The 144,179-nt window shown below is 38.4% G+C and overlaps 6 protein-coding genes and 1 long non-coding RNA gene across 13 annotated transcripts in view; 6 read left to right on the top strand and 1 right to left on the bottom strand.

Moving 5' to 3' along the window:
• The window catches only part of LOC122993955 (cytolytic toxin-alpha-like), a 23,067-nt gene extending 11,800 nt beyond the window's left edge, over positions 1-11,267 (top strand). Inside the window, exons 2-5 of one of the 3 annotated variants that reach the window (XM_044368431.1) lie at positions 3,470-3,579; positions 4,084-5,796; positions 8,934-9,113; positions 9,235-9,409. In XM_044368431.1, the coding sequence (XP_044224366.1) occupies positions 3,483-3,579; positions 4,084-5,796; positions 8,934-9,113; positions 9,235-9,320 (2,076 nt within the window). In that variant the 5' untranslated portion in view covers positions 3,470-3,482 and the 3' untranslated portion in view covers positions 9,321-9,409. Of the gene's footprint in view, positions 1-3,469; positions 3,580-3,925; positions 3,971-4,083; positions 5,797-8,933 lie in introns of those variants that run through there. The other 2 variants (XM_044368429.1, XM_044368430.1) reach the window with 2 other exon arrangements.
• An 8,028-nt stretch (positions 11,268-19,295) lies between these two features.
• Positions 19,296-28,003, top strand: LOC122993959 (stonustoxin subunit alpha-like; the record flags this gene model as incomplete). The annotated part of the gene is made up of 4 exons (XM_044368449.1): positions 19,296-19,325; positions 23,708-23,820; positions 24,321-26,033; positions 27,690-28,003. Coding segments are annotated over exons 2-4 (2,127 nt in total), but the record flags the coding sequence as incomplete, so codon positions are not given.
• A 28,393-nt stretch (positions 28,004-56,396) lies between these two features.
• Positions 56,397-91,172, top strand: LOC122993956 (verrucotoxin subunit beta-like). 5 transcript variants are annotated; one of them, XM_044368434.1, is made up of 6 exons: positions 56,397-56,412; positions 60,026-60,138; positions 80,856-82,610; positions 87,582-87,644; positions 87,875-87,937; positions 89,846-91,172. In XM_044368434.1, exons 2-6 carry the CDS (start codon positions 60,039-60,041, stop codon positions 90,808-90,810), a joined length of 2,946 nt encoding a protein of 981 aa, XP_044224369.1. In that variant the 5' UTR covers positions 56,397-56,412; positions 60,026-60,038; the 3' UTR covers positions 90,811-91,172. The 5 variants fall into 5 exon arrangements, with proteins under 5 accessions (XP_044224369.1, XP_044224367.1, XP_044224368.1 ...); XM_044368433.1 differs by lacking the exons at positions 56,397-56,412; positions 60,026-60,138 and adding exons at positions 71,879-72,048; positions 80,268-80,380; XM_044368435.1 differs by lacking the exons at positions 56,397-56,412; positions 60,026-60,138; positions 87,875-87,937 and adding exons at positions 71,879-72,048; positions 80,268-80,380.
• Positions 91,173-97,015: 5,843 nt separating this feature from the next.
• Positions 97,016-104,982, top strand: LOC122993456 (verrucotoxin subunit beta-like). The gene is made up of 3 exons (XM_044367616.1): positions 97,016-97,054; positions 102,576-102,688; positions 103,094-104,982. The coding sequence occupies exons 2-3, from the start codon at positions 102,589-102,591 to the stop codon at positions 104,980-104,982; spliced, it is 1,989 nt and encodes a 662-aa protein (XP_044223551.1). The 5' UTR covers positions 97,016-97,054; positions 102,576-102,588.
• A 331-nt stretch (positions 104,983-105,313) lies between these two features.
• Positions 105,314-107,488, top strand: LOC122993455 (GTPase IMAP family member 9-like). Its single transcript, XM_044367615.1, has 3 exons — positions 105,314-105,326; positions 105,435-105,452; positions 106,171-107,488. Exons 1-3 carry the CDS (start codon positions 105,314-105,316, stop codon positions 107,133-107,135), a joined length of 996 nt encoding a protein of 331 aa, XP_044223550.1. The 3' UTR covers positions 107,136-107,488.
• Positions 107,489-133,774: 26,286 nt separating this feature from the next.
• LOC122993979 lies at positions 133,775-137,770 on the top strand. Its single transcript, XR_006406477.1, has 3 exons — positions 133,775-133,878; positions 135,956-136,051; positions 137,688-137,770. It is a non-coding gene; the product is annotated as an uncharacterized LOC122993979 (long non-coding RNA).
• A 2,216-nt stretch (positions 137,771-139,986) lies between these two features.
• ptmab (prothymosin alpha b) lies at positions 139,987-143,854 on the bottom strand. Its single transcript, XM_044368470.1, has 5 exons — positions 143,686-143,854; positions 141,238-141,303; positions 141,054-141,138; positions 140,881-140,966; positions 139,987-140,767 (listed from the first exon to the last, which is right to left on the bottom strand). The coding sequence occupies exons 1-5, from the start codon at positions 143,728-143,730 to the stop codon at positions 140,723-140,725; spliced, it is 327 nt and encodes a 108-aa protein (XP_044224405.1). The 5' UTR covers positions 143,731-143,854; the 3' UTR covers positions 139,987-140,722.
• Between the last annotated feature and the right edge of the window lie 325 nt (positions 143,855-144,179).

The raw sequence follows: 144,179 nt of genomic DNA, 5'->3' as shown, positions 1-144,179 counted from the left end.
AATAAGGACTCCAGCAATGTAAGAGGATGATGGAACTGTATTTAATAAAAATAATGCTAAAATTCACATTTTTTCCAAATGAAGAACACAGGACAAGTTGTGGTTCACATGACTTACCAAGCTACTCATTTAGATAATTCTGACAAAGTTATGGTAAGAATAAAATGTTTATTTCTATTTCTATTTTAAGCTTCAAGCATCTGATGGATTAAAGCAGCACATAAACATTGTGTACTTTATTTTGTAATAATATTATATTGAAAATGAATCAATTATGATACAGTCTGTATTTCAGGTAATATTCCTGTAAATCCCTGAATCATCATTGTTGTGCATTTAATAATGTTTTTAATGAAAATAAAAAATGAAAATGAAAAAGTGGAGAAAAGTAGAATTTCACTCTTTTGTATAAGATTTGATGTCCCACTTCTCAAAAATCTTCAATTTATGGTCGATCAGAACCACTTCTTACGTGTTGTCTGACCACGTCAGAAATCAAATGTGTTTATAGTTGATCTGAACAGCTTCACTCAAAGCCAACCGTCACAGACTCAGGGAGGGGAGGGGACGTGATATCTTTTGAATACAGACATGACGGTGCATATTTTCAGACTGTCTCTCTTGGAAGGCATCATAGTGCTGCACTCGGCTGTTCACATGAAAAGTGAAAGGAGAGTTAAAGAGAGAAGTTGAAACTCATTTCTCACCTCCGAAGTGTCCGACATGTTTGTCTGAAGAAGGACACGCCAGCTGAGAGCTGTTTCCCCTTCTGGGATTTCACCCCGATTCTCTCCAGCAGCTACTTCCTCATCTTTATGGATAAACAGGAAGTGGAGTTTGTCAGAGAGAATATATAGATAGTAACCACAGAACACTAAAAGAGGATCACAAACCTTTCTGCTGTAAGTTCACTGATTGTGTTTTGTTGTTGTTTTTCCAGATTAGTGCTGCAGGACCTCTAAACTCATTCAGCTCAACATGATCTTAGTCAAGTGAAAGTAAAATGACGAGAGAACTTAAACATGATCAGCACTTTGATGACTTCAGTTGGATCATGTAATTGATAATTGTACTCAAACAGAGTTCTGTAATCAATCTTAATTATATAATTGACCTTTAATTTAAGAAAAGGCTTCATATTTAAGTGAAATGTATTGGTTGTCTATCAGTGGCAGCTGGTGAAAATGTTTGTAGGTGGGGCTGTGTCATATCCAAACACTTTCAGTCTACAGAATAAACTATATTAATATTCTAGTTATGTTGTATCTCTAGTCTCTATTCTAGTTTTTTACTGGTTTAGTACTTTATCTATCCGTCTATCTATAACTAGGAAAGTTCATACTGTGACAGTAGGCCCGATTATTTCTGCTTTGTGGAAAACAAGGACGGAATCACAGAATTTGATAATAAAAATGGAATCAAGTGTCGCTCTGGAAACAATATTTTGTTATATTTAAAATATAATCAATTCTAATTCTGTTCTGAATTTATTCTTTTTTAAAATAATATTAAACAACCCAATTCTTTAGTAATGAAAAATAACCAGTAAGAGTATTGATAAGATAAAGATAAAATCCTAACATAGCGTATTATTTTTTATGGTGCACAGTGTGATCACTCACAAACATATGAAGGATTACTTCAGATCATAGTGCTCACATATCTGTTTCACTTCTTCATGCTGATGTCTGACTGTGTGTTGAAGCACTTTTTTGATTAAAAAATTGTCCAAGCTTGTGTTGCATCATTACAAATTCATTGATATATATTCATTTCATTCAATGCATGATTATATTCTTATTACTTTCTTATTGAATTATTACCATTTTTATTCATCCACCACATGATTCAACAATCTTTCTGATGACAAAATGTGTTTCAGTTGTAAAACACAGAATTTAGAAAAATAAAAGAGAAAACAGGGACTTTGTGAAAAAAACATATTTAAGAATATAATAAAAAACTAGATTTCAAGTAGCTGAAGTCAAACTTTTGACTGGTAGAATAATGTTCAGTACTTGGTGATCTGTAAGTTATTAAATGTTAATGTTCTCTCATGTTTAATCATCTCAGATAACTGTTTCATGTCTCTAATTCATGTTGTTTCTGTTCCTCCGTTTAAAAAGTCAGCACAGAAAGCAAAATAAGACGTTTACATGACTGCATCCAGCCAGCCAAGCCTTTCTGCTGTACCAGTTAGAAACCTTTTAAGACAGACAGTTAGTTTCTCCACCAACGTTCTCCTCTCTGATGGATTTTAGAGGAGAGATTTTATTGAATCAGGTGACTGAAGATCTGAGTTTTGCAGCGTTTGTCATCATCAATAACAGCAAGAGTCTACTGCTGGTTGACTCTGCTTGGGGCAATTAAAGAATCACCCTTTTTGAATCAGATTGGAGGAAGCTGATTGGCTAAATTTATGTGGTCGTGTGAATATCTTGAGTCAGCAACTGGCTGCACTGCTGCACTGACTGGACGATGTTTCTAGAAGAGCCGTTTAGAGAAGGAAACAAACAGGAAGCTGCTGCAGCATTTCCTCCCCATGATAATGATTTACATGTTCATGAGAGTCGAAAGTTATTTATTTATTTTACAAAAGGTTTATTTGAAAAGAGATAACACTTTCCACCAGATGGGTTGTGTTGGTGCATTAATGCTGAATATCTTTGGGTTTTGGACTGTTTGTTGGACGAAACAAGACATTTGATGACGTCACCTTGTCCCTTAGTTACTTTCCATCACTGCTGGTGTAAATGTCATTAGTTTTGCAGTTATTTGGTCATAAATCAAAGTATTGGACACATTCAAATTTTGACCAGATGATGGCACTTGATGAGAAGTCAAAGGATCAAAGTTATTACAATTCATCCTGAGGGGAACATGAATGTGTGAAATTGATTTCTTGACAACCCATCCAACAATTGAGATATTTCACAGAATAAGTGAAAACTTGGTACTAGAGGAAAAGTCAGGGGATTCAGGATCATCCTCTGGGGAACATGGACTTCTGTACTAAATTTCATTACAATCCATTTAATAGTTTTTGAGATATTAGATTCAGAACATTTTATCTGCTCAACATGAGCACTAATGCAGGAACTTAAAGGCACAAGGAACAAAAAACGTGACAGGCAGCTAGTCTGGATTTCAGTTTACACACATTGAGCTGATTACATTTTCTCTGTTTTCAAACAAACAGCTTCCTTCCATTTTCTTTCCCTTGTGTTATTGCTGACCCATTTAGGAAGCCTACCATCCCACAGTATCTCTGTGGATTTTTGTAAATCTTAGAAAGTCCTAAGACCCTCTGTATCCATGATATCTCAAAGAATATTGATCCTATTAGTGTATGTCTATGCCTATTGTTTTATTTAGTGTTTATAGATTCTGCAGTACCTCTGTGTTGCAGCCACATTACAAGGTGACAGACAACAGGGAGAACTAACGAACTGTTGTCCATTTTATCCAGTTCACACCGAACAATGGACACCGACACGGGGACGATGGAGGTGGCGGCGCTCGGCCGGCCTTTCAGCCTCGGGATGCTGTACGACTGCCGCAAAGACTCACTCATCCCTGGTAAGAATTCACATGTAGAAATACTTAATGCATCACAACTAGACAACAACCAAAACATTCTGAACATTGAAATGGGTCGGTACACTGCTGTGGAAGAAAACAGTTGATTTTTTCCAGTGTGTGATCTGTGAGGAAGAGAAAATGAGGATCTTTTGTCTTTTGTTCAGTGTTATAAAGGATACAAGTGAGTTGCTGGATATGAGAGACTCACATCATCTGAGATGGTTGTTTGAAAAAGAGACCTTTAAATCATCGACTTATTTAGTGAATTCATGGGAGTTCAGGAATAAAACCTTTTATTAGTAAGGTGTAAGGCTCGAACAATTATTTTTTCTTTTTATTATTAGATCACCTGGACTGATTTGTGATCAGCAGTGACCAGTTCTCTATTGTACGTCTGTTAAAGGTGTCTTATGATCCCATAAGGGATTGGACATGAAATGGCAGAACATTCATTCAATCATTAAAGGAAGTTGATCTTGATTTTTGCTTCTTCTTTTGCAGGCATGACATTTTGGGACGATGATGACCTGAAAAATGATATACGAGAAAGACCACAGCGCTATAACAATTTTGACATAGTTGCTTCTGAATCAATTGCAGATAAATCTTCAGCATTAAATGTTGAAGCATCCCTGAAGGCAAGTTTCTTTAGTGGACTGGTAGAGGTTGGAGGATCTGCCAAATACCTGAATGATAGTAAAACATCCAAAAATCAGGCCAGAATAACACTGAAGTACCAAGCAACCACAAAGATTAAGCAACTGTCAATGAATCATCTTGGAAGAGACAATGTGAAGCATCAGTATGTCTTTGATAAAGGAATAGCAACACATGTAGTGACAGCTATCCTTTATGGGGCACAAGCCTTCTTTGTCTTTGACCGTGAGGTGTCCAATGAAGAAAGTCATCAAGACATTCAGGGCAACATGAAGGTGATGATCAAGAAAATCCCCACCATCACGATAGAGGGGGAAGGTTCCCTAAAAATGGATGACAAGGACATTGAAAAGGTGGAGAAGTTCTCCTGCAAATTCCATGGAGACTTTTTACTGAAAAAAATGCCGACATCCTTTCAGGATGCTGTACAAGTCTACCAAAGCCTGCCACAATTGCTGGGAACCAATGGAGAAAATGCTGTACCAATGAAGGTCTGGCTGATGCCACTCGTGACTTTAGATTCATCTGCTGCTAAACTCGTCCGTCAGATAAGTATAAGTTTAGTGCAGGATACTCAGAGTGTCCTGGAGGATTTCACTGAGCTGGAAATGAGGTGCAATGATGTAATAAGAACCACCACTGCACAGCAGTTCCCACAGATTGGTAAAAAACTTAAAACTTTCGCAGAATCTTGCACCAAGTTCAAGATGGAATTCCAACAAAATTTTGCAAAGAAACTTTCGTCAATCAGGGGAGGAGGGGAAGAAGAGGCTGTGCTCCCAGAGATCTTGAAGAACAAACATTCTTCTCCTTTCAACAACACAAGCCTGAACAAGTGGATGGACTGTAAAGAAAGAGAAATCTACACCGTACTGTCTTTCACCAACATGATGGAAAACACCAAGATCGTTCCATCTCAAACTCATCTGTACAAAGAAATCCTCAGTGCAGAACATGCTGTGTGTTTCGTTTTCACCTCCTTGGAAAGTGCTGAACCGTATCTCTCAGCTTTATTAAACTACTTAAATGAAGCATCCAAACCAGATGACCCTCAAGATCCACAGACTGACGATGTAGAGAAGGAACAATGGTACGCCTCAAAAGAAGTATCAGATGCAATGAGGAACAAAGTAAAGCTGTTCAGTGATTTTGCAAAAGCCAACAAGGAGAAGAAGAACATAAAGTTCCTGACAGTAGGTCTATCAAATGAGACACAGAAAGGTTCAAGCATCTACCTTTATAAAACAGGCCTTTCTGTCAGTGAGAACTTTGAGCCGCCTTCAAAGCCTGAAACTGTGACAGCAGGTGGTGTAACCCACAACAGTGTGACACTGAAGATTTGTCCACCAAGATTTGGATCAGAGAACATCACCTCCTACTCTGTAGAGTACTGTGTCAGTGGAGAGGATGGATGGCAACAAAAACCAGCACCAAAGGATGAAGAAGTCACAGTGAGCGGCCTGACTCCTAACACAGAGTACATGTTCAGATGCAGAGCAGTAACCTCAGTAGGTGTTGGGCCAGCCGGTGAAGTCAGTGGTCCCATTAAAACCTTATGTAAGTTGAAACTAACTCAGGTGAGATAGTGTTTGGGCAAGATGTCCACATTTATCATCATAAACAGCTGTCAGCAGGTGTCCTGACTAAACCATCTTCATAGTTAAACAACCACATAGGTCAATTGTCCAGGCACTCTAGAATGACTCATAGGAGCGTTTTCTAATATGCTGCTTCTGTCAGCAATAATCGCTAAACCCTTACAAATCACCGTTAAAAAATAATTGTTTTATGACGTGATAAGTCAAGTCAACTTTATTCATATAGCACATTTCATATATAATGTAATGCAACACAATGTATGTTACATAAAAATGATACACAATCGTAACACAATTAAACAAGTATAAGTGCAGACGATAAACATGTATTTACAGGTGTTCGTGCAGTTATACAAGAATCAGTGCAGTCAAAATATACAAAACATACACACACACTTTTGCTCTCCAGAGACAGAGATCTGAGATGAGCTGCAATTTTCTGTCTTTATACCTTTGCACCAAAGATGAGTATTTCTTTTCATCCTTTTCATTTGCAAAAGGATCTCTGACATCCATAGATAAGTATCGTCAATATACTGAGTTAGGGAATGTATGGGATATAGGTCATCAGGAGACAGGGATATGTACGGTTGTGAATCATCGGCATAATTATGGTAATTTATTTTGTGTTTCTGTATAACCTGTGCGAGTGGGAGCATATAGAGATGAAATATTAGTGGTCCAAGAATCGAACCTTGGGGTACTCCCCACGTAATAACCACTCTGTCTGAGGAAAAGTCTCCAATTGACACAAAGAACTGCCTGTCCTGCAGGAAGGTTCTGAACCAGTTTAGAACTATAGAAGATGATGTACATCAGCTGTTGCTGAGAGTTCAGTAAAGTTGCTCAACAGTTTGTTTGTTTGTCTCCTTTGATTCATTTACCAACATAACAGCTGTGTTTATGAAGATTAGGCAGCGCTGTGCAATTTTGTTGCTCATTTTGGAACAAAATTGCGTTTGTGATAAAAACCTGCTCAGACCACCTCTTACCGCAGTTGCAGGGCAATTTTCGTTGCTTCATTTGGCAGAGGTGAACACATACAGACGTCTCCAAAATCACAAAACACCTTTCATTTATGTTAAGTTTTGTCCCTTTCAGTTTGCTACACGTTTTTTGATTTACTGCAGATTGACATGAGACTCAAAACCCAATTTCTATGAAAGATTCTTACAAATGATATCATCCATCCAGATATTGTTGGCCCTGCATCAACATCCTATATACTGTGATCAAATAAATTATGTTCATGAAAACATTTTAAAAAGGCTTTCAACAAAATCTTAATCATTTTACATTCATTCATCTTTTAAATATTATGAAAAAATAGTGATAGAAGTTGCGCTTGTCCAGCAAATTTCCAAACCAAATTTGTATTTGTATAATTAAGGATATTATATTTACTTAAAAGCACAAACAAGGATTTTCAAATATGCAGAGGAAGAGTAGAACTATCAATTATCCTTTATTAACTGTTTGCACAAGATAGGCGACAACACACATGAGAACACATCAGCTTTATTTTCATTCTAACATTGTCAGCATATTTTGGATTGATTTATATGAATTTATATTTTGGAACATCAGGTTCTTCACAGAGATTAACTCTTTTCTGTCTCTCACCTGTTTCACCTGTTGCTGCGTTTAAAGGAGATAAGAGGAGATCCTGGCTGTGCATGAGTAGTGCCAACGCTGATGGTCAGGAAGTTTCAAAAAATTGTTGGTCACACCCACATGGGGCATGCGCCAGGAATTAAGTGTTGGATCTGCACCTGCACCGTATTTCAGGAAAATAAGGCCCAATGACTTTAGGCTTTTTTGGTTTTTGTACTTTAATCTATTGAATCCAGTCACAGCTGAGGCCTGTTGATTCAATCCTTACATTGGTTATAGATTTTTTTATTGTTTTCATGATTTGAGTTAAGTAATCCAATCTATTCCTTTTTTGAGTCATGATATAAAAATATGCTTCATCAGTGTTTCATTTTCAGGGCTATTTTAACATAAATGTGAAAACAGGTTTTTACAAATGTCTTTAACACACATTTAACATCTTACAGTACAATAAACCAACAATCATTACGTTAAAATAGCCAGTTTGAAGTTATGAATCACAATTCAGTCATATTTACACTGACCTAGTAGTGAGTTTTATCTACCAAACATTTTCCAGATCACACATAATACACAGTATGTCCAAATGAATCCACTGTGTTTTACACCTAGAGGAAGGTCCATCAGTGTGTACAGTTCTCTCTGCAATCACAGACACACTGAAACTCACACATTGTACATACAGAATAAGTAAGGGTGTCGATGAGTCTTTAGAACCATAATGATTCAGACAACATCAAAGATCAAGTCAAAAATATTAAAATAGCAACACAAGGCAAGTTTATTTGTATAGTACATTTCAACAACACAATTCAAAGTGTTTTACACAGAACATAAAAGGCAGCAAGGCAGAATATCAAAGTAACAAAAGGAAATATAAAAAATAATTTAAATACAATTAATAAGTGTTGAATTTGAAAAAATAAGCTGAAGTAGAATAAGACAGAAAAACAGGAGAATAAAAGTTACAGTGCAGTGTAAGATATTAATCAAAAGCCTCAAATAGGATTTAATAAAAGGCAAACAGAAAAATCTTCAGCCTTGATTTAAAAGAACTGAGAGTTGTAGCAGACCTGCAGTTTTCTGGGAGTTTGTTCCAGATATGTGCAGCATAAAAACTCAACGCTGCTTCTCCATGTTTAGTTTTTACTTTAGGAACAGAAAGCAGACCTGATCCAGACCACCTGAGAGGTCTAGATGGTTCATAATAATCCAGTATGATTCTTAAAATTCTCTTTAAACAATAAGTTTGGGCCATTTTTACAAGATATTGTAACTATACTCAAAGAAACCACATATGTACATAAAAATTCAGATGAAAGAAAAATTAAAAATCTCCAGTAACTAAGAGATGAAACTCTCATGTACCTTAAAACTGTGTAAACACAACTCGAGTCTTTCCAACCATAGTTATCCATCACTGATGTGACTAATTAAACCCATTTTATGAACATAACATTGATTGTTTGTCCTTTTTTTCAGTAATCAGGTCTACACCTCCCCCAGTCAACTACGATAATAAGGAGATCAGGATTGTGATGGTGGGGAGACGTGGAGTTGGGAAAAGTACCGTAGGAAATGCCATCCTAGGAAAACAGTGCTTTCAAGTTAAATCTCAATGGCCCTTGGAAGCTGTGACAGAACACTGTGAAAAGGCTGTTGGTAAGGTGGATGGACAAAAAGTTGCTGTTATCGAAGTTCCAGACCTGTTTCACACCTATAACACCGTCCGGTGCATTCCCATTGCTCCTCCTGGACCTCATATCTTCCTGGTTGTTTACAGAATGGGCAGAGGCACAAACGAAGAACGGCAGACGGTGGAGAAGATTCAGGAAATCTTTGGTGAAGACGCCAACAAATACAGCATGATTCTCTTTACTGTTGATGAAGAGCTTGAATACTCGGTGTATGAGACTGCTGAGAACTTACTGAAGAGTGCCAAATACCTGCAGAAACTTGTGGCCAAATGTAATGGCCAGTACCATGTATTCGATGAGAGTCTGAGTGGAGATTCTCAGGTCAGCGAGCTACTCAAGAAGATCAGAAATATAACAAAGAAGAACGGATGGAAATCATTACACCAATGAAATGTTCCAGGAGGCAGAGAGCAATTCAGGAGAGACAACAAATGCTTAAAGACAAAGAAGAGCAAATATGCAAAGAGCAGGAGGATTGGAGAGGAAACTAAAGGAAAAGTAACAGATGATCGTTCTCAGGTCAGCAAGCTGCCCGAACAGTTAAATGCACAATATGTAATTTTAGCCACTAGGGGTCTCAATGAAAACAATAACAAAAGACAGAGTCTGATGACAGCGTGAAGTAGCAAGGGATCATGGGAGTTGTTGTCTTCACTGTTAAACAACCAGCATCACCGGGATAGGATTACTCCAGTGTTCATCGTTCAGGATGTTTTTACCGGGAGCCAAATTACTCGCAGAGGTCTCCACCTCTCCAAAAACAAATGTACACGCAGATTATAATTGGTAAAAATACTAATTAAAGCTGTTTCACCTAAAAAAATCAGTGTTTCTCCGATGATGTTCAGTGAACACCGAACATCCGGTAGGCGCTGTTAGCTGAGCTGCTGCCAACATTTCCTCTGTTTATTTTTCTTATAACTTAAGATCCAGACATTTGGCAGGTTTCTACTAAATAGTTACATATTATAGCTTTTAGAAATATAAATGTGCAGAATGGAAGAAGCTACTTCACCACTGAAATGTTCCAAATAGCAGAGAGAGCGGTAGAAGAAAAGAAACAACAAATCCTGAAAAAGAAAGAAGACCAAATGTAAAACTAGTTCTTAATCTGACAGTATCACATATATATTGTGCATGAAGCTATATACGTAGCTATATATGATATGTATGATATGATGTTTTTATGGATTGACTCTCAGTTTTATGCCTGTATGATTATATTGATTGTTGAAGATTGATTAAGGACAAAGAGTTGTGATACATTTTCTCCAGTTTTTCTTTTCCTCTTATATTGATTGCAGCTTTATTAATGACGCACTAAGAGCCACCACTGCACAGCAGTTCCCACAGATTGGTAAAAAACTTAAAACATTTGCAGAATTTTGCACCAAATTAAAATTAAAGCTGGAAATTCCAAGAAAATTTGGCAAAGAAACTTCCATCAATCAGGGGAGGAGGGGAAGAGGAGGCTGTGCTTGCAGAGATCCTGAAGAAGAGACATTCTTCTCCTTTCAACAACACAAGCCTGAATGAGTGGATGGACTGTAAAGAGAAGGAAATCTCCATCTTGAAATTTTTCAAAAAAATCATGAACAACACCAAGATTGTCCCATCTCAATATATGCTTGATGAGGAAATTCTCAGTGCAGAGCAAGCTGTGTGTTTTGTTTTTACCTCATTGGGAAGTGCTGAACCGTATCTCTCAGCTTCCTTAAACTACTTAAAAGAAACATCCAAACCAGGCGACCCTCAAGTTCCACATTGTTATGACATAGAGAGGGAACAATGGTACGCCTCACCAGAAGTATCAGATGCAATGAGGAACAAAGTAAAGCTGTTCAGTGATTTTGCAGAGGCCAACAAGGAGAAGAAGAACATAAAGTTCCTGACAGTAGGTTTAACAAATGAGACACAGAAAGGTTCAAGCATTTACCTTTATAAAGACGTCCTTTCTGTCACTCAGAACTTTGAGCCGCCTTCAAAACCTGAAACAGTGACAGCAGGTGATGTAACCCACAACAGTGTGACACTGAAGATTTGTCCACCAAGATTTGGAGCAGAGAACATCACCTCCTACTCTGTAGAGTACTGTGTCAGTGGAGAGGATGGATGGCAACAAAAACCAGCACCAAAGGATGAAGAAGTCACAGTGAGCGGTCTGACTCCTAACACAGAGTACATGTTCAGATGCAGAGCAGTGACCTCAGTAGGTGTTGGGCCAGCTGATGAAGTCAGCGGTCTCATTAAAACCTTACCTTGCAGCCCTCCTGGAGAACCTCAAGTTGAAACAAACTCAAATGAGATATCAGTTAGCTGGGAGAAACCTGCAGAGATTGGACAAGATGCCCACATTTTGAACTACATCATGGAATACGCCCAAACAGACAAAGGGGTGAAAGATGAAGATCTCCAGTGGAACCAAATGGTGTCAAGAGCTGAAAAGGGGATAATTTCAGGGCTTAAGTCAGAGACAGAATATGCTGTCAGGATCAGATGTGACTGTGGTGGAGCAGGCAGAAGCAAAGAAAGCATCACTGTGAAAGGCACAACAAAATTTACGCGACTTGCAGAAATCATCAAACGTACAAGTGAAAGCATAAATTCTGGATCCCCCTCACTTTACAAACTGCCTCTGAAAGAAGAAGATATGAACATAGATGGTTGCCGGAGGTACAACTTCGGCAAAGACAGCAAGAGGCAAAATCGCACTACAGTGCTTTTTGGAGCGACCGGATCAGGAAAGTCCACTCTCATCAATGGAATGATCAACTGCGTTGTTGGAGTAGAGTGGAAGGACAATTTCAGATTTAAATTAATTGATGAGGATCAGTCCAAATCACAAGCTGAGAGACAGACCTCTGAAGTCACTGTGTACAAAATCAACCACCAAGACAGGTTTAAAACCCCCTTCTCTCTGACCGTTGTAGACACTCCAGGCTTTGGAGATACAAGTGACATAGAAAAAGACAAATATATCACAGAGCAGCTACATAATCTCTTCTGTGTCAGTGAAAGTGACGCTGTGTGTTTCGTAGTTCCAGCTGCAGTAACACGATTCACAACATCACAGAAGTATGTGTTTGATTTTGTGCTTTCAATCTTTGGCAAAGATGTGGCAGAAAACATCAGGGTTCTGGTGACATTCGCAGACGGCCAATGCCCACCAGTTCTAGAGGCAATCAATGCTTCAGGTGTCCCATGTCCTAAAACAAAAGATGGGCTGCCAGCTCACTTCAAATTCAATAATTCATTATTATTTGCAGACAACAAATCATCCGCGGCAAACAGCATGGATGAAGATGATGAAGATGGAGGCTTTGATCAGATGTGTTGGAACATGGGGACAAAAAGCATGAAGAGGTTTTTTGTTGCTCTGAATGTCATAGACACCAAAAGCTTGACAATGACAAAGGAGGTCCTCAGAGAAAGACAGCAGCTGGACAATTTGCTTGAAAATTTGCAGAAGCAGGTTAAATTTATAGTAGGCAAGTTTGAGGAGATAAAAGAGACGACTAAAAAACTGAAAGCGCATGGGCGAAAGATCAGTAGAAATGACAATTTTGAGTTTGAGGTCACCATCACAAAGTTTGTTCAAGAAGTTATTTCTGGTACTGGACTTAACTCCACTAATTGTCAGCAGTGCCACCATTCCTGTCGTTATCCCTGTATCTGTCAAGTATCCAATGATGCAGATAAAAGACGCTGTTTTGTAATGGGATCAGATGGATACTGTACTGAGTGTCCAAACAAATGTTACTTGAATGTACATGTTAATGAGAACTTCAGATGGGACTCTAAGGAGGTAGAAGAAGAACAAAGAGTGAAAGAGCTTAAAGAAAAGAAAGAAGTACCTAAAAGATTCAGAGGAAAAGGATACTCAGACTTTGGGTGAGGGCTGAAAAGGATCATGTGCAGGTGGAGTTGAAGAGACTGATAAACAACTCTGAAAATTGGTCAAACAGACACAAAGAGATAGCATTGAAGCCAAATCCTCTCTCCTCTCAAGAGTGCATTGACATGCTTATTGAGGCAGAGGAATCTGAGGCCAAACCAGGATGAAACCAAAAGAGTTTGGTTCCTGGTTTGCATGACAGGCATCAAAAAAGTTACTTTAAACACAATGGCAATTTTTTTTGGATTAGATGATGATCATCATCATCAAATAATAATTAACCCTATAACACCATTTGTATCATATTTGATACATGACTTTCAGAGACCTCTATATCATCAACAAGATCAATAATTACCTGAAAGAGGTATTGCTTACAATCAGGCTCATGTTAGCTGCCCTCTAGTGGATCATCAGAGCAATGCAGGAAGTAGAGGTCCCTTATTTACCAAATTCAAGATGGCTGCCTCTGAGCTGCAGCTCACATGACTTACCAAGCTACTAATTTTTCTTTTTTTTTTTTTTTAGTTAAATTCTAAGATTAACATTTGCTGGATTGAATATCATGTTGAAAATGTATGAATCAAATATGATAAAGTGTGTATTTCAGGTAATATGTATTTAAATCCCTAAATCATCATCATTGTTCAATTACCTTCTTGCTCTGACATGTTCTGTAACATTAAATTGTAAATGATTTAAACTAGTTCTTAATCTGACAGTATATTGTGCATGAAGCTATATATGTAGCTATATATGATATGTACTCATGAATGATGTTTCTATAGATTGACTCTCAGTTTTATTCCTGTTTGCTTATATTGATTGTTGAAGATTGTTTAAGGACAAAGAGTTGTGATACATTTTCCTCAGTTTTTCCTTTCCTCTTATATTGATTGCAGCTTTATTATGTATGAAGTGTTTTATGTGTTTGTCACGTTTTAGTCGTGTCAGGACTGCAGGTGCAAGTTAACTACTGAGCTAACCCCGACACATTTACATTGACTTTACATTGTTAAAATGTCAATTTTCACACTGACTAAGACTGTATGTGTTTTTATTGCTGAACCATTATACTAAATAGAGAAAGTCCAGATGTCTTGTTCATTGTTTTAAACTTATTTCCCTGAAATTTAATCTGACAGTTTGGAAACAGCAAACAAATGAGGAGATTAAAGAGTTCATATAAATTTAAAGCAGACTTTCTATATTTTTTTCCTCTGTACATTTCATTAACTTTGTTTTCTTTGTGGTTAACAAGCTTAATTACAATTTGTTATCATGTAATGTGTGCATGTCTTCATGTGTGGATGGTTAAATTTTTTGTGAAGCAATAAATGTGCTGCATAAAAAAGTTGTACTTCCTTGTTAAACTTTATTTCTACATCACTAAAATAACAGCAGAGCAGAGCTGCAGAAGTGTTTTATAGAAATGAGTCAAGACAAGAAAATTAAATGTGTCAGTGAAAGAAGTAAAAATATAAAATTGTCAAATTAAATATTTGACATAGCGAAGGCTGAAAGTGATGAGATGTCAGTTTTCTTCAGAGGTTTTCATGGACTATTCTTAAGGAAACATTTTGTTTTGTTTTCTCCAGTCTCAGATGTTTCAGATGGATGTCAGTCCAGTACATAGACAGGTCCAGGACGCGTTTAGCTTAGCTTAGCACAAACACTGCAAGCAGGGGGAAACTGCTAGCCTGTAGAAATAGAAACGTGATTAAAGCTGCAAGCAGCGTTGAACAGGCCCTTGTACCCTTGCGCACATTGGGGTGTGGCTCAGTCGAAAGGCCTCTGTCACAGGCATGTAGATGTTTTCAGACCTGGGCTGAAAGGTCTGAGTTTACAAACATGTAAAGTTTGGTGCAGACTGGAGCATTTACAATAAAGTTATAGCAACTTCCTCTGTCATGGTGAAACATCAAATCTCAATGGTGTGAGGATGAGAATTTTCTGCAGGGTGAGACATGTCTGTCTTGCTCACACCTGTGTCATCAAAATTATGCAAGTTTTGGGCCCATTCACTTGAATTTCAATTAGTAAATTGAAAACTCTTGATGAGTTTGTGTGTAAAACAAATTAATTTCCTAATTTTCATCAAGTCTATTTTTAGAAAAGTAAAGACTTTTAACCCACATGACCTGGTCAAAGTTTGATTGAAATATGTACTGTCAGGTGTGTAGAGACAATAAGTAACTGCAGCTGGACACAGAAAAATACTCATATATTTGAATGGAGAGTGTGAGCAAACCACTAGGTGCTCGGGCCCTAATAAAGGAAAAACTGCAGTACAGAGCTACAAATTTTAGTTTTGATGGTATTTTTCTGCAGCACTTTATCACTAAACTGTCACCCTCACTCCATTTTTTCCCTTCCCCTCATAGGTCATCCCCACTACTGAATTATACATATAAGACCTATAATTATTGTAAATTAAATGATAATAACACTAAACTTCATACAAAGCTTGTATATAATGTATTGTATGTATATAGGCCTTTCTACTGTATCCTACAAAAATGAGCTGCATTCAACTCTCACACCAGTGGCGGCTGGTGACTCAAAAAATTGGGGAGGACAGGAGGAAAACCAACATACCGCATCAAACTATATCATTGTCCCCCACCGGATGACATTGGAGGGATGGGGGGCAATCTTATATGCCAATAAAACAATTTGCTTTTAAAAACAAAAGCCATTTCTCAACATTTTCTCAAATTTATCACCAGACCTGATGTGCGTGCAAAACCTGGTGAGTTTTTGAGCATGTTTAGGGGTCAAATTTAGGTGTGATGTCCTGTAATAATAAAGAAAGAAAGAAAGAAAGAAAGAAAGAAACAGTTTGGTTCTTCAACTAAGAACTAGTAGTCTCACCTGGTGAATGCCAGGTGAAGAGGAGAAGCTGAACAGGCAAGTTGAAAAAGATTATTAGGGCCTTTGGTGGAGATACACAAAAACATAAATATACATATATATAGAACACACACAGAAAACATTAGTACATTACAAGAATGTCATCCTAAAAGAGCAGGTTTGTAATTGTTTTTTAAATGCTGACACAGATGTGGACAGTCTGATCTCTACAGGAAGTGAACTCCAGAGTTTGGGGGTCCTGACAGTAAAAACCTGATCCCCTCTGGTCACAAAACTGGACCTGGGATCAGAGAAGTAACTGGTTAGATAATCTAAGACCACGTTCAGGCTCAGAGGATGTTAAGAGGTGTGAAGAACTTCCACATTCACACAGATGACCTTCATCTGTCCACCGTGATGAACACAAACATCTCTGCTTTCACTGGCAGTGGAAATGAGCAAAGGAGCAGGAGGGAAACACCTGCAGGCTGCATCCTCTGAAAGAGCTGCAGCTTCAAAATGAAGTACACCTGTGGAGGCAGGTAGGTCGTGAGGGCCAACGAGGAGAGGAGCAGCAGGTATGTCAGGTAGAGGAGCACAGAGAGGACACCTGGTGGACAGGTGAGGAACAGCCGCATCAGAAAAAACACAAAGCCAGTGGTAGGCAAGTAGTGGCCTGTGGGCCAAATCTGGCCCTCCAACAAAAATATTTGGCCTCGTAACAAAAGCTGAAGTTTCCCTTTTATAGATACATTGGATCTTTTACATGACTCTTCATAAATCTACAGCAGATAACGATGTAAACACAACGCTCATGTAAATCCCAATAAATATGACCTCATAACATCTTATAAACTAAACAGATGAATAACAATAACAGGTAAATAACATCATTTGGTGGATCTGAACAGATTTGTGTCAATAACAGCACTTTGAAGTCATGAAGCGACCCACGTTTTATTGTGTGAATAAGTTATCAATTACATTTCTATTCTCGTAGTGTAACACAGAGGATGTGTTCATGGTTATGAGTCAATTTTGCCAGATGAGTATTTACATAAGTTACTCTGACTGTTAGCCCTCGCTTACTGATGGAAAATATGACAAATGTCCTAAGACACGACCCTAAAACTATTTTATAAACCAATTTTATTTTTGAATGAATTAAAAGAAATAAAGAAACAAAACATATTAACAACATATTAGGATGTTTTCACTGAGTCTGTACAACATCGGCTCCCCGAGTAAGCAAAGCTGAGAAAAACTGGCCCATTGTTGAACCTGCTGACCTCTGACATAAACTGTGTCTCAATTCAATTTTTAGGGTGATTTCACTCCTTTTTTTTCCTGTTTTCACAAATGAAGTGGTTAATCTAGTCCAGAATTGATAGGTCTGAGTATAGTAGTTTTTGATCTGGACATGGTCTTTTATGGTCTGGATGGGAAAAAAGTGGTGAAATCGCTTTTTTCAGTTTTTACAAATAGAATAAAGGTTTCACAAATCTGAAAGTGGATTAAACAGCATTAAGGCTTTTGCTACGATGTTTAACAGCTGTTTACATGTGTAAGTGGTGCAAAAACAGAGAATCAGTTGCTAAATATTATTAATATTTCCTTTAACTTTCTCCGAGGGCCAATTTGTTGCACAGCCAGCAGTAAATATAATCATCCTCAACAATCAACACACAAACAATTCACACAAAAAACATAGAATTACATAATGTTATTCAGAAGGCCAACAGCAGCAGGGACAAATGAGTTCTTAAATCTATTGGTCCTGCATCTGGACAGATTATATCTGCGACCAGAAACCTGAACTCACTCAACAAGGAGAGACTGGAGCAGGAAGCAGAAAGAACAGGGGGAGGTTTCTTCCTAAAGTCACTTATCATTTCCTTTGTTTTAGACACATTTATATCCAAGAAGGAGCGTTTGCACCAGTCACTAAATTCATCCGCCACTGGACGAAGGTTAGTTTAATCATTACTGAGCAGGGACACAATGACTGAATCATCAAAAAAAAATAAAAGTGGTAGGAGGACAAACCCCTGGCACAACGCCATTGACTTTCACCTAATCAGAAGTTTATTTCAGCGTCGTACAGGTCAGATCATTTCTATGAAATCAGGCCGTTTCTTCTCCGCACCTCCTTCTGTTAATGATTATAGATTGGGTGGAGTTTGTCTCTCAGGCTCTTTGTTGAACCTGCTGACCTCTGACATAAACTGTGTCTTAATTTTAAAGGAGCACATTTTATTTTTATTGAATCATTTGAACGTTTACCTTACCTGATTTTGTTATAACAACCATAAACCTTTTACACTGAATTGCTGAGTTTTAAAAAAAGGGTACTTTTGTAATTGTCCATTTTATCATTAAATATAAGAAATACAATAAAGCTCTAATTAGCAGCTGATTCTCTGTTTTTGCACCACTTTCACTTGTAAAAGAAAGTCTTAACACTGTTTAAAACCACTTTCAGATTTGTGAAACCTTTAGTTTGCTCATGAAAACAGAAAAAATGTTGATTTCACTGCTTTTTTTCTGTTTTCACAAATAAAGTGGTTGATCTAGTTCAGATTTGACAGGTCTAAATATAGTGGTGGATCTGGTCTAATGTGGTCTGGATGGAAAAAAGCAGTGAAATCGCCATTTTTTCAGTTTTCACAAATAGAATAAAGGTTTCACAAATCTGAAAGTGGGTTTAAACAGCATTAAGGCTTTTGCTACGATGTTTAATAGTTGTTCACATGTGTAAGTGGTGCAAAGATGGAGAATCAGCTACTAAATATTATTAATATTTCCTTTGACTTTCTCCGAGGGCCAATTAGTTGCACAGCCAACAGTAAATATAATCATCCTCAACAATCAACACACAAACAATTCACACAAAAAACATAGAATTACATAATGTTATTCAAAAGGCCAACAGCAGCAGGGACAAATGAGTTCTTAAATCTATTGGTCCTGCATCTGGACAGATTATATCTGCGACCAGAAACCTGAACTCACTCAACAAGGAGAGGCTGGAGCAGGAAGCAGAAAGAACAGGGGGAGGTTTCTTCCTAAAGTCACTTATCATTTCCTTTGTTTTAGACACATTTATATCCAAGATGGAGCATTTGCACCAGTCACTAAATTCATCCGCCACTGGACGAAGGTTAGTTTAATCATTACTGAGCAGGGACACAATGACTGAATCATCAAAAACAAGTAAAAGTGGTAGGAGGACAAACCCCTGGCACAACGCCATTGACTTTTACCTAATCAGAAGTTTATTTCAGGGTAATAAAGGTCAGACCATTTCTAAGAAATCAGGCCGTTTCCTCCTTCTTTTAATGATTATAGATCAGGTGGAGTTTGTCCCTCAGAGAGAATATAAAGATAGAAACCACATAACTCTCTCAGAGCATCACAAACCTTTCTGCTGTAAGTTCACTGATTCTGTTTTGTTGTTTTTCCAGATTAGTGCTGCAGGACCTCTAAACTCATTCAGGTCAACATGATCTTAGTAAAGTGAAAGAAAAATGAGGAGAGAACTTAAACATAATCAGCACTTGTGTTATTGATGAGTTCTGATCGAGATATTGATGACTGTCTGTGTGTCTGTGTGAGCACTGTGGCTACAGATGTTTAAGAGATAAAGAGAGTTTCTTGCTGTCAACAGAACTTTCTCTTTCCTGCTGCTGTTGTAACTGAACTGATGATGTGAATCTTCATTGTTGGGACGTTGCTGTACAGCTGCAGAAACACAAAGAACAACTTCAACCTGCATGAAACTCAAACCAAACATCAAACAGGTAAAATCTCCTGCAAATTATTATAAACACTTGTCGCTGCTTATTTTTATAACAAAGTTTATTAAATGATTTAAGAAATTTGAAAGAGTGATGCATGATGAAGCACAGTTTACAACAGATTAGATCCATTCAATAAGGATACAGGCAGGTATGTGACCGCTGAGGCTTCTGCATTGTGTTGATTAGTAATAAACATGCTGTAACATCAAGATGTCTAATATTGTTAGGAACAAATGTATGCATAATAAAAATGAGAAATAATATGATGGATCAGGATATTGTCAGTCTGAGACTCTGGGAGGCTCTACAGGCTACCAAAAGTATTTTAATAAGTATATTCAAGATTTTAAACTAAAAGAGCTCCTGCTCCATGTTATTTTAATGTTTTATGCTGTTTCTTGGGTATTTTATCTTTCTTCTTTTCTTTTTACATGTGCACTGTAGAGTCCTTAATACTTTTGTCTCAGCGGTGTCTTGTTATAAAGGACGACAGGACAGACAGATGCAAATATTAACACTCATATATGGGAATAATATTTTGTCTTATTATTTTACTTCTTCTTGTAAATACTGAAACTTTGCAATTAAGCTCATAAACATTAATTTATGCATATTAATAATCAATGTAACTATATGCAACAACTTCCAAGAGAGCAGCAAACCCACTGAGGATCAAACTATAGAAACAAACATTAAATAAAAAGCAACAGAAGAAATAAAAACTGTGTCACATCATTCAGTCAAAGATCAAAGTCCTGCAGACGCTTGCAATCATCTGCCTCTAAATAACTAATAAAATAAACAGAACATCAAACTACTAAACAGCAGTGGAAGAGGTATTCAGATCCTGTACTGAAGTAACAGTAATAATACATCAATGTACAAATACTCCATTACAAGTAAAAGTCCTGCATGAAACATCCTACTACAGTAAAAGTACATAAGTATTATGAGCTTGATGTAGTTAAAGTATTGCAGTAAAAGTACATAAGTATTATGAGCTTGATGTAGTTAAAGTATTGCAGTAAAAGTAGTGGTTTGGTCCCTCTGACTGATATATTATTATATATGACATCATTAGATTATTAATAGTGAAGCATCAGTGTTAGAGCAGCATGTTACTGTTGTAGCTGCTGGAGGTGGAGCTAGTTTACACTACTTTATATACAGTTAGCTAGTTTAGTCCAGTGGTTCCCAACCTAGGGGTCGGGCCCCTCCGAAGGGTCAGCAGATAAATCTGAGGGGTCGTGAGATGATTAATGGGAGATGAAAGAAGAAAAAACAAAGTTCTAATACACAATTTGTACACACACACACACACACACACACACACACACACACACACACACACACACACACACACACACAGGTGAAGTAAAAGATAAAGTAGAAAGATAAAGATAAAGATAAGAGTAATTAATTAAACCACCTGTTCAACAAGCAGAAACATGTATCACCAACTTCGCTGAAAACTTTCTCCAGCATATGAGATATTCATGGCTTTAATGTTTGTGGTGAATGAAACTCAAGACGCAGTTTCAGCTGTCTGAGGTTCATTAAGAGCTACTTGTGTTCGATAAGGCCAAACTATCCAACCTCCCTTTACTGTGTGCTGAGCGGGACATAAACAGTGACAAAGACAGTGGTTGGCAGGTTTGCCACCATGAAGGAGAAGAAGATGAAGTTTTAAAAAGGGAGCACTTCACTATGAGCCTGTTTTACTAATGTTATTTTGTGATTATTATTTTTTATGGTGCACAGTGTGATCACTCACAAACATATGAAGGATTACTTCAGATCATAGTGCTCACATATCTGTTTCACTTCTTCATGCTGATGTCTGACTGTGTGTTGAAGCACTTTTTTAATTAAGAAATAGTGCAAGTTTGTGTTGCATCATTACAAATTCATTGATATATGTTAATTTCATTCAATGTATGATTACATTCTGAATACTTTCTTATTGAATTATTAACATTTTTATTCATCCACCACATGATTAGACAATCTTTCTGATGACAAAATGTGCTTCAATCATAAAACACAGAATTCAAAAAATGTAATATGGAAAACAGGGAATTTGGGAGAAAATATATGTTAAGAATATGATAAAAAACTAGATTTCAAGTAGCTGAAGTCAAACTTTTGACTGGTAGAATAATGTTCAGTACTTGGTGATCTGTAAGTTATTAAATGTTAATGTTCTCTCATGTTTAATTATCTCAGATAACTGTTTCATGTCTCTAATTCATGTTGTTTCTGTTCCCCCATTTTAAAAAGTCAGCACAGAAAGCAAAATAAGACGTTTACATGACTGCATCCAGCCAGCCAAGCCTTTCTGCTGTACCAGTTAGAAACCTTTTAAGACAGACAGTTAGTTTCTCCACCAACGTTCTCTTTTCTGATGGATTTTAGAGGAGAGATTTTATTGAATCAGGTGACTGAAGATCTGAGTTTTGCAGTGTCTGTCATCATCAATAACAGCAAGAGTCTACTGCTGGTTGACTCTGCTTGGGGCAATTAAAGAATCACCCTTTTTGACACTAACTTCAGAGCTAACCCCCAGGCTGTAGCATTTATCAACTGACATACTGTAGTCTGTACTGTAAAACAGACGAAAGAAAAAGAGAGAGAGAGGGAGCGTAGCGGTTATGTTCCGGAGGACAAATAAACATGCCCACACCCTCACACACCTCTGCTTGACGCTGAACGCTGCACCACCTGATTTGGTCTGAATACGGTCTTACTATTAACCTTTTCCTCTGCTCTGCTCACATTTGTTATGGAATTTTCCATCTTTAGGGGTTACAAATTGGATTACATTGGGTCAAGCCTGGGCCTTGAGGTCTCTGTAAATCTTAAGCAGGAAGGAGACATTCTCTCCTCTCTTTGAGACTCCAGCTGTCTGTGATGTTTTGGGGAAAGCAGAAACCTCACTGATAAAGGGTAAATCAGCACTGCCATGGTCACCAAGGTCAGAGGAGGCTTTCCTAGACAACACAGATGGGTGAATGTGCAGATTCTATTGACACAATCAGACATTCAAACCAGAATGTGCTGACAGTGACCTGAAGTTCCATGCAACGTAACCTGAACTAACAGTGACTCACGTTGTGAAACAGCGTGTGAAACAAACATATTTTTTGGCCTGGCGGGGGCTCTCGCTGCACAACTATAGGGGAAATACTGATGCTGAATATCTTTGGGTTTTGGACTGTTTGTTGGACAAAACAAGACATTTGATGATGTCACCTCGTTCCTTAGTTACTCTCCACCACTTCTGGTGTAAATGTCATTAGTTTTGCAGGTATTTGGTCATAAATCAAAGTATCAAACACATTAAAATTTTAACCAGATGATGGCTCTAGATGAAAAGTCAGAGGATCAAAGTTATTACAGTTCATCCTGAGGGGAACATGAATGTGTGAAACTAATTTCTTGACAACCCATCCAACAGTTGTTGAGATATTTCACAGAATAAGTGAAAACTTGGTACTAGAGGAAAAGTCAGGGGATTCAGGATCATCCTCTGGGGAACACGGACTTCTGTACTAAATTTCATTACAAGTAATTTAATAGTATTTGAGATATTAGATTCAGAACATTTTATCTGCTCAACATGAGCACTAATGCAGGAACGTAAAGGCACAAGGAACACAAAACGTGACAGTCAGCTAGTCTTTATTTCAGTTTACACACATTGAGCTGATTACATTTTCTCTGTTTTCTGCAACAAACAGCTTCCCTCCATTTTCTTTCCCTTGTGTTACTACTGACCCATTTAGGAAGCCTACCATTACACAGTATCTCTGTGGATTTTTGTAAATCTTAGAAAGTCCTAAGATCCTCTGTATCTGTGATATTTCACAGAATATTTATCCTATAAGTGTATGTCTGTGGTTATTATTTTATTTAGTGTTTATAGATTCTGCAGTACCTCTGTGTTGCAGCCACATTACAAGATGACAGACAACAGGGAGAACTAACAAGCTGTTGTCCATTTTTTTCCAGTTCACACTGAGCAATGGACACCGACGCCACAGGGACGATGGAGGTGGCGGCGCTCGGCCGGCCTTTCAGCCTCGGGATGCTGTACGACTGCCGTAAAGACTCACTCATCCCTGGTAAGAATTCACATGTAGAAATACTAAATGCATCACAACTAGACAACAACCAAAACATTCTGAACATTGAAATGGGTCGGTACACTGCTGTGGAAGAAAACAGTTGATTTTTTCCAGTGTGTGATCTGTGAGGAAGAGAAAATGAGGATCTTTTGTCTTTTGTTTAGTGTTATAAAGGATACAAGTGAGTTGCTGGATATGAGAGACTCACATCATCTGAGATGGTTGTTTGAAAAAGAGACCTTTAAATCACTGACTTAGTGAATTCATGGGAGTTCAGGAATGAAACCTTTTATAAGTAAGGTGTAAGGCTCGAACAATTATTGTTGCTTTTTATTATTAGATCACATGGACTGATTTGTGATCAGCATTGACAAATTCTCTGTTGTATGTCTGTTAAAGGTGTCTTATAATCCCATAAGAGATGGGACATGAAATGGCAGAACATTCATTCATTCATTAAAAGAAGCTGATCTTGATTTTTGCTTCTTCTTTTGCAGGCATGACATTGTGGGACCTTAAAGATCTGAAAAATGATATACAAGAAAGACCACAGTGCTACAACAATTTTGAGATAGTTGCATCTGAATCAATTGCAGATAAATCTTCAGCATTAAATGTAAAAGCATCCCTGAAGGCAAGTTTCTGTAGTGGACTAATAGAGGTTGGAGGATCTGCCAAATACCTGAATGATAGTAAAACATCCAAAAATCAGGCCAGAGTAACACTGAACTACCAAGCAACCACAAAGATGAAGGAACTGTCAATGAATCATCTTGGAAGAGGTAATGTGAAGCATCCGTATGTCTTTGATAAAGGAATAGCAACACATGTAGTCACAGCTATCCTTTATGGGGCACAAGCCTTCTTTGTCTTTGACCGTGAGGTGTCTGATGAAGAAAGTCATCAAGACATTCAGGGCAACATGAAGGTGATGATCAAGAAAATCCCCACCATCACAATAGATGGGAAAGGTTCCCTAAAAGTGAAAGATGAGGAAAAAGAAAGTGTGGAGAAGTTCTCCTGCAAATTCCATGGAGACTTTTTACTGAAGAAAACTCCAACATCCTTTCAGGATGCCGTACAAGTCTACCAAAGCCTGCCACAATTGCTGGAAACCAATGGAGAAAATGCTGTACCAATGAAGGTCTGGCTGATGCCACTTGTGAATTTAGATTCATCTGCTGCTAAACTCGTCCGTCAGATAAGTATAAGTTTAGTGCAGGAATCACAGAGTGTCCTGGAGGACTTCACTGAGTTGGAAATGAGGTGCAATGATGCACTAAGAACCACCACTGCACAGCAGTTCCCACAGATTGGTAAAAAACTTAAAATATTTGCAGAATTTTGCTCCGAGTACAAACTGGAATTCCAACGAAATTTGGCAAAGAAACTTCCATCAATCAGGGGAGGAGGGGAAGAGGAGGCTGTGCTTGCAGGGATTCTGAAGAAGAGACATTCTTCTCCTTTCAACAACACAAGCCTGAACAAGTGGATGGACTGTAAAGAGAGAGAAATCTACACCTTACTGTCTTTAACCAACAAGATGAACAACACCAAGATCGTCTCATCTCAAAGTCATCTGAACAGGGAAATTCTCAGCGCAGAACATGCTGTGTGTTTTGTTTTCACCTCATTGGGAAGTGCTGAACCGTATCTCTCAGCTTTATCAAACTACTTAAAAGAAACACCCAAACCAGACGACCCTCAAGATCCACAGACTGATGATGTAGAGAGGGAACAATGGTACGCCTCAAAAGAAGTATCAGATGCAATGAGGAAGAAAGCAAAACTATTCAGTGATTTTGCAGAGGCCAACAAGGAGAAGAAGAACATAAAGTTCCTGACAGTAGGTTTAACAAATGAGACACAGAAAGGTTCAAGCATTTACCTTTATAAAGATGGTTTTTCTGTCAGTGAGAGCTTTGAGCTGCCTTCAAAGCCTGAAACAGTGACAGCAGGTGATGTAACCCACAACAGTGTGACACTGAAGATTTGTCCACCAAGATTTGGAGCAGAGAACATCAGCTCCTACTCTGTAGAGTACTGTGTCAGTGGAGAGGATGGATGGCAACAAAAACCAGCACCAAAGGCTGAAGAAGTCACAGTGAGCGGTCTGACTCCTAACACAGAGTATATGTTCAGATGCAGAGCAGTGACCTCAGTAGGTGTTGGGCCAGCCGGTGAAGTCAGCGGTCTCATTAAAACCTTACGTAAGTTGAAACTAACTCAAGTGAGATATCAGTTAGCTAAGAGAAGCCTGCAGCGTTTGGAAAAGATGTCCACATTTATCATCATAAAACAGTTGTCAGCAGGTGTCCTGTGAAAAAAAATCTTGATAATTAAACAACCACATTGGTCGATGTTGTGAAAAGTAAGGGTTTAAACATGCTTTTAAAAGTGTTCAGTGTTGGGGTCTCTCTCAGGTCCTCAGGCGTTCCATCTACTTGAGGCATAAATACAAATGGCAGCCTCCCCTACTTCAGAGTTAGTACGAGGGATGGTTAAAAGTCCTCTGCCTGTGGAACTGAGAGTACTTGCTGGTTTGTATCTAATTAGCATGTCTTTTATATATGGAGGTACAAGGCCATTTAGAGCTTTGTATACAAGTAGCAGAATTTTAAAATCAAGTTTTGAGCGGTGGAAACAGGAAGCAAACAGCACTCTCCTGCAGTTAAGTCCGCTTTTTGCCATCTATCTATCCATCTAGCCATCCACCCATCCTGCCTTCTCCCAATAAGGATATTTGTCACCTTATGTTGACATCATCTGAACTGCATCACTTCTCTGGGTCATAATTACCACGGCCACTAGATGGTGTCTGTCACTCAAACATAACTATAGGTTGTTTTTTGGCCACTGAATTTTCAACCTATACTGTTGTTTTTTTTGTGAGAATGGGCTGGTCCCAACTCCTTCCAGGAAACAGATGGTTTGTTTTCCTTTTACACTGCAGCAAATAAACTGTGTCAGTAACAGTTTTGGCCAGTGAGCCATTCAGGGCCGGCCCTAAACAAGGTGGCACTAAACAAGATTTTGTTTGTGGCCCCAAAACACCCCCAGCGCAACCACCAAATCACACACACTGCTCATAACTGAATGAACACGAACAAAACAATGTCTATTAAAAATATATTAAAATTTGAGAAGTTTGAGAAGATACAATTAACAGACTGTGAAGTAAACATGTTTACAGTCTGGTACAAAACAGACGGTTTTTGTCTCTCCAAAGGTGCACACTGGTGCACCTGTTTACAGAAACATAAAAAACATATATGGACTCAAGAGAGACTAAATGCTCTTGCTGGATCTGCCCAGTAGCTGCCCAGTAGCTATGCCTTGCGGTTGTTGAAATCCCATTGAATCCTGATTGTGACACCAGCTCAGCTCAGTTCTGACGATTAAACTTCAACACAACTACCTGACTGTACTATGACAAAATAATCTCGACTCAAAGCTCCACTAACACTTTTTTTCTCACAATAAAGTAATCTCATTGATAGAGAGATGCAATAAATTATGTTATTCAGTCTGTAATGTAATTATAATAAAAATCCAAACTGTTATGTAGCTTAATAAAATAAAACAAAATTTAACATAGACTGATTTGTTCATTTTAATACATTTATATTAATGGAAATGTGGTGATATCTGTACACATAGAGCCCCAGAGGCAGCTCTGTTGTTCTGTCCAGTAAAACAAATAAAAAAATGAATTAAATCCAACTAATGTGAAAGACAAAACTCTCATGTACCTTAAAACTATGTAAACACAACTTGAGCTTTTCCAACCATAGTTATCCATCACTGATGTGACTAATTAAACACATTTTATGAACATAGCATTGATTGTTTGTCCTTTTTTTCAGTCATCAGGTCGCCATCTCCTCCAGTCTACTACAATAATGAGGAGATCAGGATTGTGATGGTGGGGAGACGTGGAGTTGAAAAAAGTGCCACAGGAAACACTATTCTGGGAAGAAAGTGCTTTAAATCAGAATTATCTCCTAAATCTGTGACAGAGTGCTGTGAAAAGGCCTTTTGTGAGGTGGATGGACATAAAGTTGTTGTTATCAACACTGCGGGCCTGTTTGACACCTGGGACACTGAATCAGAGTCAGAATCAGATTCAGAATCAGAATCAGGATCAGAATCAGAACCAGAATCAGAATCAGAATCAGAATCAAAACCAGAATCAGAATCAGAACCAGAATCAGAATCAGAATCAGAATCAGAATCAGAATCAAAACCAGAATCAGAACCAGAACCAGAATCAGAACCAGAACCAGAATCAAAATCAGAATCAGAACCAGACTCAGAGTGGGACAGTCTTGTCAGGTGCATTAAATATGCTTCTCCTGGACCTCATATCTTCCTGGTTGTCATCAGACTGGGCAGAGTCATAGAGGAAGAAAAGCAGATGCTGCAGATGATTCGGCATCTTTTTTGCGAGGAAGCCGACAAACTAAACAAGTACAGCATGGTTCTCTTTACCCATGGTGACCTGCTCGAAGGGAAACCTATTGAGGAGTTCGTGGAGAATGATGAAGACCTGCAGGAACTTGTGACTGAATGTAACGGCCAGTACCACGTGTTCAATAATGAGCTGGAGGATCGTTCTCAGGTCAGCGAGCTGCTCGAGAAGATCAGAAATATAAATGTACAGAATGGAGGAAGCTACTACACCGGCAATATTTTCCAACTGGCAGAGAAGGTAATAGAAAAAGAGAAACAACAAATCCTGAAAGAGAAAGAAGAGAAAATGCGAAAGGAGCAGGAGGAACTGAGGAAGGAAATAGAGGAAAAGTATCAGCAACAGCTGAGAAAAGTGAAGGGTGACATGGAGAGGGAGGCTAAATTAGAGGAAGAATGTGAAAAAGAAATCAAAAAGAAAATGACAAAACTGAAGGAAAAGCAAGAACTTCAGGCCAGAAAGGAAGCAGAGCACAGCGATTGGGTCACCCAAATACTACAGTCAGTATTTACAGTCGCTGCTTCATTTGCCTCTCTATTTGAAATCTGAGATAGAAGATAGCAATACAAACACATGAACACCAAATCACAGAAGCAGTCTCTCCCCAGGCATGCCATCCCACTCCCCAGGTGGTGTAAAGTTAATTCAATTATATAACTAGATCTGTTCCGAGTAACAATTATGACAAGCAAAAGTTTGACATCCAGAGGCTGTTTGACACTAGGAGAGATGAAGATAAAACAGTTAAAGATATTGCCCAGTGCATTTCTTATGCCTCTTCTGGATATACCCATACCATCCTGGTAGTACGGCTGGTACTACGTTTTCAGTAATGACCTTAAGCATCATTCTCAAGCAGCTACTCAAGAAGATCAGAGTGGAGCCACTACACCACCAAAATGTTCAAAAGGACAGAGAAAGCAATCAAAGCAAAGAAACAACAAATCCTGAAAGAGAATGAAGAGCAAATGCTCAAAGACCAGGAGGAACTGATGAAAGAAAGAAAGGAAAAGTATGAGCAATAGCTGAGAGAAGTAAGGGTGACAGGGAGAGGGAGACTAAAATAGAGGAAGAATGTGGAAAAGACATCAAAAAGAAACTGCTGAGGAAACAGAAAGCTGACAGAAAGAGGGAGAAGAAGTTAAGAGAAACATGAGAAAAAAACTGAAGGAACGCCAAGAATTTCAAGCTAGACTGGAAGCCAAGAAGAGAAATTCAATAATATAACCGGTAATTCAAATGATTCATGTCGGCACGGGCAGATTTAGTGATTTGGGGGCCCGAGGCTCAGTCGTGGGGCCTCCTTCACGTTTTATTTTCACCCTTTCTCTAATTGAGAATGTTGGTGTAAGCTGTGGTAGACTTAAATCTACTTAAATCTTTTGTACATGATTTGGGGGTTTTATGACTATAAGTAAGATAATTTTATGTTTCATATCTAAACATTCTAATAATAACAATCATCATAATAAAAATCAATAGCTGTTTGGGGTCCTTTTATTTGGGGGCGCCAGGCAGTTGCCTGCCTTGCCTAATGGTAAAGTCAACCTTGTATGTTGGTTAGACTCCTTTTTTTTGCAAATCATCTATCAGCTAGGGCAAATACAAAAAAGTGAGAGAGTTTAACATGCTCAATATGTGCACAAGTACAGGCACCAAACATGAAGAACACAGAGAAGGTTTGGATCAGTTGGATCAGCAGCTACTCTGATTGCTTTTACACTTTTCTACCCAGCAGGTGGTCAGATGAGTCTCATGTGTGATGAAGGGTCAGAAAGAAAACTAGAAAGAAAGATTCAAAGATTCCAAAACATTTGAATCAAGAAAACAACAAAAACTTTCTGATCCTGGACTGAAGAAGCTTTAATTCCCTTTTTCATTTTCTTGTTGGGTTTGATTTATAAGTATAGAAGTTGGATGTTAATCAATATTTTATTGTTGGACATGTTTTGTAACAATAATAGATAATTCATGGTTGATAGTTATTGTTTTATTATTGGATGTATTTCTTTAATATTAGTCCATATGTGTTATTAATCACACGAGACGATCAATAATTGTTCAGTAGTGCCACAGATGGTCAAGAAAATGTTGATAAATTTTCCATTAAAAAGAGCGAATGATTTACTTTATGAATGTTTGAGGTTGAGTCTCTTTATTGCTCAATATGATTAAAATCTCTTGTGCAGTGTGAAGTATTTGAGGTATCAGAGATCACTGATGGTAGAAAACAGCTCAGGTTATTGTTAATTTATCAGAATTCATTTTTTCCACACGTATACATATGAATTCTATCCATGAAGGATCCAGTTCTGTTAATGTCTAACAGCTGTAATCAGAGATCATAAGACGATCAAACAGCTATCACTATATATACTGTGAGGTTAAAGCTCATGTGTCACATGATAGTTTTGAGTATGTTTCCCAAGACATCTATAGAAAACTGCAAGAGGGAATAAATTACATTGTGTTTGTGAAAGTTGGAGAAACATCAAGTTTAGAACGTACAGAAGTGATCTTAAAAGAATGAAGACTTTTCATCTTTCTGGACGTCAACAGAAATGAGCACGAGACAGAAAACAAACAAAAAGCAGAAAACAAAAAACAAGCCAGAAAAAGAGGAAGAAAAAAAAAAGAACAAATAAAACAGTAAATAATAAGATGGATGGATTCATACTTTTAAGAAAATTATTTAATCAAATTTACATTCATATTTCAGTTTGATTTTGTTCATTTCAAAGGCCAAAACATTATTTCAGATTGTTTTTTAAAAAATGTTTTTGTCTCAGTTTCAGTTTGAATGTATTTTTTTTTTCCATTTCATCCACTTCCTTTAATCTGTTTATCTGTTCTGCTGAGCTAATGTCCAGTTACATATTTCTGCTGTAATTCATAGAATATCTCATAAGTATGAATGTCTAAAATCTTGTTGCATGTATGTTTACATGCTGTTTAATGTGCTGCAGCTGAGCAGCTAATTAGCTACATAGCTGCTAACTGATGTTAGCAGTGAACTTTTTCCCTGGTGAATGTTTGTTTGGTGGCTCGTTCAACAAGCTACACTGCAGGACAAGATGTGTGTTCATGTTTGTAAGTAAGATAAGAAGGAGACTTTAGCAGGAAAGCTAACGTGGGTTGTTGTTCAGGTTCTGTGGCTCTTGTGTTGTGTGGCAGGATGCAATCAGGCTCAGTGTGACTGTCTGCTCTGCCAGTGATAGAACCACGTCATCTATTTATGCAAGATTTGATTTGTTGTATGGAAATAATGACTCCAGATACATAAGAGGATGATGCAACAGTATTTAATAAAAATAATGCTAAACTTCACATTTTTCTCAACGGAGAACACAGGACAAGTTGTGGGTCACATGACTTACCAAGCTACTCATTTTGATAATTTCGAGAAAGTTATAGTGAGAATAAAATATTTATTTCTATTTCTATTTTAAACTTTAAGAATTTGATGGATCGAAGCAGAACCTATATATTGTGCTCTTTATTTTGTCATAATAATTTATTTTGTCGTAATATTATGTTGAAAATGAATCAAATGTGATACAATCTGTATTTCAGGGTTTATTGCTGTAAATCCCTTAATCATCGTTGTTGTGCATTTAATAATGTCTTTACCTGTTTTAAAAGTCATATACTGTTTTAGTTATCTAATTAAAAAACAAAACATGTAAAATGTCATCTTTTTAGAGTGGAGTTATGAGTATTTATGAAGTTTTATAATCTTCTCTGTCATAATTGGTGCAAGCACCAGATTGTCTGAAACAGTCAGCAAGTGGCAAAATAAAAAATAAAAAGGAAAAAGTGGAGAAAACATGTCTGGCGTCGCCAGCTGAGAGCTGTTTCCCCTTCTGCACATTACAAACGTGATCTTTATTACAGTCTATGGTCACACCGTTTCTGGGAGATCAGGCTGATTCTCTGCAGTAGCTACTTCCTCATCTTAATGAATAAAGAGAACGTGGAGTTTTTTAGAGAGAATATAGAGATGGATACATGGGAACACTCTTACTTGTATCTGCTCTACATATGCACAAATGATGAAATAAGGCAAACATTTGACAGTATGTGTGTGTATGACGTAGATAGCATGTTTATACACTACTATGCATATTGGTCAAAAAATGTCCCTACCAATGTTAAAACCAAACCTACACCCTGTCATGGATGAAAAAGGAGAATTAGAGAGAGAAGTTGAAACTCCTCTTTGACCTCTGAAGAGTTCGACATGTATGTCTGAAGAAGTACAACGTCAGCTGAGAGCTGTTTCCCCTTCTGCACATTACAAACGTGATCTTTATTACAGTCTATGGTCACACCGTTTCTGGGAGATCAGGCTGATTCTCTCCAATAGCTACTTCCTCATCTTAATGAATAAAGAGAACGTGGGGTTTGTCAGAGAGACTATAAAGATAGAAACAAATACAACACTCTCACTTTTATCTGCCCAACATGAGCACAAATGCAGGAACTTAAAGGCACAATGAACACAAAAAGTGACGGGCAGCAAGTCTGGATTTCAGTTTACACACATTGAGAACAGGTACAAGTGAAGCTGCAGATATCCTAAAAACGATGTGTTTGTTTGATGAGGTTGAAACTCTTGTTAGGCTGCTGTTGGTTATCCCTGTGGCCTCAGCTGAGACTCAAAGACGCTTCAGTGAACTTATGAGACTGAAAACACGGCTCAGGTCAACAATCTCACAAATGCATTTGAACAACATTGCAGTGTGACATGTCCATCAAGAAAAACTTGATGCCATTAACCTCAGAGATGTTTGCCAGCAATTAGTGTGAGTAAATGAGAGGAGAAGACATTTTGTTTCTTTTACATAAAAGAGGCCACAAGCTGGTTGCTGGAATACAAGCAGTGATGGAGAAATCAGGAGATAATGTAGAGTAGCCTACTAATCTATTGACTATAAGTAAAATACTGTTTTTTATGTTGTTTGCTATGTTGCTTATATGTGTACAGCACTTGTTATATGGTCGGGCACTTTAATGGTAGATTTAGGTTATATACTGGTACACATGCATCAAGTGAAGCCAGAATACTTTATTCTGAAATGTATTTCTGGTTTCTGTTTCTACCTGTGATGGTTTGTTTTGAGCATGTTTACACACAGTTTATTGATTTCATCTGTTGATTAAAACACAGTAGCACCTTCCTTTCTGGTTATTTTTATTTATTCTCTAGTACCATCATTACAAAAATCATATCATAATCAAATCATCATCATCATCATCATCATCATCATCATCATGATCATCAAGTCATATGTGAATTTTATTTCTGTTTAAATTACTTTAATTTGAATTAATTTTAGTTTAAGATGTACACAAATAAAATATAAACAGTAAAATATCTTTTCAAATGCATAAAAAATCTGTGTGATACAAGTCATGTTTTAGCAAGTTAGCAAATACTTATGAAATAAAGCAAACATTTGACAGTATGTGTGTGTATGACATAGATAGCATGTTTATACACTACTATGCATATTGGTCACATGACAAAAAATGTCCCTACCAATGTTAAAACCAAACCTACACCCTTGGTGTCATGGATGAAAAAGGAGAATTAGAGAGAGAAGTTGAAACTCCTCTTTGACCTTTGAAGAGTTCAACATGTATGTCTGAAGAAGTACAACATCAGCTGAGAGCTGTTTCCCCTTCTGCACATTTCAAACGTGATCTTTATTACAGTCTATGGTCACACCAATTCTGGGAGATCAGGCTGATTTTCTCCAGTAGCTACTTCCTCATCTTAATGAATAAAGAGAACGTGGAGTTTGTCAGAGAGAATATAAAGATAGAAACCAGAGATCTCTCTCAGAGGATCACAAACCTTTCTGCTGTAAGTACATTGCTTCTGTTTGTTCTTTTTCTAGATTAGTGCTGCAGGACCTCTAAACTCATTCACATCAACGTGATCTTAGACAAGTAAAAGTAAAATTAGGAGAGAACTTGAATATGATCAACACTCAAGTGATTTGATGACTTCAGTTGGATAATTGTAATTAATAATTGTACTCAAACAGAGTTCTGTAATCAATCTTAATTATACAATTGACCTTTAATTTAAGAAAAGGCTTCATATTTAAGTGAAATGTATTGGTTGTTTATCAGTGGCAGCTGGTGAAAATGTTTATAGGTGGGGCTGTGTCATATCCAAACACTTTCAGTCTACAGTGTAAATGATACTAATATTCTAGTTATGTTATATCTCTAGTCTCTATTCTAGTTTTTTACTGGTTTAGTACTTTATCTAGCCATCTATCTATAACTAGGGAAGTTCATACTGTGACAGTAGGGCCCGATGATTTCTGCTTTGTGGAAAACAAGGACGGAATCACAGAATTTGATAATAAAAATGGAATCAAGCGTAAAACACAGAATATCGTGGAATTTGCTAAAAGATAAATGCAATTTATAAAAATCAGGGTTTTCCCACTGTTATAAGATTCAAGTGCAGCACCAAAGTGTTTTTTCACAGGGTCTAAACTGAATGAACAGAGGAACCTTTGCTGAGTCTTTACTGTGTTTTGCTGCCATTTATGGTCATGTTGCTTCTGTCACCAAGGGCTCCTACACACACACACACACAGTCAGGTGAAGTGAAAGATAAAGTTTTATCAGAGTTGATGTATACGCTGGTTACTGAAAGTGCAATAAATAAATAAATTAAACCACCTGTTGAACAAGCAGAAACATGTAGAAAAGTGATATTTTCATCTGGTTTGTCTGTAGTTAATTATTATAAACAAGCTCTAGTCTAGTCTAACTGTTTAACTTAGTTTGCTAAGAATCTTAAAATGTTGTAAATTCTTGTAAACTTCCTGCTGGCTGAGATGAAGCAGCTCCTCCTCTCTACCAGCAGAGAGAGGAGGAGGAGGAGGGACTGATACTGACTGATGTCTGTCTTCTTCGTTCTTTATAAACTTCACTCAGTATTTTGATTTCAGGAATATTATTTATTTTATTGACATTTTAGATTTGTTTCCAGTGAGATATTATTGAGTTTATGTAGTGACTTTACTGTTGCTGCTATGGAAACAATATTTAGTTATATTTAAAATATAAATCAGTTCTAATCCTGTTGTGAATTTATTCTTTTTTAAAAAAAAACTTCAATTCTTTAGTAATGAAAAAGAACCAGAAAGAATATCGATAAGATACTGTCCCTACAGCTGGTTCACTAACCAAAACCACCCCTTCTAGAATATGGATTGGAATGACTTATTGGGTGAGTGGCAGAAGAGCGGAGGTGTAGAAAGGAGGAAGGATTAGAGTTGGAGGGAAGAAGGGATGGAGGGGGAAGGGAGAGGGTCGAGGGATGTGGGGATGAGGGGTGAGGGTTGAGAACGTGGGATGAGGGATGAAGGAGTGAAAGTCGAGGGGATGAGGGTCGAGGGATGGGGGGAAGAAGAGCAGATGGAAAAGAGAGGAAGGAAAAGGTCAATGGGAGGATGATAGGTGTAAGAAGGTGAGGTGTCGATGGCAGGGTGGTAAGTGGGAACAAAGGAGGTCGAAACTCAGGGTGGGGGTGCTGTCTCGGTGGTCTGACATCTGTACGAAGCCCCCAAAAGAGATTTCAAGCAGAGAGGCGAGAGTGTGTTTCCTGATGTTCCACTTGATAAGCGGGAGAAGACCAGCAGCCGAGAATTTTAATAATGTTGTCTGGGACACCTTGTGTGAAAGTGGTGGAAGCGGCTCCAATTCGGAATGAGTGTCCTGAAAGCTGGTCAGGGTGTATGCCGGATCTGGCGAGTACTGAGCGCATGTGGTGATGGAACCAAAAGTGTGTTGCTGCTTTTCCTTGGGGGGAAGCTCGACTGGCTAGTCTTGTGTTGGTGTATTGGTGAATGGGTTCGTAAGGACTTATGTATGAATCTAGTTGGAAAAGAAAGATGGGTTGAGGTTGACTGGTTGGTCTTACTGCATTTGAGGTAGTAGATGAGTGTGTCTGGAGAATGGAAAGAGATGTTGGACAATGTGGCATGGCGAGATGGATCAAAGGTGTAGGAAGGGGCACTGAATTCCGAGCAGCGTAGGAAGCCGAAAAAGGCTAGTAAGAACATGGACTCCAAGACTTTGTCTATGTGGGGTGACATGTAGCCTGTACGGAGGGTGTGGATGCAACGGGCCAAGAGGTCCGACGTGAGGGGTGAACATTTTGGCGTGGGATGTGGTTCAGCCTTGCAGAGACCTTTTATCGACATGTTTATATGGGAGTGGGACAAGGCCGGACATGGTGCTCCTGAAATCATTTTGACGAAGAAATTGATTCCACTGAGGTAGGCCTGTATGGTGGAAGACTTGATCTTGTGTTTAGTGTGGGAGGACGTGATGAAGCAGGAGAGGGTCAGAACGTCCAGTGAAGGGAAAGGAAGTCTGTGGGAGAAGTGGAAAGGAGAGGAACTGCTGCCACATTTTCAGTTCCATCTTGCACGCGCTGTCTAGTGTGACATGAACATGAATGGATGGGAAGGTGGTGGCTATAGAGAGAGGGTGCGATAAGAAAGATTGGCCCTCAGGGATGATGCGGACGGCGTAATTGAAATGGCCCAGCAGCAAAAGCAATCGGCATTTGGTGCATGTGTTGGCCAAAAGAAAGTTTTGGATGAGTAGAGAAATGCAGTGGAGTTTCTCGGTAGGCAGAGATCCTTGGAGTGTAATGGAGGTGAGGGTGATGCTGAGGAATTCCAGAGAAGCGCTTGGGCCGTCTGTTTTCTCTGGAGACAGAGGAAAGCCAAGATCAGCGAATGCAGAAGTGATGATAGTGAGACCGTATGATGGGGGTGAAGATGGTGGTGTGACCATGAGAAAGTCATTGAGTAGGTGAATGAGTTTGTAGTTGTTGGAAAGGATCTAGCAGAGGGCTTCGGACAATGAGTCAAAGATTTTTGGGCTCTTGCAGCCAAAGGTCAGACGCATGGCAAAATAGTATGCGCCCTTCCAGAAGACTCTGAAGAGATGCGAGTAGTCAGGGTGGATGGGGAGGACCTTGAAAGGGCTTTTGATGTCCACCTTGGACAACCATGCTCCTTGATCCATGAGGCGGATGAGGGAGATGGCATGATCTATGGTGGCGTATTGCATGGAAAAGTCCGGGCTGGGAATCAGGCTGTTGATGCTTGGGAAGGTGGAATCGTGAGGGGATGAGAGGTCGATGATGAGCCTCTTCTTCCCAGAGTACTTCCTAGTTGCCACTCCGATTGGGCTGACCCTGAAAGATGGGAAAGGAGGGCTGGAGAATGTGCTGATCATGAAGGCGTCGTCAACTTCTTTTTGCAGTAGTTTGTCCACTGTAGTGGGTTCAGACAAGGCCGACTGCAAGTTTTTGCATCTGTAGGTGGACTCAGGCATGACCTGCAGACCTGGGTGGAAACCATGTGTGAAGCCCTGAATGAGGAAGTTGACAAACTGGGTGTCTGGGTGGTTCTGTAGGGTGGTGGCTAGAGCGTCAATATTAATGGAGGTATCAAGATACTTACAAAGGTGTTGCCTAGTCAGGTGGTGTGGACATGTGGATCTGGCATGGGCTTGGCCACAGATTGAGCAGGTGTGGAGAAATCTGCAGCTGGAAATGGTAGAGAGGGTGCATACCATGGCGGGATGTAAAGGGGCGCTGCACATTTTGCAGCAGAGAGATGAGCGAGCTGCAAAGACTCGGCAATAGAGCTTGTGATCCAATGATTAAATGAGAATTGATGATAGGTAATCGTCGAGCTTGGACCTGCAGTTGGGGAAAGCTGAACAGATTACATCTCAATACAACGAGAATGCAAAGGCGAATTCAGCTACTGTGAGATCCTTGGAGCAAGCAGGAAGTGACTGTTTAAGTTCCCAAGGGCCGAATGAGGTGAGCAGTTCCCTGGGGACGTGAGGATTGGTTGAAGTTGGGTGAATGAGTTGAGCGAGGTCAACATAATTATCTGCTGCCTGAGTGTACATAGGATCTGCTGCCTGAGTGTGGGTGACATGGGGGAGGGCCAGGCAGATGCCAGGGGGCACACTGGTGGCTGGGTGGTGGCAAGGGTGTAGCTGCTAGATGGAGGGGCAGGAGCCAGAAAAAGGCTGAGGCTGGCCGTGGGTAGGGCTGTAGGAAAAGAAGGTGCAGACATGGTAGGATGGATAATGCAAATAGCATGCAGGTTGTGGGGAAGGGGGAGGGGGGGCAGGGGTAGAGGAGGGAGTAGGGAGGGGGGAAAAGAATAAGTTTTATGATGCAAGTGTGTCACAGAGTACTTGCAAACTGAGAAAAAGGGGAGAGGAGCAGATGAGGTGTGTCTAAATACTCTGTGGTGCGCAGATGAGATGTGTACAAGGCGTGGTCTTTGTTCCTGAACTTCGTTTATAAATCTATAAACTTCATTTAGTGGCTTCATTCTGACTTTGGGAGGACGAGCAAATCAGTTCACATCTCTTCACTATGAGCCTGTTTTATTAATGTTTTTTTGTGATTATTATTTTTATGGTGCACAGTGCGATCACTCACAAACATGTGATGGATTACTTCAGACCATAGTGCTCACATGTTTCACTTTGTCATGCTGACTGTGTGCTGAAGCACTTTTTTGATTAAGAAATAGTTTGTGTTGCATCATTACAAATTAATTGATATATATTAATTTCATTAAATGTATCATTACATCTTGAATACTTTATTACTGAATTATTGAAATTTTTATTCATCCATCACATGATTAGACAATCTTTCTGATGACAAAATGTGCTTCAATTGTAAAACACAGAATTCAGAAAAATTAAAACGGAAAACATAATTTGGGAAAAAAATATGTGTTAAGAATATGATAAAAAACTAGATTTCAAGTAGCTGAAGTCAAAATTTTGACTGGTAGAATAATGTTCATTACATGGTGATCATGGTGAGTCACTACTCTACTGCTGGTTGACTCTGCTTGGGGCAATTAAAGAATCACCCTTTTTGGATCAGATTGGAGGAAACTGATTGGATAAATTTATGTGGTTGTGTGAATATCTTGAGTCAGCAACTGGCTGCACTGCTGCACTGACTGGACGATGTTTCTAGGGGAGCCGTTTAGAGAAGGAAACAAACAGGAAGCTTCTGCAGCATTTCCTCCCCATGATAATGATTTACATGTTCATGAGTGTCGAATGTTATTTAGTTATTTTACAAAAGGTTTATTTGAGAGGAAATAACACTTCCCACCAGGTGGGTTGTGTTGGTGCATTAGTGCTGAATATCTTTGAGTTTTGGACTGTTTGTTGGATGAAACAAGACATTTGATGAAGTCACCGTGTCCCTTAGTTATGTTCCATAACTGGTGTAAATGTCATTTGTTTTGCAGGTATTTGGTCATAAAGCAAAGTATTGGACACATTAAAATTTTAAAGTCAGGGGATCGTCAGGATCGTCCTTTGGGGAATATGAATATCTGTGCAAAATTTCATGGCAATCGATTCAATAGTTTTTAAGATATTAGATGCAGAACATTTTATCTGCTCAACATGAGCACAAATGCGGGAACTTAAAAGCACAATGAACACAAAAAGTGATGGGCAGCAAGTCTGGATTTCAGCTTACACACATTGAGAACAGGTACAAGTGAAGCTGCAGATATCCTAAAAACAATGTGTTTGTTTGATGAGGTTGAAACTCTTGTTAGGCTGCTGTTGGTTATCTCTGTGGCCTCAGCTGAGACTCAAAGAAGCTTCAGTGAACTTATGAGACTGAAAACATGGCTCAGGTCAACAATCTCACAAATGCATTTGAACAACATTGCAATGTGACAAATCCATCAAGAAAAACTTGATGCCATTAACCTCAGAGATGTTTGCCAGCAATTAGTGTGAGTAAATGAGAGGAGAAGACATTTTGTTTCTTTTACATAAAAGAGGCCACAAGCTGGTTGCTGGAATACAAGCAGTGATGGAGAAATCAGGAGATAATGTAGAGTAGCCTACTAATCTATTGACTATAAGTAAAATGCTGTTTTTATGTTGTTTGCTATGTTGCTTATATGTCTACAGCACTTGTTATATGGTCGGGCACTTTAATGGTAGATTTAGGTTATATACTGGTACACATGCATCAAGTGAAGCCAGAATACTTTATTCTGAAATGTATTTCTGGTTTCTGTTTCTACCTGTGATGGTTTGTTTTGAGCATGTTTACACACAGTTTATTGATTTCATCTGTTGATTAAAACACAGTAGCACCTTCCTTTCTGGTTATTTTTATTTATTCTCTAGTACCATCATTACAAAAATCATATCATAATCAAATCATCATCATCATCATCATCATCATCATCATCATCATCATCATCATCATCATAATCATCAAGTCATATGTGAATTTTATTTCTGTTTAAATTACTTTAATTTGAATTAATTTTAGTTTAAGATGTACACAAACAAAATATAAACAGTAAAATATCTTTTAAAATGCGTAAAAAATCTGTGTGATACAAGTCATGTTTTAGCAAGTTAGCAAATACTTATGTAATAAAGCAAACATTTGACAGTATGTGTGTGTATGACATAGATAGCATGTTTATACACTACTATGCATATTGGTCACATGCCAAAAAATGTCCCTACCAATGTTAAAACCAAACCTACACCCTTGGTGTCATGGATGAAAAAGGAGAATTAGAGAGAGAAATTGAAACTCCTCTTTGACCTCTGAAGAGTTCGACATGTATGTCTGAAGAAGTACAACATCAGCTGAGAGCTGTTTCCCCTTCTGCACATTTCAAACGTGATCTTTATTACAGTCTATGGTCACACCGTTTCTGGGAGATCAGGCTGATTCTCTCCAGTAGCTACTTCCTCATCTTAATGAATAAAGAGAACATGGAGTTTGTCAGAGAGAATATAAAGATAGAAACCACAGCCCTCTCTCAGAGGATCACAAACCTTTCTGCAGGAAACAAATATGAAGCTGCTGTAGCATTTCCTCCTACATGATAATGATTAACATGTTCATGAGTGTTGTATGTTATTTTTTTATTTTACAAAAGGTGTAATTGAAAAGAAATAACACTTTCCCACAGGTGGGTTGTGTTGGTGCATTAGTGCTGAATATCTTGGAGTTTTGGACTGTTTGTTGAGGTCAGGGGATTCAGGATCATCCTATGGGGAACACAAATTTCTGCATGAAATTTCATGGCCATCCATTTAATAGTTTTTCAGATATTAGATTCAGAACATTTTATCTGCTCAACATGAGCACAGTTGCAGGAACTTAGAGGCACGAGAAACACAAAAAGTGATGGGCAGCTAGTCTGGGTTTCAGTTTACACACATTGAGCTGATTACATTTTCTTTGTTTTCTGTAACAAACAGCTTCCCTCCATTTTCTTTCCCTTGTGTTATTACTGACCCATTTGGGAAGCCTACCAATCCACAGTATCTCTGGATTTTTGTAAATCTTAGAATGTCCTAAGATCCTCTGTATCTGTGATATTTCACAGAATATTTATCCTATTAGTGTATGTCTATGCTTATTATTTTATTTAGTGTTGATAGATTCTGCAGTACCTCTGTGTTTCAGCCACATTACAAGGTGACAGACAACAGGGAGAACTAACGAACTGTTGTCCATTTTTTTCCAGTTCACACTGAACAACAGATGCTGACGCTATGGGGACGATGGAGGTGGCGGCGCTCGGCCGGCCTTTCAGCCTCGGGATGCTGTACGACTGCCGCAAAGACTCACTCATCCCTGGTAAGAATTCACATGTAGAAATACTTAATCCATCACAACTAGAAAACAACCAAAACATTCTGAACATTGAAATGGATCGGTACACTGCTTTAAAAGAAAAAGGTTGATTTTGTTCAGTGTGTGATTTGTGAGGAAGAGAAAATGATGATCTTTTGTCTTTTGTTTAGTGTTATAAAGGATACAAGTGAGTTGTTGGATATGAGAGACTCACATCATCTGAGATGGTTATTTGAAAAAGAGACCTTTAAATCATCGACTTAGTGAATTCATGGGAGTTCAGGAATAAAATCTTGTAGTAGGAAGGCATAAGACTCGAACAATTATTATGTATGTCTGTTGAAATAGTCTTATAATCCAAAAAGGGATGGGACATGAAATGGCATTCAATCATTAAAGGACGCTGATCTTGGTTTTTGCTTCTTCTTTTGCAGGCATGACATTGTGGGACGATGATGACCTGAAAAATAATATACGAGAAGGACCACAGTGTTACAACAATTCTGACATAGTTGCATCTGAATCAATTGCAGATAAATCTTCATCATTAAATATTGAAGCATCCCTGAAAGCAAGTTTCTGTAGTGGACTAGTAGAGGTTGGAGGATCTGCCAAATACCTGAATGATAGTAAAACATCCAAAAATCAGGCCAGAGTAACACTGAAGTACCATGCAACCACAAAGATGAAGGAACTGTCAATGAATCATCTTGGAAGAGGTAATGTGAAGCATCAGTATGTCTTTGAAAAAAAAATAGCAACACATGTAGTCACAGCTATCCTTTATGGGGCACAAGCCTTCTTTGTCTTTGACCGTGAGGTGTCTGATGAAGAAAGTCATCAAGACATTCAGGGCAACATGAAGGTGATGATCAAGAAAATCCCCACCATCACAATAGAGGGGGGAGGTTCCCTAAAAATGAAAGATGAGGAAAAAGAAAGGGTGGAGAAGTTCTCCTGCAAATTCTATGGAGACTTTTTACTGAAGAAAACTCCAACAACCTTTCAGGATGCCATACAAGTCTACCAAAGCCTGCCACAATTACTGGGAACCAATGGAGAAAATGCTGTACCAATGAAGGTCTGGCTGATGCCACTTGTGAGTTTAGATTCATCTGCTGCTAAACTCGTTCGTCAGATAAGTATAAGATTAGTGCAGGAATCCCAGAGTGTCCTGGAGGACTTCACTGAGCTGGAAATGAGGTGCAATGATGCAATGAGAACCACCACTGCACAGCAGTTCCCACAGATTGGTAAAAAACTTAAAACATTTGCAGAATTTTGCTCAGAGTTCAAACTGGAATTCCAACAAACCTTGGCAAAGATACTTCCATCAATCCGAGGAGGAGGGGAAGAGGAGGCTGTGCTCGCAGAGATCCTGAAGAAGAGACATTCTTCTCCTTTCAACAACACAAGCTTGAACGAGTGGATGGACTGTAAAGAGAAGGAAATCTACATCTTAAAATCATTCACCAACAAGATGAAAAACACCAAGATCATCCCATCTCAAAATGGGCTTGATGAGGAAATTCTCAGTGCAGAACATACTGTGTGTTTTGTTTTCACCTCACTGGGAAGTGCTGAACCGTACCTCTCAGCTTTATCAGACTATTTGGAAGAAACACCCAAACCAGACAAACCTCAAGGTCTACACTGTCATGATATAGAGAAGGAACAATGGTACACCTCAAAAGAAGTATCAGATGCAATGAGGATCAAAGTAAAGCTATTCAGTGATTTTGCAGAGGCCAACAAGGAGAAGAAGAACATAAAGTTCCTGACAGTAGGTTTAACAAATGAGACACAGAAAGGTTCAAGCATATACCTTTATAAAGATGTCTTTTATGTTAATAAGAAGTTTGAGCCGCCTTCAAAGCCTGAAACAGTGACAGCAGGTGATGTAACCCACAACAGTGTGACACTGAAGATTTGTCCACCAAGATTTGGAGCAGAGAACATCACCTCCTACTCTGTAGAGTACTGTGTCAGTGGAGAGGATGGATGGCAACAAAAAACAGTACCAAAGGCTGAAGAAGTCACAGTGAGCGGCCTGACTCCTAACACAGAGTACATGTTCAGATGCAGAGCAGTGACCTCAGTAGGTGTTGGGCCAGCTGGTGAACTCAGTGGTTCCATTAAAACCTTACCTTGCAGCCCTCCTGGAAAACCTCAAGTTGAAACAAACTCAAGTGAGATATCAGTTAGCTGGGAGAAACCTGCAGAGATTGGACAAGATGTCCACATTTTGAAGTACATCATGGAGTACGCTCAAACAGACAAAGGGATGAAAGATGAAGATCTCCAGTGGAGCCAAATGGTGTCAAGAGCTGAAAAGGGGATAATTTCAGGGCTTCAGTCAGAGACAGAATATGCTGTCAGGGTTAGATGTGACTGTGGTGGAGCTGGCAGAAGCAAAGAAAGCATCACTGTCTGCACAACAAAATGTATGCATCTCGCAGAAATCATCAAACGCACAAGTGAAAGCATAAATTCTGGATTCCCGTCACTTTACAAACTGCCTCTGAAAGAAGAAGATATGAACATAGATGGTTACCGGAGGTACAACTTCGGCAAAGAAAGCAAGAGGCAAAATTGCACTATAGTGCTTTTTGGAGCGACTGGATCAGGAAAGTCCACTCTCATCAATGGAATGATCAACTGCGTTGTTGGTGTAGAGTGGAAGGACAATTTCAGATTTAAATTAATTGATGAGGATCAGTCCAAATCACAAGCTGAGAGACAGACCTCTGAAGTGACTGTGTACAAAATCAACCACCAAGATGGGTTTAAAACCCCCTTCTCTCTGACCATTGTGGACACTCCAGGCTTTGGAGATGCAAGAGGCATAGAGAGAGACAACGAGATCACAGAGCAGCTACGTAATCTCTTCTCTGCTGAGCTTGGTGTCAGTGAAATTGATGCTGTGTGTTTCGTAGTTCAAGCGTCTTTAACACGACTCACAACATCACAGAAGTATATGTTTGATTCTGTGCTTTCAATCTTTGGCAAAGATGTGGCAGAAAACATCAGGGTTCTGGTGACATTTGCAGACGGCCAACGTCCACCAGTTCTAGAGGCAATCAATGCTTCAGGTGTCCCATGTCCTAAAACAAAAGACGGGCTGCCAGCTCACTTCAAATTCAATAACTCTGCATTATTTGCAGGCAACAAATCATCTGCAGCAAACAGCACAGATGAAGATGATGAAGATGGAGGCTTTGATCAGATGTTTTGGAACATGGGGACAAAAAGCATGAAGAGGTTTTTTCTTGATTTGAATGTCATAGACACCAAAAGCTTGACGATGACGAAAGAGGTCCTCAGAGAAAGACAGAAGGTCAAGAATTCAGTTGAAAATTTGCAGGAGCAGGTTAAACTTGGGTTAGCCAAGCTTGAGGAGTTAAAAGAGACGACTGAAAAATTGAAGGAGCATGAGGCAGAGATCAGCAGAAATGAGAATTTTGAATTTGAAGTAACTGCCAAAAAGCCTTTTCAAGTTGATATTTCTTGTGTTGGAAATTCCATCACTAACTGTCAGCAATGTCACTATACCTGCCACTATCCTTGTCTGTATGGAAATGATGCAGATAAAAAACACTGTATTGTAATGGGATCTGATGAATACTGTACTCAGTGCCCTGGCAAATGTAATTGGAATGTACATTTTAATCAGAAGTACAGATGGGACTATAAAGAAGTTAAAGAAAAGCGAACAGTGAAAGAGCTGAAAGAAAAGTACCTTAAAGCTCCAGAATCTAAGACACCTGTTCAGGCTTTGATTGAAAAACTGAAGGCTGAATATGATCATGGGCAGGTGGAGGTGGTGAGATTGATGGAGAGGTCTGTCAAGTGTTTAAACGGACTCAAAGAGATAGCACTGAGGCCAAATCCTCTCTCCACTCCAGAGTACATTGACCTACTTATTGAGTGGGAGAAATATGAGGCCAAACTAGGATGGAATCGACGAGTTCAGTCCCTGAAGGACATGAGAGAAATAGCTTCAAGTTCATAGCTTAAGTAGAGAGAGGAGAGACACCTCCAGAGTCCACAAAAATAAATAAGCATTGCATCAGATAATTAAGCCTATAACACCATTTGTATCATATTTGATACATGAGTTCCAGAGACCTCTACATCATCAACAAGATCAATGATTACCTGAAAGACATGTTGTATACAATCAGGCTCATGTTAGCTGCCCTTTAGTGGAATATCAGAGCAATGCAGGAAGTAGAGGTCCCTTATTTACCAAATTCAAGATGGCTGCCTCTGAGCTGCACTTCACATGACTTACCAATACTCATTTTTCTATTTTTTTATTCTTACTTATATTCTAAGATGAACATTTGTTGGATTGAAGCAGCATAAAAACATTGTGTAATTTATTTTGTCCTAATATCATGTTGAAAAGGTATGAATCAAATATGATACAGTTTGTATTTCAGATAATATATCATTAAATCCCTAAATCATCATCATTGTTGTACATTTAATAATGTTTTTACCTTTTTATACACTGATTTAATTATCTAATTAAGCCAATTAAAGATTAAAATGTCATCTTTTTAGAGTGGAGTTATGGGTATTTATGAATAGTTTTACTCTCTTGTATAGTATAGAGCAAGAACGTGTACTTTCCTCGTACTCACTGAAACACCAAGCTGGCTGTTTTAGATTCAAACAGTCTGGAGAACATCTCAGAAAAGCTCAGTTGTGGGAGATAAAAATGCAGTTTTAGTCTGAACTGAGGGCTGAAACGGAGAGAAAAAGATGCGTTTACAAATGTACCCACCACAGTGTGGACGTACTCTGATTCAATGATACATCTCACATATATACATAAAACCAGATGATCAATCAAAACTACACCTGCATTTTTCTCATGTTTCACATTTGAAAATCACCTTCTTGCTTTGACATGTTCTGTAACATTAAATTGTTATTAATTTAAACTAGTTCTTAATCTGACAGTATCACATATATATTAAGCATGAGGCTATATACGTATCTATATATGATATGTACTCATGAATGATGTTTCTATAGATTGAGTTTTATTCCTGTTTGATTATATTGATTGTTGAAGATTGTTTAAGGACAAAGAGTTGTGATACATTTTCTCCAGTTTTTCTTTTCCTCTTATATTGATTGCAGCTTTATTATGTATGAAGTGTTTTATCTGTTTGTCATGTTTTAGTCGTGTCAGGACTGCAGGTGCAAATTAGCTATTGAGCTAACCCCGACACATTTACATTGACTTTACATTGTTAAAATGTAAATGTTTACACTGACTAAGACTGTATGTGTTTTTATTGCTGCACCATTATACTAAATAGAGAAAGTCCAGATGTCTTGTTCATTATTTTAAACTTATTTCCCTGAAATTTAACCAGTTTGGAAACAGCACAACAACTGAGGAGATTAAAGAGTTCATATAAATGTAAAGCAGACTTTTTATATTTGTTTTCTCTTGTACGTTTCATTAGCTTTGTTTTCTTTTTGGTTTACATCCTTAATCACAATTTGTTATCATGTGACATGTGCGTGTCTTCATGTATGGACTCTTGAATGTTTTGTGAATCAATAAATGTACTGCATAAAAAGGTTTTACCTTCTTGTTAAACTTTATTTCTACATCACTAAAATAACAGCAGAGCAGAGCTGCAGAAGTGTTTTATAGAAATGAGTCAAAACAAGAAAACTAAATGTGTCAGTGAAAGAAGTAAAAATATAAAATTGTGAAATTAAATATTTGACACAGCGAGGTTGATAGTGATTAGATGTCTGTTTTCTTCAGAGGTTTTCATGGACTATTCTTAAAGAAACATTTTGTCTTGTTTTCTCCAGACTCAGATGTTTCAGATGGATATCAGTGTCATCTCTGAGTGTCCAGTACATAGACAGGTCCAGGACATGTTTAGCTTAGCTTAGCACAAACAGCAGGGGGAAACTGCTAGCCGAGCTCCATTAAAAGAGAAAGAAATCCACCTTCCAGCAACTCCAGAGTCTGATTTACATGCTGTATGTTGTGTATTGAACAAGTGTAGAAATAGAAATGTAAAAAGAAGATACTGTGGTTTTAGCAGCACCCAGCAGACTACAGGATGGACTGCTGACTAGCTTGTTAGCTAACAAGACAAAACACTTGGTGGCTGTTTGAGAAAACTTTCTGACACTGAAATTTAAGTTGAAGAGCAGCATATGAACTCACCATTAGTTTGAGTCTGTGAGTTTAAGGAAACAGGTATGACTATAAATTAATCATAATAATTAATCATTGTAGATGGAAGTTAACAAGCCGCCATCACTGCAGTTACACCTCACCTCTGATTACAATGACAGAAATCAGAAGTTTGATGATTGAAAGTAATTCCTGCTGGGTTTAATAATAATCTTTATTTATATAGCACTTTTCAAAGCAGATGTTTGAAAGTCCTTCAAAATGCGATAAAAACAGGACAGGTTAAATAAAAGTAAAGGCAGTAAAATAACTATTAAGACTTAACAGCGCTGAAGTAGAGAAGAACAATTAAAGCTGCAAGCAGCGATGAACGGGCCCTCGCACCTCTGTGCATGTCAGGCCTCAGTGCAATCGAAGGGCTTCTGTCACGGGCATGTAGATGTCTTCAGACCCGGGCTGTTTTCAGACAGTGCAAGGATATAAATACCACTTCCTTTGTCCACTATTCTGCCTGCTGTTGGGGCTGCTTTGCTGAAATTTCATAGGGGGCGCTATTCAGCCAGTTTGCATCACTGATGGAATATTGTCATGTAGACGTGTTCAGGCCGGGAGTCTTATCAAACATGTAAAGTTTGGTGCAGACTGGAGCATGTACAATAAAGTTATGGCAACTTCCTCTGTCATGACGAAACATCAAATCTCAACGGTATGAGGATGAGAATTTTCTGCAGGGTGAGACATGTCTGTCTTGCTCACACCTGTGTCATCAAAATTATGCAAGTTTTGGGCCCATTCACTTGAATTTCAATTAGTAAATTGGAAACTCTTGATGAGTTTGTGTGTAAAACAAATTAATTTCCTAATTTTCATCAAGTCTATTTTTAGAAAAGTAAAGACTTTTAACCCACATGACCTGGTCAGAGTTTGATTGAAATGTGTACTGTCAGGTGTGTAGAGACAATAAGTAACTGCAGCTGGACACAGAAAAATACTCATATATTTGAATGGAGAGTGTGAGTGAACCACTAGGTGCTCGGGCCCTAATAAAGGAAAAACTGCAGTACAGAGCTACAAATTTTAGTTTTGATTTTACTTTTCTGCAGCACTTTATCACTAAACTGTCACTCTCACTCCATTTTTCCCCTTCCCCTCATAGGTCATCCCCACTACTGAATTATACATATAAGACCTATAATTATTGTAAATTAAATGATAATAACACCAAACTTCATACAAAGTTTGTATATAATGTACTGTATGTATATAGACCTTTCTGCTGTATCCTACAAAAATGAGCTCCATTTAACCCCCACACACATCACTCCCTTCTTTTCTCTCTCTCTCCCTCTCAGTTGGAGAGGAGAATGTCACTCTTCTTGTGAAATCTCCTCATAAATCCCATGATTGTGGCCAAATCTTACATTAAAAAACACATTTTTTAGTAGAACATTTCATGGGGAATCCATTGACACAGGTTTGAAAGTGGTCAGACTTATAATTTAGATGTCAGAGGCCTTTGTTTGACATAAAGTCCATGCCTCACCCATTCTTTTACATTGTAAGGGGTACATGTGATGTGAGGTGGCACTGCAACTTTCAGGGCTTATAAAATCCAAACCGTTTGAGTTATTACAAAGTTTTTAACAACTTTTTTTCAGCACAGTGTCATAAGTCATGTATGAAAGATTGAAGCCATTAACACCCTCGGAGGAGATAGCATTTGTTTGGAGGCCAAAATTGAGGCAAAGTCTTATTTTCAACTCCCTGTTGGATTTAGCTCAGGGGTGTCGTGTATGATTTGTAGATCTTGATGAGAAGAATAAGTCGGTTTTGGTTTGATCTCTCTAAGACATTCCTACGGGCTGTGGCGGCTATTTTAGTTACATAGGTGGTGCTAGAGAGCACATTTTGGCATTTTGGGGGTTAATTTTTCCATTTTATCAAATTTTTCACCACACCTGACGTGCGTGCCAAATTTGGTGAGTTTTTGAGCATGTTTAGGGGGTCAAATTTAGGTGTGAAGTGGCGGAATAATAAAGAAAGAAACAAACACACGAAACACAAGATAGAAAACAGAATATTTCAGAGATTAGACAAGTTGATAAGAAAGAAATATGTGCACACACAGAAACATATCTACACAAAAACATAAATATATATGTATATAGAACACAAATACAAAACATTGGTACATTTCAGGAATGTCATCCTAAAGACGCAGGTTTTTAAATGTTTTTTAAATGCTAGTCGTGAGGGCCGATGAGGAGAGGAGCAGCAGGTGTGTCAGGTAGAGGAGCACAGTGAAGACACCTGGTGGACAGGTGAGGAACAGCTGCATCAGAAAATCACAAAAGCCAGTGGTCCAAATCTGGCCTTGCAACAGAAATATTTGGCCTTGTAATAAAAGCTGAAGTTTTCCATTTATAGATACATCAAATCTTTTACATGACTCTTCATAAATCTACAGAAGATAACAATGTAAACACAACGCTCATATAAATCCCAATAAACATGACCTAAAAAACATCTTATAAACTTAACAGATGAATAACAATAACAGATAAATAACATCATTTGGTAGATCTATGCAGAACAGAATAACTGCATTTTGAAATCATGAAGCGACCCATGTTTTATTTTAGTGGATAAGTTATCAATTACATTTCTATTTTCATTCTATTCTGTTCACAGAAGAACATTCTTTCTCCAGGATGGTTACTACAGCCTACCTGCAAGTTACCATGAAAAACTGTGTTAAAATGTACTGAGGAGAACTGCTGCTGTTTTGAAGGCAAATCTGCTCTCAGCAAATATTGATTTCATTTAGGTTTCTGCTGTTTACTCAACTTTGTGAGAAGTTAATTGATAAATTAAAACAACTTGTAGCAATATTTTTGTAAGCATTCTCACTTTTAGTGTCTAAAACTTTTTCATAGTACTGTACATCTGAGACTGATACAACACAAGCAGGGATCTAGTCAGGAGACAACAACACGAGTAAGTGCCATAAAGCTTAAGTTTGAGTCCAATAGGGCATAGGTGCCAACAGGCGATGCATGGAATGCATACAAGCAGATTTTTAAAAAAAATTTTTGTCTTTTTGTTTTTTCTCTACCTTCAGTCCATCAAGTGCATAGGTGTTCGCGAAAGAGTTGGATCTTCAGTGTTTTCATAAAGATTAAGAGGGTCTCTGCAGATTGAACAGAGTTTGGTATCTCATTCCACCACCAGGGAACTACAGAGGAGAAGAGTCTAGCTAGCAACTTAGGGTGGTGGTGGTACCAGGCGTCTTTCATTGGCAGAGCGTAGTGGGAGGGAGGGAGTGTAGACCTGAATGAAAGAAACAAGAAGTACTCAATCGGTTCTGCAAATTTATCAAATTTAGCATCCATTCCTCATCAGCTACAGCTTGTCCCGAAAAATTGGGTAGATAATATTTTTAACACATTAAATTTAGCTTTATTAAATGTCAGGTCTTTGTCAGGAAAAACATTTTTAATCAATGATTTTATCACTGAGCACAACCTTTATGTTTTTAACTGAAACTTACTTAGACCAAGATAACAGTGCAGCTCTTCTTATTTAACGATTCCCTCCAATGCAAATAGATGACTTATGGAAACTTTGATTCTTTTGAATATGTGGCTCTTCAGTTGAATTCCTCCTCTCGAGCTATATTTCTAAATATCTACAGGCCACCTAAAAACTGAGCTACCTTTTTTGATGACTTTGCTAAACTGCTGTCTATTGTCTGTACTGACTTTGACTGTGTAGCTATTGTTGGTGATTTTAACATCCATGTTGACAACCCCCAGGACAGAGGGACTAAAGAACTGTATTATGTTCTTGATAACTATGGACTGACTCAACATGTAATGGAGCCCACACACAACAAGGGGCACATTCTGGACTTAATCATCTCTAAGGGTCTGAACGTTTCTAAGGTTGTGGTGACTGATGTTGCTCTCTCTGATTATTCCTGAAGATTCCCTTTCTTTGAGAGTGCTATCTCCATGCACACAAATGTTCAAACAGAGGTAATCACAAAATGGTATATCACTGAAAACACCAGTGAAATATTTATTCAGGCCTTCTCTTCCACACCCGCCCTCTCTTGGGTCTCAGTGAATGAGCTTGTAGATAATTTCAGTTCTAAAATTACAAATGTTATTGATGCCATTGCACCTACTAAGGTGAAGGCTGTCTCTGGTAAGAAAAGATCTCCATGGAGGAATGCTACGCAGGTCAGAATAAAGAGAGCTGAAAAGCTGAACGTAAGTGGCGAGAAACAAATCTCCAGGTTCATTATGACATCTATAAAGAGAGACTTCACATTTATAATTTGGAACTGAGAAATGCGAGGCGGTCCTTCTTCTCTGACATCATTGCCAAAAATAATAATAATGCACGTGCCTTGTTTGCTACTGTCGACAGGCTAACAAACCTTCCTGTGTCAGTAGCCCCTGAACTTCTTTCCACCAAGGCTTGCAATGAATTTGCTTCCTTCTTCACTGAAAAAATTCAGAAAATTAGACAGTCAGTGCCTCCATATGATGTGCAGGATATGCGTTGTCCCTGTGTCCACTTAAAATCAATTTGAGTAGTGTGACACAGTTCCATCTGATCAACCATAAAAACCTGGAGGACATTATACAGGCTTTTCCAAAATTGTTTCAAACTGCATGGCATCAGATCTTCTACAGATTGTCAACACATCTCTTCTCTTAGGTGTCTTCCCACAGGCCCAGAAAACTTGCCATCATCAAGCCACTCTTAAAAAAGAACAATCTAGACACATCACTAATGAGCAACTATAGGCCCATATTAAACCTCTAACCACTAAACCACTAAACAACTATTTTGATGTCTTCCAGTCAGGATCTCAACCACACCACAGCACTGAGACTGCTCTTGTTAAGGTCTTCAGTGACATACACTTAAAGGGCCCTATTTTAATGATCTAAAGTGCACGGTCTGAAGCATATGGCACAATTGCAATTAGGGTAATTTTCTCATAGACTTCCATAGAAAACAGACTTCTTTTTGCAGCCAATGGAGTTGCCCCCTGCTGGCCATTATAAAGAATGCAGGTTTAAGGCACTTCCGCATTGGCTTCAGTTTTCAGGACGGGAGCTACACGCTTGTGTTACACCTTGTAAATAGAGACAAAGTAAACAAACTGCTGTAGCTACAAGTCATGGACAGACTGTGTGTCTCTAACAGGAATTTTAAAGAGTGACAATCAAAGCAGGTCAGGTATGTTTACATGCTGTTTAATGTGCTGCAGCTGAGCAGCTAATTAGCTACATAGCTGCTAACTGATGTTAGCAGTGAACTTTTTCCCTGGTGAATGTTTGTTTGGTGGCTCGTTCAACAAGCTACACCGTAGGACAAGATGTGTGTTCATGTTTGTAAGTAAGATAAGAAGGAGACTTTAGCAGGAAAGCTAACGTGGGTTGTTGTTCAGGTTCTGTGGCTCTTGTGTTGTGTAGCAGGATGCAATCAGGCTCAGTGTGACTGTCTGCTCTGCCAGTGATAGAACCACGTCATCTATTTATGCAAGATTTGATTTGTTGTATGGAAATAATGACTCCAGATACATAAGAGGATGATGCAACAGTATTTAATAAAAATAATGCTAAACTTCACATTTTTCTCAACGGAGAACACAGGACAAGTTGTGGGTCACATGACTTACCAAGCTACTCATTTTGATAATTTCGAGAAAGTTATAGTGAGAATAAAATATTTATTTCTATTTCTATTTTAAACTTTAAGAATTTGATGGATCGAAGCAGAACCTATATATTGTGTTCTTTATTTTGTCATAATAATTTATTTTGTCGTAATATTATGTTGAAAATGAATCAAATGTGATACAATCTGTATTTCAGGGTTTATTGCTGTAAATCCCTTAATCATCCTTGTTGTGCATTTAATAATGTCTTTACCTGTTTTAAAAGTCATATACTGTTTTAGTTATCTAATTAAAAAACAAAACATGTAAAATGTCATCTTTTTAGAGTGGAGTTATGAGTATTTATGAAGTTTTATAATCTTCTCTGTCATAATTGGTGCAAGCACCAGATTGTCTGCAACAGTCAGCAAGTGGCAAAGTAAAAAATAAAAAGGAAAAAGTGGAGAAAACATGTCTGGCGTCGCCAGCTGGGAGCTGTTTCCCCTTCTGCACATTTCAAACGTGATCTTTATTACAGTCTATGGTCACACCGTTTCTGGGAGATCAGGCTGATTCTCTCCAGTAGCTACTTCCTCATCTTAATGAATAAAGAGAACGTGGAGTTTTTTAGAGAGAATATAGAGATGGATACATGGGAACACTCTTACTTGTATCTGCTCTACATATGCACAAATGATGAAATAAGGCAAACATTTGACAGTATGTGTGTGTATGACATAGATAGCATGTTTATACACTACTATGCATATTGGTCTTATGACAAAAAATGTCCCTACCAATGTTAAAACCAAACCTACGCCCTTGGTGTCATGGATGAAAAAGGAGAATTAGAGAGAGAAGTTGAAACTCCTCTTTGACCTCTGAAGAGTTCGACATGTATGTCTGAAGAAGTACAACGTCAGCTGAGAGCTGTTTCCCCTTCTGCACATTACAAACGTGATCTTTATTACAGTCTATGGTCACACCGTTTCTGGGAGATCAGGCTGATTCTCTCCAGTAGCTACTTCCTCATCTTAATGAATAAAGAGAACGTGGAGTTTGTCAGAGAGACTATAAAGATAGAAACAATACAACACTCTCACTTTTATCTGCACAACATGAGCACAAATGCAGGAACTTAAAAGAGCAATGAACACAAAAAGTGACGGGCAGCAAGTCTGGATTTCAGTTTACACACATTGAGAACAGGTACAAGTGAAGCTGCAGATATCCTAAAAACGATGTGTTTGTTTGATGAGGTTGAAACTCTTGTTAGGCTGCTGTTGGTTATCCCTGTGGCCTCAGCTGAGACTCAAAGAAGCTTCAGTGAACTTATGAGACTGAAAACATGGCTCAGGTCAACAATCTCACAAATGCATTTGAACAACATTGCAGTATGACAAATCCATCAAGAAAAACTTGATGCCATTAACCTCAGAGATGTTTGCCAGCAATTAGTGTCAGTAAATGAGAAGAGAAGACATTTTGTTTCTTTTACATAAAAGAGGCCACAAGCTGGTTGCTGGAATACAAGCAGTGATGGAGAAATCAGGAGATAATGTAGAGTAGCCTACTAATCTATTGACTATAAGTAAAATGCTGTTTTTATGTTGTTTGCTATGTTGCTTATATGTCTACAGCACTTGTTATATGGTCGGGCACTTTAATGGTAGATTTAGGTTATATACTGGTACACATGCATCAAGTGAAGCCAGAATACTTTATTCTGAAATGTATTTCTGGTTTCTGTTTCTACCTGTGATGGTTTGTTTTGAGCATGTTTACACACAGTTTATTGATTTCATCTGTTGATTAAAACACAGTAGCACCTTCCTTTCTGGTTATTTTTATTTATTCTCTAGTACCATCATTACAAAAATCATATCATAATCAAATCATCATCATCATCATCATCATCATCATCATCATCATAATCATAATCATCAAGTCATATGTGAATTTTATTTCTGTTTAAATTACTTTAATTTGAATTAATTTTAGTTTAAGATGTACACAAACAAAATATAAACAGTAAAATATCTTTTAAAATGCGTAAAAAATCTGTGTGATACAAGTCATGTTTTAGCAAGTTAGCAAATACTTATGAAATAAAGCAAACATTTGACAGTATGTGTGTGTATGACATAGATAGCATGTTTATACACTACTATGCATATTGGTCACATGACAAAAAATGTCCCTACCAATGTTAAAACCAAACCTACACTCTTGGTGTCATGGATGAAAAAGGAGAATTAGAGAGAGAAATTGAAACTCCTCTTTGACCTCTGAAGAGTTCGACATGTATGTCTGAAGAAGTACAACGTCAGCTGAGAGCTGTTTCCCCTTCTGCACATTACAAACGTGATCTTTATTACAGTCTATGGTCACACCAATTCTGGGAGATCAGGCTGATTCTCTCCAGTAGCTACTTCCTCATCTTAATGAAAAAAGAGAACATGGAGTTTGTCAGAGAGAATATAAAGATAGAAACCACAGCCCTCTCTCAGAGGATCACAAACCTTTCTGCTGTAAGTACACTGCTTCTGTTTGTTGTTCTTTTTCTAGATTAGTGCTGCAGGACCTCTAAACTCATTCACGTCAACATGATCTTAGACAAGTGAAAGTAAAATTAGGAGAGAATTTGAATATGATCAACACTCATGTGATTTGATGACTTCAGTTGGATAATTGTAATTAATAATTGTACTCAAACAGAGTTCTGTAATCAATCTTAATTATATAATTGACCTTTAATTTAAGAAAAGGCTTCATATTTAAGTGAAATGTATTGGTTGTTTATCAGTGGCAGCTGGTGAAAATGTTTATAGGTGGGGCTGTGTCACTTTCAGTCTACAGTGTAAACGATACTAATATTCTAGTTATGTTATATCTCTAGTCTCTATTCTAGTTTTTTACCGGTTTAGTACTTTATCTATCCATCTATCTATAACTAGGGAAGTTCATACTGTGACAGTAGGGCCCGATGATTTCTGCTTTGTGGAAAACAAGGACGGAATCACAGAATTTGATCATAAAAATGGAATCAAGTGTAAAATGCGGAATATCGTGGAATTTGCTAAAATGTAAATGCAATTTATAAAAATCAGGGTTTTCCCACAGTTATAAGATTCAAGTGCAGCACCAAAGTGTTTTTTCACAGCGTCTAAACTGAATGAACAGAGGAACCTTTGCTGAGTCTTTACTGTGTTTTGCTGCCATTTATGGTCATGTTGCTTCTGTCACCAAGGGCTCCTACACACACACACACAGTCAGGTGAAGTGAAAGATAAAGTTTTATCAGAGTTGATGTATACGCTGGTTACTGAAAGTGCAATAAATAAATTAATCAAACCACCTGTTGAACAAGCAGAAACATGTAGAAAAGTGATATTTTCATCTGGTTTGTCTGTAGTTAATTATTATAAACAAGCTCTAATGAAAGCTGTCTGTATGTAGTCTACCTGTTAAACTTAGTTTACCACAAATCTTAAAATGTTGTAAATTCTTGTAAATTTCCTGCTGGCTGAGACAAAGCAGCTCCTCCTCTCTACCAGCGGTACCTGCAGCAGTGAATCCCAGCAGCAGTGGAGGAGGAGAAAGAGGAAGGACTGATACTGACTGATGTCTGTCTTCTTCACTCAGTATTTTGATGTCAGGAATATTATTTATTTGACTGACATTTTATATTTGTTTCCAGTGAGATATTATTGAGTTTAAATAGTGACTTTACTGTTGCTGCTCTGGACACAATATTTAGTTATATTTAAAATATAAATCAATTCTAATCCAGTTGTGAATTTATTCTTTTTTTATAATAATAATTTAAAAAACAACAATTCTTTAGTAATGAATACATTCTGAATACTTTCTTATTGAATATATTGAAATTTTATTCATCCGTCACATGATTAGACAATCTTTCTGATGACAAAATCTGCTTCAATTGTAAAACACAGTATTCAGAAAAATTAAAACGGAAAACAGAATTTGGGAATAAATATGTGTGAAAACTATAATAAAAAACTAGATTTCAAGTAGCTGAAGTCAAACTTTTAACTGGTAGAATAATTTTCAGTACTTGGTGATCTGTAAGTTATTAAATGTTTATGTTCTCTCATGTTTAATCATCTCAGATAACTGTTTCATGTCTCTAATTCATGTTGTTTCTGTTCCCCCATTTTAAAAAGTCAGCACAGAAAGCAAAATAAGACGTTTACATGACTGCATCCAGCCAGCCAAGCCTTTCTGCTGTACCAGTTAGAAACCTTTTAAGACAGACAGTTAGTTTCTCCACCAACGTTCTCCTCTCTGATGGATTTTAGAGGAGAGATTTTATTGAATCAGGTGACTGAAGATCTGAGTTTTGCAATGTTTGTCATCATCAATAACAGCAAGAGTCTACTGCTGGTTGACTCTGCTTGGGGCAATTAAAGAATCACCCTTTTTGAATCAGATTGGAGGAAACTGATTGGTTAAATTTATGTGGTTGTGTGAATATCTTGAGTCAGCAACTGGCTGCACTGCTGCACTGACTGGACGATGTTTCTAGAAGAGCCGTTTAGAGAAGGAAACAAACAGGAAGCTGCTGAAGCATTACCTCCCCATGATAATGATTTACATGTTCATGAGTGTCGAATGTTATTTATTTATTTTACAAAAGGTTTATTTGAGAGGAAATAACACTTTCCACCAGGTGGGTTGTGTTGGTGCATTAATGCTGAATATCTTTGGGTTTTGGACTGTTTGTTGGACAAAACAAGACATTTGATGACGTCACCTTGTCCCTTAGTTACTTTCCACCACTGCTGGTGTAAATGTCATTAGTTTTGCGGGTAATTGGTCATAAACCAAAGTATTCGACACATTGAAATTTTTTTTTCCAGATGATGGCACTAGAGGAAAAGTCAGAGGATCGAATTATTACAGTTCATCCTGAGGAGAACATGAATGTGTGAAACTAATTTCTTGACAGCCCATCCAACAGTTGTTGAGATATTTCACAGAATAAGTGAAAACTTGGTGCTAGAGGAAAAGTCAGGGATTCGGGGTCATCATCTGGGGAACACAAGTCTCATTTGATAGTTTTTGAGATATTAGATTCAGAACATTTTATCTGCTCAACATAAGCACAAATGCAGGAACTTAAAGGCACAAGGAACACAAAACGTGACGGTCAGCTAGTCTGGATTTCAGTTTACACACATTGAGCTGATTACATTTTCTCTGTTTTCTGCAACAAACAGCTTCCCTCCATTTTCTTTCCCTTGTGTTACTACTGACCCATTTGGGAAACCTACCATTCCACAGTATCTCTGTGGATTTTTGTAAATCTTAGAAAGTCCTAAGACCCTCTGTACGGTGTTTTCCCTATAATAGTACAGCCCTGGCTGGCCGCCAGGCCAACAAGTACCCCCGCCAGGCCAAAAACTATTTTTTTAAATGCCAAAAATAACGCCAAATATCCATTAATTCGCAAATCAATAGTGTTTGGGAGCCTCTGAGCAGCGCTGTTTCGAGTCAACATCTGTGTCATTGCCTGGGAAACTAACTAACTAACCCCCTTTAAGGAATAGGGCAGTATGTCAGCAAGTGAGTGGTTAAGCGAGAGAGCGAGTGTCAGAAAAGTGACAGTGAATGTGAGCAGAGCAGAGGCAAAGGTTAGCAGTAAGGCCGTATTCAGAACAAATCAGGCGGTGCGGTGTCCAATCGCAGGGTCGAGCGGAGGTGTGTAGGGGTGTTGGCGTGTTTATTTGTCCTCCAGTAGTTGCAACAATCAGAAAATAATGTTTTATTGATCTGATTCACTGGCATTCTCACTACCAGCACTCCCTCTCTTCATTCACTCTTCATAGCTTGCTTAACCACTGCTGCTTTCTCTCTCTCACTCACACTTATGCTCTCTCTCCCTTTCTCTTGTCTTTTTTACAGTATAGACTACAGTGTTTCAGTTAATAAATGCTGCAGCTAAGGGAAACACTGCTGCATCCAAGATATCTCAAATAATATTTATCCTATAAGTGTATGTCTCTGGTTATTATTTTATTTAGTGTTGATAGATTCTGCAGTTCCTCTGTGTTGCAGTCACATTACAAGGTGACAGACAACAGAGAGAACTAACACGCTGTTGTCCATTTTTTCCAGTTCACACTGAGCAATGGACACCAACGCCACGGGGACGATGGCGGTGGCGGCGCTCGGCCGGCCTTTCAGCCTCGGGATGCTGTATGACTGCCGCAAAGACTCACTCGTCCCTGGTAAGAATTCACATGTAGAAATACTTAATGCATCAACTAGACAACAACCAAAACATTCTGAACATTGAAATGGGTCGGTACACTGCTTTGGAAGAAAAAAGTTGTTTTGTCCAGTGTGTGATCTGTGAGGAAGAGAAAATGATGATCTTTTGTCTTTTGTTTAGTGTTATAAAGGATACAAGTGAGTTGCTGGATATGAGAGACTCACATCATCTGAGATGGTTGTTTGAAAAAGAGACCTTTAAATCATCGACTTATTTAGTGAATTCATGGGAGTTCAGGAATAAAGCCTTGTATTAGTAAGGTGTAAGACTCAAACAATTATTGTTGCTTTCTATTATTAGATCACCTGGACTGATTGGTGATCAGCAGTGACCAGTTCTCTGTTGTACGTCTGTTAAAAGTGTCTTATGATCCCTTAAGAGATGGGACATGAAATGGCAGAACATTCATTCATTCATTAAAGGAAGCTGATCTTGATTTTTGTTTCTTCTTTTGCAGGCATGACATTGTGGGACCTTAATGACCTGAAAAATGATATACGAGAAAGACCACAGCGCTATAACAATTTTGAGATAGTTGCATCTGAATCAATTGCAGATAAATCTTCAGCATTAAATATTGAAGCATCCCTGAAGGCAAGTTTCCTTTGTGGACTAGTAGAGGTTGGAGGATCTGCCAAATACCTGAATGATAGTAAAACATCCAAAAATCAGGCCAGAGTAACACTGAACTACCAAGCAACCACAAAGATGAAGCAACTGTCAATGAATCATCTTGGAAGAGGTAATGTGAAGCATCCGTATGTCTTTGATCAAGGAATAGCAACACATGTAGTCACAGGTATCCTTTATGGGGCACAAGCCTTCTTTGTCTTTGACCGTGAGGTGTCTGATGAAGAAAGTCATCAAGACATTCAGGGCAACTTGAAGGTGATGATCAAGAAAATCCCCTGCTTCACAATAGAGGGGGAAGGTTCCCTCAAAATGGACGACAAGGACATTAAAAAGGTAGAGAAGTTCTCCTGCAAATTCCATGGAGACTTTTCACTGAAGAAAACTCCAACATCCTTTCAGGATGCCATACAAGTCTACCAAAGCCTACCACAATTGCTGGGAACCAATGGAGAAAATGCTGTACCAATGAAGGTCTGGCTGATGCCACTTGTACAACTAGATTCATCTGCTGCAAAACTTGTCCGTCAGATAAGTATAAGATTAGTGCAGAAATCTCAGAGTGTCCTGGAGGACTTCACTGACCTGGAAATGAGGTGCAATGATGCAATAAGAACCACCACTGTACAGCAGTTCCCACAGATTGGCAAAAAACTTAGAACATTTGGGGAATTTTGCTCCGAGTTCAAACTGGAATTCCAACGAAACTTGGCAAAGAAACTTCCATCAATCAGGGGAGGAGGGAAAGAGGAGGCTGTGCTCGCAGAGATCCTGAAGAAGAGACATTCCTCTCCTTTCAATAACACAAGCCTGAACGAGTGGATGGACTGTAAAGAGAGAGAAATCTACACCTTACTGTCTTTCACCAACATGATGAAAAACACCAAGATCATCTCATCTCAAAATGATCTTCATGAGGAAATTCTCAGTGCAGAACATGCTGTGTGTTTTGTTTTCACCTCACTGGGAAGTGCTGAACCGTACCTCTCAGCTTTAGCAAACTACTTAGAAGAAACACCCAAACCAGATGACCCTCAAGATCCACATTGTCATGACATAGAGAAGGAACAATGGTACGCCTCACCAGAAGTATCAGATGCAGTGAGGAACAAAGTAAATCTATTCAGTGATTTTGCAGAGGCCAACAAGGAGAAGAAGAACATAAAGTTCCTGACAGTAGGTTTAACAAATGAGACACAGAAAGGTTCAAGCATATACCTTTATAAAGACGTCCTTTCTGTCACTAAAAACTTTGAGCCGCCTTCAAAGCCTGAAACAGTGACAGCAGGTGATGTAACCCACAACAGTGTGACACTGAAGATTTGTCCACCAAGATTTGGATCAGAGAACATCACCTCCTACTCTGTAGAGTACTGTGTCAGTGGAGAGGATGGATGGCAACAAAAACCAGCACCAAAGGCTGAAGAAGTGACAGTGAGCGGTCTGACTCCTAACACAGAGTACATGTTCAGATGCAGAGCAGTGACCTCAGTAGGTGTTGGGCCAGCTGGTGAAGTCAGCGGTCCCATTAAAACCTTACCTTGCAGCCCTCCTGGAAAACCTCAAGTTGAAACAAACTCAAGTGAGATATCAGTTAGCTGGGAGAAACCTGCAGAGATTGGACAAGATGTCCACATTTTGAGCTACATTGTGGAGTACGCCCAAACAGACAAAGGGGTGAAAGATGAAGATCTCCAGTGGAACCAAATGGTGTCAAGAGCTGAAAAGGGGATAATTTCAGGGCTTCAGTCAGAGACAAAATATACAGTCAGGGTTAGATGTGACTGTGGTGGAGCTGGCAGAAGTAAAGAAAGCATCACTGTGAATGTCTGCACAACAAAATATACGCGACTCGCAGAAACTCTCATGCATACAAGTGAAAGCATAAATTCTGGATCCCCCTCACTTTACAAACTGCCTCTGAAAGAAGAAGATATGAACATAGATGGTTGCCGGAGGTATAATTTGGGAAAAGAAAGCAAGAGGCAAAATCGCACAATTATGCTTTTTGGAGCGACCGGCTCAGGAAAGTCCACTCTCATCAATGGAATGATCAACTACATTGTTGGTGTAGAGTGGAAGGACAATTTCAGATTTAAATTAATTGATGAGGATCAGTCCAAATCACAAGCTGAGAGACAGACCTCTGAAGTCACTGTGTACAAAATCAACCACCAAGACGGGTTTAAAACCCCCTTCTCTCTGACCATTGTGGACACTCCAGGCTTTGGAGATACAAGTGACATAGAAAGAGACAAAGAGATCACAGAGCAGCTGCGTAATCTCTTCTCTTCTGAGCTTGGTGTCAGTGAAATTGATGCTGTGTGTTTCATGGTTTCAGCTGCGTTAACACGACTCACACCATCACAGAAGTATGTGTTTGATTCTGTGCTTTCAATCTTTGGCAAAGATGTGGCAGAAAACATCAGGGTTCTGGTGACATTTGCAGACGGCCAACGTCCACCAGTTCTAGAGGCAATCAATGCTTCAGGTGTCCCATGTCCTAAAACAAAAGACGGGCTGCCAGCTCACTTCAAATTCAATAACTCTGCATTATTTGCAGGAAACAAATCATCTGCAGCAAACGGCATGGATGGAAATGACGAAGATGAAGGCTTTGATCAGATGTTTTGGAACATGGGGACACAAAGCATGAAGAGGTTTTTTGCTGCTCTGAATGTCATAGACACCAAAAGCTTGATGATGACAAAGGAGGTCCTCAGAGGAAGACAGCAGGTTGGGAATTAAGTTGAAAATTTGCAGGAGCAGGTTAAACTTGGGTTAGCCAAGCTTGAGGAGTTAAAAGAGACGACTGAAAAATTGAAGGAGCATGAAGCAGAGATCAGCAGAAATGAGAATTTTGAATTTGAAGTAACTGCCAAAAAGCCTTTTCAAGTTGATATTTCTTGTGCTGGAAATTCCATCACTAACTGTCAGCAATGTCACTATACCTGCCACTATCCTTGTCTGTATGGAAATGATGCAGATAAAAAACACTGTATTGTAATGGGATCTGATGGATACTATACTCAGTGCCCTGGCAAATGTAATTGGAATGTACATTTTAATCAGAGGTACAGATGGGACTATAAAGAAGTTAAAGAAAAGCGAACAGTGAAAGAGCTGAAAGAAAAGTACCTTAAAGCTCCAGAGTCTAAGACACCTGTTCAGGCTTTGATTGAAAAACTGAAGGCTGAATATGATCATGGGCAGGTGGAGGTGGTGGCATTGATGAAGAGGTCTACAAAGTGTTCAAACAGACTCAAAGAGATAGCCCTGAAGCCAAATCCTCTCTCCACTCCAGAGTACATTGACATGCTTATTGAGGGAGAGAAATCTGAGGCCAAACCAGGATGGAATCAACCAGTTCAGTCCCTGATGGACATGAGAAAACAAGCAGAGTTCATGGTTAAAGTAGAGAGAGGAGAGACACTCCTCCAGTATCCATAAAATTCAATAAGCATTGCATCAGATAATTAAGCCTATAACACCATTTGTATCATATTTGATACACAAGTTTCAGAGACCTCTACATCATCAACAAGATCAATGATTCCCTGAAAGATGTATTGTTTATAATCAGGCTCATGTTAGCTGCCCTCTAGTGGATCATCAGAGCAATGCAGGAAGTAGAGGTCCCTTATTTACCAAATTCAAGATGGCTGCCTCTGAGCTGCAGCTCATATGACTTACCAAGCTATTCATTTTACTATTTTTTATTTTTTATTATATTCTATGATGGATTGAATATCATGTTGCAAATGTATGAATCAAATATGATAAATTATGTATTTCAGGTAATATGTCTTTAAATCCCTAAATCATCATCGTTGTTAAATCACCTTCTTGCTTTGACATGTTCTATGACATTAAATTATTGATTTAAACTAGTTCTTAATCTGACAGTATCACATATATATTGTGCATGAAGCTATATATGTAGCTATATATGATATGTACTCATGAATGATGTTTTTATAGATTGACTCTCAGTTTTATTCCTGTTTGATTATATTGATTGTTGAAGATTGTTTAAAGACAAAGAGTTGTGATACATTTTCTCCAGTTTTTCTTTTCCTCTTATATTGATTAAAGCTTTATTATGTACAAAGTGTTTTATGTGTTTGTCACGTTTTAGTCGTGTCAGGACTGCAGGTGCAAGTTAGGTATTGAGCTAACCCCGACACATTTACATTGACTTTACATTGTTAAAATGTCAATGTTTACACTGAGTAAGACTGCATGTTTTTGTTTTTTTTGTTGCATCATTACATTAAATAGAGAAAGTCTGGATGTCTTGTTCATTATTTTAAACTTATTTGCCTGAAATTTAATTTAATAGTTTGGAAACAGCACAACAACTGAGGAGATTAAAGAGTTCATATAAATGTAAAGCAGACTTTCTATATTTGTTTTCTCTTGTACGTTTTATTAGCTTTGTTTTCTTTTTGGTTTACATTCTTAATCACAATTTGTTATCATGCATGTCTTCTTGTATGGATGCTTGAATGTTTTGTGAATCAATAAATGTGCTGCATAAAAAAAAATGTTACTTTCTTGTAAACTTTATTTCTACGTCACTAAAGTAACAGCAGAGCAGAGCTGCAGAAGTGTTTTATAGAAATGAGTCAAAACAAGAAAACTAAATGTGTCAGTGAAAGAAGTAAAAATATAAAATTTGTCAAATTAAATATTTGACACAGTGAGGTTGAAAGTGATGAGATGTTTGTTTTCTTCAGAGGTTTTCATGGATTATTCTAAAAGAAACATTTTGTCTTGTTTTCTCCAGACTCAGATGTTTCAGATGGATGTCAGTCCAGTACATAGACAGGTCCAGGACGTGTTTAGCTTAGCTTAGCACAAACACGCAAACAGGGGGAAACTGCTAGCCTAGCTCCATTAAAAGAGAAAAAAAATCCACCTTCCAGCAACTCCAGAGTCTGATTTACATGCTGCATGTTGTGTGTTGAACAGATGTATTACTAGAAATGTAAAAAGGAGATATTGTGGTTTTAGCAGCATCCAGCAGACTACAGGATGGACTGCTGACTAGCTTCTTAGTTAACAAGACACAACACTTGGTGTCTGAAGAAAACTTTCTGGCTCTGAAATTTAAATTAAAAAGCAGCACATGAACTCACCATTAGTTTTAGTCTGCGAGTATAAGGAAACAGGTGATGACTCAATAGATTAATCATAATAATGAATCATTGTAGATGGAAGTTAACAAGCCGCCATCACTGTGGGAGCACCTCGCTGGTAAACCTGTGCATAAAACTAACGTAAATGAAATCGTGTTTCATATTTGTATGAAATGAGGCATTTCTTCTGATTACAATAACACAAATCAGGAGTTTGATGATTGAAAGTAATTCCTGCTGCGTTTAATAATAATCTGTATTTATATAGCACTTTTCAAAACATGTTACAAAGTGCTAGTAAAGTAAGAGTAAAAAATAAAGTCAGTAAAATAACTATTAAGACAGAACAGCTCTGAGGTAGACCAAGAGCAAATATAATAGAATATTACAAAGATTAAAGAAGGTGATAAAAAAAGAAATATGTGCACACAGAGATACACAAAAACATAAATATACATGTATATAGAACACAAACACAAAACATTGGTACATTACAAGAATGTCATCCCAAAGAAGCAGGTTTTTAATTGTTTTTTTAAATGCTGACACAGATGTGGACAGTCTGATCTCTACAGGAAGTGAACTCCAGAGTTTGGGGGTCCTGACAGTAAAAGTCTGATCCCCTCTGGTCACAAAATTGGACCTAGGAACAGTGAGAAGTAACTGGTTAGATGATCTAAGACCACGTTCAGGCTCAGAGGATGTTAAGAGGTGTGAAGAACTTCCACGTTCACACAGAGGACCTTCATCTGTCCACCGTGATGAACACAAACATCTCTGCTTTCACTGGCAGTGGAAATGAGCAAAGGAGCAGGAAGGAAACACCTGCAGGCTGCATCCTCTGAAAGAGCTGCAGCTTCAAAATGAGGCACACCTGTCGAGGTAGGTAGGTCGTGAGGGCCAACGAGGAGAGGAGCAGCAGGTGTGTCAGGTAGAGGAGCACAGAGAGGACACCTGGTGGGCAGATGAGGAACAGCCACATCAGAAATCCAAATCTGGGGTCCGTTTCACAAAGCAGGTTTAGTGAAAACTCAGAGTCTGTTAACCCTGAAATGAGGGAAACTGAGTTTTCCGTTTCAAAAAGGGAGGTAACTCAACCCGTTTTACGGGCATTTGCCTTCTTTCTGTTGGCTGAGTAGAAGTCTGTGTTAGTTTAAATAGTCTTAATTATTTAACAGAACATGATGTAGATGAGAAGACATTTATGTGTGTGAACCAGGATTATGTTGGGTATAAAACAACAGCACAGTCAAACAGCCACTTAATATTTACTTTACAATGTAAAACATGATCAAAATGAGGTACCCCCATGAGATTATGCTGAGGTTTCACCTGTTTGAACAATGTTTTTATATTTCATCCTAAACTGCTGCCAAGTGATTGCACCTAAATGAAATAAATTAATAGGCGACCATTCAAGCAGTTTTCCCCTGTAATATTATTGTGATTGCAAAGGACTACATTTAAACTTACACATTGACCCGAGCAGCGATGTTCTCCCAGGTCGTCTCCCTCTCTTTTGCAGCTGCAGCGGTGTTGTACTTCTTTCTGAAAACATGTTCAAACTCGCCGTATGAGCGCATTAAGATTTCTAGTTCTAGTGGGGTGAAAAACGCAGCCCTCCTCTTCCCACCACTCTTGCCATGGTGACTCGTTGAATCGGGGCTCCATTGATACTGGCTTTCTATAGTTGTGGTGCACGCGCTTAACTCCAGGTGAAACTACTCCGAGTTGATTAAACTGACTCAAATCAGCTGTTCTGGAACCGGAACCTCAGAGTAGATCAACTCAGAGTTCAGGATTAGACTCAGAGTTTGTTGAGCCTTTGTGAAACGGACCCCTGGCCCTCCAACAAAAATATTTAGCCCCGTAAGGAAAGCTGAAGTTTCCCTTTTATAGATGCATCAAATCTTTTACATGACTCTTCATAAATCTACAGTAGATAACGATGTAAACACAACGCTCATGTAAATCCCAATAAATATGACCTCATAACATCTTATAAACTAAACAGATGAACAACAATAACAGGTAAATAACATTTTTGGTGGATCTGAACAGATTTGTGTCAATAACAGCACTTTGAAGTCATGAAGCGACCCACATTTTATTGTGTGGATAAGTTATCAATTACATTTCTATTCTCGTAGTGTAACACAGAGGATGTGTTCATGGTTATGAGTCATTTTTGCCAGATGAGTATTAACATAAGCTACTCTGACTGTTAGCCCTCGCTTACTGATGGAAATTATGACAAATGTCCTCAGATACAACCCTAAAACTGTTTTATAAACCAATTTTATTCTTGAATGAATTAAAAGAAATAAAGAAACAAAACATGTTAACAACATATTAGGATGTTTTCACTGAGTCTGTACAACATCGGCTCCCCGAGTAAGCAGAGCTGAGAAAAACTGGCCCATTGTTGAACCTGCTGACCTCTGACATAAAACTCAGAATAGCAACAATCATTACAATAACAATAACAGCAGCAACAGCCAGGGAAGGATGCCAACAGGACTGCGAAGGACCGTGAAGGCTCGGCCTGCAACCCAGGGTTTCCTGCGAGATGAGAAAGCACAAAAAACTCTGGGAAAGAAGCAAAGTTAGTGACATGCATTGATGTACGCATACAGATGGAGAGGAGAGAGGAGCTCAATGCATCATGGGAGGTCCTAGGCTTATAGCAGCATAACTAAGGGCTGATCCAAGGTGAGCCTGGCCAACTATAAGCTTTATCAAAAAGGAAAGTTTTCAGCCTACTCTTAAACATAGAGAGGATGTCTGCACCCCGGAACGAACCTGGAAGATGGTTCCACAAGAGAGGAGCCTGATAGCTGAAGGCTCTGCCTCCCATTCTACTTTTAAAGACTGTAGGAACCACCGCAGTGTTCTAGTGGGATAATACGGTACTGTGAGCTCTTCAAGATATGATGGTGCCTGACCATTAAGGCCTGTGTAAGTTAGGAGAAGGATTTTAAGGATTTTTTCTATTCTAGATTTTACAGGAAGCCAATGTAGCGAAGCTAAAATGGGATAAAATGGGATTTTTTAGTTTTAGTCAGTGCACATGCAACTGCATTCTGGACCAGCTGGAGAGTCTTTAGAGACTTGTTAGGGCAGCCTGATAATGAGGAATTGCAATAATCCAAATGCATGGACTAGTTTTTCTGCATCTTTTTGGGACAGGATGTGCCTGATTTTTGTGATATTACGTAAGTGAAAAAAGGCAGTCCATGTGATTTGATTTATGTGGGAGTTAAAGGACATATCCTGATCAAAGATAACTCCCAGATTCCTTACGGTGGAGCTGGAGGTCAGGGTAATGCCATCCAGAGTAGCTATATCATTTGATATTGTGTTTCTAAGGTGTTTAGGGCCAAGCACAATAACTTCAGTTTTATCTGAGTTTAGTAGCAGAAAATTGCAGGTCATCCAGGTCTTTATGTCCTCAAGGCATGCTTGGAGTTTGTTTAACTGATTGGTTTAATCAGGCTTCATTGATAAATATAAATGGGTATCATCTGCATAACAATGAAAATTTATGGAGTGTTTCCTAATAATGTTACCTAAAGGAAGCATATACAAGGTGAACAGTATTGGTCCAAGTACAGAACCTTGTGGAACTCCGTGTCTAACTTTTGCCTTCATGGAGGATTCATCATTAACATGTACAAACTGAAATCAATCTGATAAATAGGACTTAAACAAGCTTAATGTAGTTCCTTTAATGCCAATTAAATGTTCCAGTCTCTGCAAAAGGATTTGATGGTCAATTGTGTCGAACGCGGCACTAAGATCTAACAGGACAAGTATGGAGACAAATCCTTTGTCCGATGCAGTTAGGGGGTCATTTGTGACTTTCACCAGTGCTGTTTCTGTGCTATGATGTGCTCTAAATCCTGACTGAAAATCCTCAAATAAACTATTGTTATGTAGAAAGTCACACAACTGATTAGAGACTGCTTTCTCAAGGATCTTAGAGAGAAATGGAAGGTTAGATATAGGTCTATAATTGGCTAAGACACCTGAATAAAGAGTAGGCTTCTTAAGAGGTTTAACTACAGCTACTTTAAAGGACTGTGGTACATAGCCTGTTACTTAAGACAGATTGATCATATCTAGTAAAGAAGTGCTAACTAAGGGTAAGGCTTCCTTAAGCAACCTAGTTGGGATGGGGTCTAAGAGACAGGTTGATGGTTTAGCTGAACAAATCATTGAAGTTAGTTCAGAAAAGTCAACTGGAGAAAAACAGTCCAAATATATGTCAGGATGTACAGCTGTTTCTAAGGTGCATGTGTTTGGGGAGAAATCGGTGCCTGTTGAGGGCAGGAGGTGATGAATTTTGCCTCTAATAGTTAGAATTTTATCATTAAAGACGCTCATAAAGTCGTTACTACCGAGAGCTATAGGAATACATGGATCAATAGAGTTATGACTCTTTGTCAGCCTGGCCAAAGTGCTGACAAGGAACCTAGGGCTTTATTCTCTTCTATTAATGCTGAATAATAGGCGTCTCTGGCATTACAGAGGGCCTTCCTATATGTTTTAAGACTATCTTGCCAGACTAGGCGAGATTCGTCCACTTTGGTGGAATGCCAAATCCTTTCCAAACTGTGTCTCAATTCAATTTTTAGGGTGATTTCACTTCTTTTTTTCCTGTTTTCACAAATGAAGTGGTTAATCTAGTCCAGATCTGACAGATCTAAGTATGATGGCTTTTGCTCTAGACCTGGTCTAATGTGGTCTGAATGGGGAAAAAGTCGTGAAATCGCCCTTTTTTCAGTTTTCACAAATAGAATAAAGGTTTCACAAATCTGAAAGTAGTTTAAACAGCATTAAGGCTTTTGCTATGATGTTTAACAGCTGTTCATATGTGTAAGTGGTGCAAAAACAGAGAATAAGCTGCTAAATATTATTATTTCCTTTAACTTTCTCCAAGGGACAATTAGTTGCACAGCCAGCAGTTAATATAATCATCCTCAACAATCAACAAACAAACAATTCACACAAAAAACGTAGAATGACATAACATTATTCAAAAGGCCGACAGCAGCAGGGACAAATGAGTTCTTAAATCTATTGGTCCTGCATCTAGACAGATTATATCTGCGACCAGAAACCTGAACTCACTCAACAAGGAGAGACTGGTCCTTCTTTGTGGCTCTGACTTTGTTCACTTGGGAGAGGTCATTTAGATTTGTACCTGCAATTTTACTGCACAAACAACATTGGTATTTGGTAGAGGTGTGCCCGAATATAAATACATTATCCGTCTGAGCACAAATAGTGGGTTTTATACAAATATTTGTTTCATACAAATATTTAAAAAAATATTTGTTGGGGGTATTTGCCAGAGGTAAAGCTGAGCTACTGACACAAGCAAAGTGCTCCCAAGGGACTCTCCATAACCTGTTGTTCCCCTTCTCCTTTCCACAAAGTTAGGTTGTAAAAAACTAAGGTTAATTTAATCATTACTGAGCAGGGACACAATGACTGAATTATCAAAAACAAATAAAAGTGGTAGGAGGACACACCCCTGGCACAACGCCATTGACTTTCACCTAATCAGAAGTTTACTTGAGTGGTCAGATCATTTCTATGAAATCAGGGCGTTTCTTCTTCACACCTCCTTCTGTTCATGATTAAAGATCGGGTGGAGTTTGTCCCTCATAGAGAATATAAAGATAGAAACCACAGAACTCTCTCAGAGCATCACAAACCTTTCTGCTGTAAGTTCACTGATTCTGTTTTGTTGTTTTTCCAGATTAGTGCTGCAGGACCTCTAAACTCATCCAGGTCAACATGATCTTAGTAAGGTGAAAGCAAAATGAGGAGAGAATTTAAACATGATCAGCACTTGTGTTATTGATGAGTTCTGATCGAGATATTGATGACTGTCTGTGTGAGCACTGTGGCTACAGATGTTTAAGAGATAAAGAGAGTTTCTTGCTGTCAACAGAACTTTCTCTTTCCTGCTGCTGTTGTAACTGAACTGATGATGTGAATCTTCATTGTTGGGACGTTGCTGTACAGCTGCAGAAACACAAAGAACAACTTCAACCTGCATGAAACTCAAACCAAACATCAAACAGGTAAAATCTCCTGCAAATTATTATAAACACTTGTTGCTGCTAGTTGTTAAAGTTTTATGTAATGTTATCATGTGAATCAGTGCGGATTAATAATAATATGTTTATTATTTTTATAACAAAAAAATGATTTAAGAAATGTGAAATAGTGATTTATGATGAAGCACAATTAAGAAGAGATTAGATCCATTCAATGAGGATACAGGCAGGTATGTGGCTGCTGAGGCTTCTGCATTGTGATGGTTAGTAATAAACATGCTGTGACACCAGGATCTCTAATATTGTTAGGAACAAACATATGCACAATAAATAATGATTAAAGCTGCAAGCAGCAATGATCGGGCCCTCGCACCCTTGCGCACGTTGGGGTGTGGCGCAGTCGAAGGGTTTTTATTGCAGGCATGCAGATGTGGTCAAGACCGGGCTCTTAGCGAACATTGCATGAAAGAGTTAAATATCATTTCCTGTGTCCACTTTGTGATGCAAGAGAACACATTAAATAAACCTCATGTTGCTGTATGTCAACTGTAGACGACACCATGAAAGTTTCATGTGAATCAGGTGATGTTTGTCATTTAGGCATGACTTCCTGTAGGTGGTGCTATGACTATGCCTCAATATTGACATGTAGATGTGTTCAGGACAGGATTCCTATCAATCACGAGAAATTTGGTGCAGGTTGGACAATGTACATTCAAGCTACAGTAACTTCCTGCTTTATGGCGAAACGTCAACGTTTGTCGCATCGCCACAGCAAGGGCGGTTCAGTGAAAACTCAAGATTTTGATAATTTTGATCACAACTAGTCTAGATGACACACACTGATTTTGAAGTTGTTATGATGAATTCTGTAGGAGTAATTCTTTAAAATACAAGACATGTGAAATCGCCAAAATTGACCACTAAGTTCAAAATGGCTGACTTCCTGTTGGGTTTAAGCTATGGATCCAAGAGACTTTTTTGTGTGCCTTGGCATGATACATGTGTGTATTTTTGTACATGTAAGTTTAACATGGCACGGGGGGTACTTTGTTTAAATATTGTCGGGGGAGCTGTTGAGCCATTCTTCCACACCTATGTCAGCCACCTATACAATATTACAGAATATTAAGACCTTTCGTGTGGCAAAGTTTTGTGAGTTTTCAAGCATGTCTAGCCCCTTAAAAATAGCTTTGCTTTGTGGTAAACAATGTGTTGCCATGGCAACGGCTTTTAAGGAAGACTCAAAATCTTCAGTAGTTATCATCAGCAAGGTCTTATTCCTTGGCTGACCAAATTTTATGTTTCTGGCTAACCTGCTAGGAGTAGTTAGCAAAAGAGTGGCGCTTAAGACTCCCTGTTGAGATGAGATGAGGACACCTATTAAGTAAACATCATGTTGCTGTGTACCAACTGTAGACCACACCTTGAACAATTCATGGGAACCACATGATGTTTGTCATATAAGGCTGACTTGCTTAAACCTGTGTCATCAAAATTATGCAAGTTTTGGGCCCTAATTAAAATTAAAGCTGCAAGCAGCGATGTACGGGCCCTTGCACCCTAGCGTACATCGGGGCACGCGCAGTTGAAGGGCTTTCTTTGTAGGCATGCAGATGTGTTCAGGACCGGACTCTCATCGAACATTGCATGAAGGAGTTAAATATCATTTCCTGTGTCCACTATATGGTTCTAGAGAACACCTATTAAGTAAACATCATGTTGCTGTATATCTACTGTAGACCACACCTTGAAAATTTCATGTGAATCAGATGATGTTTGTCATATAAGACTGACCTGTCACATCTGTGTCATCAAAATCATGCAAGTTTTGGGCCCATTCACTTGAATTTCAATTAGTAAATTGAAAACTCATGAGTTTGTGTGTAAAACAAATTTATTTCCTAATTTTCATCAAGTCTATTTTTAGAGAAGACTTTTGATCCACATGACCTGGTCAAAGTTTGATTTGAAATGTGTACTGTCAGGTGTGTAGAGACAATAAGTAACTGCAGCTGGACACAGAAAAATACTCATATATTTGAATGGAGAGTGTGAGCGAACCGCTAGGTGCTTGGGCCCTAATAAAGGAAAAACTGCGGTACAGAGCTACAAATTTTAGTTTTGATGGTATTTTTCTACAGCACTTTATCACTAAACTGTCACCCTCACTCCATTTTTTCCCTTCCCCTCATAGGTCATCCTCACTACTGAATTATAAATATAAGACCTATAATTATTGTAAAATAAATGATAATAACACCAAACTTCATACAAAGTTTGTATATAATGTACTGTATGTATATAGACCTTTCTGCTGTATCCTACAAAAATGAGCTGCATTCAACTCCCACACCAGTGGCGGCTGGTGACTCAAAAAATTGGGGAGGACAGGAGGAAAACCAACATACTGCATCAAACTATATCATTGTCCCCCACCTGATGAAATCAGAGGGGTGGGGGGCAATTTTATATGCCAATAAAACAATTTGCTTTTAAAAACAAAAAACCCTGAGTGGTGTAAAGGCTGCTTCTTTAAAGACATTTAGCATATACATATTGTTTCTAAACAAAGAAGAGCTCATTTTAGCCATGGACTGGTTCAGATGTGTGATTTTACCAAAAAAGTGAAATTCAAATTTATAATTTTGTTCTATTGTGACAATAAATTTATGTTCTCATCAAAAACAGAAAAGATATCACATGATTTACACATTTTTCCTATGTATTTTCTGATTATACAGAAATATATAAAGTACCATAAAGCTTATAATGTGATACAGCTTCAGATCAGTGCTGAATACTAGAAAGACTGAACACCAAAAACATTCACAGATCTAAAAGTGTAGGTTCACATCAGAAGGTATTAATGCATGTATCAAATACATGACTTACACACTCTCATCTATGTGCATGACATACAAAATATAGTCTACAAAGCTGACATGTTAACACTAGGGGTGCAACGGACCACAAAATTCACGGTTCGGATCGTATCACGGATTTGAGTCACAGATCGGATCATTTTTAGGATCAGCAAAAAAAAAAAGGGGGAGACAAATAAAACTTTGTTTTCTATTTATTCTGTAACACACTTACAGCATGAAACAGCAATGAACTTTTGCCCATGGTCTTAAATGAATACATTCAAGACAAACAACATTTAAGATGTCTAATGTTTAAATAAAATAAAATAAAATATATGAAATATTCAATGCTCAATTATCACAATATGAGGCATGATACCTTCCTCTTTTAAACACGTAGTGAAAGAAACAGCCTGTGTCCACATCATCAAAACTTGATGATAACTGAGAAACATGAACACATGTCCCGTCCTGCAGCTTGTTGAACGAGTCACCAAACAAACATTCATCGCTAACATCAGTTAGCAGCTAGATGCTAATTAGCTGCTCAGCTGTAGCACATTAAACAGCAGGTAAACATACCTACAGATGTCACTTCAGACCTGTTAGATGCTGGTTTGATCATTACCCTTCAAAATCCCTGTTAGTGATACGCTGTCTGCCCATGACTTGTACTTACAGCAGTTTGTTTACTTTGTCTTAAATGAGACATTCAATTTTGCAATTAATCCACAGTTCATATGCCTGCCGAACCGTGGGGGGCGATCCGTATGGATCACGGATCAACTACAATCAGTTACACCACTTGTTAACACTTGTTATTCTAGTTACTTTAAGCTTATTAGTCAATATACAGTTCAGCTTAAAAACGAACTAAAGAAACTGTCAGAAGCAAGCAGCCAGACCTCCTGCACACTCATTCACTAATCACACAACATCAACAGGTGAATGAACAATCACTCAATCAAAAACGGGATCAATTCCACATGAATGAGTGAGTCCAGACATCTCACTGTAACTTCAACAAGCAAACTACCCACAACACATTATATATATATATATATATATATATATATATCTGCTGCATTCTTGTTAAGGAGATAAATTGACACAACAGCCACATAGAGAGACATTTAACCATCAGAGATGAAATTAGCGACCAAAGAGACAGAGAGAGAGAAGCTGTATCTGCTTCATGTTATCTGATGTCTTCTTTCTATCATGGAGATGAAGTATTCATGTCCTAACATCCATTTGTGACTGTTGGTCATCTTGTTTGTTAGTTAACAGAACTTTATGGCTGCTGCTTAACCAGTCTGATATCATTAGCAACAATGACAAACAGGCTAACTCTCCTGGTTGTTTCTCCAGTTGCTTCTCTCTCCAGCCGCTCCCTGGTGGTGTCCTGCTGCTGCTGCACTGCACAGTCCATATAATTTCTCCCATTAGCTTAACAACGGTCCTTAACAGTCCTTCCATGGATGTATAAAGAGTCCTTCAGGCTGCTACAACAAGCCAGCTGTTGCATTGGCTAACGCAAGGAGCAATCTACTGCTGCTACTCTGCCTTACAGTGGAGAGAATTTAAGATGAATTCTGGAAAGTATCATTGGACCAACTTGATGTCAATATTGCATTCTGGTTGTTGATTGGTTAGGGAGGACATCTTCCCTTAGAGTATCATTTTACGTGTCTCTTCGAAATAAGAGATAAAAAATATGATATAAATAATACTGATATTTGGTAATGGTTTATTTCAACCAAATATTCTTTTTTATATTTTGATCTCCCTCCTGCCTCTCAAAAAATAGAGGAGGATCAACCTCCTCCGCCTCTATGGACCAGCCACCACTGTGTGTGGCACCCCCCCCTCCCTTTCTTCCCTCCTCTCTCTCTCCCTCTCAGTTGGATAGGAGAATATTTAAGTACACATCTTGTGAAATCTCCTCATAAATCCCATTAGTTTGGCCAAATCTTACAGTAAAAATCATTTTTTTTGTAGAAAATTTCATTGTGAATCCATTGATACAGGTTTGAAAGTGGTCAACAACAACAGCATATGATTTGTTGGTCTTGATGAGACGAATAATTGAAATTTGGTTTGATCTCTCTATGACATTCCTACGGGCCATGGCAGCCATTTAAGTTACATAGGTGGCGCTAGCGCTCACACATTTTGGCACTTTGGGGGTTCATTTTTACATTTTATCAAATTTTTCACCAGACGTGCTTGCCAAATTTGGTGAGTTTTTGAGCATGTTTAGGGGGTCAAATTTAGGTCTGATGTCCCGTAATAACTAAAGCTGCAAGCAGCGTTGAACGGGCCCTCGCGCCTCTGTGCACGTCGGGCCGCAGCACAGTCAAAGGGCTTCTGTCACGGGCATGTAGATGTCTTCAAACCCAGGCTGTTTTCAGACAGTGCAAGAAGGAGATAAACATCACTTACTCTGTCCACCATTTTGCCTGCTGCTGGGGCTGCTTTCTGGAAGCTGACAAATCACAAAGCTTGTCTCCATGGCTCTGGGAATCTGCCTGATTGCACTTCTATGTGTTGTACGTTTAAATGTACATTGTTACTAGTACTTGCTGGACAAAGACGTGTAACTTTAGTTTTTCACTGTTATCTAACATTGCATGAAAGAGTTAAATATCATTTCCTGAGTCCACTATATGGTGCTAGAAAACACCCATAGTGTAAACATCATGTCGCTGTATATCAACTGTAGACCACACCTTGAACAATTCATGGGAACCAGATGATGTTTGTCATATAAGGCTGAGTTGCTCACACCTGTGTCATCAAAACTGTGCAAGTTTTGGGCCCATTCACTTGAATTTCAATTAGTAAATTGAAAACTCTTGATGAGATTGTGTGTAAAACAAATTAATTTCCTAATTTTCATCAAGGTTATTTTTAGAAAAAGTAAAGACTTTTGACCCACATGACCTGGTCAAAGTTTGATTGAAATGTGTACTGTCAGGTGTGTAGAGACAATAAGTAAATGCAGCCGGACACAGAAAAATACTCATATATTTGAATGGAGAGTGTGAGCAAACTGCTAGGTGCTTGGGCCCTAATAAAGGAAAAACTGCAGTACAGAGCTACAAATTTTAGTTTTGATTTTATTTTTCTGCAGCACTTTATCGTCGCGAATCCATTGATACAGGTTTCAAAGTGGTCAGATTTATAATTTAGACGTCAAAACCATTTGTTTGACACAAAGTCCATGCCTAGCGATTGCCTCCCCATTGGTTTACATTGTAAGGTGTGATGTGGCACTACAACTTTCAGGGCTTACAATATCTAAATCGTTCTAGTTATTACAAAGTTTTTAACAACTTTTGTTCAGCACAGTGTCATGAGTCATGTATTTAAGTTTGAAGCTGATATCATTAACGCCTTAGGAGGAGATGGCGTTTCTTGGGGGTCCAAAATTGGCGCAAAGTCATACTTTGATGGGCATATTGCGGACTTCCTGTTGGTTTTAGGTCAGGGGTGTCAGCATATGATTTGTAGGTCTTGATGAGATGAATAATTGAGTTTTAGTTCAATCTCGCTACAACATTCCTACGGGCCGCGGCAGCCATATTAGATACATAGGTGGCGCTATAGTGCACATTTTGGCACTTTGGGGGATAATTTTTACATTTTATCAAATATTTCACCTGATGTGCGTGCCAAATTTGGTGAGTTTTTGAGCATGTTCAGGGGGTCAAATTAAGGGTTGAAGTGGTGTAATAATTAAAGCTGCAAGCAGTGTTGCGCACGTCGGGCCGCGGCGCAGTTGAAGGGCTTCTGTCACGGGCATGTAGATGTCTTCAGACCCAGGCTGTTTTCAGACAGAAGGAGATAAACATCACTTCCTTTGTCCACTATTTTGCCCACTGCTGGGGCTGCTTTTCTGCTATTTCATAGGGGGCGTAATTCAGCCAGTTTGCATCACTGACTGAATATTGTCATGAGGACGTGTTCTTATCAAACATGCAAAGTTTGGGGCAGACTGGAGCATTTGCACTAAAGTTGTAGCAATTTCCTCTGTCATGGCGAAACATCAAAACTCAACGCCACGCCACAGCCACACGCTTCAATGATAGCTGAATTATAGCATATTAGGCACATTACGGCCACACTCCGCATTGGACTGTAGACCAAATATTAAATCCTACACATCCATCCTGTCTGTCTAATAAACTTAACTACTAAATATAATTATATATTATATATATATATATATATATATAAATAATATAATACTAAACTGGTTTGAATCATACTTAATTCACTTAAATCACCCTTTCTGAATTAAATTGGAGGAATCTGATTGGTTAAATTTATGTGAATATCTTGAGTCAGCAACTGGCTGCACTGCTGCACTGACTGGATGATGTTTCTAGAGGAGCCGTTTAGAGAAGGAAACAAACAGGAAGCTGCTGCAGCATTTCCTCCCCCATTATAATAATTAACATGTTCATGAGTGTTGTATGTAATTTTTTTATTTTACAAAAGCTTTATTTGAAAAGAAATAACACTTTCCACCAGGTGGGTTGTGTTGGTGCATTGGTGCTGAATATCTTTGAGTTTTGGCCTTTTGTTGGACAAAACAAGATATTTGATGACGTCACCGTGTCCCTTAGTTACTTTCCATCACTGCTGGTGTAAATGTTGTTAGTTTTGCGGATAATTGGTCACCAAAGTATTCGACACATTGAAAAATTTTGACCAGATAATGGCTTTAGATGAAAAGTCAGATGATCATAGTTATTACAATTCATACTGAGGGGAACATGAATGTGTGAAACTGATTTCTTGACACCCCATCCAACAGTTGTTGAGATATTTCACAGAATATGTGAAAACTTGCTGCTAGAGGAAAAGTCAGAGGATTCAGAATCATCCTCTGGGGAACAGAAATGTCTGTACAAAATTTCATTACAAACAGTTTAATATTTTTTAGAGATATTAGACGCAGAACATTTTATCTGCTCAACATGAGCACAAATACAGGATCAAAGCACAAGGAACACAAAAAGTGACGGTCAGCTAGTCTGGATTTCAGTTTACACACATTGAGCTGATTACTTTTTCTTTGTTTTCTGTAACAAACAGCTTCCCTCTATTTTCTTTCCCTTGTGTTACTACTGACCCATTTAGGAAGCCTACCATTCCACAGTATCTCTGTGGATTTTTGTAAATCTTAGAAAGTCCTAAGACCCTCTGTATCCATGATATGTCAAAGAATATTTATCCTATTAGTGTATGTCTATGCTTATTATTTTATTTAGTGTTGATAGATTCTGCAGTACCTCTGTGTTGCAGCCACATTACAAGGTGACAGACAACAGGGAGAACTAGCAAGCTGTTGTCCATTTTTTCCAGTTCACACTGAGCAATGGACGCTGACGCCACAGGGACAATGGAGGTGGCAGCGCTCGGCCGGCCTTTCAGCCTCGGGATGTTGTACGACTGCCGCAAAGACTCACTCATCCCTGGTAAGAATTCACATGTAGAAATACTAAATGCATCACAACTAGACAACAACCAAAAGATTCTGGCCACTGAAATTGAACATCGGAAGAAATTCGTCCAGTGTGTGATCTGTGAAAAATAGAAAATGAGGATCCTTTGTCTTTTGTTTAGTGTTATGAAGAATACAAGTGAGTTCTTTGATATGAGAGACTCACATCATCTGAGATGGTTGTTTGAAAAAGAGACCTTTAAATCATCACCTTATTTAGTGAATTCAGGAATAAAACCTTGTATAAGTAAGGTGTAAGGCTCGAACAATCATTGTTGTTTTTTATTCTTAGATCACCTGGACTGATTTGTGATCAGCAGTGACCAGTTCTCTGTTGTATGTCTGTTAAAGGTGTCTTATAATCCCATAAGAGATGGGACATGAAATGGCAGAACATTCATTCATTCATTAAAGGAAGTTGATCTTGATTTTTGCTTCTTCTTTTGCAGGCATGACATTGTGGGACCTTAATGATCTGAAAAATGATATACAAGAAAGACCACAGCACTGCAACGATTTTCAGATAGTTGCATCTGAATCAATTGCAGATAAATCTTCAGCATTAAATGTAGAAGCATCGCTGAAGGCAAGTTTCCTTGGTGGACTAGTAGAGGTTGGAGGATCTGCCAAATACCTGAAAGATAGTAAAACATCCAAACATCAGGCCAGAGTAACACTGAAGTACCATGCAACCACAAAGATGAAGCAACTGTCAATGAATCATCTTGGAAGAGACAATGTAAAGCATCCGGATGTCTTTGATAAAGCAATAGCAACACATGTAGTCACAGGTATCCTTTATGGGGCACAAGCCTTCTTTGTCTTTGACCGTGAGGTGTCTGATGAAGAAAGTCATCAAGACATTCATGGCAACATGAAGGTGATGATCAAGAAAATCCCCACCATCACAGTAGGGGGGGAAGGTTCTGTCCAAATGGAAACCAAGGACATTGAAAAGGTGGAGAAGTTCTCCTGCAAATTCCATGGAGACTTTTTACTGAAGAAAACTCCAACATCCTTTCAGGATGCTATACAAGTCTACCAAAGCCTACCCCAATTACTGGGAACCAATGGAGAAAATGCTGTACCAATGAAGGTCTGGCTGATGCCACTTGTGAGTTTAGATCCATCTGCTGCTAAACTCGTCCGTCAGATAAGTATAAGTTTAGTGCAGAAATCCCAGAGTGTCCTGGAGGACTTCACTGAGCTGGAAATGAGGTGCAATGATGCAATGAGAACCACCACTGCACAGCAGTTCCCACAGATTGATAAAAAACTTAAAACATTTGCAGAATTTTGCTCCGAGTACAAACTGGAATTCCAACAAAATCTGGCAAAGAAACTTCCATCAATCAGGGGAGGAGGGGAAGAGGAGGCTGTGCTCGCAGAGATTCTGAAGAAGAGACATTCTTCTCCTTTCAACAACACAAGCCTGAACGAGTGGATGGACTGTAAAGAGAGAGAAATAAGCAGGTTAAAAATTTTCACCAACATGATGAAAAACACCAAGATTGTCCCATCTGAAAATGTGCTTGATGAAGAAATTCTCTGTGCAGAACATGCTGTGTGTTTTGTTTTCACCTCACTGGGAAGTGCTGAACCGTATCTCTCAGCTTTATCAAACTACTTGGAAGAAACACCCAAACCAGACGACCCTCAAGATCCACAGACTTACAATGTAGAGAAGGAACAATGGTACGCCTCAAAAGAAGTATCTTATGCAATGAAGAACAAAGTAAATCTATTCAGTGATTTTGCAGAGGCCAACAAGGAGAAGAAGAACATTAAGTTCCTGACAGTAGGTTTAACAAATGAGACACAGAAAGGTTCAAGCATCTATGTTTATGAAAACGGTTTTTCTGTCAGTGAGAACTTTGAGCCGCCTTCAAAGCCTGAAACAGTGACAGCAGGTGATGTAACCCACAACAGTGTTACACTGAAGATTTGTCCACCAAGATTTGGAGCAGCGAACATCACCTCCTACTCTGTAGAGTACTGTGTCAGCGGAGAGGATGGATGGCAACAAAAACCAGCACCAAAGGCTGAAGAAGTGACAGTGAGCGATCTGACTCCTAACACAGAGTACATGTTCAGATGCAGAGCAGTGACCTCAGTAGGTGTTGGGCCAGCCGATGAAGTCAGCGGTCTCATTAAAACCTTACCTTGCAGCCCTCCTGGAAAACCTCAAGATGAAACAACCTCAGGTGAGATATCAGTTAGCTGGGAGAAACTTGCAGAGATTGGACAAGATGTCCACATTTATGATCATAAAAAAGATGTCAGCAGGTGCTCTGACTCCGTGCTGGAAAGAGAAGGCTTTGAACAGCCAATAATGTAATAACATTTTTTGCACATAATAAGTTATTACATTTTTAGCTGAGTTAACAAAATCATACAAAATAACTGGATCCGATAATTAGTCACACTTCCTTAACACCCTTTCTGTTGCCTCTTGCAACACAGACAATTACTCTTATGTCATATAATATGAAATCTATACCTCTCTCATAGCAAACCTGACTCTGACAAGTCACAGGAAAATGTATTAAAATCAGAATCCTTGCCCTATTTACATCCCTGGTTATTTGAATGCAGTCATGACAAGCCATTGAAGCAAATGATATCTGTAGATCATTCTTGAGACGTGTATTTTCTTTGGAAATTATGGGGACATGTTGAAACATGGTTTCAACATATGTTATGACATGGTTGATACCAGTGGCTGCCTTAGATCCTCTAGTTTCATATGATACCAGTATCTTCACTAGCTTTAAAACTGAGCTCGCTGCAGCCTCTGAAAGATGGCGGCAAAGGGTGCAGACGCCCCCGTGGGTCTCTGATGGTTAATCAGAATGATCCCACAAATTTGTACATCCTCTTGCACTAAATACATAAGAAATGTTAGTATATGTGCATGAGTATCACTTAAATATACTCTATTTACCAAATTAAATTAAATCACTAATTATCTTTCAACATGCGTGTGTGTGTGTGTGGTCAGGTTTTGAGTAGCTTTTTGAAAGAAGCAACTATAAGGGTGTCATGGAAGTGTGTTCAGAGGCCAGATGTATAAAATGTGTATAAAAATATATGCACTTCCTAAATGTAACACCCGTTCCATGTAGCTATTTAGTTAGTAACTGTCCAACAAGTGTTGTAGTACTATGGGCTGGACCCTGGGTTCGTTTACCCGTGGCTGGCCGTGCTAACCTGTGTAACCGAAATGAAATTACCAGCTTTTAAACCTTTACATGAATATCAACTACAAATATATGGCGGTGCCTCCACTTAGCAGGAATGTATAGTAGGAATCACTAATTTTAAATCCCACTAAGAATTATGTTTTTAGTCACTATTCTCTGGTTTTTAGACTCAAATCATACCTTAAAACGACACACACAGTACTTTAAATGCAAATAATGAATTTAGTTAATGAAAACAAATATTTAAACCAATTAATAAAAATTAATAAGTATGAAAATATTGTACAAAACTTAGTTGTGTTTCCCTTTTGCTTTTCAAACTTTTCTCAGAAGTTATGACCTCTTTATATATTATCAGTTTCAAAGCTTCTAACTAAAGGGCCCACACTCACACGCACACACTCACTCTGCAACTAAAATAAAATTTTGTCCTTTAAACCAAAACAAAACGTCGCAGGCCTGACTCATTGCTCGGGAGCATAGAGTCCTAAAACAAATGGCCGCTTCACTTGCAAATGCAAGCTACAAAACAAAATAGCACGTGCACTGGTTAATCGTTACCCACAAATCCCTGAGTTGAAACATGGGCAAAGGATGAGGAATGGGGCGATGCATGATGAGGGGAATGATGAGTGAGGTTACAGGCTGGTGGACGACAACAGTCCAGACAAAGTGATAGCTGAGCGGGAGACATCTACTCTTCCATAGAGTCCAAGAAGTGTTTCCTGGTCCTCAGTCTATTAGAGGTACATGACAGTTTTTCTCACTCACTGAACTTGTCCTAAAGCTCTTTTACTATTCATGTCGAGTGCATTTTGAGCTTTTATCTAATTCCCATCAACACATACTAGCAACAAACAGTAACATTAGCTGTTACTATGGTGCAGTGTGTGCTAATATAACTAGCGTGCTAATGCGCTAATCGCGATTAGCATCTATCTTTTACACAATACATTGTGATGAAGCGATACAAAAATTTACATATTTATTTTTCTAAAATGAAACATTTTTAGACTGGGCTACAGAAACATAAAGTGGTATTTATAAAAACAAAATATAGACTACATGAATAATAAAAAAAATAATTGACACACTGACTAAAAGAATAAGATAGATGCACCTCTCATCATTTCTTCATTCTTTTGGCTTGCACCAAGGTTTCATAAGCTTTATGCTTCGCCATGAGCCTCTTTATTGACACTTTTGTTTGCTCTTCTCTTATTTCTCTCTCCTACACTTGAGGATGGCTGCAGGGAAACTTGTTTCTCAACACCTGTGGCACACTGTACTACCTGAACCATAACTGATGTCACTAAACACGAGATCCCGACTGCGACCAGAGGGGTGTTCCATCAATGCAGCTAAAGAAAGCTGCGCTTACTTGAAGAAGCCTGGCTAGAATTAACGTCAACTTTCACTTGAAGCTCAAGCTGTTCCACTAACGCAGCTGAGCTGCATCTAGTCAACGCTAAGTCTAGCCAGACTGGAATAAGCTTCAAGTGTGCATGTGCATGGAGTACATAAGCAGCCCAGAACAGTCGATTGTCGAAAAGACGATACTGTGTCGCAAAAAGAAGAGAAAACTAGAGTGGTGTTCTTCTCAGCAGCAGAACAAACCTGCTGATGAAATTATATGAAGAATATAAAGGAGTTTTCACCAAAAAGGGCAAAACTGCTGCAATTAACAAGGTGAAGCAGCTGATTTGCCACAAAACCGATGACAGATTAAATGTATACCTGTAGGTGGGCAGTGATGGCCTAAAGGTTAGAGGAGCAAACTCATTACTAGAAGGTTGATGGTTCAATCCCTGCATTCAGCTTGATGAGTCTGCATGGTGATAGTGAAGAGCAGTGCTTGTTCTTGCTCATAGTTTTATCTTTATTTGTTAATAAATGAGCATTCAGATCAGTGACTGTAGTCATATTATCAATAGGCTAGATAACGTCAGATGTATATTTAAAATTATGGTGTAGGCAATTTAAGAGAACTTTCCAATATTATCATACTCTTTGACACATTTTCTCTTTCACAGGATCCATTTACAAGCATCACTGAAAGTTAAAAATTAACTGGAAAATGGAGAAGGATATAAGTACAGTGGAAACCACTTATAATGATCACGTCTGTCCGGGTCAAATAACACTATAAGCAGATGATTATTATAACCTTTTCTTTTTCTTTATTTGTCATGCAGAATACCATCTAATTGACATTTGTATATTTATTAGCCTACATGAATATAAAGATACAGATTTTAATGACTGTTTCAAAATACAGTACAGCTGTTTCAAACGGAGTGTGCACATTTTTGAAGCGGTGAAAGCGGTGAAATTTACTTAAATCCCCCCATTGTCATAAGTTTCGGGGAGACTACGTTTGTCATTGAGAGAAAATGACTTTCTGTCTCTGTCATGATTTCAGTGTGCACGCAGCAGGAGCCGCTTATCATGGGAGTAAAGTACAAGAATAGATTTACATGGTTTAAAATGTTTTTCCATATGTTGTCATGTATGAAAAGACCCAAAATGAATACAGTAGGCGGACTGCTTGATTTCTATAGGTGACTTATTTGAACAGCATAAATGTATTGTATTGTTGTATAGGAATGATTCTGTCTCAGAGCTTCTTGATCCATATAAGCAGCTGATCACTGTAACTATAATCACTATAAGCAGTTACCACTGTATACATTTAAACACAGAAGCAGAAGGTTTATTTAATTTTCTTTTTGTCCTCACAGCTTGAACAAAATCGGTGAATGAATAAATAAATAACTTCAAAATAACGCTGGCACACTTTTATTTCTTAAATTATAAATGCTAAGCTTTTAAATAAAAGGGTTGCGAGTGCGAAAAGACACTTGATGGAACCGTCTTTTGAGAGTCTGTTTCCGTCCGTCAGACATTCTTTGACATGCAGCTGAATTAAGCTTGACCGTTAACCTGCCATGGAGCAGGCTAGTTCTGCCGACTAAGTTACCATGGTTACTGAGCTGGGACTCGTGTAAGCCACAGTGATGGAACAGAACTCTCACTTAAATTAGCGAGGCCATATAAATAAGCAAATAAGCCAAGCTATCCCGTTAGCCAGCTTGATGGAACACCCCCCAGGTGTTAGTAGTCCAGTTACTGTTTCTTTTATTTACAGGCCTATTTTAGCATAATGGGGCCTGTTTTCCTGCAGGTGTAACGCCAGTGCAGACCCAAACACAGTCTTCGTGCAGTCTTCCTCAGACGTAAGTCTATTATTTGTGTGTCTGTGTCTGTTTGGTAATTCTCGGGCACCACTGGTGCATATTTGCGCCGACGTGGGAGGAGAGGCACTGCTGAGGCTGTTGTTGTGTTTACAGACACATAAACAACACAGATGGGTTGCTTTTCATTACGCTAATTCTCTCCGTAGAGATGGAGAGAGAAGTTGGCAGTTACATGTTTCCTGTGCATTTATTGCGGCTAAATGACTCAGCAGCAAGATGGACAGTGGAAAAAAGAGGAAGGGTGGAGCAGAGAAAACAGAGAAAACAGACAGAAAAAAGAGGGAAAAAAGAAAGTTAAATAAACATGCTAGCTAGCTAACGTAGCTAATGTTACTGATGCGTCATCATCGTCCCCCTGTTAAAGCTGCCGAAAGTGGTAGTTTCCTTTCTAATTTCCTCAAAAACATTGATGGCATGTCAGCAAGTTCATACTTTGAGCTCATAATTTAAAATTATTGAGAAAACAGATCATCTGTCACATTATTCAGGCTGCTGTAATTAGTTGAAACTTAAATATTTGTGTCATTTATTATTTGTGTTGGTTGAAGGGCTAATTTAACCTTTGATGGGTAACTGTTAGAGTATTATCAGTAAACTGAGGAGGGTATTGTGCCATTGCTCTGTTCTTTGAGTAGGTGGATAGAGTTGTTAACTGTATTATATTGGTACATTAAAAGATATGGTGTGCTGTGCTCTTGCTTTTTTCTATTTGAAGGTGGAGAGAGCAGCGTTGATGCCACAGAAGACCAGCAGCCCACTACTACAGAGCAACCTGCAGGTACAAGACATGTTAGAAAAATCAAATGTATACAGTTTAGGGTCATTTTATGGAAAAAAAATAGTTTTAAACAGCTGTACTCAAACTTGTGATGGGTGTATATCAGTAAACTGAGGAGGGTATTGTGCTCTTGCTCTGTTCTTTGAATAGGTGGAGAGAGTTGTTAACTGTATTATATTGGTACATTAAAAGATATGGTGTGCTGTGCTCTTGCTTTTTTCTATTTGAAGGTGGAGAGAGCAGCGTTGATGCCACAGTAGTACAACAGCCCACTACTACAGAGCAACCTGCAGGTACAAGACATGTTAATAAAATCAAATGTATACAGTTTAGTGTCATTTTATCGAAAAAAAATAGTTTTAAACAGGTGTACTCTATATCAGTAAAATTAAAGCTGCAAGCAGCATTGAACGGGCCCTCGCGCCTCTGCGAACGTCGGGCCGCGGCGCAGTCGAAGGGCTTCTGTCACAGGCATGTAGATGTCTTCAGACCCGGGCTGTTTTCAGACAGTGCAGTTACAGCTGCAGTTACTTATTGTCTCTACACACCTGACAGTGAATGGGCCCAAAACTTGCAAGATTTTGATGACACAGATGTGAGCAAGACAGACATGTCTCACCCTGCAGAAAATTCTCATCCTGTCAGTCAAACTTTCAAAATAAAAGCACACCACACTTGAAGGAAATATCTCTCATTTTTAAAAAGCAAAATGATCTGATCCCGACGGGCCAGAGTGCGAGGTCCTGACCAACGCTGCTTGCAGCTTTAATTATAACTGATTTTTTCTTTTTCGTAATTTCTCATGCAGATTACCATCTAATTGACATTTTTATATTTATTACATGAATATAAAGTGATAAAATGGGCAACTTTGCTATTTATTGAATTTTATTGACTGTTTCAAAATACAGAACAGCTGTTTAAACGCTGGTTGTTTCTCTGCTGCATCTCGTTGGCTCGTTCTCGGCAGTTTATCATAAGCTTCAATAAGACTACATTTTTCATTGAGAGAAAATTACGTTTTCCTTTTCTTTTTCTTGTCATGATTTCAATGTGCACACGTCACCAGCCTCAGGTCACCAGCTGGAAGCAGACGGGTTGTGCGTAGCTGTGGGGGTGGGGACCGCAGGGAGAAAGTTGAACCAGAATCAACTTTAGGACAAACGTAACCTGTAACACTGTACAACTCTGCCATGAGGGAAGACAAAAATATTACTAGGAAAAGGAGAGGACATTTCTCTCCATTTGATAACATTAAATAAAAGAGAGAGAGAGAGAGAGAGAGAGAGACAGAGTCAACCCTGTGGGGCTGCGCTGCAACGCCACTAAATACACATCATACGTGAACTATGGGTGTAAGGTAAAAAGAAACTAGAATTACTGTAGTTTAAAATGTTTTTTTTCCAAATGTTTTCATGTATGAAAAGACCCAAAATAAACACTGTAAGCGGATTATTGATTACTATAAGTGAATTATTTAAACAGCATTTGTACAGGAATGATTCTGTCCTGAGCTTTCTGATCCATATAAATGGTCAATCACTGTAACAGTGATCGCTATAAGCGGTTTCCACTGTATGATGGTAATTTAAAAATATGGCGTGCCCTTGCTGTTTTTCCTTTTGAAGGTGGAGAGAGCAGCATTGGTAATAGTAGTGTCGTCTCCATCCTTAATGATATGTACCTTTGGTTTTATTTGAGGTTCATATCAGTACATTGTACTAAGCAGTTGTGGCTCATTAGTTTGTGATTCACATGCACTAAAATTCACCAGAATGCAGGAAATTGAAACTCCTGTGATTCACTCACCAACATAACAGGTGATGCAGTGTAACTGTGGTAATAAGTAGGGTGTGTTGATGAGTCTTTTGGTACTAGAACCATAATGATTCAGAAAACATCAAAGATCAAGTCAAAAATATTTAAATAATACAAATAATCCAGTATGGTTCTTAAAGTTCTCCTTAAACAATGACTTTGGGCATTTTTACAAGATATTGTAATAACGACCAAAGAACCACAAACATAAAAATAAAGATGAAAAAACAAATGAAGAATCTTCAGCAACTAAGAGATGAAACTCTCATGAACCTTAATACTGTGTAAACACAACTTGAGTTTTTCCAACCATAGTTATCCATCACTGATGTGACTAATTAAAGACATTTTCATAACATTGATTGTTTGTCCTTTTTTTTCAGTCTACAACAATAATGAGCTGGTCAGGATTGTGATGGTGGGGAAGACTGGAGTTGGCAAAAGTGCCACAGGAAACACCATTCTGGAACGAAAGTGTTTTAAATCAGAATTCAGCTTCAAATCTTCGACTAAAGTCTGTCAAAAGGTTGTTGGCGAGGTTGATGGACAAAAGGTTGCTATTATCGACACTCCAGGCCTGTTTGACACCAAGGACACTGAAGAGAAAACATTAAAAGATATTGTCCGGTGCATTTCCCTTGCTTCTCCTGGACCTCATATCTTCCTGGTTGTCATCAGACTGGGCAGATTCACAGAGGAAGAAAGGAAGACGGTGCAGAAGATTCAGGAAATCTTTGGTGAGGAAGCTGACAAATACAGCATGGTTCTCTTTACCCATGGTGACCAGCTCGAAGGGAAACCTGTTGAGGAGTTGTTGAAGGACGACAAAGACCTGCAGGACTTTGTGTCCAGATGTAACGGCCAGTACCACGTGTTCAATAATAAACTGGAGGATCGTTCTCAGGTCAGTGAGCTGCTCGAGAAGATAAGAATTATAAATGTGCAGAATGGAGGAAGCTACTACACCACTGAAATGTTCCAAAAGGCAGAGAAAGCGATAGAAGAGGAGAAACAACGAATCCTGGAAGAGAACGAAGAGCAAATACGCAAAGAGCAGGAGAAACTGAGGAAGGAAATAGAGAAAAAGTATGAAAAACAGCTGAGAGACGTGAAGGGTGACATGAAGATGGAGGCTAAATTAAAGGAAGAATGTGAAAAACAAAGCAAACGGGAAATGAAAATACTGAAGGAAATGCAAGAACTTCAGGCCAGAAAGGAAGCCGAGAACAGCGGTTGGGTCACCAGAATGGTTGCTTCATTTCACCTCTCTGTTATGCATATGAAATACCCTCGACTCCCAAAGTGGATGAAAGAGTTCAAAGAGCAAGAGGAACTAAAGAAGGAATAAGAGGAAAAGCTTTATGCAGACAGAAAGAGGGAGAATAAGTTAAAGGAAAGACATGAAAAAAACTGAAGGAACACCAAGAATTTCGAGCTAGAATGGAGGCCGAGGAAAGAAATTCAATAATCCAACTGCTAATTCAAATGATTCATGTCAATTTATCTTTAGTTTTACAAATCATCCATCGGTTGATGAAAAATGATCCAAACACAAGAAAACACCCACCTCCACACAGTGAGACTAAATTAATGTAAAATGTGAAAATGACATCTGCTGTTGTCGTGGAATTACTCAACAACTTTCTTTTAATCTGTAGAACAAAGATGTATTAAAGCAAAACAATAAAGGACTATTGCTGATGCAGGATAGAAAAAGTTCTCTCTTGTCATTTTCTCCTGCAGGAATTTTATACCCAGAAAAAAGGAGGGAAAATACAAAAAAGTGAGAGAGTTTAACATGCTCAATATGTGCACAAATACAGGCACCAAACAACATGAAGAACACAGAGAAGGTTTGGATCAGTTGGATCAGCAGCTACTCTGATTGCTTTTACACTTTTCTACCCAGCAGGTGGTCAGATGAGTCTCATGTGTGATGAAGGGTCAGAAAGAAAACTGGAAAGAAAGATTCAAAGATTCCAAAACATTTGAATCAAGAAAACAACAAAAACTTTCTGATCCTGGATTGAAGAAGCTTTAATTCCCTTTTTCATTTTCTTGTTGGGTCTGATTTATAAGTATAGAAGTTGGGTGTTAATCAATATTTTATTGTTGGACATGTTTTGTAACAATAATAGATAATTCATGGTGGATAGTTATTGTTTTATTATTGGATGTATTTCTTTAATATTAGACCATATGTGTTATTAATCACACAAGATGATCAATAATTGTTCAGTAGTGCCACAGATGGTCAAGAAAATGTTGATAAATTTTGCATTAAAAAGAATAAATGATTCAGTTTCTGAATGTTTGAGGTTGAGTCTCTTTATTGCTCAATATGATTTAAATCTCTCGTGCAGTGTGAAGTATTTGAGGTATCAGAGATCACTGATAGTAGAAAACAGCTCAAGTTATTGTTAATTTATCAGAATTCATTTTTTCCACACGTATGCATATGAATTCTATCCATGAAGGATCCAGCTCTTTTAATGTCTAACAGCTGTAATCAGAGATCATAAGACGATCAAACAGCTATCACTAAATATACTGTGAGGTTAAAGCTCATGTGTCGCATGATAGTTTTGAGTATGTGATTAAATGATGATATGATATGTTTCCCAAGACATCTATAGAAAACTGCAAGAGGGAATAAATTAAAGCTGCAGGCAGCGGTGAACGGGCCCTCGCGCCTCGGTGCACGTCGGGCTGCAGTGCAATCGAAGGGCTTCTGTCACGGGCATGTAGATGTTTTCAGACCCGGGCTGTTTTCAGACAGTGAAGGAGATAAACATCACTTCCTTTGTACACTATTTTGCCTGCTGCTGGGGCTGCTTCGCTGAAATTTCGTAGGGGGCGCTATTCAGCCAGTTTGCATCACTGATGGAATATTGTCATGTACACGTGTTCAGGCTTGGAGTCTTATGGGAGCGACCAAAGAGACAGAGGGAGAGAATCTGTATCTGCCTCATGTTATCTGATGTCTTCTTCTTTCTATCATGGAGATGAAGTATTCATGTCCTAACATCCATTTGTGACTGTTTGTCATCTTGTTTGTTAGTTAACAGAACTTTATGGCTGCTGTTTAACCAGTCTGATATCATTAGCAACAATGACAAACAAGCTAACTCTCCTGGTTGTTTCTCCAGTTGCTTCTCTCTCCAGCCGCTCCCTGGCGGTGTCCTGCTGCTGCTGTGCTGCACAGTCCAGATAATTTCTCCTATTAGCTTAACAACAGTCCTTAACAGTCCTTCCATGGATGTATAAAGAGTACTTTAGGCTGCTACAACAAGCCAGCTGTTGCATTGGCTAACGCAAGGAGCTATCTACTGCTGCTACTCTGCCTTGTGGAGAGAATTGAAGATGAATTCTGGAAACTATCATTGGACCAACTCCATGTCAATATTGCATTCTGGTTGTTGACTGGTTAGGGAGGCCATCCTCCCTTGGAGCATCATTTTACATGTCTCTTCCAAAGAAGAGAGAAAAAATATGTTGTAAATTATACTGAGATTTGGTAATGATTTATTTCAACCAAATATTCTTTTTTATATTTTGATCTCCCTCTTGCCTCTCAAATAATAGAGGAGGGTCTATTTTCTCTGTCTCTATGGACCAGCCTCCACTGAGTGTGGCACACACCCCTCTTTCTTCCCTCCTCTCTCTCTCCCTCTCAGTTGGAGAGGAGAATGTTATTAAGTACTCTTCTTGTAAAATCTCTTCATAAATCACATTATTTTGGTCAAATCTTACATTAAAAATCCGTTGCGAATCCATTGATACAGGTTTGAAAGTGGTCAGACTTATAGTTTAGACGTCAGAAGCCTCTGTTTGACACAAAGTTCATGCCTCCCCATTGCTTTATATTGTAAGGGTGATGTGGCACTGCAACTTTTGGGGCTTATAAAATCCAAACCGTTCGAGTTATTACAAAGTTTGTAACAATTTTTTCAGCACAGTGTCATAAGTCATGTATTAAAGTTTGAAGTCGATACCATTAACGCTCTTGGAGGAGATAGCGTTTGTTCGGGGGCCAAAATTGAGGCAAAGTCTTTATTGACAGGCTAATTGCAGACTTCCTGTTGGATTTAGGTCAGGGGTGTCAGTGTATGATTCGTAGGTCTTGATGAGACAAATAATTGAATTTTGGTTTGAGCTCTCTACAACATTCCTATGGGCCATTGCGGCCATTTTAGTTACATAGGTAGTGCTAAAGAGCACATTTTGGCACTTTGGGGGTCAATTCTTACATTTTTGTGCGTGCCAAATTTGGTGAGCTTTTGAGCGTGTTTAGGGGGTCAAATTTAGGTCTGATGTCCCATAATAATAAAGAAACAAACACACGAGATACAATAATTACATTGTGTTTGTGAAAGTTGGAGAAACATGAAGTTTAGAATGTACAGAAGTGATCATAATAGAATGAAGATTTTTCATCTTTCTGGGTGCACCAGAAATGAGCACGAGACAGAAAACAACCAAAAAGCAGAAAACAAAAAACAAACCAGAAAAAGAGGAAGAAAAAAAACAGAAATTAAATAATAAGAAAGGAAGAACAAATGAAACAGTACATAATAAAATGGATGGATTCATACCTTTAAGAAAATTATTACATCAAATTTACATTCCTTTTTTTGTTTTATTTTGTTCATTTCAAAGGCCTGAAACATTCCATTATAATTATATTATTATTTATTTGTTTTTTTAAAAATGTATTTGTCTCAGTTTCAGTTTGAATGTATTTTTTTCCATTTCATCCACTTCCTTTAATCTGTTTATCTGTTCTGCTGTGGAAGGTTCATCCTTGCTGAGCTAATGTCCAATTACATATTTTTGCTGTTATCAAAAGAATATTTTATAAATATGAATGTCTAAAATCTTCTTACTCCCAATACTGCTATCTCAGGATTCATTAATCATCTCACGACTGCTCAGATTTATCTGCTGACCCTTTGGAGGAGCCCGACCCCTAGGTTGGGAACCACTGGACTAAATGTAGTTCAAAGTAAGGCTTCACCTAACCATTATTTTCATTATTGATTAATCTGTTGATTATTTTCTCGATTATCAATTGTCAAAGCCCAAGATGCAATGTAAAATATCTTATTTTGTCTTCAACCCAAAAATATTCAGTTTACTGTCATAGAGACTAAAGAAACCAGAAAATATTCATCAATCATATCATGTGTTTCAGATTTGTATGAAATGATGCATTTCTTGAGTTTAATGATTGAAAGTAATTCCTGCTGGGTTTAATCATAATCTTTATTTATATATCACTTTTCAAAACAGATATTACAAAGTGCTTCACAAGGAGATAAAAACAGGACATTAAAGGATTAAATAAAAGTTAAGTCAGTAAAATAACGATTAAGACAGAACAGCACTGAACAAATATAATAATAGAATATTACAGAGATTAAACAAGGTGATGAATACAAATAAGTACACACATAGAAAGAACACACACACACAACATTGGTACATTCAGTCCCCAAACCTCACTCCTGACAAATTAAGAGACATGCTGGTGACAAACACTACCGCCCATAAGTTTTATCATCATCGCATCATCGATCACATGTCCAAGGTCAAGAGTTCGTCTACAGAACACAGATTACTGCAATTTAATTTGATGACTCACGACAGTAAATACAAGTCATATAATCATTATAAGCCCATAGTGAAGCATATATATATGAAACAGATATAGACACACACACACACACACACACACTAACAGATGAGAGCGAGCCCTTTGCCTGATAAGTTCAAGCGCCATAAAGTCTAAATGGCAACAATTAAAGGGACGACCAATGTCCAAAAACAAGACTCGCATGTGAGGCCTGCATACATCCTTCTGTCCAATCACAAGTGGTGCGAGCATAAGAATACTGCATGAATAAATTAATAACTGCAGGTATTAAAGTCTGTTCCTACCTTTAAAATGTCTTTTTCCTGGTTTTGTCTCACGAGGACAGATATCTCACTTCACTCTAAATCCAGACACCACAAACAGACAGAAAATAAAATTCACAGGGAGGAAAAAAAAACTCCTGCCTAGTTTGTATGTTTTTAAATTTTTTTCCCCCTGAGTCTCGTAGGCCCTTTCATGTCATCGGGTCCAGGACTTGAGTCCTGGTGAGCCTGTGCAGCGTTGATACTGATTTCTCCTGGTGGGCCAAATTCCTGGATGGACAGGCCTGGCCCCCTAGGGTTAGAGTCATAATACTGGGTCTGCTTACATTACAAGAATGTCATCCTGAAGAAGCAGGTTTTTAATTGTTTTTTAAATGCTGACACAGATGTCGACAGTCTGATCTCTACAGGAAGTGCACTCCAGAGTTTGGGGGTCCTGGTCACAAAACTGGACCTGGGAACAGCGAGAAGTAACTGGTTAGATGATCTAAGACCATGTTCAGGCTCAGAGGCTCAGGCTCCATTTTATTTTTAAATTTAAGAAATACAGTAAAGCTTTAATTGCCAGGTTAATGTCAGTGTCACTATTGTCACCAAAACATCCATAGAAAGAGAAGAAGAAGAGAAAAGTTGAGGAAAACATAAATAATGATATTTAGTGCTGATTCTTTGTTTTTGCACCACTTTCTCTAAAAAGTGTTAACACTGTTTAAAACCACTTTCAGAATTGTGAAACATTTATTTTTGCTTATGACTACAGAAAAAAGGGCGATTTCACTGTTTCTGATTTCACAAATAAAGTGGTTGATCTAGTCCAGATTTGATGGGTCTAAATATAGTGGTGGATCTGGTCTAATGTGGTCTGGATGGAAAAAAGCAGTGAAATCGCCATTTTTTCAGTTTTCACAAATAGAATAGAGGTTTCACAAATCTGAAAGTGGGTTTAAACAGCATTAAGGCTTTTGCTCGATGTTTAATAGTTGTTCACATGTGTAAGTGGTGCAAAGATGGAGAATCAGCCGCTAAATATTATTAATATTTCCTTTGAGTTTCTCCGAGGGCCAATTAGTTGCACAGCCAACAGTAAATATAATCATCCTCAACAATCAACACACAAACAATTCACACAAAAAACACAGATTTACATAACATTATTCAAAAGGCCAACAGCAGCAGGGACAAATGAGTTCTTAAATCTATTAGTCCTGCATCTGGACAGATTATATCTGCGACCAGAAACCTGAACTCACTGAACAAGGAGAGACTGGAGCAAGAAGCAGGAAGAACAGGGGGAGGTTTCTTCCTAAAGTCACTTATCATTTCCTTTGTTTTAGACACATTTATATTCAAGAAGGAGCGTTTGCACCAGTCACTAAATTCATCCGCCACTGGACGAAGGTTAGTTTAATCATTACTGAGCAGGGACACAATGACAGGATCATCAAAAACAAATAAAAGTGGTGGGAGGACACACCCCTGGCACGCCATTGACTTTTACCTAATCAGAAGTTTATTTCAGAGTCATAAAGGTTAGATAATTTCTAAGAAATCAGGGCGTTTCTTCTCCGCACCTCCTTCTGTTCATGATTATAGATCAGGTGAACTTTGTCCCTCAGAGAGAAATAAAGATAGAAACCACAGAACTCTCTCAGAGCATCACAAACCTTTCTGCTGTAAGTTCACTGATTCAGTTTTATTGTATTTCCAGATTAGTGCTGCAGGACCTCTAAACTCATCCAGGTCAACATGATCTTAGTAAAGTAAAAAAAAAAAAAAAGGACAGAACTTAAACTCAGCACTCGTGTTATTGATGAAGATATTTATGATTGTCTGTGAGCACTATGACTACAGATGTTTAAGAGATAAAGAGAGTTTCTTGCTGTCAACAGAACTTTCTCTTTCCTGCTGCTGTTGTAACTGAACTGATGATGTGAATCTTCATTTTTGGGACGATGCTGTACAGCTGCAGAAACACAAAGACCAACTTCAACCTGCATGAAACTCAAACCAAACATCAAACAGGTAAAATCTCCTGCAAATTACTAACACTCGTTGCTGCTAGTTGTTAAAGTCTTATGTAATGTTATCATGTGAATCAGTACGGATTAATAATAATATGTTAATTGTTTTTATAACAAAGTTTATTAAATGATTTAAGAAATGTGAAAGAGTGATGCATGATGAAGCACAATTAAGAAGAGATTAGATCCATTCAATAAGGATACAGGCAGATTTGTGACCGCTGAGGCTTCTGCATTGTGTTGGTTAGTAATAAACATGCTGTAACATTAAGATCTCTAATATTGTTAGGAACAAACATATGCACAAAAAAAAGAGAAATAATATGATGGATTAGAATATTGTACTGTTGAACCGTATAAAAAGAGTCTATATTATATAAACAAGAGGTGACTGCACATATGAGCTGCTTACATGTACAGATGTAGAGAAGCTGTGACATGATTCCAACCAGAGAATCACAGGAGAGGAAAATGTATTCTAGTTTTTTACTAGTTTAGTACTTTATCTATCGGTCTATCTATATCAAGGGAATTTCATACTGTGACAGTAGGGCCCGATGATTTCTGCTTTCTGGAAAACGGACAAAATCACAGAATTTGATGATAAAAATGGAATCAAGTGTAAAACGCTGAATATCGTGGAATTTGCTAAAATGTAAAATGCAATTTATAAAAATCAGGGTTTTCCCACCGTTATAAGATTCAGGTGCAGCACCAAAGTGTTTTTCACAGCGTCTAAACTGAATGAACAGAAGAAACTTTGCTGAGTCTTTACTGTGTTTTACTGCCATTTATAGTTGCTGCTTCTGTTCTCTGCTGTCTGTGTTGGAGTTTGACACACACACACACACACACATAATCAGGTGAAGTAAAAGTTTTACCTGAGTCGATGTATACGTTCGTTACTGAAAGTGCATTAAAGTAATTAATCAAACCACCTGTTGAACAAGCATGTAGAAAAGTGATATTTTCATCTGGTTTGTCTGTAGTTAATTATTATAAAGAAGCTCTAATGAAAGCTGTCTGTATGTAGTCTAACTGTTAAACTTAGTTTAACACAAATCTTAAAATGTTGTAAATTCTTGTAAACGTCCCGCTGGCTGAGACAAAGCAGCTCCTCCTCTCTACCAGTGGTACCTGCAGCAGTGAATCCCAGCAGCAGAGGAGGAGGAGGAGAAGGAGGAAGGACTGATACTGACTGATGTCTGTCTTCTTCTTTCTTTAAAAACTTCACTCAGTATTTTGATGTCAGGATAATATTTGACATTTTGGATTAGTTTCCAGTGAGATGTTATTGAGTTTAAATAGTGACTTTACTGTTGCTGCTCTGGAAACGATATTTAGTCATATTTAAAATATAAATCACTTCTAATCCTGGTCTGAATTATTATTTTTTAAAAATAATTAATTAAAAAAACAAAATTTTTTAGTAATGAAAAAGAACCAGTAAGAGTATTGATAAGATAAAGACAAAATCCTAACATAGTGTCCTTACAACTGTTCTTATCGAGTCAACCCCTCCCAACTTCAGTTTTATGAGTGAAGTTGAAAGGAGGTGGAGTTGCCATTTTATTTAATGATTCCCTCCAATGCAAATAGATGACTTATGGAAACTTTGATTCTTTTGAATATGTGGCTCTTCAGTTGAATTCCTCCTCTCGAGCTATATTTCTAAATATCTACAGGCCACCTAAAAACTGAGCTACCTTTTTTGATGACTTTGCTAAACTGCTGTCTATTGTCTGTATTGACTTTGACTGTGTAGCTATTGTTGGTGTTTATAACATCCATGTTGACAACCCCCAGGACAGAGGGACTAAAGAACTGTATTATGTTCTTGATAACTATGGACTGACTCAACATGTAATGGAGCCCACACACAACAAGGGGCACATTCTGGACTTAATCATCTCTAAGGGTCTGAATGTTTCTAAGGTTGTGGTGACTGATGTTGCTCTCTCTGATTATTCCTGAAGATTCCCTTTCTTTGAGAGTGCTATCTCCATGCACACAAATGTTCAAACAGAGGTAATCACAAAACATTACATCACTGAAAAAACCAGTGGTTCTAGGTCTCGGTCAATGAGCATGTAGATAATTTCAGTTCTAAGATTACAAATGTTATTGATGCCATTGCACCTACTAAGGTGAAGGCTGTCTCTGGTAAGAAAAGATCTCCATGGAGGAATGCTACAGGCTTTTTCAAAATTGTTTCAAATTGCATGGCATCAGATCTTCTACAGATTGTCAACACATCTCTTCTCTTAGGTGTCTTCCCACAGGCCCTGAAAACTGCCGTCATCAAGCCACTCTTAAACAAGAACAATCTAGACACATCACTAATGAGCAACTATAGGCCCATATCAAACTTCCCATTTTTAAGCAAAATCATTGAAAAAGCTTTTTTTCAACAGCTGAACAACTTTGTGGCACTAAACTGTTTTGATGTCTTCCAGTCAGGATTTCGACCACATCACAGTACTGAAACTGCTCTTGATAAGGTCTTCAATGACATCCACTTAAATGCTGACAGTGGCAGAATTATAGTATTAGTATTACTGGATCTCAGTGCTGCATTTGACACGGCTGACCACAACATATTACTAGACAGACTGGAAAACTGGGTGGGACTTTCTGGCACAGTACTAAACTGGATTGAATCCTACTAAAGGACAAGGACTACTTTGTGTCTATTGATAATTACACATCTGAGTGGACAAAAATTACATGCAGAGTTCCCCGTCTTCTGTTCAACATCTACATGCTCCCACTAGCTCAGATTATGGAAAACCACAAAATATGCTACCACAGTTATGTGGATGACACACAAATTTACATAACCATATCACCAGGGGACTATGGTCTAATACAAGCACATGCATTGAACAAATCAATGATTGGATGTGCCAGAATTTTCTTCAATTAAACAAACATAAAACTGAAGTAATTGTTTTTGGAGCCAAGGAAGAACGTTTAAAAGTCAGCACTCAGCTTCAATCGATAATGTTAAAAACTACAAACCAAGCCAGAAATCTTGGTCTAGTCATGGACTCAGACCTGAATTTCAACAGCCACATTAAGACAATTACAAAGTCAGCCTACTATCACCCAAAGAATATATCAAGAATTAAAGGACTTATGTCTCAGCAGGATTTGGAAAAACTTGTCCATGTAGTTCAGTAGACTCGACTACTGTAACGCTGTCTTCACAGGTCTCCCTAAAAAATCGATCAGACAGCTGCAGCTGATTCAGACGCTGCTGCTCGAGTCCTCACTAAGACCAAGAAAGTAGAACATATCACTCCAGTTTTCAGATCTTTACACTGGCTTCCTGTCTGTCAAAGAACTGATTTTAAGATATTGCTGTTGGTTTATAAAGCACTGAATGGTTTAGGGCCGAAATACATTTGTCATCTGCTGCTACATTATGAACCATCCAGGGTCGTCAGGTCAGGTCGTCTGGGACAGGACTGCTTTCTGTCCCCAGAATAAAAACTAAACATGGAGAAGCCGTGTTCTGTTATTATACTCCACATATCTGGAACAAACTCCCAGAAAACTGCAGGTCTGCTGCAACTCTCAGTTCTTTTAAATCACAGCTGAAGACTTTTGGCTGCCTTTTATGAAACCAAATTTGAGGGTTAATATTTTACACTGCACTGTAACTTTTATTATCTTGTTTTATCTGTCTTATTCCCTTTTAGCTTCTTTTTATTTCCAAATTTAACACTTTTTAATTGTTTTTATGTATTTTTAATTGCTTTTATATTCTGTTTTAATGCCTTTTATGCTCTATGTAAAGCACTTTGATTTGCCTTGTTGTTGAAATGTGCTATACAAATAAACTTGCCTTGCCTTGCCTTACAGCTGGTTTGTGGCTTCACTCTGACTTTGGGAGGAGGAGCAAATCAGTTCACATCTCTTCACTATGAGCCTGATTTACTAATGTTATTGTGTGATTATTATTTTTTATGGTGCACAGTGTGATCACTCACAAACATGTGAAGGATTACCTCAGATCATAGTGCTCACATATCTGTTTCACTTCTTCATGCTGATGTCTGACTGTGTTTTTTAATTAAAAAATAGTGCAAGTTTGTGTTGCATCATCACAAATTCAATGGTATATCTTAATTTCATTCAATGTATGATTATATTTTAAATACTTTCTTACTGAATTATTAACATTTTTATTCATCCACCACATGATTAGACAATCTTTCTGATGACAAAATGTGCTTCAATCATAGAACGCAGAATTCAGAAAAATTTAAATGGAGGAATATAATAAAAAACTAGATTTCAAGTAGCTGAAGTCAAACTTTTGACTGGTAGAATAATGTTCAGTACTTGGTGATCTGTAAGTTATTAAATGTTAATGTGCTCTGATCGGTACTCTCATGTTTAATCTTCTCAGATAACTGTTTCATGTCTATAATTCATGTTGTATCTGTTCCCCCGTTTTAAAAGGCATTTACATGACTGCGTCCATCTAGCCGAGGCTTTCTGCTGTACCATTTAGAAACCTTTTAAGACAGACAGTTAGTTTTTCCACCAACATTCTCCTCTCAGATGGATTTTAGAGGAGAGATTTTATTGAATTACTGTCCAACAGTTGTTGAGATATTTCACAGAATAAGACTAATAAGAAAACTCGGTGCTAGAGGAAAAGTCAGGGGATTCAGGATCATCCTCTGGGGAACATGAATTTCTGTACAAAGTATCATTACAAACAGTTAAATATTTTTTGAGATATTAGACGCAGAACATTTTATCTGCTCAACATGAGCACAAATGCAGGAATTTAAAGGCACAAGGAACACAAAACGTGACAGGCAGCTAGTCTGGATTTCAGTTTACACACATTGAGCTGATTACATTTTCTCTGTTTTCTGCAACAAACAGCTTCCCTCCATTTTTTCCCTTGTGTTACTACTGACCCATTTGGGAAGCCTACCATTCCACAGTATCTCTGTGGATTTTTGTAAATCTTAGAAAGTTCTCAGACCCTCTGTATCCATGATATCTCAAAGAATATTTATCCTATTAGTGTATGTCTGTGGTTATTATTTTATTTAGTGTTTATAGATTCTGCAGTACCTCTGTGTTGCAGCCACATTACAAGGTGACAGACAACAGGGAGAACTAACAAGCTGTTGTCCATTTTTTCCAGTTCACACTGAGCAATGGACGCTGACGCCACAGGGACGATGGAGGTGGCGGCGCTCGGCCGGCCTTTCAGCCTCGGGATGCTGTATGACTGCCGCAAAGACTCACTCATCCCTGGTAAGAATTCACATGTAGAAATACTAAATGCATCACAACTAGACAACAACCAAAACATTCTGAACATTGAAATAGGTCGGTACACTGCTGTGGAAGAAAACAGTTGATTTTTTCCAGTGTGTGATCTGCGAGAAATAGAAATTGAGGATCTTTTGTCTTTTGTTTAGTGTTATAAAGGAGTTCAGGAATAAAACCTTGTATTAGTAAGGTGTAGGGCTCAAACAATTATTGTTGCTTTTTATTATTAGATCACCTGGACTGATTTGTGACCAATACTGACCAGTTCTCTATTGTATGTCTGTTAAAGGTGTCTTATAATCCCATAAGAGGTGGGACATGAAATGGCAGAACATTCATTCATTCATTAAAGGAAGCTGATCTTGATTTTTGTTTCTTCTTTTGCAGGCATGACATTGTGGGACCTTAAAGATCTGAAAAATGATATACAAGAAAGACCACAGCACTGCAACGATTTTCAGATAGTTGCATCTGAATCAATTGCAGATAAATCTTCAGCATTAAATGTAGAAGCATCCCTGAAGGCAAGTTTCCTTGGTGGACTAGTAGAGGTTGGAGGATCTGCCAAATACCTGAAAGATAGTAAAACATCCAAACATCAGGTCAGAGTAACACTGAAGTACCATGCAACCACAAAGATGAAGCAACTGTCAATGAATCATCTTGGAAGAGACAATGTGAAGCATCCGGATGTCTTTGATAAAGCAATAGCAACACATGTAGTCACAGGTATCCTTTATGGGGCACAAGCCTTCTTTGTCTTTGACCGTGAGGTGTCTGATGAAGAAAGTCATCAAGACATTCAGGGCAACATGAAGGTGATGATTGAGAAAATCCCCACCATCACAGTAGGGGGGGAAGGTTCTGTCCAAATGGAAACCAAGGACATTGAAAAGGTGGAGAAGTTCTCCTGCAAATTCCATGGAGACTTTTTACTGAAGAAAACTCCAACATCCTTTCAGGATGCCATACAAGTCTACCAAAGCCTACCACAATTACTGGGAACCAATGGAGAAAATGCTGTACCAATGAAGGTCTGGCTGATGCCACTTGTGAGTTTAGATCCATCTGCTGCTAAACTCGTCCGTCAGATAAGTATAAGTTTAGTGCAGAAATCCCAGAGTGTCCTGGAGGACTTCACTGAGCTGGAAATGAGGTGCAATGATGCAATGAGAACCACCACTGCACAGCAGTTCCCACAGATTGGTAAAAAACTTAAAACATTTGCAGAATTTTGCTCCGGGTACAAACTGGAATTCCAACAAAATTTGGCAAATAAACTTCCATCAATCAGGGGAGGAGGGGAAGAGGAGGCTGTGCTTGCAGAGATTCTGAAGAAGAGACATTCTTCTCCTTTCAACAACACAAGCCTGAACGAGTGGATGGACTGTAAAGAGAAGGAAATGCGCAGGTTAAAAATTTTCACCAACATGATGAAAAACACCAAGATTGTCCCATCTGAAAATGTGCTTGATGAAGAAATTCTCAGTGCAGAACATGCTGTGTGTTTTGTTTTCACCTCACTGGGAAGAGCTGAACCGTATCTCTCAGCTTTATCAAACTACTTGGAAGAAACATCCAAACCAGACAAACCACAATATCCACAGACCGATGATGTAGAGAAGGAACAATGGTACGCCTCAAAAGAAGTATCTTATGCAATGAGGAACAAAGTAAATCTATTCAGTGATTTTGCAGAGGCCAACAAGGAGAAGAAGAACATAAAGTTCCTGACAGTAGGTTTAACAAATGAGACACAGAAAGGTTCAAGCATCTACGTTTATGAAAACGGTTTTTCTGTCAGTGAGAACTTTGAGCCGCTTTCAAAGCCTGAAACAGTGACAGCAGGTGATGTAACCCACAACAGCGTTACACTGAAGATTTGTCCACCAAGATTTGGATCAGAGAACATCACCTCCTACTCTGTAGAGTACTGTGTCAGTGGAGAGGATGGATGGCAACAAAAACCAGCACCAAAGGCTGAAGAAGTGACAGTGAGCGGTCTGACTCCTAACACAGAGTATATGTTCAGATGCAGAGCAGTGACCACAGTAGGTGTTGGGCCAGCCAATGAAGTCAGCGGTCTCATTAAAACCTTACCTTGCAGCCCTCCTGGAAAACCTCAAGTTGAAACAAACTCAGGTGAGATATCAGTCAGCTGGGAGAAACCTGCAGAGATTGGACAAGATGTCCACATTTATGATCATAAAACAGTTGTCAGCAGGTGCCCTGGCTCCGTGCTGGAAAGAGAGGGCTTTGAACAGCCAATAATGTAATAACATTTCTAAATCAATAATGTAATACATTTTTTGCACATAATAAGTTATTACATTTTTAGCTGAGTTAACAAAATCATACAAAATAACTGGCTCCGATAATTTGTCACACTTCCTTGACACCCTCACTGTTGCCTCTTGCAAACACAGACAATAACTCGTATATCATATAAAATGAAATCTATACCTCTCTATGATTCTTTGTCCTCCAGTACAAAGATCACCATTTCTTTTCATGAAAAATTGAATTATTTATTATTTATTTTTAATTGATTTAATTAGATGTATAAGATTAATTTGTATATTTATTACATAAATGTAAAGTGATAAAATGGGCAGCTTTGGTATTTACTGAATTTTATTGACTGTTTCAAAATACAGAACAGCTGTTTATACGCTGGTTGTTCCACTGTATAATGGTAATTTTACTCTTGCTGTTTTTCCTTTTGAAGGTGGAGAGAGCAGCATTGGTAATAGTAGTGTCGTCTCCATCCTTAATGATATGTACCTTTGGTTTTACTTGAGGTTCATATCAATACATTGTACTAAGCAGTTGTTGGCTCATTAGTTTGTGATTCACATGCACTAAAAATCACCAGAATGCAGGAAATCAAGTCTTTGTAACTAAACATTTCCTAGTGGAAACCCCCAGACCCCCCCACTTTAAGAGTGGTCTGACTGGGGCTATATTTCCTGGCCTGAATAATTTTTCCAGTCCAGCCCTGGCTGTTGCTGAGAGTTCAGCAAAGTTATCCTTTGTCTCCTGTGATTCACTCACCAACATAACAGCTGTGCTTATGCAGACTGGGTGATGCAGTGTAATTGTGGTAATAAGTAGGGTGTGTTGATGAGTCTTTTGGTACTAGAACCATAATGATTCAGAAAACATCAAAGATCAAGTCAAAAATATTTAAATAATACAAATAATCCAGTATGGTTCTTAAAATTCTCCTTAAACAATGACTTTGGGCATTTTTACAAGATATTGTAATAAAGACCAAAGAACCACAAACATAAAAATAAAGATGAAAAAACAAATGAAGAATCTTCAGCAACTAAGAGCTGAAACTCTCATGAACCTTAATACTGTGTAAACACAACTTGAGTTTTTCCAACCATAGTTATCCATCACTGATGTGACTAATTAAAGACATTTTCATAACATTGATTGTTTGTCCTTTTTTTCAGTCTACAACAATAATGAGCTGGTCAGGATTGTGATGGTGGGGAAGACTGGAGTTGGCAAAAGTGCCACAGGAAACACCATTCTGGAACGAAAGTGTTTTAAATCAGAATTCAGCTTCAAATCTTCGACTAAAGTCTGTCAAAAGGCTGTTGGCGAGGTTGATGGACAAAAGGTTGCTATTATCGACACTCCAGGCCTGTTTGACACCAAGGACACTGAAGAGAAAACATTAAAAGATATTGTCCGGTGCATTTCCCTTGCTTCTCCTGGACCTCATATCTTCCTGGTTGTCATCAGACTGGGCAGATTCACAGAGGAAGAAAGGAAGACGGTGCAGAAGATTCAGGAAATCTTTGGTGAGGAAGCTGACAAATACAGCATGGTTCTCTTTACCCATGGTGACCTGCTCGAAGGGAAACCTGTTGAGGAGTTGTTGAAGGACGACAAAGACCTGCAGGACTTTGTGTCCAGATGTAACGGCCAGTACCACGTGTTCAATAATAAACTGGAGGATCGTTCTCAGGTCAGTGAGCTGCTCAAGAAGATAAGAATTATAAATGTGCAGAATAGAGGAAGCTACTACACCACTGAAATGTTCCAAAAGGCAGAGAAAGCGATAGAAGAGGAGAAACAACGAATCCTGGAAGAGAAAAAAGAGCAAATACACAAAGAGCAGGAGAAACTGAGGAAGGAAATAGAGAAAAAGTATGAAAAACAGCTGAGAGAAGTGAAGGGTGACATGAAGAGGGAGGCTAAATTAAAGGAAGAATGTGAAAAACAAAGCAAACGCGAAATGAAAATACTGAAGGAAATGCAAGAACTTCAGGCCAGAAAGGAAGCTGAGAACAGCGGTTGGGTCACCAGAATGGTTGCTTCATTTCACCTCTCTGTTATGCATATGAAATACCCTCGACTCCCAAAGTGGATGAAAGAGTTCAAAGAGCAAGAGGAACTAAAGAAGGAATAAGAGGAAAAGCTTTATGCAGACAGAAAGAGGGAGAATAAGTTAAAGGAAAGACATGAAAAAAACTGAAGGAACACCAAGAATTTCGAGCTAGAATGGAGGCCGAGGAAAGAAATTCAATAATCCAACTCCTAATTCAAATGATTCATGTCAATTTATCTTTAGTTTTACAAATCATCCATCAGTTGATAAAAAATGATCCAAACACAAGAAAACACCCATCTCCACACAGTGAGACTAAATTAATGTAAAATGTGAAAATGACATCTGCTGTTGTCGTGGAATTACTCAACAACTTTCTTTTAATCTGTAGAACAAAGATGTATTAAAGCAAAACAATAAAGGACTGTTGCTGATGCAGGATAGAAAAAGTTCTCTCTTGTCATTTTCTCCTGCAGGAATTTTATACCCAGAAAAAAGGAGGGAAAATACAAAAAAGTGAGAGAGTTTAACATGCTCAATATGTGCACAAATACAGACACCAAACAACATGAAGAACACAGAGAAGGTTTGGATCAGTTGGATCAGCAGCTACTCTGATTGCTTTTACACTTTTCTACCCAGCAGGTGGTCAGATGAGTCTCATGTGTGATGAAGGGTCAGAAAGAAAACTGGAAAGAAAGATTCAAAGATTCCAAAACATTTGAATCAAGAAAACAACAAAAACTTTCTGATCCTGGACTGAAGAAGCTTTAATTCCCTTTTTCATTTTCTTGTTGGGTTTGATTTATAAGTATAGAAGTTGGATGTTAATCAATATTTTATTGTTGGACATGTTTTGTAACAATAATAGATAATTCATGGTGGATATTTATTGTTTTATTATTGTATGTATTTCTACAATATTAGTCCATATGTGTAATTAATCACACAAGATGATAAATAATTTTCAGTAGTGCCACAGATGGTCAAGAAAATGTTGATAAATTTTCCATTAAAAAGAATTAATGATTCAGTTTCTGAATGTTTGAGGTTGAGTCTCTTTATTGCTCAATATGATTTAAATCTCTCTATTTTTTTATTTTGAGGTATCAGAGATCACTGACGGTAGAAAACAGCTCAAGTTAGAGTTAATTTATCAGAATTCATTTTTTGCACAGTTCCAGTTCTGTTAATGTCTAACAGCTGCAATCAGAGATCATAAGACGATCAAACAGCTATCTCTATACATACTGTGAGGTTAAAGCTCATGTGTCACATGATAGTTTTGAGTATGTGATTAAATGATGATATATGTTTCCCAAGACATCTATAGAAAACTGCAAGAGGGAATAAATTACATTGTGTTTGTGAAAGTTGGAGAAACATCAAGTTTAGAACGTACAGAAGTGATCTTAAAAGAATGAAGACTTTTCATCTCCAGAAATGAGCACGAGACAGAAAACAAACAAAGAGGAAGAAAAAAAACAAATTAAATAATAAGAAAGAAAAAACAAATAAAACAGTAAATAATAAGATGGATGGATTCATACTTTTAAGAAAATTATTACATCAAATTTACATTCATCAATCATATCATGTGTTTCAGATTTGTATGAAATGATGCATTTCTTGAGTTTAATGATTGAAAGTAATTCCTGCTGGGTTTAATCATAATCTTTATTTATATATCACTTTTCAAAACAGATGTTACAAAGTGCTTCACAAGGAGATAAAAACAGGACAGATTAAATAAAAGTTAAGTCAGTAAAATAACGATTAAGACAGAACAGCACTGAGGTAGATCAAGAACAAATATAATAATAGAATATTACAGAGATTAAACAAGGTGATGAATACAAATAAGTACACACATAGAAAGAACACACACACACAACATTGGTACATTCAGTCCCCAAACCTCACTCCTGACAAATTAAGAGACATGCTGGTGACAAACACTACCGCCCATAAGTTTTATCATCATCGCATCATCGATCACATGTCCAAGGTCAAGAGTTCGTCTACAGAACACAGATTACTGCAATTTAATTTGATGTCTCACGGCAGTAAATACAAGTCATATAATCATTATAAGCCCATAGTGAAGCATACATATATGAAACAGATATTGTGTCACCAAAATGCACACACACACACACACACACACTAACAGATGAGAGCAAGCCCTTTGCCTGATAAGTTCAAGTGCCATAAAGTCTAAATGGCCACAATTAAAGGGACGACCAATGTCCAAAAACGAGACTCGCATGTGAGGCCTGCATACATCCTTCTGTCCAATCACAAGTGGTGCCCCCCCCCCCCCCCCCCCCCCCCCCCATTGATACAGGTTTGAAATGGTCAGACTTATAGTTTAGACATCAGACCATCACCATTTGTTTGACACAAAGTCCATGCCTAGCAATTGCCGCCCCAGGAGGGTTTACGTTGTAAGGTGTGATGTGGCACTACAACTTTCAGGGTTTACAACATCTAAACCGTTCGAGTTATTACAAAGATACCATTAATGCCCTAGGAGGAGATAGCGTTTCTTGGGGGTCCAAAATTGGTGCTAAGTCGTACTTTGATGGGCATATTGCTGACTTCCTGTTGGATTTAGGTCAGTGGTGTCTTGTTAGCACATCAGTTTTATGTTACTGGTTGTATATGTTGCATGTTCTTGTTTGTTTTTGAAGGGCCATAGTATTGCAGTAAAAGTACATAAGTATTATGAGCTTGATGTAGTTAAAGTATTGCAGTAAAAGTAGTTGTTTGGTCCCTCTGACTGATATATTATTATATATGACATCATTAGATTATTAATAGTGAAGCATCAGTGTTAGAGCAGCATGTTACTGTTGTAGCTGCAGGAGGTGAAGCTAGTTTCAACTACTTTATATACAGTTAGCTAGTTTAGTCCAGTGGTTCCCAATCTAGGGGTTGGGCCCCTCCAAAGGGTCAGCAGATAAATCTGAGGGGTCGTGAGATGATTAATGGGAGAGGAAAGAAGAAAATACAAAGTTCTGATACACAATTTGAATAATTTTTGGCCTTTTCTGTGATGTTTTTGTGAAATATTGGAGAGTTTGTCCTCTTTGGGCCTTAAATGAAACAGTGTGAGAAGTTTAGAGGGGAAATGCCTCTTTAGTAGAACAGGAAACAAGTCAATGTCTGAACGCTCTTAGAGCATCACAAACCTTTCTGCTGTAAGTTCACTGATTCTGTTTTGTTGTTGTTGTTGTTGACAAGTTTGCATGCCAGATGATAAGCACTGAACCCTATTGTTCTTTTGAATTGCAAATATCCAGAGGTGGTTGGCTAAATCCCATTTATTGTATCTTAATTTACCGACGGCCAGGCCCAATTGGCTCCTTTTTATCAGATTTTACAGATTTTTTATCATCAATTATATAGCTGGACAAGGTCCTAATGGTCTTCATATTGATAACACTACATGTAATGCTGCTTCTGAATTTCTTAATCTCACTGAGTCCTTTGATTTTACGCAACATGTAACTGGCTCAATACACACTAGTGGGCACACTCTTGACCTTGTTTTTACCCATGGTATAGATATTGAATCTGTGGGTTCTAAGGACTTTTATGGCAGTGACCATAAATGTATTTTATTTGACATTTGCTCCATATTGGACTCTGACCCCTCTTGCCATATGAGACACACCCGTATCATAAATGAGGCTGTGGCTGTCAATTTTTTGCACAGTGTTTTACAGCAACATTGCTTTAAAGGATGGAGACGTGGACCTTAGTCAAATCATTTAACACTCACTGCTCCTCAGTATTGGATAAAGTGGCTCCTCTGAAACTCAGAAAGATCTAAAAAAACCCATCCCCGTGGATAAACGAAACCATCTGGACATTCAGGCGCAAATGCCGAAAGACTGAGCGTCTGTGGAAAGCCACAAAGCTGGAAGTTCACAGACTGTATGTTAAAGATCTCGTGGGTACCCTCAATAACATGATGAAGGCTGAGAGATCCTCTTATTTTGCTAATCTCATCTCTGTCAACAAGAATCCTAAAGTCCTGTTTGATACTGTAAATCATATTGTCTCTCTCAACATCCCTAAGCTTCCAATCTTATCAAACAGTGACTGCAATATCTTTCTCAAATATTTTATAAATAAGGTTGCCAATATGCAATCATCTCACCCATGCCCAGTCCACTTACTAGTGGCTCCTCAAATCCAGCCATCTTGGACTCCTTTTGTCCAGTGTCCATGGAGGATATAGCAGCCCTGTTAGGACAAATTAAACCCTCCTTGTGCCCAGTAGATGTTCAAACAACCACTATGTTTTTAAAGGTTTTTAACTGTATCGGACCCTGCATAGCCAATATTATAAACGGCTCTCTTCTATCAGGGTGTGTCCCCAGATACTTTAAGCAGGCTATTGTTCAGCCTCTATTAAAGAAATCAAACATGGACCCCTCCCTGCCAGAGAACTACAGGTCCATTTCAAAACTCCCTTTCTTTTCCAAAATTTTTAGAAAAGACTGTGGAGAAACAACTGGTTTAAACACTGGAATTGCACAGGGTGTTTGATAGATTTCAATCTGGTTTCTGTAAACTGTACTCCACTGAAGCAGCTCTACTTAAGGTCTCAAATGACATTTTAATGGCTGCAGATGCCGGAGACGGTTCTGTTCTAGTACTATTGGACCTTAGCGCAGTGTTCGATACTGTGGACCATCACATTTTAATCCACAGGCTAAATCACCTGGTGGGCATTTCTGGGACTGCATTGGAGTGGTTCTCCTCATATCTCATGGATAGATCTTTGTCAGTCTCTGTAGGTGAATTTGTGTCGGACATGGAAGCTTTGTCATGTGGTGTCCCCCAGGGATCAGTCTTGGGACCCATTCTATTCTCCATATACATGCTGCCACTGGGACAGATCATCAGCAGTTTCAAGAACATCTCCTATCAATTATACGCCGATGACATCCAGTTGTACTTTTCATTTAAACCTAATGAGCTTCACAAACTCTCTGTACTTAACAACTATTAAAACGCAATTAGGAATTGGATGGCAAACAATTTTCTGCAGTTAAATGCAGATAAAACTGAAGTCCTGACCTTTGGCCCTGACAATCTTCAGTCAGCAATCAGACAGAACCTCGGTGCCTTATCTTCATTTTGCCGCTAAGACGCTAACTAAATCATGTTTCTTTCACCTGAGAAACAGCCAAACTCTGGTCTGTGGTATCAAGAAATGTTAAATGTTAATGTTAATACATGCTTTTATATCATCACGTTTGGACTACTATAACTCTCTTTTTACTCTTTTAACGCTCTCTGTCTTAATAAATCTTCCATACAACGCTTACAGACTGTCCAAAATGCTGCTGCTAGGCTTTTAACACAATCCAACAGATGGTCACATACAACTCCTATTTTAATCTCATTGCACTGGCTTCTAGTAAATTTTAGAATTAATTTTAAAATTTTGATGCTCACTTATAGAGCTCTACATGGCCAGGCTTCACAGTACCTTCTGCACCTACTTCTTAGATCCTCCACCCAGGGCTTTCTAAGTGTACCTCGTACACATTTTAAGACCCATGGAGATCATGCCTTCCAGTCAGCAGCCCCTAAGCTTTGGAACACTCTTCCAACAAGCTTAAGGTCCTTGGATAATGTAGAATCCTTTAAAAAGCAGCTAAAACCCATTTGTTCAGACAGGCATTTGGGTAGTATGTGATATTTTATCTCAATTTGTCCATTTTATCTGCTCTCCTTGTATATTTTATCTGCTGTCTTTGTTTTTTATTTATTCTGATTTTATTTGATTTTATTTTTATTTCACTTTATTTTATTTTATTTTATTTTTTTGACTGTGAAGCACTTTGTAACTGGTGTTTGTGAAAGGTGCTATATAAATAAACTTTGCTTGCTTGCTTGTTTTTCCAGATAAGGATGATTGTTATTAATAATTGTAGTCAAACAGAGTTCTGTAATCAATCTTGATTATAGAATTGACCTTTAATTTCAGAAAAGGCTTCATATTTAAGTGAAATGTATTGGTTGTTTATCAGTGGCAGCTGGTGAAAATGTTTGTAGGTGGGGCTGTGTCATATCCAAACACTTTCAGTCTACAGTGTAAACTATACTAATATTCTAGTTATGTTGTATCTCTAGTCTCTATTCTAGTTTTTTACTAGTTTAGTACTTTATCTATCCATCTATCTATATCTAGGGAAGTTCATACTGTGACAGCAGGTTTCTGCTTTGTGGAAAACACGAACGGAATCACAGAATTTGATAATAAAAATGGAATCAAGTGTGCAATGCGGAATATCATGGAATTTACTAAAATTCAGGTTTTTCCCACCATTATAATATTTATAGGCAGCACCAAAGTGCAGCACACACACACACACACACACACACACACACACACACACACACACACACACACACACACAGTCAGGTGAAGTGTGGGTAAAAATCCAATAAAGTAATTAATCAAACCACCTGTTCAACAAGCAGAAACATCTGGTTTGTTTGTAGTTAATTATTATAAACAAGCTCTAATGAAAGCTGTCTGTATGTAGTCTAACTGTTTAACTGAATTTACCACAAATCTTAAAATGTTGTAAATTCTTGTAAACTTCCTGCTGGCTGAGACAAAGCAGCTCCTCCTCTCTACCAGCAGTACCTGCAGCAGTGAATCCCAGCAGCAGCAGAGGAGGAGGAGGAGGAAGGACTGATACTGACTGATGTCTGTCTTCTTCTTTCTCTAAAAACTTCACTCAGTATTTTGATGTCAGGAATATTATTTATTTTATCAACATTTTAGATTTGTTTCCAGTGTGATATTATTGAGTTTATATGGTGACTTTACTGTTGCTGCTCTCAAAGCAATATTTAGTTATATTTAAAATATAAATCAGTTCTAATCCTGTTGGGAATTTATTCTTTTTTTAAAATAATAATAATGATTAAGCAAAACCCAATTCTTCAGTAACCACACGATAGGAAAAAAAGTTATTTCACAGAAATTTACTGTTTTATTTCACAGTTTTTTTTTTGTTTTTTCTACATTAAGTGTAAATGCCATTAAAATACAGTAAATTATTTTTATTAAAAATATTCACCATAAAATAAAGGGTGTAATCTGTAAATTAATATAATGGAATATTATATTTTTTTTAACAGGATTTTTCAATTACTTAATGGTCTTGAATGTTACATTGTGGGAGAATATTATCCATCAATAGCACACACAAAAATAAATCAAAAGTCAATTTTGTCACTGCTCCATTATGAACACATTAAACATTTAAACCTGCTGTATACTGAATGAGGCTGAATTTCAGTGTTCTAAATTACTGGATGTATTCGTCTACACAATCCACAGCAGAATCAAGTAATCATCAGATAGAATACTATGTTTCATTGTGCAAGCACCAAATGCGGGTAGATTTTCCATTTGGCGAGTAAATATACCAAAGTAGTCATGTGTTGTAGACAGAGACTCAGGCTGTAGTATAACTTGCAGTTTGTTTTTATCTGCACACTTTACAACCACAACAAAGCAGTATGTGTAGCTTACAGTCCATCAGCATATTTTTGCAGTTGTTAAAACCCACTAGCTTTGTGCTAACTAATGCAACTGGAGGAAGTTCCTCTTCTTCTACTACTTCTGCTTCAAAACTCCCACCTTATTCAAAGGCACAACCGGGTGGCAGAACAGCAGAAGTCATACAACATATCCACACACATTAATACTGCATAAAATACAAAGTTATGAACCCTAGATCCTGGAAAACATGTTAGATCAGATTATTTATTTTTGTTCAAATAGTTAATTAATGTGAAGTTAATTCATAAAGTTAATCAACCTGCATGATGTTCTTTAGTTTTATGTTGACATTCAAAATTGTTGTAGAGACTAACTAACATGTGCAGTCCTCTCATGACATGACTTGCCATTGTAACCTTCTCTCTCTTGTGTTTTAATTGCTTCTTTCATGGTGACTGACTTGTGACTTAATTGACTTAAATGACCGGAGTAAAGTCTGGAGCTGCTTCATATACAATGAATGTGAAACTAATTTTGTAGTAATTTTTTAATACCCAAATAAGCTTTATTCTACAGTAAACTTTCATATCTGAAACATAAAATTACCTGTATAGTAGGCTTGGGCAATGTCTACAGAATTACTTTGTAAAGCAAGCAGTAAAAGGTAATTTTATGATATATTCTGGTTATTAAACATCTTGAAATCTCATACATCTCAAATGGGGATCTGTATTGAATGGATTGCACAATATTGTAAAATGTGAATAGAAAAATGTATATATTTATTCAGTGTCAAAGTTGATATAAAGGTACTTTTACATAGACCTTCTGGTTTTTGTACATTCAGAACTCCATATATTAATGTGAAGTGTCTGTAGATATATTGGGGAGATGCTTGCAATTACTGTCACATAATGTTTATATTAAGTAAACCCTATACATTAATGGGAAAAGCCTGTAAATATATTGGAGAGTTGATTGTAATTACTGTCAAATAATGTTTATATAAAGTAATGATTATTAAAATTATGTTTTTGTAAACTGTTATCACATGATCTTATTTTTTGTACAGTATAAAACCAACATTTACCAGGGATCTACTGTAAATAGATTGGATAATCATATAAAATAAAAGCTTAAAGCTCTCAAGATACCATTAATGGGTGTTAAAGGAGGGCAATAAATGTAATTTTACACAATTTTTCTGTGTTTTACATCCAGAAATCTGTACTTTGATGGTTGTTGATGGATTGGATAATTCTATGAATTTACCAAAGATTACTGTATGAAAACAAGAGCCTTCATTTAAATTAGGTAATTTTAAGGTAGTTCTGCAATCTTTTTCATTTTTTGTGCAGATTTGTACATTTGTTTAACATTCTAGCAATGTTTTATAATGAGGTTTTCTTTTTATTTTATAATGGTTGGACTGTAAAAATGCAGACAATGTCCAAAGTAAATATCCATATTTTTAAAATAAATCTCTGTAGAATAACTAAAGGTTTTTTATTGTTATTTGACGGTAAGTGTTTGGCAACTTTTGCTGCCAGACTTTTTACCGTTTTTTTACGATTTTTTTTTTTTTACAGTGCAGAACCAGTAAGAGTATTGATAAAGAAGCGGACTGATAAGAGTATTGATAAGATAAAGATAAAATCCTACAGCTGGTTAGTGGCTTCACTCTGACTTTGGGAGGATGAGCAAATCAGCTCACATCTCTGTACTATGAGCCTGTTTTACTAATGTTGTTTTGTGATTATTTTTTATGGTGCTAAATGCTCCACTATGTTCACCAGCTACTCTAAAGCTATCTGTGTCTGTTTGCCGTTTGGTGCTGAGCAGGTAGTGTACAGTGCCTTTTTACAGCTTTTTCTCTGAAAACAGCTGCCTGCTGCGGTCCAAAACGATGCTATGACGCTGAGAGTGAACCAAAACAGTATCATCAACTGTTTTACTGTAGCTCTTAAAGACACAAACCAGGAAACACAAATCCAAAGCAAAAGTACATTAAAATCATGTGTTCAGTGTAGTAAATTGTCCTCCTCTGGTTGGTTTGAGGCTGCAGACCGTAGAGCTCTATAAAGACATACAGACAGTGAACTCAGCAGCTTATTTGAAGCCAGCAGGCCTCTGAGATGCAAATGTGTTCCTCCCAGTATCGAAACAAACCATTCAAATGACTCATTCTCAAGCAAATGGAGCGTGGTGCTGTAATGAGCTCTTTCATCTGTCCGGGACACCGAGGTGCAGCTCACACCTTCACATCAAAGCTGGACCCCACAGCCGAGGAAATGATCTTATTACTGTCTGCTTTACTGTGAGTTTAACCTGTTTGGATCTAAGATGGAGTTAAAAAGATGAATATACTTCTAGTTGTATGAAGATTAATTAACACTAAAATGAAAGTGACAAACAGCAGTAGCATACAGATGTGATCCTTTCATCAGTTGTCTCTCTCAAGGACCAGTGTGTAGGATATAGTGCCATCTAGTGGTGAAGTTGCAGATTGCAACCAACTGATTATAAGATCCATGACTTTGTGTCCATGAAGCATTTTGTACTGGTTCAGCTGCTCCTGAAGGAACAGTCAGTTTGCTTTCTGCCTAAACAATCCCAAAGACTTTAGATGCCTGCAAAATGCTGCAAAATCAATACATATTGATAATAATACCAACTACATTTGTCAATGACATTAATATCTCCCAGTGTCTCAAACCAAGGAGGAAATAAAAGCAAATTAAATCAAGTAACGTCATCATATTGTCTTCTTCTCAGATAGTGATATCAATAACCACCTTAAACTTTTCTCATAATAATAAGATCAGAATCTCATAATTAGGAGAAAAGATCTCCTAATCTCACTTTGGGCTGCATCTTTGCATGAAATATTCTATATAAATAAAGTTATTATTATTAATTATTATCATTGAGGTTATTGACAGCTACTGATTCCTTCTGTTTGTTAACATACTCGGTCAATAAAGTTTATTCTAATTAAATAAACGTTTTAACCGTTAATCTTATACTTTTAAAACCACTGTTTCTTGTGTATTTATTTGTTGTACTGTGTTTACATGGATGTTATTTTGAAATATCATTTAGACTCTTCACTTTTTGATTTGGGCTTTGACCTTTAAACCCCTAATAATCGCCTCAGTTACTTCTTCTTCTTCCTGCTCTGTGCTGCTGCTGTCAGGAATAAGACTTGCACTCTGCTGCCCTCCTGTGGCTGCAACAGCACACTGCTGCAAACACCAACGTCTACTGATGCTGTTCAAGCAGCCGGATATCTGTGATTGGGTGAACAGGCACACGACTCCAGCAGCACAAGAGAGAAAAAATGGAGTAAATCTCAGATGAGACTATTTTTATTACCATTATTATTATTTATTAAGCTTTATTCATGAATTATCAGAAAGACCTGAGACCAGTTGCAATATATACAGGATCACAATAAGACGGGTCATTCTCATCACAATCACAAAACAATCAGCATCCACACTACATAAAGGACAGGTTCAACATTTTCCATTTGTGTCTTAAACCAACAATCAGGAGCCCAAATGAACATTGAAACCTGTTTTTCTTGCTGTAATCATTCCTCCTGTTCATACTGACCATTTGAAGATCCCTTCATAATGACCTTACAATGGAAGTGATGGGCGACAAAATCCACAGTCCTCCTTCTGTGCAAAAAAAAATGTATTTAAAAGTTTATCTGAAGCTAATATGAAGCTTCAGCATCCAAATGAGTCAAATCAAGTAGATATCTTTCAACGTTACAGTCTTTTTAGTGCCAAAGTTCCTCTTTTTGTTACTATACTTCCACCTGCAGCTCAACAGGGAAACACTGTCCGAGGAAACACAAAGAGAGAATTTGATGCTAAAAAGACTGTAAATGTTTCAGATATCCACTTGATATGACTAACTCAGACTGCTGAAGCTGAATAGAAGCTTCACACAGACTTTTAAATGACTGTGTGGACACACTGTGGATTTTGGCCTCCATCACTTACATTGAAGGATCTTTTAATATCCAGTATGAACAGGAGGAATGATTTAGTTGTGTATAAATGTAATTTCTAGGAGATATGGTTGTGTATGATGTGCATTTTCTTCCTCATAAAACATTTGCAAAGCTGATTTTTAAATACTTTAACTCCTGCATTGTTGTAGCACTAGTATTGTGGTAGTACTGTCACTACATTGAAGACACATTCATCTGGGCACCTGACTGTTGTTTTAAGACAAACTGGAAAAATTGTGAACCTGTCCTTTAAGCTGTGTGTCTTAGTGTGTGTTTGATGATTGTTTTGTGATTGTCTTATTGTGATCCTGTGTATATGTAATGTGCTCTCAGGTCTCTATTGAACTCTCCTGAAACATTGTGAACCCATCCTTTAGAACAATCACAAACATTATGAAGAATATCAGCCAGTAAAACTTTTAAAGACCTTCAGAGGAACAAGTGTCTCTAACTTAAAGCTGTGTGCAGTTCATTCCAGTAGTGAGGTGTCACTGGAAACCAGTCGGTCCCAGCTCAGAATTGGTACGAGGAACTTTTAAAGCCAAGCAGCTCTTTGATCTGGTGTTGTGATTATCAGCTGTGAGCTCAGTGAAGGATGTTAAGTAACTCAGCAACTTAGATAGTAAGGCCTCATAAATGAAGACACAGGTCTGGTGGTGATGACCTCTGACCTTTTCATTTGGATTTGTTCTGTCGGTCAGACAAAATGAGAAACGTACATATGTCACCTCTGGGACTTTTTTTGATGTTTTATAGACAAAACAATTAATTGATGAATAATTGTATTTTGGAAATGATCAAATGATGGATTTAGTGTGAACAGAAAATACTGAACAGAGACAAATATTTCAAATTTTAAACCTCAACTGAGCTGCAACACACTGGCTGCGTTTCATCAGTCGTTCAACCTTCCTCTCATTGACTTCCCCTCATGGGAATCCCCATCGCCATGACAAGCGTTGCTTCATTTCTCTGGAAAACTCAAGTGAAGTCTGTGAGATCGACCCTTCGAGGGCTGAAGGAACAAGCGACCGACGATGGTCTCTCAGCGCTGCAGATTAACCACTGTACACTGAACTTTTCATCATTTCTGCTATAACATCAGTGAGCTGCTGATTTACAGTATTTAAAACGGATATCTGTGATTGGAACAAACTAAAAGAATGTCTTAGCAAATGATCTACGAGTGTAAGTAACAATATCCACATAATCAGAGTTATTAGGTTGAAAATCAATCTTTGTCATACTATGGAATTTACTTTATGCAAATACTTCACTAGAATGTTACCATTCTCAATTATTTGCATTTATATGTTACTGAATTATGCTGTTTTGCTCACCATTTCACATGTTAGTGATTGTTTATTAGTTATTTTGGTATTTAAGGACCAGAGGAAGAGACGGCACTCCTCATTAGGTTGAGAAGCTCCAATGAGGCCTTCTTCATGGAGAAACACAATGCTGCTAAAACAGCCTTCAAACTTTAAATTGAAGCATCATTGAATCACTTTATTACACATTACTGTCATGGTTCCAGATAAAGTCATGTTGCACGTCTTGTTTGTTATTAAAGCTAATTGCATTTGTAGCAAACTGTACAAGTTTGCAAGCATTTCACGTTGTATGTTGTCATCTTGTTCTGTGTTTCTGTGCCAACAGGAAACTAGTGCAGATGATGGGTTTGTAGGGGGAACCGCAAAGGGAAAACCTCAAAAAAAATAATACAACGTCCTGTGTTGTGCATTATATCTACACGTGTTCTGTTTCAATAACTATAAGCAACAGTACTTTGAAAACAAATGTGTTCATATTAAGAGGGGCTGAAAATGTTGATGTGCTGCTCCTGTCAGTTAATTAGGTTTGCCCTACAGGACCTGACCCCCCACCACAGGAATAGGGACTGATCAGGGGGAGGCCACAGCAGGCAGCAGGCAATTGGCTCAAGACCATCCATAACTCCTCCAGTGCTCATTGTCTCATGCACAGTGACAAGGGATGTCTGATACACCAGGACTAGACCCAAACGCATGACTCACACAGTCAGTTTCTAAAACAAACTCTTTACTGGCAGGTTCGGTACACAGGCAGGCAGTAAGAGAAGGCAACAAGAGAAAATGGGTTAAGCAAAGGCTGTCAAAAAACAGACCCAGGGTCAAAAACACTAAAAGACAATAACAGGGATAATAATGCTGGAACGTTTATGAAAAAGGTTAAGACAAACTGGCACAGGGAGCAGGGATCACACAGACTAAATACACAAGGGGAGTGAGGGTAATGAGACACAGGTGGATGACATTAGGGGATGATGACGAAGATAGGAGCGAGAAACACACAAGGGAAGGAAGTGGATCTGAAACGAGAGGAGAGTTAGATACCAAAATAAAACAGGAAATGCAGAACTAAATGGGAAATAAAAACAACACATAACCTAAAGATAGGATCAGCCATGACACACACGGGAAGACCAACCCAACACAGCCAGATGTCTGATAGGGGAGAACCCCATCTCCACCACCTAGCCAGACCCCGCCTTGAGGCTCAAAATGAGAGGATAATTCAACTATTCGAAAAAATGGTGGAGAAAATGTGAATTTTTTCTTTTTTTTTTTTGTCTCCAGTGTAGATGAATTTATTTCAGAGGGAGTTTTTTGTTATTGTTGTTATTAGTGATCAAATTATATGTCTACATGTAACATAGTTAAAAAAAGGCACTTTAATGATCCTTATTTCCACTGTGAATTTTATCTTAATGAATATTTTTTATTTACTGTTTTTATTAATGTTTCCTGTGGAAATGACCTTGCTGCACATCGCCCCTTCTGTCCCTCACAGTGCCGTTTTGCATTGCTGAGGGTAAATTGTGCGGAAAAATTGCTGCTGTGCTATTTTATTATTTTCTTTGGAAATTGAACTGTTTATGTTGTAAATTTTAATGCATATTGTTTACTGTCAATACTATTAGTTTACCCAGCTGTCTTGTGTTATTTTGACCGCTAATATGAGTTTTGTAGATGTTTTCATTTAAGTTTTTGCCGCCATTTGTATTACTGCATGCTGCCCTGCGTCATGTAGTCAATGTAGCGCTGCAGAGATTTTAGCATCTATTTCTGAGGGTAAATTCTGTTATTCTGCATGTTCAGGAGCAGATGTGCAGGAGAGACCAGAAGGCAAATTATAAGTGTTACATTGTCTTCTGCAGGTATGTGCTTTTTTTCTTTTTCTTTAAATGTTATAATTTTCGTTGTCTCTGTTTAATCACCTGACCCCACGTTGTTTTTTACTTTACCCACCAAGTGGCACTGTTTTCCTTTTGTATGTTGTTTTTTTATGGTTCAAATTTAAGTTTTGAAGAGGAGAAAGTTTTGTTGTGATAATTTAGGACAAAGAAAAGAAAAAGAGAAGAGTTTCCTGTCAATTTTAGTGGCTCTTGGTTAAAAATTTCCCTATATTAGGAATATTGTGTTGATCTGTGTAGATACTGTAATGCCCAATTAAATTTTTATGTACTGTAATGAAATCTGACAGTGTGGGTTTGCATTGCTGAGGGAGCAGATGTGCAGGAGAGACCAGAAGGCAAATTATTAAGTGTTACATTGTCTTCTGCAGGAGCAAATAAAAGGCTGGAAACCAACCCTTCTTCTTCACCCCCTTACCTCATCTGTTACATACAGACTTTTCTTTTGCCTTTGTCCAAATATTTTGAGATGAACCCCTAAAAAAATAAGACATGAAAGAAATAAAAGAAACATTGAAACTATTTACACGTGTGTCCAATTATTAATAATCATAGTCCAGCAGCTGCTGGTCTGGTGCAGAGATGCAGCCTGCCAGTTTCTCCTTGCTGCACCACTGACCTATAAGAGAGCTGGAAGGCATGTTACTCTTGATTGGAGAGATGAAAAAGTCAAACTATCAGTGGTTAAAAAAACAGTTTGATCCCAAGACCTCGCACCACTGACCTCAACAGCACAAGGGGCTTGATCCTCGTTGTCCCTCCTGCACAGCCTCCTAAATGTCCTCAACTCCCCGGCAGATGTTATGGAGGGCCGCACAGCAGGTTATTATTGCAGGTACGAATGCAGGGTCCTGAAGGAAATGCTGTACCACCTTGTTTTCATCATGCCAAAGGCCCCCTCTAGTGGGCCATATAGTGGGCCTTGACATGATGAAAATAATAGCCCTCCTGGACTCTGCCGTGCAGTGGTTCCCTGTAGGATGTTAGGATGCAGACTGGCTCCTCCATGCAGGGGTACCCACCATCCTCTACAAGGAAGTAACCTGCTGGAGGGTACGACAGATCTGTGAGGAGGAGGATGTTTTTGAACACTCCTGTGTTGTGGACTGATTCCGGGTAACCTGTGCGAAAGCATCTAAAAACGTACCACTACTGTCACAGACGGCCTGGAGCTGGATGGAATGAAACAGCTTCCTGTTCAGATAGTCTTTGTAGACAAGACCTGCAGGTGCCTTGACTCTAATGTGGTACCCATCAATTGCACCCACACAGGTTTTAAAGGCATCTTCATGAGGCTTGGGGAACTGGATGCAGCGCTTCCTCTTCCGTTGATTAGAAGGCGATTCGGTAATTTAGTCCAGGATAATCATATTTTCTGTCTAGACCTGTTGATGTACTATTCTGGCAGAATTTAGCATAATGACCGACTTAATTATTTCCCAGATTTTGTATTGGTTACCTTAGTCCCTGAATGTATGTAGAAATGCAGGAAATGAGATTCAAATTGCAATTTTTTTCCTGGGGGAGAACCCACAGACCCCCCATTTTATTGCAATGGGGCAATCACAATCCAACTCATTGCAATTAATATACTTGAAATACTGTAACCCAGTTAGGCTGTATGCTATGTAGTTTTTACCAGTCTAACTAGTTATTTCCAATATTGTATCGTAGACTATAGAATTTATGCTGCTTCTCTGATCTCACAAGAGACATTTCTGAAATTGCAAGCCTACTTACCAAATGCTGACGTAATACAATCACTCAAAGGCATCGGTAGTTATTGTGAAGTACCTGCAAGGCACAATAAAGCACTGCACACATCACTGGCTGACGATCCATCATCTGACTACAAGGGTAAGTGTATTCTATTTAAATCCTCCGCTCCTCCCCCGCCCACTTTCCCTCTGCTGTCCAAGTGGCCTCCGTGTGACGTATGCTGTTACGTCACACCAAAGGCTGAGGGTGGAACTACTAATGAAACACACTCCCTCTGTGTGTGTGTGTGTGTGTGTGTGCGTACTTGTACATATATCTTTCTGAGGACCAGTTTGATTTCAAACCCTTATAGTGAGGACATTTCTGCTGTGTGAGGACCGTTTACTTCTTTACTTTGGTTTTAGGGTTTAGTTTAATGTTTGGGTTGGTACAGTGGTGGAAGACGTACTCAGATCCTTTACTGCAGTAAAAGTACATAAGTATTATGAGCTTGATGTAGTTAAAGTATTGCAGTAAAAGTACATAAGTATTATGAGCTTGATGTAGTTAAAGTATTGCAGTAAAAGTAGTGGTTTGGTCCCTCTGACTGATATATTATTATATATGACATCATTAGATTATTAATAGTGAAGCATCAGTGTTAGAGCAGCATGTTACTGTTGTAGCTGCTGGAGGTGGAGCTAGTTTACACTACTTTATATACAGTTAGCTAGTTTAGTCCACTGGTTCCCAACCTAGGGGTCGGGGCCCCTCCAAAGGGTCAGCAGATAAATCTGAGGGGTGGTGAGGTGATTAATGGGAGAGGAAAGAAGACAAAAACAAAGTTCTGATACACAAATCTGTTTTCAGTTTTTGGACTTTTTCTCTAATCTTTGATTTTTGCTGAAATATTGGATCATTTGAACATTTATTGAAATGAAAGCATGTGAGAAGTTTAGAGGGAAAAATCACTATTTGGTGGAGCTGTTAACAACTCATAGACATGTGAAATGTGACCCCGACTACACACTGCTTTTTGTAAGACGTCAAAAGACAAAAAGGTTGGAAACCACTGGTTTCATCTTTAACAATGTGTTGTATTTTAAAAGCTTGTTATATTATCCATTGTGTCAAATCTTCATCTGAAAAGTAACTAAAGCTGTCAAATAAATGTAGTGGAGTAGAAAGTACAATATTTCCCTCTGACATGTAGAAAGTAGCATCACATGGAAATACTCAAGTAAAGTACAAGTACCTCAAAACTGTACTTACTTCAGTAAATGCATTTAATTACTTTCCTCCACTCGGTCGGCATTATTCAGGGATGCAGCCGTCACGTGTTGTGTGCAAAGACAAACGTGTGTGTAAAGTGGGGGTTCATACTGCTTTAACACACCAGCTGTTGCTAGGCGAGCCCCTGGTTGCCGGGGCGATGTATAGACCCCCTGATGGTGTGGAGTCAGGAGGGAGCGTGTGTGTGTGTGTGTGTGGTATTTCTATAGGGAGTGGGTGTGAAAGTGACACAATGAAAGTGGGTGGGGACCAGACGATGTGTGTGTGTGTGTGTGTGTGTGTGTGTGTGTGTGTGTGTGTGTGTTTGGGTAGGGGGGGGGTTAGGGTCCTTCTGCAGGTGTGTGCTTTTTGTTTTTAAAATTAAAGTTCATTTCATGTATTTTATTTATCCTTTCATTTTCAAGTGATTTCCTTAAGTGTTTTTTTTTTTACATTATAAGTTAGTTACTGTACAATATTTTCTAACTCTTAAAATATATATTTTACTCATCTAATATTTTTATTATAAAATTGTATGATTACCTATCTTTTGGGGTACTTGTCAATCAATCAATCAATCAATCAATCAAATTTTATTCATATGGCACCGTCCATACAAAACAAATGCAAAGAGCTTTACAAGTGATTGACAAACATAAAGGATGGTAAATATGAATTTGGAGATTAAAGCACATCAAAGAAATTAAAAAGCAAAAGAGTCAATTGAAAAAGACAATAATAAAATATAATACAAGCAATTAACATAACAATCCAAATAAAATAATATACAAAATAAATAGATTAAGTACTGTGTACTTACTGATTATTTTTTGTATCTGCATATTCTGTAGTTTTCATAATACTTGGATTTAAGTGTAATTTCCTCCTTTTTTAAAATATTTTTATTCCTGCTCATTGATCCTCTCTGTACCTGCTATATGTGGTCGGTTTATATTTGTGCTGATAAAGAATTATCTGATCTGATCTGAGGTTAGGGGCAGTTGTGAAAAATTATCTTTGGCTTCACAGCATAGCGTTCAAAAACAATACAATGCAGGATACTTAACAACTGACTTCATCATTTAAAATACATAAATACTAATGACCACAACAATATTTATACCATGATTATACTCCTGCCTCACAAGACCCAGATCATCTCCAACTCCCATTGTTACTGTTTTCTTATTATTTATTATTATTACTTATTTATTTCTTATTCTTTCTCCCTTCTGTCTTTTTCTCTCTTGTCTCTGTCATAACTCATTAATCTTCCTCATTGCATTTATATATATAAACATACTTTCCCAAACCACATAAACATATAGGTGTGCTAACAGGTATCTGATTGGTCTACTCTTTATTTAACCAGATAAAAATCTCTTTTACAACAGAGACCCGGCCAAGAACAGCAATAAATACAAACAACACAAACACAGGTTTGATTTTCCAAAACTATCTCAACTTGAACTAAGTTTGATTTTGACAGATAGTCAGTTTAACAGTATAATCACCTGTTGTGGAACATATTATGAGTCAAATTCAAGGAACCATTACAGCCTGTAGGAGCCATTTTCAGTTGTATATGTTTATGTTATTTTTATGCACACCTCTGACCACCAGGTGGCGCTTCCTTGGTTTGTGTAAACTGACAGATGCATTTAATTAAGTTGAAGTTGATCATTTTCAGGTGTTGCTAATTTGTGTTTTTGACTGTGTCCCACCTTCATTTTACTGACTATTACTAAATAGTTCTGCCTCATTGTTGTCTTTAGATGTGTTTCCACATAATTACCTCTTTGTTACAGAATGTAAGTCTAATATTATAACAAAGATAGTGCTCGTTAATTAGTCTCGTGATACCAGAAAATCAGAGATCTCCACCTACCGAAGCCTGTGGATTTCTAAATGCATGTTAGTTGCAAACCTACGCCCCTTACATTTTGTCAAGGAGACACCTTACTGGAAATGATGCTCTCACTCCCTTCCTCCTCCATAGTGAACTGCCTGCATCTCATCACCACAATATGAAGGGTCGCCCTGAAGACTTTGGATTGGTTCTGTAATGCAGGTTTTATTCAATTCTCTAATTATTTCCACCCAGTATTTTTGCCCTCAGTCAGTCTACTTGTTAATTTCCATTATATTACATTATTATCACCTCTTTACTATCAAATTATTACACCTAACAATTAACTTGTTATTACTGAGCTTTAATGTAAAGTGCTACCAACAATCACACAATAAATCTGAACTTTGACCATCTACAAATCTGGACATTTGTTGGAAGGACAAGTCACAACAAATCTGACAGCAGCAGCTCCTCAGTGGCTGTTTAATGTTAGCAAACAGTCACCACACACACACAGATGCACTGCAGCAGCACATCTCATCAAAACTGATCTTATGCTTTTATCTCTTTTGTTATGTTATACTATGCCAATAAATAAATAAACGAATAAAAATAAGATACACATCAAATCACGTCAAGTCAATCTTATTCATACAGCCCAATATTACAAATTAGCCTCAGGGGGCTTCACAGTCTGTACATTAATACAACATCCTCTGTCCTCAGACCCTTTATTCCAGGACGGACAGAACAACAAGAAAGACAAATAACAGAAAAACAACATGGACAAACAGGATGACGAGATTTTAATGTATTTATAATATATATGAAGAATGTGATGAAGAGGATGGCCACATAAATACAGTAAAAAAAAAAAATACAATGTGATAAAATAAAATGATAGAAAGGTTAAAGACTTGCTCATTTTAGATTTATAAGAAATCAAATGAGTTCAGATGCAGCAAAACTGTACATGGACGCAGTGATACCGTCACATGTTTCATACTGTATTACAACCTGGTCTCAGACAAATAATCCATCAATGCAAACACTTCAGAGTCTGTATAAAAATCATAGATAAAAAAACACAACTCTTATCGTTATTGCAAGATAATTAAAAAGTATAATCTGTTGACATTTGAGCATTTTCTGTTTATGGCAAAATATTGGTTTATTATATAAGATTATTAACAATCTAGCATCACCATCTAATACACAGTCAGTAACAGTGTGTAGTGGTGATAAAGGTTAACCAGAGCTTCCACTAGAGGGGACTGTTGTGTTACATTTCAGTCTGCAACATTTGCTTCTCAGTTAAAGCAGCTGAGATGTGAAACTCTTTACAACTGAGTATCAGAGGGTGAAAAAAAAAACCTTTAAACATTATAAACTTAGTATGAAAACACTCAGATCTGTCGTCACTGAGCTACGAGACCAGCACCGTCTGTTTTCAATGGTACTGGTGGTGTCCTCCATACTGGGAGTCTAGTATTAGTCCTCTGATGGTTGTTTTGGGGTAGCTGTTATTTTTTGTTTGGTTCTTAGTTTGCGTATAGCTTATTTATTTATTTTACAAAGTGTAAGTTTATGATTTATTATAACTGATCTATTATCTTTTGTAACCTTTGCATCACTGGTGACCTCCACCCAGGAACTACAGATAGCTTTTAGCTATATCTGGTGCAATATATGTATTGTACACTATCCCTGCTAAATAAACAATAAATATAAATAGATAAGTATCTGGGATAAAAAAAAAAAAAACACCTTTCTTTAAGATGGAGTCCTCAATAAACCAATACAGAATACAAAAAACAGCAAGAGTCAACACGTTTTACATGTATACAGACAGTTCACACAGAATATAAAGGGGACAATAATGTTGGTTATTGAGATGTTTTAATTCAGAGGATGTAAATATATGAATTGTAAGAAGGAGGGAGAATATTCCACATTTCAGTGTTTGTGCAGAGAAAGTATCTTAAACCATATAAGCAGTGTAGCAGCTCTTATGGAGTCTTATGGAATTATATCTTAGTGTGATTTTGATTATTAGCAGGTATAACAAGCAACATGTTTTGAGTCACACAGATCTCATCTAAACTGTGACAGATTATAAAAATCTGCACATCTAGACGACTGATCAGCTTCCAGATCTGTAATCACCTAAAAATTCCCCTAAAAAACAGAAAATGTGAGGATTTAAAAAAAAAAAAAAAAAAAAAAGTCTACAGAGAAGAAATAAAATGCAACTCTGAGTTTGAACACATGGGGGCGACGAAGCACCAGAGGAGAGTTTAAGCAGCTGAGACCTCAGATTGATTCACTGTCTGCAGAACAACGAGCAGACCAGTGATGATGCTTTGTGTTGGTTAATGGTAGAAAAGTAACTCAAGTACTGTACTTATGTACAGTTTTTCAGGTACTTTACGTAGTATTTCCATTTTATACTACTTATTTATACTTCCACTGAAGAACAATTTTACTGCACTTCATTTATTTTTATTTATTTGTTTATTTGATAGGAACACAACATATTAATGAACATTAGTATTTTTCTGCTTTAGTTACTTTTCGGATTAAAGGAGAGGTTCCTAATTTTTCAAGTCTGTCTTAAACCATCAGTCAGGAGCCCAAATGAACAGTGAAACCTGTTTTTCTTGCTGTAATCATTCCTCCTGTTCATACTGACCATTAGAAGATCCCTTCATAATGACCTTACAATTAATTTACAAGTTTATCTGAAGCTAATATGAAGCTTCAGCGTCCAAATGAGTCAAATCAAGTAGATATCTTTCAACGTTACAGTCTTTTTTAGTGCCAAAGTTCCTCTTTTTGTTACTATACTTCCACCTGCAGCTCAACAGGGAAACACTGTCCGAGGAAACACAAAGAGGGAATTTTATGCTAAAAAGACTGTAAATGTGTCAGATATCCACTTGATATGACTAACTCAGACTGCTGAAGCTGAATAGAAGCTTCACACAGACTTTTAAATGACTGTGTGGACACACTGTGGATTTTGGCCTCCATCACTTACACGTATATAAATGTAATTTCTAGGAGATATGGTTGTGTCTTCCTCATAAAACATTTGCAAAGCTGATTTTTTTTAAAATACTTTAACTCCTGCATTGTTGTAGCACCAGTATTGTAGTACTGTCACTGCTGGACTGGATTTCAGAGGCTCCACCCTCCACATACCTGAACAGGATAAACAGGTGGAGAACATGAAACGTTACGATAACAATTACTAACACTATGATGACTAATAGAGTCAACAGTCAGTATAATTACTGTCATCTCTGAAAGAAACTGTTGATTTGAATTCTGAACGTTATGAAGCTGGAGTTTTAGTCATTTGACTTTTTACAAATGTCAAAGTCATCTTTAATGAGGTTTTTTTTTAAAACTTTCCTTTCAGTTCTCTATTAACTGCTACTTGTACATCCTCCTCCACTGCCACCAATGTAAAGAGTCAGAGCTTTAAAGAAAAGGAAAAGTGAAGCGCCTGTATTAAAGGATAAATGCACAGAATCATAAAAGAGTCAAAATCCAACACAAGAGCAACACTTACTAATCTGATCCTGACGTTTGCATTTGTGACATTTGAACTAACGTTGTGTCCCTGAACTGTCTGCAGTCAAGTCCTGACCTGTTTAAGGGCTGGTCTTGTGCAAGACAATAAAACTGATATTTGGGATGGATCGGCGTGATGGTGGAGCCTCCTGTGCTGTAAAATGATTCAATTCTTTTTAACATTACATTGATAGATATCTACTTGATTTGACTCATTTGGACGCTGAAGCTCCATATTAGCTTCAGATAAACTTTTAAATACATTTTTGCACAGAAGGAAGACTGTGGATTCCCATTGTAAGTGCATTATGAAGGGATCTACTAAGCTAAAGGACTGAAGAAACCAGAAAATATTCACATTTAAAAAGCTGGAACCAGAGAATTTTAGCATTTTGTTCTTGACTCAAATGGCTCAAAACAATGAATCATTCATCTAAATAGTTGGTGATTAATTTTCTGTCCATCAGTTAATCATCAGTTAAGTTGTTCTGTTCATTTAATGAACGTATAAACGTGATGAAACAGCTCTCAGACTGACTGACAGCAGCATCACCTGACGCTCAGATGAGGTAAACCTGCAGAGTGGCGGCTCTCCAGTTCAAACTCCACACGCTCACCTGATTGGACGGATTGACGTCACTCTCCGGGTGAGCAGAGCCAATCAGGACAGAGGAGATGATTGTTACATATTATAAATCTGCCGTGTTTGGATTTCTTCTCCCTGCGGCTCTAGTCTGATGTCATGTCAGGACTCATCTCTGTGTCAACTCACCCGAGAGTCTACTGCATCTGCACACAGCATCTTCATCACCAGCTCTATAATAAGATTTGTTTTTATTTATCTATTTAATTCTTTATTTAAAGGTCACGTATTCTGCACATTTCCAGCTCTATATTTATATTCTCGGGCTCTACTGGAATATCTCTTCATGATTCCCAGTTAAAAACTGCTTATTTATCTTCTACTGGTCCTTTATGCAGCCCCTCAGTTCAGCCTCTGTCTGAAACAGGTTGTTTTAGCTCCTGTCTCTTTAAGCCCCGCCTCCTGATGAGCCCACTCTGTTCTGATTGGTCAGCTTTCAGGAAGCTTCCTCTGGCTTCGGAGGCTACGTAAACAAACTATAGTAGCAGGATTTCACTTCTTTTTTTCCTTCTTTACTCCAAATGTCAACTTATCAAATCCATCCGTACATGTTGGACAACGTGAACGACACATGGAAACACCTTAGCAACCAACTTAGCAACCACCTTAGCAACATTGACTACGGCACGGATGGGCATTTGTGGGCACGTACGAATCATCTGATGTCGGTCTGAGGAGGAAGTAGAGGTAACCTTGCAAATCAAGCGAGAGAACAGGTTTGACTTGCAGGCAGCATTTTTACATACGTTCACCTCAAGTTTTAGAACTTTGACCATGTTTAACATCCAACATCAGAACAGGATATAACAGCATGACATGTGTCCTTTCAACATTGTTTCATTGTCTGATTGAGATCATGATCACTTTTTCATGTGAGACCTGTGTTACACATCTAGTAGCGTCCCGCTGGCTGAATGGTTACTGTATGTTCCACATAACTGCATCGTCCCCGGCCAGGGTTACCCTTTGTCACACCCATCTCTCTCTCTCCCCTTGTTTCCTTTCTGCCTCTTGGCTGCCCGCTGTCCAATAAAGGCAAAAATGACAAAAAAAATAATCTAATAAAAAAACAGAATAAACACACTTAAGTCCCCCTCCATCCAGAAACACGTTGTTCTTCTTGTTCCTTCAGCTGGATGTTGCTCTCTTCTCTGTACAGAATGATGTTTGTGCAGAGTTTGTTTCTCTGAGCTCACCTTTAATCTCACTTTAACACCTGGACGTACCTGCAGGATTTATGACATCACAGCTAGTTTGGAGCCAATCATATGTAATGGCTTGTAAACTGGTGCAAGTTTATGAAACACGACTGAATGGCTCTTTAATGTACAGTGTTACGATTCACATGTTGACAGAACCCTCAAACGCCAGACGCACCATCTGAAACAGGAAACACACAAGATTTATACAATTATGTAAAAGTACAAACAGATCTTTATATAGTTTGACTTTTCTCACTACTGATCCCAGCACCTGCTAAATTCACTAAAACACTAATACCCCTCCTTATAATTGATCTAACAAGTATTGTGTGTGTATCCAGAGCTTGATTTATCTTATTCCTCTGTGCTGTAGACCTGCGTTTTTTCCCATAAACTATAAAAACACGTCACGCACAATACACATACAAAACATGATCCTTTAAAAAATGAGATGCTCATCCACAATAACACCTAAATATTCATACTGGTCGTTATACGTATGACAGCTGTTACTGTTAAACCAGGATTAAAAGTGACTGCTGCCTGAAATGTACTGTGTTTGTTTCATCCTGGTTAATGTTAAGACTCTCTGCAGTTCAGCCTTGATGAAGACCTGCTCAAAGGTCAAAACCAGTCAGTTTTTTAACATCATGTCATGAACAAGCTCAGTAACTAATAAGAGATTTACGTGTGAAGGTTTGTGCTTTTTCTTTTTTTCCTCAGGGGTACCATCGTCTGTCGAGTGCATCCCAACATTCACCCACTGAGACCACTTTCTTTTATGACGTGTATGTTTCAAAATGTGCCCTGACTTTTCTCTTATCATATTAATGTGCGTTGGCAGAGCTGTGAGTCAGACGCTGTTCACACTCGGTTTTAAAATGCATCTTGGGTGATTGGATCACAAGTGGACAGCTCTAAATACAGGTGTAAACAACCACCGAGACACATTGTGATCCGATCACTCAAACCACTTACTGAGGTGGTCTGGGACACATTTGACCACGTATCTTTTGTAGTGTAAACACTGATGCGTCCCCGACAAAGACGTAACAGGAAAATACGTCATTAATGCAGGATGCGGTGGTTGTTTTGGTGACAGAGCACCAACGTGAAATGACTTTGTCCTGTCAATCTCAACAGTTGGAACAGCTCTTGTCTGGTGGCAGACAGACGTAATAACTCTGCTCTTAAAGGCCCTTTGACCTTCTAGTGGAAGTGACGTAGGCAGTAATGAAGTGTGAACACAAGTGGTCAGCTGGACACCTTGGAGATGCCTGATAGTAGGGCTGTAGTCTGCTGGTCGACTGGTCGACTGGTCGTGTTATTTTCATAAGGAGAAAAGTGCCACATCAACAGCTTTCCAGGATTAATCCATTATTTCCTGTGGTGGGAGGGACAGACTAACAAATCACCGGTGAAAACAACGGGGGTGTATTCAAAACACCCCCGTTGTTTTCACAACTCGCCCAACCTGATGGAGACTGCTGGGTCTAACTGTATTCAACGTTTACTGAACGTTTACTGAATCTGTGTTTCTCCATAATGACACAACGAGAACCCCCACCAAGCCAAAAAATATTTTTTTTTAATATTTGATATCGATAGTTTGGGAGTCTCTGTGCAGTGCTGCCCCGGTACGTGAGTCAACCTCTGTCATTGCCTGGGAAACCACTGGTCGCGCGGCTCCGTTAAGGAGTATGTTTGTGTAGCGAGCGGGAAAGAGCGAGGGACAGAGAAGTGATGGTGGATACGAGCGGAGCAGAGGAAAAGGTTAGTAGTAAGTTGTCAGTCTGGCAGTAAATGTACAGCACAGACTACAGTGTGTCAGTTAATAAATGCTAAAAAGTCATGTCTGTTGTTTCCCCAAATGCTGGAAAAGTGAGGGATGTTAGCTCCAAAGTTAGCAACAATGGGTTAGCATAACCTGAGTTAGTAGTAGTTAATTTTTGTATTTTATAAGCTTATCATGTATTATTTAATGTAAAAATGTAATCTGAAAACACCTTGATACGTCCATCTTTACATACAGACTATGCAGTGAACACAACACACAGGCCGCTGATCACTAACTGTGCTATATTCTAGGGGTGTGTCCGAATACAAATATGTTATTCGGCAAAGCACAAGTAGTGTTTTTTTTGTTTGTTTTTTTCACGAATATTTGTTTCATACAAATATTCTAAAAATTATTTGTTTTCTAAAAGAAAGAAAAAAACATCCACCTGCTACATGACGCACATTTCCTGATTTGGACATCACTCCCGGAGTTGGGGGTGTTCCCCAGAGATAAAACTGAGCTACTGATACATGCGAGGTGCTCCCAATGGACTCTCCATAACCTGTTGTTCCCTTTCTCCTTTCTACAAAGTTAGGCTGTAAAAAAATAGGCAATAAATGAAAAGTGCAAAGCAATAATCACGTTTGAAGTTCTACCCTACATATTACATGGTGTGCTGTCTCTTTGTTATGGGTGTATAAATAGGTAGAGGTCTGTCTGCAATGAGGCGATGACTAAAGTTTTAGCCAAGCGGCAACCTCCGGGGCTGAAAAATTAAGCCAATGCGGAAGTGCCAAAAACTGCAGTTCCTTGAACGACCACTTGAGGCTCCAAAAGCGAGTCAATCCCCATAGACCCCCATGTTAAAATGTCCAACTTTACAGCAGAAATAAACATGTTTACAGCCTGGTACAAACAACGGTTTTGGTCTCTGTAGATAATTTCCTCTTTCATGACAACTGTACCGGGGGCTGAATTTTTTTATAACTCACCCATTTAAATTTTATTAAGTTGTAAAGTTATGTATAATGAAGGACATGGCTGCTTTGAGTGACAGGTCCACCAGCTTCTAGGTGGCTTGTTTCAGCCATTCGGCCCGCCTCTTTGCCCATTTTTGATTGGCTGGGAGTTAGGCAGCGTCACGCACTGCCAAGATGGCGACAGCTGGAGCGGCTCACTTTGAGCTTCAAAACCGCTCTTCAGAAACCAACGGGTGACGTCACGGTAACTATGTCCATGTTTTTATACAGTCTATGGTTTTAGCTCAGTAGTCAGCGCAGTCGTTTATGATCTGGAAGACTCCAGTTTGAGACCCGGTGTGGGACCTCCTTCATAAGGTAGTTTATTCATGAACACTTATTGTAACACTTTAATTTTCTAAAATTAAATGTGTAATAAAAACAAAACAGGATTTTTAAGCTTCATACCACTTTAATTCAATTTTATTCAATACAAATACAATTTTGCTGCCTCAACAAATACAGATACAAATACAAATACTGGGCCCTCTGCACATCCATAATATATTCAGACTTAACAGATAAACGACGGTAACGTTAACATGATAAACAGCAGTGTGACAGCAGCTGCTCATGGCTGGTTAGTTCCGACTACCATCTCTGCACTGAGCAGTGGTCAGTCGCTTACCTCCAGCATCACACACTATGTAGCCATGAAGCCACGCCCCCCCACAGCCGTTACCACACCCACTTTTCCTGACGCATTTTGTAAACATGCTGGGATGAGGGAGCTAGCAGAATATGAGTGTGTGCTTACTAAAAATCTTTTAAATCATCTTGTGACCCCCTTATATTTATCATGTGACCCTTTGCAGGGTCGGGACCTGCAGGTTGGGAACCACAGTTTTAGACCATTACAAAAGCTGCTGGAGCTCAGTGAGAAGTTATGTTAAAGAGAAGATAATCGTTAAAGCTGCTTTGACCTTGATGACCTGCTGTAGAGTCCAAAGTGGAAGAAACTCGACTCAGTTCTGCTCTGCAAACACTGCAGGATTAATAACCTCACTAACTCTTCCTGTTGTTAAACCTCACCCCCCCCCACTCCCCGCAGTAATGGACCGTCCCTGAGCTCTGCTGCTCTGCTTTGGGAGGAACCATGTGAGAGCTGCAGGGAGCTGCTGCGCACCGATCCAGACCACCTGCTGAGGTAAGTCGGATTTTAGGTTTTCCACTCAGAGATCTGATGGACTTAAGCTGCAGCAGACTGAGACGCAGACAAGTACAACAATAACATTATTAACACAATATCATTATTACAACAATAACATTATTACAACAATAATATTATTACAACAATAACATTATTAACACAGTATCATTATAACAACAATAACATTATTAACACAATATCATTATTACAACAGTAACATTATTAACACAATATCATTATTACAACAGTAACATTATTAACACAATATCATTATTACAACAATAACATTATTAACACAATATCATTATTACAACAATAACATTATTAACACAGTAACATTATTACAACAATAACATTATTAACACAGTATCATTATTACAACAATAACATTATTACCACAGTAACATTATTACCACAGTATCATTATTACAACAATAACATTATTACCACAGTAACATTATTACCACAGTATCATTATTACAACAATAACATTATTACCACAGTAACATTATTAACACAGTATCATTATTAACATAATATCATTATTACAACAGTAACATTATTAAGACAGTATCATTATTACAAAATTAATATTATTACCACAGTATCATTATTACTATAGTAACATTATTAACACAATAACATTATTACCACAGTAATATTAATACCACAGTATCATTATTACTATAGTAACATTATTACCACAGTAACATTATTACTATAGTAACATTATTAAGACAGTATCATTAGTACAACAGAATTATTAATACTACAGTAACATCGACCTGTCTGACAGCTGGACTTGTTGGACTTTGCTGGTTTTACTGTTCATTTTAATTGAGCTCTTTTATTGAGCGTTTAAAGTTCAGCCAGTGTTTAATGTGTCTTCAGTGTGACTGTGGTACTGAACTGTAGTCACATCAGAGCTGCTGGGTGTCAGAGTCAGCCAATCACAGCGGAGCGTCCCCCTCTACTGTCACTGCCAGAGGGGGGAGACAAAAGTCTCGTACTCCAGCTTCAAATAATATAAAGTTTATAATATATTAGTCAATTATATATATATATCAACTCTAAATATATAAACAATACATAAATAAAATAATATATAAATAAAATGACATAAACTATATATAGTTAAAAAATGTAAATACAGTACTTAAAAATTGGAAAATATAGAGAAATTTCAAATTTTGTAGAAATTGTATAATTTAAAATTTCACATTTTATTATTTTTTTTCCCAAAAATGTTTTAAAAACATATTTTAAATAATAAAATTTGCTGTTTTTTTGGTGAATTTGTGTTTTTGGGTGAAAAAATCCTGTTTGTTGACCGGTCTCATTCAAAACCATCAAAAACAAATGCTCCACCTTATAAAAAAAAAACTATATATAATATATAACTATATAAATATAAAAAAAATATATGTAAATGAATCCTTGAAAAAATAAGAAAATACAGAATATTCATGCAGCCACTTCCTGAATGTATCCCATCAACACAAACACCTGTACAGTAACTCTCTGAATAGAGCCAACGTGTCTCCAGGTTTCCATCATCCTGTGTCGGTGTGTGTAATGAGGCTCCTGCGGTGTGTTTAACATTCCTCTGTGTGTGAACTTCTTCCTCTGTCAGTTTTTCGGGCCCTGCAGGCTGCAGCCGACATGACCGAACACAGTTCAGATCCTCCTCCTCTCGTTCAGGCTCCGTCATGTTTGTCCTGAACTGACAGGAAAAAAAAAAAAAAAACTCAGCAGTGGAAACTGTACCGACAGCAAACAGCTCACTGAGTCACTGAGTGACTTTAGCTACAACTTTTCAATGCTGCTTACAGATGAATGCATTAATACTAATAATTCACGCTTCCTAACTTGGGATCAGGACGTCAAAGATACAAGCTGCAGAGATTATTTCTGATTAAAGTAATATAAAAGAAACATAAAGTACTTCTGTTGCACTAAATGTGTCTTTTTGTGTCATTTCACTTATTTTCTTGTGAAATATTGAATATTTTAACCCCTTCAGACCTTAAAAAATCCTTCAAATGAAACAATCTGAGAAAGAAGACATTTTTTGGGGGGGGGGGGGATTCTGAATTAAATACTTTCACTTCATTTCTGTAATAATGTTTGTGCACTTTTATGTTGTATTTGTAATAACAATCTTAACTTTTAGAGCACATTTCAAGCCCAAAACACTAAGTGATTCACACAAAGCAGCAACTTTAAGTAGAAACATTGTAAAATGATAAGATTTTATAATAAAACAGATAAAACCACTTACTGTAATATATTGTCTTGTATGTATCTGATGACTTCTTCCAGTGGTGTAAAATGATGCACAAACTCATATATTTCAACTATACAACTACTAAACTCCCATAATAAAGAGCTGCAAAGAGGATACACAGCATGTTACTGTGAAAGAAGACATTAAAGAGGGAATCTAGTATTTTACTCGTTTGCTGCTGTCTTTTCTCTCCCGCCTGTAAAGCTCTGTGTGTGTAAACTCTGTTTCAATAAAGTTTCACCTCCAAGTTTATGAGATACTTTTAACTGTTGCTGCGCCGACAGGAAACCAGGCTGCTGTCCAACAGAGCTGGAAGAAGTGCTCAGATACTTTACCAAAGTAAAAGTACCAATACTACAAAATAAAATACTCCATTACAAGTAAGATGATTAGATGATTAATGGGAGAGGAAAGAAGAAAAAACAAAAGTTCTGATACACAAATCTGTTTTCAGTTTTTTGGACTTTTTCTCTAATCTTTGATTTTTGCTGAAATATTGGATCATTTGAACATTTATTGAAATGAAAGCATGTGAGAAGTTTAGAGGGAAAAATCACTATTTGGTGGAGCTGTTAACAACTCATAGACATGTGAAATGTGACCCCGACTACACACTGCTTTTTGTAAGACGTCAAAAGACAAAAAGGTTGGAAACCACTGGTTTCATCTTTAACAATGTGTTGTATTTTAAAAGCTTGTTATATTATCCATTGTGTCAAATCTTCATCTGAAAAGTAACTAAAGCTGTCAAATAAATGTAGTGGAGTAGAAAGTACAATATTTCCCTCTGAAATGTAGAAAGTAGCATCACATGGAAATACTCAAGTAAAGTACAAGTAAGTGTACTTAGTTACTTTTCATCAGTGGTGATATTCTGTATCACATATGAAAACATTTGTAAAGATAAACAAACACTAAATAGTGATTCTGTGAAACATTAATGTAACTGTCCTCATTGGTAGTAGTTCTACTGATTATAACTCACAGCTACAGGTCCTATTAGGAGCTTTACAAACACTAGTTTAATCTTTACAATGTGTTGTGATTTATAAGTGTGATTGTAAATGTGGAGTAAAAAGTGCAATAATCCTTCTGAAATGCAGCACAGTTTAAATAAAAATAGAAATAATCAAGTACCTCAAAAGTATACTCAAGTGCAGTACTTGAGTAAATATACTTAGTTACTTTCCACCATTGGTGAGTCATTCTATTAATTTAACTATCCTCATTATTACTATTATCATTAGCAGTATTTCTAATTATAACTCTGTTCTCAGCTACAGCTCCCATCAAGGAGGGTTTCATCTTTAAATTTGCTTTATAGTTCATAAGATTGTTTTTGTAAAATTGTAATTTAAGAAACTACAGCGATAAAAAAAAATACATTATTTTACTCATAAATGTAGTTAAGTATCAAATTCAATAAAAATGGAAATTCCTAAGTATTTTAAACCTGTATTTCAGTACTTGAGTAAATGTACTTAGTTACTTCCTGTGTGCTAACCTGAACCTCTTTTAAAGAAGCCCTGTGAGCTCACCTCCACCTGAACGGCTCCGACAATCCTCCGTCACCGCCGACAGACAGAGAGAGGGAGAGAGAAGAGGAGGAAGAAGGAAGAGGAAGAAAACCAGCAGAGATACAAAGTACAACTCACAAAATAAAAGTCCGGTTTATTGTTAAACAACAAACTTCGCACATACATCAAAACAGGCCGTCATAAAACAAAAAAAGTCGCTGACAAAAACAAAAGAAAAAAAAAAGGAAAAAGAAAAGAGGCTCTTTTCTTTGGCCTTACCCTCCCATACAAACAAACTAGTTATGGTACAGCTAAAGTACATACATTAAATTTACTGGAATGCTCTGAGTTCAACGGCTGAAGAGGTTGTCTTTCAATGTTTTTTTAGCTTTTTTTTTTAACATGTTTTTTTTTTCTAGTATCTGTTGAGATATCATAACATGGTCAACCAAGTAAAATCTTTTCGTTAAAGAAGCACCGATTTGGTCTGACGAGATCGCTGCCGAGAGAGAAACTGACCCCCCCCTCCTAACAATATGTACAAAAATATAAAATGTAAATAAAAATACAAACAAATTCTCCTTTCGTGTTGTTGTTGTTGTTGTTGAGAAGCCGGATTTCTGCGTCGCTGTGGTGGCAAGTTCCTCTAGAAAATTTGTCGCAGTTTTGAGGGGAGATCGAGTGTGTGTGGACGTGGTGGATGTTGTTGAACTCTACTTGCTAATGACCATGTTGGATTTTTTTTTTATTATTATTTTTTTATCTTAAATCAGTCCTCCAGCCCCTCCACCTGTGACTTATAAAAACGGTCAGAGGTGAAGAATCAGGAAGTGGTTCAGCAGGATGGCGCGGGGGGGAAACGCATCAATCATCGTCGTCGGTTTTCTGCTTCTTGGTTTCGACGTCGTCCTGAAAGAAGAAGAAGAAGAAGAAGATGATGGAGGGTTAGTCGGCTGGCGGACTTGTGGCCTGATTGGTCGCTCAGATTCGGTGCTTTTTTTTTTTAAGAGTCGTCGTCTCACCTCGTCGTCGTCGTCGTCGTCCTCAGCTGCCCGTTTTGTGCCGCCCTCGATATCGTCCTCGTCGTCCTCCTCGTCTTCCTCGTCGCCTGCGGGATGAAAAGAGCAGAGTGAGACTTTTGTAGGTTTTGGGGGGAAACAACATCAAAGTAAAAAAATAAAAATCTCCCAGGCACCTTCTCCATCATCTTCCTCATCCTCCTCGTCCACTTCTTCGTCTTCTTCATCGTCTACTTCGGGTTCGCCGTTCTCATCGTTCTCCTGGAAACGACAAAACCAGTTTAAGTGTCTCGCTGAAGCTGTACAGATACAAACTTTAAATGTTTTTTTTTAAGTGAAGCTGGAACCGGCAGCTGTTACCTTTCCGTTGGTGGCAGCATCTTTGCCGTTCTCCTTCTCCTCCACCAGCTTCTTCTCTTTCAGGTCCTGATGGAGACAAAAAAAAAAAACATTAGAAACTAAAACTTTTAAAAGTTCAAAAATATTCATAATGTTTCAGCTGATGTTTTCAAACTTGTGCTGCTACCTGCCCTTCTACCTAATGGCCTAGTTAGAGGAGCCCCAGTGCTTGCTGGGAGCTGCAGTTTTCAGCCCTCTCTTGTCAGAATGAAGCCTTCTTATTTAAACACCATACTGGTCTCTGCAGATCCTCCCCTCGTCCTCCTCCTCCCACTCCATCCCCTCTAATGTGTTGTAATCTGATACTTTGATGTGGCCCCTGGGGCACTCTGGGTATTGTAGTCTTCCGCGGGCTGCCGTCGCCGCCATATGTCACGAGACACGCCCGGGAGAGGCACTGCAATACCCAGGATGCACCGCTCCGTTTAAAATAACACAGGAGGGCGCAGGAGCAAGGGGGGGAGGAGGAGGAGGAGGAGGAGGAGAGGGGGGGGAGGAGGTGGTGAGGAAAGAGGAGGGGGAGGAGGAGGAGGAGGCGGCGGCGGCGAGCGCGACGCACGCTGCTGCTGCTGGCCGCTTGTTGTAACGGAGGCTGGAAAGGACAATAGAAGACGACACATGGCAGGCGAGAAAAGCGAAAATAAGGCAGCGCTGCGAGGCTGGAGCCGCAAACACAACACCAAAAACACCTTCAGGGGCTTTTTCTCCTCCACTTTGACCGGAAAACCGCCCGCCGAGCCTATTAATAGCGCTCGGTTTCCTCTATTTGTCGACATCGTCCGTTCACAGCCATTTTTTCCGCGCTGCACGCATCCAACACATACACTGTTATTGATTAATTGCTTTACATAATCTTATTGGTTAAAATCCATTAAGCTGTTTAGGAGCATCAGCGGCTCCTTGGCAGGAGACAAATGAGCCTCAGTTCAACTCGGAGCTCCGCTCACTCATCGACAGACCGACTGGCTGTGCGTAAAAAGGCGCTTGTGCGTAAAAATGCTCCAAACTATAAATAGTGTCTGAACAGGCACCCCGGATTATCCGCGTTAATGCCAGGCCCCCCAACTTTTCCCTCTCCACCTTCTCCATATGTTCATTTGTTATAATCACTCATAATTATTCACCTCCGCGGCTCGCTGCTGCCTTTATTATCTACAGGCTGGATCCTATTCTCCCCTGCTGCTGCGGAGACCGACTCCCCCCGCGGGGGCTATTAAAGTTTTACCCGATCTAATCCAAAGTCCAACTGGACGGAAATTAACATTTAAGAAAGCACAAAGATGGTCTGGTTAGAGGAAGAAAGCCCAGCCGGTGACGGATCACAAAGAGGGGAAAACCAGCACCGTCACATCACACCTCCACAGCCCGGCCACACACACACACACACACACATACACACTAACACACACACACACACACACGGAGAGAGAAGTGGGCTGCATTACAAAAAAAAGAGAAAGAAAAACTTTTCCCCTGAGACATAAACGCGCCCTGCAAACATGCTCCAAAAATACTGAAGCAAAGCGGAAGCCGCGGCGCGCTGTGAGAGAGTCTCTCCGGTAAACGGAGGCTGATTAAGCAGCCGCCGTCGACCTTCCTGTGTCGGTAAACAAACCGGGTCGGACGGTGCAGGCCCGCCGGTGCCTTTTAAAAACGGGACCACAAACAAACAAATAATGAGAAGGCTGGAAGTGGCGAGCCCCGAAAGTTGACATCGGTGTGAATTACGCACCGCCTGTCTGTCTGTCTGTGCTCCATTCAAACGGACCAACTTCACACTACAAACCCAGCTGGAGCCTCAGAAATCCCGTTTAACTCCGTTGCTCAGCTCCAGCAGCTCGTTATCGCTCTATTAATAAGACAACCCGGGATATTAGCGTTTCTCTTCCACTGGAAGCGGGATTTACCTTCGAATTAATTCGCGTTAAGCAGCCTGCAGAGATGTGGAATAAATGTGCGAATAGGCGCGTCAATTGTGCGATAAGAGCCGCTGAGAATGAGCCCAAATACCCGTGAAGTGTGAGCTGGAGAGGCTGCTGTGTGTTCGGACTTGATGTGCGTGTTTCGCGGAGGAGAACCGAGCCGCTTGTATAAACAAAGAACCCGCGCAGACTGTTACTCTCCGGACAATGAACGCAGCCTGTTTCCATGATGCGGTGCTGAGACCCCCCGCTTAATTTTAGTGACATTTTCCAGCAGTTTTCAAAAAAAAAGAGACGTGAACACTGGTTCTTTCCGCTCTTTATCCGCCTCCGGTTCGTCCAACAGGCTCCCACTTCGCCGGAATGAGCGCGAAGCGACGACGAAAGGTTTTTTAAAAATCTAGGTTACAGGCTGGAAAAGCTTTATTCTGCTGAGGGGCTTAGTGAGAGACAGAGGCGGCTCCGGTGGAGGAGTAAGGCGGCTTACCTTGGCAGAGATATCCGAGCCGGAGTCAACTTGTGTGTCTGCCATTGTTTTAGTTCAATAAAATAAAGGACGGCTGAAATGAAAGGTTGAATAAAGTAAATCCCTCTCCTCGGTTAGCGGATCGATCAGAATGATATTGTGCCAGTGGCCAACGCTGCTTACGGCCGAACCTTTAATATAGGCTTGTGGGCGGGGTTCAGAGAGCTCGGCGGGCGCTCATTGGCCCGCGGCTCCACAGAGGTGTTCTCTTCGCGCGTTGGAGTGGAACAATGGGTCGAATTTCTAAACCCGGAGACCACGCCCCCTCCTGTCCGCCACTGCAACCGTCCTTTCTGCCCACAAAAACAACAATCTACCCCGATTAAACCGAACTAAACGGACCACAGCTCCGCCGTTGGCGCCTTGTCGACTCCGTGAAATCGAGAAAAGTCAGTTTGCACCGAATTACGCACAAAATATACCGAACAGATCGAGCTTTCGGTTGACGTAGTGTC

This window comes from Thunnus albacares, chromosome 12 (genome assembly GCF_914725855.1).
Source record: "Thunnus albacares chromosome 12, fThuAlb1.1, whole genome shotgun sequence".
NCBI lineage: Eukaryota > Metazoa > Chordata > Actinopteri > Scombriformes > Scombridae > Thunnus > Thunnus albacares.
This window is presented reverse-complemented; position numbering and strand designations above follow the sequence as displayed.

Bases quoted from the DNA above. Each gene is read 5' to 3' on its own strand.
- LOC122993456 (XM_044367616.1), top strand. From the start codon at position 102,589: ATGGACGCTGACGCCACAGGGACGATGGAGGTGGCGGCGCTCGGCCGG. The intron at 102,689-103,093 runs GTAAGAATTCAC...CTTCTTTTGCAG, and splicing joins CAAAGACTCACTCATCCCTG to GCATGACATTGTGGGACCTT.
- LOC122993956 (XM_044368432.1), top strand. From the start codon at position 60,039: ATGGACACCAACGCCACGGGGACGATGGCGGTGGCGGCGCTCGGCCGG. The intron at 60,139-60,639 runs GTAAGAATTCAC...CTTCTTTTGCAG, and splicing joins CAAAGACTCACTCGTCCCTG to GCATGACATTGTGGGACCTT.
- ptmab (XM_044368470.1), bottom strand. From the start codon at position 143,730: ATGGCAGACACACAAGTTGACTCCGGCTCGGATATCTCTGCCAAG. The intron at 141,304-143,685 runs GTAAGCCGCCTT...TGTCTCCATCAG, and splicing joins GCTCGGATATCTCTGCCAAG to GACCTGAAAGAGAAGAAGCT. The intron at 140,967-141,053 runs GTGCCTGGGAGA...TTCATCCCGCAG, and splicing joins TGAGGAAGATGATGGAGAAG to GCGACGAGGAAGACGAGGAG.